The 144,179-nt window shown below is 44.2% G+C and overlaps 1 protein-coding gene across 4 annotated transcripts; it reads right to left on the bottom strand.

The window, feature by feature from the left end:
• Positions 1-23,613: 23,613 nt before the first annotated feature.
• On the bottom strand, positions 23,614-126,328 carry LOC140116782 (uncharacterized). 4 transcript variants are annotated; one of them, XM_072133221.1, is made up of 4 exons: positions 126,188-126,328; positions 25,869-26,049; positions 25,284-25,397; positions 23,614-24,751 (listed from the first exon to the last, which is right to left on the bottom strand). In XM_072133221.1, exons 1-4 carry the CDS (start codon positions 126,208-126,210, stop codon positions 24,689-24,691), a joined length of 381 nt encoding a protein of 126 aa, XP_071989322.1. In that variant the 5' UTR covers positions 126,211-126,328; the 3' UTR covers positions 23,614-24,688. The 4 variants fall into 4 exon arrangements, with proteins under 4 accessions (XP_071989322.1, XP_071989320.1, XP_071989323.1 ...); XM_072133219.1 differs by having other exon boundaries at positions 25,284-26,049; XM_072133222.1 differs by lacking the exon at positions 25,284-25,397.
• Between the last annotated feature and the right edge of the window lie 17,851 nt (positions 126,329-144,179).

Here is a 144,179-nt window from a genome sequence, read left to right as displayed (position 1 = left end):
GGCAATCTCCACAAGGAGAATGAAGAACTTTTGGACCCATTTCTGTGTAGCCTGACCAATTTTCCATACTGTACTGCAGAGATGCAATGACACTGAAACAGCCCTGTCTACAATTGGCTGCCGATTCCTTTCCAAAGATTTAGCTAAAATTCCATGTTTTCTAGTAGGGATGAGCAGACTCATTGAAGTTCAGGTACAGCCAAATCCGAACCTCACAATTCTGTTCAAGTTTGGTTACCAAATCCCCACCTATTACACCCGTTATAAGTGCTGGCATTAAATGTGGGTGTTAACTCTTTAAATGCCGCTGTCAAAGTTGATGAGAGCATTTGAATGACTGCCATTTATGCGAGGATCGCTGCTCCCTGATGATGTCATAGGGGGCCCGATCCTTGGCAATATACACGTAGGCTTATGCACCACCAAGGTGAAGGATTGTAAACCAAGCACACTTACATGCCTGTGTGTGCCCCCTCTGGCGGGATCTGCCCTTCTTTTAGCTTCAAATGCCCTTGTTTTTACAAAAAAAAGGGTTTAAATTATGCAAATTAGTCTGAGGAACCATGATGCTCATATTTAAAGTATTTTGGGGTAAAAATCAGGGCATAAGAAGGCTAAAGAAGAGTGGATCCTGCCGGAGTGGGCATACACATGTATTTAAGTGTGCTTAGTTTACAATCCTACATCCTGGTGGTAGATATCCTTTAAGGAAGCACTGACGCATGGCTTTCCTTTTCCATGAAAAACCTATTTACATATTCCTTACCCAGAATCCCCATCAGAGCATCAGTGACCTTAAAGACTGCAATATCTGCAAGGAGAATGGATTCATTACTGACAATGATTTTGGCACGTAAAAGTAGGTCTGTAGCTCAGGGTCAGATGCAAATGATCTTCCTGAATTGCACCATCCTGAGGTTAAAGCATCGCCAGAGTCACCAGGGTCAAAATACTGTAGTTGGATGATAAATTGAATTTCTTGCTATAGGTAGCATCCAAGAAAGGTGTCAGATGCTGAGGTTAAGGTCAGGAGGTCCTTGACTTTTTCGAATAGACCAGCAATGATGTGTGTCAGGGAATGTCAAGTCAATGTGGTGAACTCACTGGCAAACACCGGAGAACGGCACTGGAATGAGAAGCGGTACATCAAGTAACAATAGTCTAAAAGCATAACATATGTGACACCTGCCAAATGTTTCAGTTCTTTCAGCAGAGTTTGCACTTAAATTATGGCTTATTTTATCACTGAGAGCCAAAAATCTGAAATCTGTAAATGTAATATATTTGTATCACATTATTATTACACATCACCCAGAATCCGTTCTGTCACCATTTCTACCTGGCTTCTGTCCCTGGGGTGGATGGCTCAAGTGGCTTTTTATGGCTTCTTAGTTCATTCCTTGCCCGTTCCTGGATACTGGTTTGTGTACACCACATAATCTGATCCTTGGTGCTCTCCTGGTTCTGATGCTTGGACTAGACCAGTGGTGGCAAACCTATGGCACGGGTGCCAGAGTTGGCACTCAGAGCCCTTTCTGTGGGCACTCAGGCCATCACCCCAGGACAGAATTCACCAGATAGGAACAAATCCACCAAATCTTTCTGCAGTCCCAGGCAACTTAAGAGCTCTCAGCGCTATGTAAAAGCAACACTTCCTTGGCTGTTTGGAACTGCGGGAACAGTGAGAAGGTGTGGACAGGTCTGCAGTATCTTTTTGAGCTCCTCCTGTTGGACCCCTCATTTTTCCTCTACAGAGAGACCCTGGAGAGAAGCTGCAATGAGAGTCTGAATATGCACTCTTTCTTTAAACTGTATTAGTGGCCTCAGGGGGCTGATACGATTGCAAGATATGGAAGAACAGGTAGCATTACGTTATTGCTTAAAATGCCATATTGGTACTTCACGGTAAATAAGTGGATTTTGGTTTAGCATGGGCACACGGTCTCCAAAAGGTTCACTGGACTAGACATTGATTCTGCTTTATTCTACTTTTTCTGGTCCAATGCTCTTAGACGGTTCTCTCCATGCTGGCTCAAGTTACTTTTTGACCCTACCTCAGCTCCTTTGCTCTGTCTCACACTCTTCCTCAATGAGAAGAACTGTCCTCTGGGCAGGAGTAGCCTGTCCCGTGTCATCTGTGGTTGTCTATTCTCTGTCACTGCAGAAGATGTGTCCAGCTTTCAACTTGTGACTATTCTGGGGAGTGTGACCTGGGGAAGATCCTACAGCCAAGTCCATTTCTCCTTGTAATAAGTTAAGGTACAAAGCAGGGGATTCCTTAGACCCAAGATGGACAGAAGATATAAAAATAGTTAACTCTATCACAGTTTTTGTACATTTGTAAAACTGACAAATTTACAATGAACCATGAGCCCTGCCGTCTCATAGAGGGAATTTTATCATACGCCAACCCTTCATAAGCTCCGGTCTAATAGGCTCCAGTCTCCTTTACCATTCTGCTGGTGAACGTTCAGCCCAGAATGGGGGCAGGAAACAGCAAGTGCACACACATGGGGCCAGAATGCCCAGTGCTGGACAACTTTACTGTCGAATATGCCCCCTTCATGCCACTCCACACCAACTTTGTTTGGAGGCAGAATAAGGCAGAATAAAGTGGAAAATAATTGCAATGCTTGGTAGATCGCTAGACATTGCAACTATTTCATAGTTTGTAACCCTGAAAACTGGGGCTTTCTAGACTCTTCCAGTCCTCCTATAAAAAAAAGTTATATTCTTGGACAGCCACCAGTCAAGGGGTAAACCCCGCCTCATTCCCTCTGTGAAGCTGATACGGGCTCTGCCCCTGATCTTCAGCCCCTACCAGTCCTCTAGCAGCATTTTTTTAATTTTGCGCATGTGCGGTGTGGCTGTCATCTCCTCTCCGGCCCTGCGCATACCTGGAGGGTGAAACGAGCAGGAGCTGCCACCACATGCACATGGTAGCAGGTACGCTGTGCCCAAGTTGCTCGCAAACTGCGCATTCACATTGTGCGTTTCTCCCTCCAGGTGTGCACAGGGCCAGAGGGGAGATGACAGCCACATTTAGTGTGCGCAATATTTGAAAAATGTCTGTGGGAGGAAAGGGAGATGCCAAATATCAGGGACATGGCCATGGAGCTCAACAGAAGGAGGGGGACGGGGTTATCTAACGAGGTGGCCTAGGGGGTGGCTGCCTGCTTGACTGCAGTTTCCTGAACCGCACCCCCTTGACTATAACTTTATTGTTCTGGATAAAGGCAGTGCTACCAATTTATAAAGACATGGCTAGAAAACAGTTTACAGCCCATATAAGGTATGTATGGGGGTTTAGAAGCGATGCGGCTGGTGACAGGTTACATTTTACTATGAGAGATTTAACAGTATAATTCAGTGTGGTTATGGCTTTATGTTGAGGACTCACAGGCTGAGTCCATATAGGGCAGGTGGCTGCTGTATTATACAGTAGACGCCCACTTATAATAACTGTGAACATGGAAGGGACTCTTGCCATATTGGATTCAATGGACAACCCCTCCCCACAGCAGGGAACTTCCCGAGATTCCCATGGTTGTCATAGAATGATGTGTATTAGACTCCGTGGGGTTCAAAAAAGTTATGGGCGTTGGTGATTTTAATAGTGTAAAATCGATAAAAATTTGTTCTCTTCACTTTCATACTGACCTAAAAAAATAAAATGAGACGAGTCATATGGGGTGAACAGCATAATATATATAAACAACAACATTTTTGGAGTATTTTTGGAGTATTTTTTCCACATTCTCAGTTCAATGCATGGAATATTAAATAGAAACACTAGGAGCTACTCATGATACTCATGGACTTTGGCAGTAAAAAATGGAAAAGCAAAAACAGAAAAGGGCCTTAGTGTTAAGGGGTTAATGACCATGACTGATTGGGATCTATGTCCTGCTGCAGAAAAAAGTAAAACTTCTATTAAAGGGAACTTGTCATCAGCAACTGGACTAATAAACCACCAACGGTACACAGGCAGTTCCCGGGTTACGTACAAGATAGGTTCTGGAGGTCTGTTCTTAAGTTTGATTTATATGTAAGTAGGAACTGTATATTTTATAATTGTAACCCCAGTCAGAATTTTTTTGGACAATTGGATTTTAAAAATGTTGGGTTGTCATAAGAACCAGGATTAATAATAAATATTAATTACAGACACCTTTAATAACTGTTATAGCTGATTATTGTAGCCTAAGGCTAAAGTACAGTAATTACCAACATCCAGAGGTCTGTTTGTAACTAGGGGTCGTCTGTAAGTCGGGTGTTCTTAAGTAGGGGACCACTTTTATTGTCAAGCAGCATAACACCTTCTAGTCTTTGTTTCTTTCATGGCTGAGTGTGGAGGCATCTTCCATAAAAATCAAATAAATTGGTTGTATAAAGTCAAGGAGGAGGAGAGTTTAGCACTGAAGTCACGGTGCGGATCTCTGAGCGCCTCCTCCTCTGTGATTGACATCATGCGTCTGACTTCAGGAGATCTGGTGAGTGATGTCTTTGGATGCAGAACCAATTACAGTGAAGGGAGCTTTCTGAGGAAGAGAGAGCTTGACTTCAGTGTTAAACTCTCCGCCTCCTTGACTTTATACAACCAATTTATATCTCACTGCAAAATAGATTTTCTGGATGATACCACCACACTGCGTCATGAAAGAAACATGATCTGGAAGGTGTTCAGCTGCTTGACAATATACTGGTAGCGGTTTATTAGGTCAATTTCTGATGACAGGTTCCCTTTAACACTTCTATGTATAATAGCAGGGTTGTCTTTCCGAGTCTTTTTCACGTCGCCTAAAACTTTTGCACAGCTGTCACTCTATAGACTTTTACCATATACTGTATACATGTATATCCCCTGCAGTAGCAGACATCAGGACAATCGCCTCCCTGGCATTGCGCCAGTCGGAGGAGCTGCCAGGAATAGATAAAGAAATCTCTTATTGGAAGTATCAGCGTGGAGCGGCCCTGGCATCTCCTAGTAGATAGCATTGATCCTGGAGAATGGTAAATGGAATTATTTATATGTTCATTATGTTGTCACAAAATAAGAAGCTTTTGCCAGAGATCATTGTTAATAGTCAAAGCTCAGAGCTAAATATATCACCCCCCACACAATTACGGGGCGCTTGTCAAATATTAATTTCTCGACGCGTCTCTTCTGTAACACAGCCGGATCCTTCATGCAGGAAGGTTAGTACAGACCTAGGACTAAGAGATCTCTGTACCATCCTGCCTAGGTCTTATCTCCTTCTACCTCTTAAAGGGAAGGTATTCACTAAATTCTTATCACTTTAACAATGACTGTAAAGGCGGCCCCCTACTTAAGGACACCTGACTTACAGATGACCCCTAGTTACAGACGGACCTCTCTGCCCCCTGTGACCTCTGGTGACCTCTCTGGATGTTACATTAGACCCAGGCTGCAATGATCAGCTGTAAGGTGTCTGTAATGAAGCTTTATTGATAATCCTTGGTCCCATTACAGCAAAAAATATTGAAAATCCAATTGTCAATGGGACAAAAAAAATTTGTCTGGAGCTACAATTATAAAATATACAGTTCCGACTTACATACAAATTCAACTTAAGTACAAACCCAAGGAACCTATCTTGTATGCAACCCAGGGACAACCTATGTTAGGTTTTTATGGTGGAAAATAGGTGCAGAGATAAGGGGTTAAACCAATGGAAGGTAAAGAGATACAAGTATATATTTCTTGTTTTTGTTTAATTTATTCATTTCCTTCCTGAAGTTTCCGCAACAGTCAGAGATTCCTTTAGAGCAGCCACACGGGCCGTAGCGATCGGTAATTGCATTGGGACAGATTTGTTACTTTGTTTGCTTCAGACCTCTGTCTTAATTTCTGTCAATTAATTGTCTAAAACAGCTTGTTCCACATTTCTCAAAGGTTTTATACAGATTTTGGATGTTTTAATAACCGGTATGATAAAAGGGGTGTGACCTAGGTAATGAGGGTGTGGCCTATATTTTGCCAAAGTGCACAGCTAATGTAAAAAAATATGTGTTTTTTTATTAGCAGAAAAGAAGCAAACAAAAAGTAGGTGCAATATGTAAAACAACAGCAGATTTATCAGCCAATGTGAGATTAATCTGGTACAGTTTAAAGGGCATCTACCACCAGGATGAAGGATTGTAAACCAAGCACACTGACAAACTGGTGTGTGCCCCTGTGGTAGGATTTGCTCTTATTTTGGCAGGGTTTTTAAAAAAAAAAAAAAAAAAAAGGATTTTAAAATTATGCAGAGGTGTTAAAGGGGTTTTCTCATGAGAGAAAATTCTCAAATCTCAATCCCCTAGTAATGTTAACACAATAAAGATCATTTTTAACCCTTTATTTTACAATTTTACTCAGTGTTATTGCTGTTTTAGCTCCTTTTACTTGGTGATGATCAGTGTAAAATTCCAGGGTGTGGGCGGGGACTCTCTAAGCAGACACATCATGATCGCTCTAGTTCTGTGAGCTGACAATGTGGTTAGATTATCAGGGTACAGGGTTATATACACTTTCATTTACTTTCCGAACATTGTACTAGTATCTGACACATAGAAGAGATGAGACAATGAGACAGATCAGAGATGATGAGATCCATGAGATGCATATTACACACAATGACACAGTCAGCTCTCCTAAATCTCAGCCATTCCACAACACACCAGATCTGCTGTACCTTCCTCCCCCTCCCCAGATAAATAAGTTATCTGTCTGTAGTTTGTAGTTCTCTTAATGCTGCTGCCAGCAGGAACTCAGTGTCTATGTATCTGTGTGCATCAGTGATTGAGATCCGTCCTGGACTCCAGGGGGCGGGCTAGAGTACAGGGGCGGAGCTAGAGTGCAGGAGCAGAGAGAGAGAAACTCAGCTCCACTGCCTCACATACAAATCCAGGATGGCTTCCCCGACCCTAAGACAGAAGTTACAGGGTCGTGTTTAGGGGCAACTGAAATTGTGTACAGCAGGACTGATAGAGACAGGTTGGACTTATATCTGTGAAATGCTGTATTTTTGTTAATAACATTATATTTGAGAATGTTTAATTTTGTTATCCTGAGTACATTTAAGAAACTTGTCTTCGAGGGAATACCCCTTTAATGGAATCTCTTTAATGGAGCCCCTCAGGCTAATTTGCATAATTTTTAAAGCCTTTTTTTTCTTAAAGTATAGGAAGCTTAAAGAAGAGTGGATCCTGCCAGGGGAACATACACCAGTATGTCAGTGTGCTTGGTTTACAATCCTTCATCCTGGTGGTAGATGTCCTTTAAATGGGTTTTCCTGCAAAACTAATAGGGTATTAGGGCAGGAGTTGGGAAAAAAAAGAAAACATAGTAAACCTGCGCCAGCTAGTAGGTCCTGTGGTGCCTCATAATTCTGGTCACTGTATCTGGCTGGAATCTCCAGGCAGTCATGGGACCAACTTTGGCCAATGAGTGGCCTCCTTAGACCATGAGACATGAACCTAGCTTCATGGAGGCTACTCATTGGCTGAAGTTGGTCAATTAACCCTGTAAAACTACAGGTTGGCTGGCGGGTGCCCTTGACCCACTGGAGCTACCAGTCATGTGCAGAAAAGCAAGAAGTACTTAAGCTCTGGGGGAACCAAGATAAGTATGTTAACGGACTTGGGCAACTCATTGGCTGAGACCGGTCATGTGACCCCTATTACATTTGTCCAGTTGCTGGCCCCAGAACTGCAAGCAATGGAGGAAACAGGAGGAGGAGGTGGGGTATAAGTATGTGTTATTTTTTCCCTAAGTGGTAGGACTTGAAGAAAACTCTATACCAGGTCCCCCAATAATATATTGAACTATTTTTTAAAAAATATTTGGGCAAATATTCCTTAATTCATAGTAGACATGGATTAATTTTTTTGTACAAAAGTAGACAATTGCTAAATATTTACCAGGAGGTGTAACATTGGCTGACATAAGGGGCTGTAGATGTATAGGATGCACAGACAGTATATATATATATATTGTATACTATTATTTATTTTATTTTTGCTTTTATAAAAATTTATAACCAAAAGTTTTCACTAAATAGACCCGAAAAGTTATTTCCTTTCTCTAAAAGTTACTATTCTTGCAATCTGGTGCTTTAAATCTCCATTCCGTGGCAAAACTAAAAGACAAATCACTGTAGATGCCTTCAGATGTATTTTTTCATCTGCTCTATGGTACAGAAGAGAAGGGGAACAAACAAATATATTTTCATAGACTGTGAGAAATGAGACCATCTACAATATGAAACTGTCATCTTATCCTGAGATATGTTTCTCCCTGTAATGAATATTTCAGTCACTGCGCTGGGCTCTGCTGAAGAGAAATATCTTGGGTCATGTAATTGCCTTGGTAGCTGCATAGATGGCGCTATTGTCTTTCGTCATCATCGCTGGTGGCGCTCGGTGCAAATATCTCGTACTGAGAAGGAGTCATTCCCTATGTAATTAATTATTAGTAAGAGGTGGACGTTTTATGGAGTATCTATCTATCTATCTCATATCTATCTATCTATCTCATATCTATCTATCTATCTCATATCTATCTATCTCATATCTATCTATCTATCTCATATCTATCTATCTATCTATCTATCTATCTATCTATCTATCTATCTATCTATCTATCTCATATCTATCTATCACCTATCTCATATCTATCTATCTATCTCATATCTATCTATCTATCTATCTATCTATCTATCTATCTATCTATCTCATATCTATCTATCACCTATCTCATATCTATCTATCTATCTCATATCTATCTATCTATCTATCTATCTATCTATCTATCTCATATCTATCTATCTATCTATCTATCTATCTATCTATCTCATATCTATCTATCTATCTATCTATCTATCTATCTATCATCTATCTATCTATCTATCTATCTATCTATCTATTATCTATCTATCTATCTGTCTATCTATCTATCTCCTATCTATCTATCTATCTATCTATCTATTATCTATCTATCTATCTATCTATCTATCTACTATCTATCTATCTATCTATCTATCTGTCTATCTATCTATCTCCTATCTATCTATCTATCTATTATCTATCTATCTATCTACTATCTATCTATCTATCTATCTATCTATCTATCTATCTATCTATTATCTATCTATCTATCTGTCTATCTATCTATCTCCTATCTATCTATCTATCTATTATCTATCTATCTATCTATCTATCTATCTATCTATCTATCTCATATCTATCTATCTATCTATCTATCTATCTATCTATCTATCTATCTATCTATCTATCTATCCATTTCATATCTATCTTATATCTATCTATCAACTTAAAATTACATTTTGTTATATTGTATTTAATTTGCAATTTTGTTTTAATTTCCCAAAATCCTAAGTATTTTATCATTCACAGTATGATAATCAATGGACTATGTCCAGAAACAGCGCCCCCTTTTCTCTGTTGGCCTAGTCTGGTAATTACATTTCCGTGAACAGGATTGAGCTGCAGCCTGTACATAACAGTGGTGTCCTTTCATGTGTGGTATGACACCCCCATCTAATTGGGTCAAATGCTATTAGGGGGATGTGTAGTATAAAGCAATGACCAGGTTACACACATCTCAATGGAATAGATTTTTGAAGCTGTCGAGTAACCAATCAATACATATAATAACAGTAATAATAATAATCTTTGGGCCACATTTATCACTTTTGTGCGCCTAAGTGTAGTAGTTGCGCCTAAATTCGGGCGCACTGTTTTGCCAGAATTATCACAAGCTACAACTATCTGTGATAAGGTAATTTCCTGCCTCTTATTAATCACTTTACTTTAAAACAGTTTAGGCGCAATTTTGGCACAGTTTCGGCGCAATGTTAGATTCAGGCAGTTACATGTGATCCTGCTACAAGCTCCTCCCTGCTTCTCCCACAGCCCAGAATGAAGATAACACTCACAGCAGCACCCAGGTTTGTGACACCCTGCACCCAGTGACCTCCTCAGCAGTGGCTTCTCCTGGAGGGGATCCCCCAGCGCAGGTCTCCTGCTGCACCCCTGTAATTCTGCACAATATCCCCCTCAGACACACTGGTGATACTGTGCAGAATTACATGGGGGACACTTGTATGTCGTATCTGCAACATTCTGCAAACTTCTGCAAAGTTCTCTTGCTCTTGTTTTGAGCTCAGGAGTTTGCAGAATGTTTTGTAAATAGAAGGTGATGAACTGTAAATAGAGTCTGCAGCTCCTGTCTGTAATGTATCTAATGTCTGTAATATATGTACTAGTGTCTGCAGTGTCTGGTTGAGCTCTGCTGCTAGAAATGAGCTCTTCTGCAAAGGGGCTTAGTGCTTTCTTCTCAGATAACGCCACCTTCGGGCTGGAGTGTTTTTGCGCCCGTTTTTGCACCTAAATGAAGACGTTGCAAGTGATGAATATCATTAGGCGCAACAAAACATCTGGATTGGTAAGATAGATGAGGGAAAGCTGGTTATTTTTGCTGCGTGGCTAGTTAGGCGTTTAATCGCAAAAATGGCGCAAAAACGGTGCGCCTGAATGAAAAGGCGCAAAAACAGCAGAAAAAACGAGTGATACATGTGGCCCATAATTTATATAGCACCATCATATTCTTTAGTGCTTTACAAATCATAGGGGACGCAATGAAATACTATATAAGGCTACATTCACACGAACATATGAGCATAAGGCGGCTCACCTAGTGGAGAAGGGATCAGCACCCCTCCCCTCTCCACAGAATACATCGCCGCCTGGCCATACACACGGGAAAGATTGAGTAATCTCTATATTTTCCATTTGTATGTTACATTACAGTGTCACTCGTGTGTCACACCGTACCGCAGCCGGGCCATCATAGCCGCCCCCCCATGGTCGTGTGGATGGGACCATATACAGTTATATAGTCATATGAAACAAAGATCTTTAACAGCCGTTCATTTACTATGACAGACCATCTTTTACAAAGGTGAATCTTTATTAAAATGGCTGCTCTGAGGTTCTGTTACAATAGCGCCTAACCGTCTAGAAATACGGACCCTATTTTACAATGGTGGCTCTTCTTTGACAAGGGAGGTTCTTCTTTTACTTCGGTGGCTTTCTTATTACTATGGCGGTTCTACTCTTACAATGATGGTTCTTCTTTAATAATGTTGGCTCCTCTTGTACATTGGCGGTCTTTCTTGCGGTTCTTCTTTTACAACGGTGGGTCTTCCTTTACAACGATGGTCCTTCTTGCACATTGGCGGACCTTCTTGTACATTGGCGGACCTTCTTGTACATTGGCGGACCTTCTTGTACATTGGAAGTTTTTCTTTTACAATAGTGGCTCTTTCTTTACAAGGTAGGTCCTTCTTGTACATTGGTGGCTCTTTTATTACAATGGTGAATCTTCTTTTACAATTTCTGCTCTTCTTGTACATTAGCAGTTCTTCTTTAACAATGGAAGTTCTTCTTGTACATAGGCAGTTCTTCTTTTACGATGGTGGTTTTTCTTGTACATTGGTGGCTCTTGGTGGCTCAGTGGAGGTTCTTTTACAATAAGTTAGACACTGTGTATTTACCGCATTGGTACCGGGTGTCATAGACCTCTATGACAATATGTTTACCAATACGGTTGTGTGCATTGGACCTTAGAGACAGTGGGGAAACTTGTAGATCTTAAGCCCTGATGGATAGTATCATGTATAGATTACACAAGAGTGGAACTGTTCTTAAAAAAAAATTGGGAGAGAACAAACAGCAGTGTTTGCCATTCAAGCCTATTATATATGTTCTTTGAATTCTGGTAGCTAAATTGATGGCATATATTTTTCTCAAATTAACTTATCAAATTGAATGGCACTTGTGATGTTAGAAAATTACCAAAATTATAATCCATTGCAATAACCCTTTGTCATAGAACAGTGGACTACCCAGATTTAGCCCTCTTGTTTTGTCATAGAGGCTGCATGTTGTTTATGTGACTCAAACCCACTTCTGACTTCATGTTGAAAATATATATATATATATATGAAATCTCAAGACTAAGGCTACATTCACACTACCTTCCCCGCCATACCGTAGCACGGTGGGCACATGGCAGTGCTGGGGGAGAGGAGGAGGGGGAGAGTGCCACTCGCCCCGCCCCTCTCCATAGCCTAATATAGAGCCCGGCGCCGTATTCCGTTGAAGGATAGGACATGTCCTATCTTTCTATGGGGCACGAAGCGGTACGGTGCCGTGAGGCCATTGCAATGTATGGGGGACGTATATACGCCGTGTATGTGCCGGCCGTATATACGCCCCCCATACGTTCGTGTTAATGTAGCCTTACTGTGTTGAAGCAATTTATCCGATTCGAATACTTGTTATAGCAGTTGTGCCACTTGTGATCACAACAGATTCTGCTTTGAATACGGGTTATGTTTCTCTGGAACAATTTTTCACATCAAGAAATCAAAAAATCAGAGATCAAGAAATCAAGTTAGAATGAACATGGGGAGAGAAAAAGAACTGGACCGCACATCCACACATCACACAATGATCTACTGCCGCTAGGCTACATTATATAACGAGCTCGAGGTTTGAGAAATCAAGTTATGATCTTCTTCCTGAAACACAACCATTATGTGAGGAACAAGATCAACCAGTATCTGGAAGGTTCTCATGAGAAGATGATACAGGAGATGGAAATGTTTTCTTTTTTTAGTTTCTACTTTCTATGTTAAAACCAACTATCCAGAAAAATCTCCAATCATCCACAATCAGTTGGCTCAACCCTCTCCCGTAAATTCTTTTGGCCTGAATTAAAAAACGTCATGTTCTCCTGATACAACAATGGGCATTGATAAAGAAAGTCTTTTGCCTTTTTGGCCTGAAATGTATTTGTGTCCTCTAAGTCAAGCAGAGATAAGATCCGTCAGATTCAATAAAAGGAAACATCATTTGGAAAGTAACCAACGCAATAATCTACAACAAACCAAACAATATTGTATTGGATGAAAATCTTTGCGAACATGTATTCTTGACTCCCTGTTGTTGTTGAAAATACACTTAATTTTGCACATCTAGTCTTAAAGGGGTTTGTTGGCCAACCCTTTACTATTTTCCTGTAATATTTGATAGTTAGGGGTGAGCTATCCGGTTCCTCTTACAATTAGCTGTACTAGTCTTAGGTGGGAACTCGGTAAACACAACCTCATCTATAGAGTACTGTAACCTAAATCAATCACAAGAGCAACTCCCTTTCAATTCAACAAGTGTCAGGAGTACAGACCCCATATGTGCCATAATTTGGAAATTTTCTAAAGCTGCAAAAATGTTAACAATTTTAAAAAATTTGTCCCATAGTGTTGTGGTTAGCAATTGTTCTTTTTTTTACCATTTAGACTGTTATAACTTAGTTTTGTTTTGTTAACTTTTTAAGGAAGATATTGCCTCTCTTTTGCAACCTTGTAAAGTAGCCCCTTAAATATCAAGCATGACTTTCAAGAAGACTAGAGCAAAAACCAGTACAAGACCATCTATTCCAGACAGAGATGTTTCAATGTCTTTTCATCTCATCAGTACAGTGTAGGGAACTGGTTTGGCTGAGTGAAAAGATTTTGACGTAAGACCCGCCTTATAAAGAATTTGCCAATTAAGACCGCCTTTCAGGCAGGTGGAGACTTACAACAGTTGATGTTCCACTGGAGGATTCTGGAAAATATGCAAATATGTTTTCCAGGATGGGATAAGGAAAACATTGCCTCTTTTGGCTACCTTGCAACATCAAGCATGGCCTTCAAGAAGCCTAATGACATGATGTTAAAAACATATTTGCATATGTCCCAGAATTCCCCCTTGGAGCATCAATAGCTCTAAGTCTCCACATGCCTGCAAGGTGGCCTTACTTAGCAAAGACTCTGTAAGAAGAACTCTTTCCTAAAAAAGTGGCAAGACATGAGCTGGGTATGGGATTCACTTGGCGCGAGGAAATCCAACTGCTAGCTGTAGTAGATTTCAGTTTCTGGTGCCCTGGCTTACTGAGGTTTAATTAGATACACAAAGCTTTGTAACTTAAGGTAACGTTCCATCAGTCTTTAGCTTTCCCTACATGCGAGGTTTCTGTTATTGTTTCAATGTTTTCTCACTCCCACATTCTTGTCATGCAAACCAGTAGATTAGTAGGCAGGGCAGCAGAACGATGCAGCTGTGGTATATATCTCTGTGACTGCATGCTGTGAGAGGGGAAATGGAGCAGTCTAGAGAGCACTGGAATTGGCTCAAATACACAGCATATTTTTTTCATCACTTCACACCCTCTTCACTCACTCAGCAGGCATTAAGAGAGATAATGTACATTACATGCATGGTCACATAAGTCATTACTACATGTAATATATATCTACGGGAGAGCTGCAAAGTCTGTAACAGGCCCTTATCTACCATGTACTATTTATTATACTGGTGCCTTCTCATGTTCTCAAGAACATCTTCCACTTTCATTCCTTCCTGAACCCAGATTCTGCTAAATTGCTTCTCCATGGCCTTTTAACTCCTGCTTGGACTCCTACAATATTCTTCTCTGTGGTCTCCTAGCTGACATTCACACAACCAGGTGCTCATCAGGGCCAGAACCCAAGCGTAGTACAAGGACATGTTCTATATTTTGCTGTACGGCCAACCAACTTTATCACCGCTCCATGACTGGGTGCCATTGACCTCTATGGGGGGGAAATTATGTGGCCAGATCATGACCCCATTACAGTATTGGGAATGAGGCCTAACTCACTAATGCCCCTCTCATCTATCTTTAACCCTGCCTAATCAATCTCTTTCCTTGTGTCTCCTCTGATCTAGTCTCTCTACATGCTATCCATTGAACAATGAATTCTGCTTAAAGGACACCTGTCATCAGGTCTGTGTCACTTGTCCTGTCACTACTACCTGTGAGCAGCTCACAAGGATCCATCCCAGCCTTTATCTAGTTATTTCATACATTATTCATTGTAAAATCATCTATTCTTTATCATGTAAATGAGGCTGGTCACATGGTCAGAGGCAGTGATGTCACCCCTGTTCCCCCTCCCCTCTCCTCCCCCTGCTCATGTCTGTGTGTAATGTGTATAGTAAAGCATGGCTAGTGTGTGTGCTGCATCTGCTGACATGCTGCATCCTCCTAATATACAGGTGAGAGACACAGACATCAGCTACACATGAATCTGACATGTTCTGCTGTAACATGGCTGCATGGAGCTGCTGTATCTCTCCTATACACACACACATGCACACACAGGCTGCAGGGGGCGCCAGCACCAGGAAGCACATCATTATACAGCCTCACATCATTACACAGGCTGTCAGTCATGCACTGGGGGTGTGGCTGTGCCTCCCACTCATGAATAGAGTGGACAGCTTGAATATGCTAATGCTTCATTGGACATTTCACAGGTTATTTGCATACAGCTTTAGGACCTCATTGCTTAGGTGTACAGGCATGTAGAGGGACAATGAAGGGATAGAGGCAATGCTCTCTAATGACAGTTTATGAAAATATATTTAGTTTAGGGGGGTTATTTTACATGACGGGTTCTCTTTAAAATACTAACCCCAACTTGCAAAGCTGTCCATAACCTGTCCCCTTGATATATCTCTGAACTAATCATCCAATACTGTCCCACTGCGATCCTCACTGGACCTTCTGCTTCACTCTATTACTATCGTCTCTTCTCACAACAATCTCCTACAACATTCACTAACCCCACTGCTATGCTCCCTTCATCTACCCTCCCATATCGATTGTGAGCCCTCATGGGCAGGGTCCTCCTTCCAATTCTATTGGTTCATTCAAGTTTTGTGACATTTTTACTTATTTGTTCTCATTCTTATGTAATGTAGGTGAACGTTTTATAGAGTGTACATCACTATGGAATAAATGCATCTCTATTAACATTCATGACTTGTTATAGTCACTGGATTGTGACTGGAGCTGTGCTCCTGACCAATCACAGCTATGTCTAGTAGCTAGGGTAGTCAAAATGCCAGATTGACTGTGCAGTGAAAACGGCAACATGTCCTAGCTTGCACAGGATGCAAATGAATCCTGGAGCCAACCTTGTTTCCCCTATAGTTGAAAGTGGGAGTTGTAAGTTTTGCAGTATTAAGGGAATCTGTCACCACATTTTTCACAATTACAGCTAGTGACAGGTTCCCATAGAGCCCTAGGAACTAACTGACACCCTTATTTTAGCTAAAAATTGTTCCCCTCACCTTCCCATATATTGAACTTTATAATTTTACCTAGTATTCAAGGATGCTTATAGCAAGGTGGGCGTGTCCTCTTACGGCTGAATTCAGCAGCTCCTCCCTATGCTTTCTCTGCATGCAGAAGTAATGTCATGTGACCTGAGTGACATCATCACAGGTCCTTTCGCTTTCTAACATTAGCAAACTGTACACCAAGCACATATCTCATGAAATCAGAGCAGTCTACATGGAGAGGAGTAGCATCCATACAGGAATGATGCGATTTTTTATGAGATCAGATGCATGGGGTACAGTTTTCTTATGTTAAGAGGCTAAAGGACCTGTGATGATGTCACCCTGGTCACATGACATTATGCCATGCCCCCGACTCTCTCTATAGATCCCTAGATACCAGACAAGTTTATAACTATGATTTAATGGAGAAGTTATGGAAACAATTTTCAGCTAAAAAAGGGTGTCTGATAGTCACTAGGCCTCTATCGGAACCTGTTACTAGCTGTATTCGTGATAATATGGTGACAGGTTCCCTTTAAGGAATGATTATTTTTCAAGTTTTTTCTACAAATACCTTATTTTGTGCAAGTCTCTACTTTGTAAAAATAATCCATTACTTCTTGCAAGCCAAGAAACTATGTGACATCCTTTATTTTGACTTAAATTTCGAGGAGCACTTTGGAGGAGCCCGAGGATATTCTTGTTGATTAAAACTTCACATTTGATCTGATGCCCAATTGTCACTTCGTGTTGCACTTGGCTTTGCGGCGTAACCTATTCTTAAGTCTGTTTCTGTGTCGGAGTCACGCTTGATATTTTAGTCTGCTATTAATTATGACTTTTCAGGCTGGCCGCCTCCAGAGCCTTACATACTTTTATCAGGGGTGACGGGACCATCTGTAGAAAACAGCATCGAATGATGCAGGGAATTAGCAAAGCCAGATCAAAAATGCATTTGAACTAAATAAATCTCATGATCTCTTCCATTGCAATCTTAAGGTTATTCCCGGCAACTTCAGTAACTTCAGCAATTATTTCTTCTATGTAAAACTTAAAGACCCGACAAAATATTATTAAGTGAATCGAATGACCGAATGTGTTAGACCACAGATAAAATGTATTTTGGGCTTTTAATTAAAAAAAAAATTCCATTTGATAAAACTTCAATTTGTTGGTTTCAAATTTATTTGGGAAGTTCTGGTATTTTCAAAGAACTTCAGTGGAAAACGGTGGATATAATCTGTATAATTTAGCTTAATGAGGAGAGCTTTCTGGAGGGCAGGTAGGAAGAGAAAAATAGAAGGTAACGTCATGTGAAAGTGAAGATTATAATGCGGAAAATTATAGAACAATCTTTAACCATTTGCAGGCCAATTGTGAAAATATAGGCAAAGTGCATCCGTCAGATTACCCAACAGGATGAACATGTTTACCCTGATTACATACTATGTAATGTCAGTGTCATGTCTTCTGTTGACTGCAACTAACTAGTAGTTCCGTGTATTTGTCTGAGAGGCTAATTTAACTATAGATCTCTGCATTTTGCATATCATTGACGTACTCCCATAGGGGCTCATTTACTGAGGGTCCGCGGACCGCACTATGTATCCGATTATTTCCGATTTGCGCCACATTTAAGTGGGGATTTTGGTGCATCGGCGCCAGCTTTAAAGCAACACAAATTAGGACGATCCAAATGATTCGAACTAAGCACCGGATTAAACATTTAAATTGTGTCGCAAGCAAAGCACTTACATACACCACGAAGAAGAAGGTGAACTCTGTCGGACCTGAGCGGGGAAGCGACACATGCAGGATATCGGGCGCATGCGCAGGGATCGCGCAGGGACGGGTAAGTTAATCTGCCCCATAATGTTTTGTATTTTCAGTTTTGGACTTTTGTTGACTCGGCTGAGAGATAGGAAAGGTTTAAACCTTGATAGGCTTTGCTCAGCTGCCTCTAGATCAGCTCACTATCAAACATTAAAGCCTCCTTGAAACTGGCATTCACTGCCAGTTATTTGGTTACCTTCCTGCTTGTTATGCTGTCTAATCTCTTACCTGACTCTTGCTTAGTTATCTTACCAACTATTGGTTCTGATTTAGTACTGTGCTATTATCTGTAGTATGGTTTGTACATTGTCTATCCTGTGCTTTGTGATTTACCTGATGCACTCTCCAAGTTTTTGGTATCATGGAATTCAGATAGATATTTATTCTGTAAATAAGGGACATACGTATGCAGACATATGAGTATCACAGAACAGGTATGGAATTGGGGTACAACCTCAGGATCAGATCAGGTTGGGGTTCAGATATACTGGATCATGCAGGAAACTGGCTTCCAGATCAAGGCAGGACACAGGGTCCTGGACCAGGCCAGGATACAGGGGCCAAGACTAGGACAGGTTACAGGGTTTTGAATCAGGTTAGGCTACAGTATTCAGGATTCCAGAGCTACTGGCAGGGTACAGGATTCCAGAGCTTCTGGCAGGAGGCAGGGCTCCAGGGCTGATGGTAGAATACAGGCTTAGGTACAAGTTCAAGGTTTCAGGTCTATAAAAACAGAAACAGATAGTAGTACTACAGATCACAACAGATCACAGTATAACCATCACTGAGTGAACTGAGCCCTGGGAATTTATCCAGCACCTAGATGCCACCCCCAGCTGCTGACCTGCTAGCTCATGCATTATTCAACCCATAGAGTTTAACACAGAGATCCAGAATGAAACCACCCAACATTTCTGGGGATCAGATACTGCAACACAGCTGTCAAATGGCTCTTGGTGTGGCCATTTAGAGGATTCTGCTTTTGTGGACTAGATTTTTTTCTGACCTCATCCCCATCCTATATGTTGAAACATTGCTTAATTGAGGGCTGTCCTTTAAAGCTGTTACCCAGTGGGCAGGAACAGCTGGGGGTATCAGAACTTATCATCTACCTTTATCTCCCCAACCTGACCTGACAGGCCATGCTCCTCTGGATTTGCCATAGGAGTAGGGTTACATAACACAGGGCAGTGTGTATACAGCTGGAATATTGAATATACTGCTTCTCTTTTATTTCTATGTTCAATAATATATCCTGTAAATGATACTAGAATACTAGATTTATCATAGATGTGACAACAATTTTATTGATGGCCAATGGACCAGGTTTATTGGTACCAGAGTCTGTTTTGAGATCCTACAAGAATGAAAACTTTCACCTTTGTATAAACTTGAAGAAGGACTTCTGATCCCTATATTTGTGGTCCCTAGGACATCAATAAAATTCTTCTTGAATCTATATCTGGAGAAAATTCTGATCCTGCTCTCTTAGTTGGTAACGGTTCATTTAGAACCCCAAAATTTATGCATGCTCTCTTTCTAGTGGCTAATTTCCCTAATTGGAACAGGGTGACAATGACGAATTATGACGAGAGTGAAGGAGATAGTTGTTGGGACTGTAAAAGATCGCCACATCCAATAATACTCAGGCTTGAGTGATACATTAATCGTGGTTTTTATTGGCGGGGACTCGTTGAGCCAAATCCAGACCTGGATCGGCTTCGGGATCAACATTAATTATCAGTAACAATTAAGTTTTATTTAGTACACCATCTTTCTTTTTTTATATTGACTTACTGATGGTTGTTATCGGTCTCCTTTAGTGACTGACAGTGCTATATAGTTCACAAGAAGTTGATGACAATTTTGCTTTTTGACAAGGTACAAACAATTAAGGGGCTTAAATTCCTATCTGGGCAATGAGGTTTCAACAGCTGAACTGTGTCCCCAACAATTCCATACAAGAAACTTATCCTAAAGACTGTTCATCCATAAGTAAACCAGTTGACCTCAGCAGGGAGGAAGTAAAGGACTACAGTAATCTCCTTCTACTGAGCTGTATATTGCAATGAATGAATGTGCCGATTCCTGTTGAATAAAATGATTACAGTATATACAGAATTGGCTTGTATGCTGGTTTAGAAGCTTTGATGCACACGCCGAGGTGCATACATTATTTTTAGAAGATTTACAATGTAAACAGAGTTCAGAACTTTGGACATTTTTTAACAGTTTTTATTGTGGGAAAATGTAGAAAATGTCTTGATTTTCATTAAATATATTTCTTGAGTAAGGATTTCTGAGGAAGGTGATTCACAGCATGTGTTTTCAAGACAAAAAGGAAAAAAAGTGCAATCTCCAACGGTTTTAGGAAAAAGAAAACAAGAGGTCATCCATGTGAACAAAACTTTTCTCAGGACATAAAATTTCCTGATTTGATGATCTGCCTGCCAAATAAAGGAAAAGAAAAATACAAGTTATAGGAGTGAAGTCCTCAGCTGTGTATTTAATTGGCATTTCGCAGACCACCAAATGATGGGAAAGTGGATCTGTGAACTGTAAAACTACTTATAAAGCAAGGATATAAGGGTGTGATAGTGGGTTGGTTTTAGCCTAATAGACACCAAAAGACAGACCCTGGAGACATTACTCTGGCACCCTCCTTCCTCCAGACCCAATTTTGCCCCTGTTTCTCCGTGGCCTCTCACAAGATTCTGGAGGCTCCAGTGAATCCATAAGATAAGGAGGTTGAGGAAGGAAGGAACTGGAGTGACATCACAATCAAGGCCATGTTTATCAAGCCTCATGGGTGTGACTTACCTCACACCCCATAGTGTGACTAATAGTGTTGACCCGAATCCAGTTCAATTCGAAAAAGTTTGAATCCATATGAACTTTACCGGATTGGAGCCCAAATCTCGATGGGAATTAGTCAGTTTATCTCAGCCCCCCCCCCCTACACCTGTGGTCAGTGCTGGAAGGTTGTAATATTGTAGATAACGTGTTGCGAGGAAGAAAATTCCACTTCATCAGGTCCATCAATCTGTAAGTTCAGATTTTGGACCAGTTACTGTTTACAAGCAGAGAACCAAATGAATAAAGGGCTATGTTTTCAATATAGGAAGCTTTGGATATGGTTACTACACAAGTAAAGTGGCACATGAGCCAGTATAAGGCTCTACTTTCATGGGAAGACATTGTTAAGATTTATGCTTTGTTACCTCACCAGTAGGGTACTAAAAAGTCATTTTAAATCATAATATTTTTCATATAGACTTCATTTTTGCTTATTTTTAAAGAAACAGGCTGCAATGCTCCCTCTTAAAGAAATCCATATTCCATACTGTTTTTTTTTTTTCAAAGTGAAGGAATTAACACTTTCAATTTGATATATGGAAATAATTCTACATTTCATACTACAGCCAGGAAGAGAGCAGAAAGGGTTAACACTAACTGCTCATAGCTGTGTAAACAAACAGAGAGAAGACCAGCCTTGACAACGGAGAAGAAAAGACGTTACTAAGAGGCACTTTGCAGCCAGCTGCTTTACAGACTTCGCAAACAATTTTTTAATGAAGTATATTAGAAAAATGTTAAGGAACACCCTTGCCCCCCACGATTCAGATCAAAAGGCTTTTCTCTCAATAACCAAAGTCTATGTCCAGATTACAGGCAGTCCCCGGGTTACATACAAGATAGGGTCTGTAGGTTTGTTCTTAAGTTGAATTTGTATGTAAGTCGGAACTGTATATTTTATCATTGTAATCCCAGCCACAACTTTTTTGGCCTCTGTGACAATTGGATTTTAAAAATGTTGGGTTGGCATAAGAATTAATATTAACACTAAAGCTTCATTACATACACATTTGATAACATTTATGGCTGTTTATTGTAGCCTAGGACTAAAGTACAGTAAATTACCAATTACCAGAGGTCCGTTTGTAACTAGGGGTCTATGTAAGTCGAGTGTTCTTAAGTAGGGGACCGCCTGTACTGTATAATTACTGCACCTGCAGGTTCTACATTAATTAATATTAGGCTCTTTATTCAATTTAAATTCCATATTTTCAGACTATTCACTTGTTTTTGCCATAGAAGAAGTTTTATTACAGAAAGATTTTGAGTTGTAAACTTAAAGGAATATTCCCAACTTACACATAAATGTCTGGTAGATCCAAATCCCACCTACGAGACCCAGTCCCATGTGGAGAAAATACCAAAACAAGTTGTAACTCTTTGTCACGAAAAAAATAGTTTCCTCTGAGTATTTCATATAAGTTGTGAAATTGTAGACACAGCTGTCATCGATACGGGCGTCCCGAGCGAACCACTCAGCTGCACAAAGGCAAATAAACAAGCTAAAGAAACTGAAAAAGTGAACCAGAGAAGATCAAAACGGTGGAAATAATGTTATTTATGTCGAATTCCTGTACGTAATCATCTCTATGTTTCAACCAAGAAAGGAAAAAGCACATAAGTTATTTCCAGATCAAGGAGTAAACCACATCAGCTTTGTAACATTATCACATACAATAACAATCCGCGTTGCTTCATCTTCATTCATTTTGCACCTGGTGAGGACCTAGTGGCCACAAACGTGTTTGGAAATGCCAATAACAGGAGGAATTTCTGGGCATTTCACTGGAAAAATAGGGTCAAGTGTTTTTGAATCTTTAAGCGCACCTTTCAATGGGTGGATACCACCAACAGAGATGTTGTGTTCCAAAGACATGGTACAAGACTCTTGTATTTGAGATACTAATTGAGTCATAAAAAGTCATAGACCACATCCCACGCATCTTTCATTGTATGTGACACATCTTTTGGCTCCTAAAATGCTCCTAAAATGCAAATTTATCATTTAGGCTTGTTTCTGGAAAATTTTACAATATAACTTTGACCCTTTCTGCTAAGCCCTACCACTGTTCCAAAAAATTTTGAAAGTGGTACAAGTCGTGGAAAATTGCAAAATTCACAATTTTGGGAAATGGCATTTTAGGGAAGGGGTTGTGAAGACTTTTTTACATAGTACATAGAGAGAACTCTTATACACCTTTCGATGTGTTTTTTTGGGTGCCTCTTTCTGCCGGGACAATAAGCTTCATACTAAAAATATCTTCATTCTTTTTCTGTTTTTGGTTCATGCAACTGACCTTTGAATCATACACCAAACTGTCCCTTCCTGTTTTTTAATTGTTTGCTACCGCTATGAGACTTGGGAAAAGGTGGAACCATCTAGAAAAAGTAAAGAAATACAACCCAATCTGCTGATTCCGTAGAATCTACTGGGACTGCTTTTATGATGCTGTGCATATAGTTATGAGATACAATATTCAAACAATCGTTTAATGGGCAAAGAATCCTTACCTGAATTTTAGTCACACCCTTGGACCAGTGAACATCATGGCACTATTTTAGTTGAACAAAGAGATAGGGATGCCCAAAATATGTAATAATTTGTAAATACTTTATTAGAAAATCAATTACATACATTTAAAAACATTTAAAAAAGCACAGATTGTGCAAACACAGACCAGAAAATCCCGTGCCTAATTCATATTAGCTATAAATATCGTAAACAATACATGATTAGAGTCAAAAAAATCTATATATATAATTAGTAAGTACTCAATCCACTAGTGTGGTATAAACAGAAAAGGGTATACAATAAATTAGATCATGATTACCTATATAGAATGATTATAGGAGCTGGGCACCGGGAGCTGGATAGATCCCCACGCGTTTCGCCTGTTGACCAGGCTTCCTCAGGGGTACCAGGGTGTATAAGCGCGAACATTATATAGTCCTGTTGCCCCCGGACGTCCGGCACAGACCAATCACATGCTGCGGTCCAAACAATGCAGCGTGCGTGCCAAACGCCGGAAGTATGTGGGTCACGTGTGCAGCTCGAACCGGAAGGAATGGAAGGAAATCCATATAGGTTATGGCGCATGCGCAGATGGCGCGACGGACACAAAGGTCACGTCACGTGCTTACGGTAATTCATTCACTCCATATAGTCGCGCATGCGCAATTGTGTACCGGCAGGGTTCACAATTATTAGCAATGACATGAAAATATTTCAGATTAAGTGGCAATTTATAGATAAATAAAGTGCAAGCACTAATAAAGCGATTGTATATTCCACAATTGAAAAGGTAAATATTATAATATAAAAGTGCCTGAGTGCATAATAGAGGTGAAATGAAGTGCAATATAAAGTGCAGATGTGCAGAAGTAGAGGTTAAGGATGGTGGTCTAGAGCCGCAGCGGAGATCTGTGTCGGACGCCAGGGGCAAACAGGGGAGAGAACATAGCACACTATATAAAACATTATTAATAAATTCTATTTAGGTAATAAGGATAGAATTAGCGTAGAGATAAAGATTGTAGTTCCATATGTATGTGTTAACAACCGGAGCAGGTTGAGAGGGATCCAGCAGGATTCAGGTCGATGGGATATTTTGGATCGTCGAGTGTCATTCGGATTTGAGGCCAGAAGCACAGGTTTATCTTGAAAATGGGGAACACGAACCCATAGAGACTGAAAACCAGGTAAGTTGTTCTTGTTTTTTGTATTTTTTATAAGTTGATTCTTCTTCTTGCGTCAACGTCAGAGGAAGTCACTGGGGATGAAGATGGTGTTATCCAAATAGGGATACAAGAGGTGCAGTACCTAATGTGAATAAAAGTGTGAAAAAGGGAAAGTGTTAAATTCACAGAAATCATATATGTGGTCAAATCCATGTGTGAGAGGAAAAAAAAAAAAAAAAAAAAAAAATAAATTTTGATTGTATGTGTGCAACCGTGATATAGGAGAACAGGGTTCAGTCATGTGGCCCGTGATAAAAAACACCACGGAAGTCACACAATTTGTAGCCTGCCACAGAGGGGTCCTCAAATATAGCAAAAATAATAATAATAGTAGGGAGGACCGTGTGGTGTGAAAAGTGTAAAAACACAAAAAACCAAACAGTGAGGAATAATAAAATCAAATCTGGTATCGAATCAAGAGAAGGATCCTAATCCTTATAAAAACCAGTGAACAGTAGGTCTGCATTTAGACCCAGTGGAGCCAAGGATTCAAGTTTATAGATCCATTTGGATTCCAGTCTTAGCAGCTCTTTGCTACAGTTGCCCCCCCTTGGGTTCCAATGTACCCTCTCTATCCCATAGACCTTAAGGCTGTGGTTATTTCCCCGGTGTACCTGTAAAAAGTGTGTTGCCACCGTGGATAGGGTCTTCCCCTTGGTCAGGTCACTTGCTGCCGTCGTGATTGAGGATAAATGTTGTTGTGTTCTCCTCCTGAGTTCTTGGCCTGTCTGTCCCACATAAATCATTGGGCAAGAACATTTCAACACATAAATGACATCCTTGGTTTTACAATTTATGTAATCATGTAGTTTGAATTCGGATTGGTTATTGGGGTGTGTAAAGGTGTTTGTGGCCGGCATCCGGGGGCAGATGGAACAATCACCGCAGGGGAAAGACCCCTTTAGACGCAGGCCTCTCCCAAGGGATGTTGTGGGTCTTGAAAAGTGACTAGATGTGAGCACATCTTTAAGATTACGAGCACGTTTGGCAATCAGTCGAGGTTTCTTGGAGATATGTGCATGGAGTCTGGTGTCGCTTAGGAGGATATCCCAGTTGTTATTGAGGATGTGATAGATGTCAGACCATTGGTTATTATATATGGTCGTGAGGCAAGGCTTAGACTCAGTATCCCGTGTTTTTACCTGTAGCAAAGTCTGTCGGTCACTGTCTCGTGCCCTAACAAAGGCTTTCGAGATTACCTTTTTCGGGTATCCACGTGCTCTAAAACGTCCGGTTAGATCCTTCGCATGTTTACGAAAGTCAGCGATGTCACTACAATTTCTCCTGAGTCGTAGAAATTGTCCCACTGGGATGCTCTGTCTTAAGTGTTTCGGATGGAAACTAGTGAAGGATAACAGGCTGTTGGTGGCAGTTTGTTTCCTGTGGAGAGAGGTAGTCAGATGAGTGCCATCTTTGTTAATTTTAAGATCCAGGAATTCCACAGATGTGTCTGAGATGGAGGCGGACAGTAAAATTTTCCATGGATTTTCATTAAGATTTTGAATAAATGAGAGACATTGATCATGTGTTCCCCTCCAGATCATGAGCACGTCGTCAATGTATCTATACCATCCCACGACATAGGTATCAAAGTCAGCCAACCGGTACACGGTGCGCTCCTCCCACCAGCCAAGAGAGAGGTTGGCATACGAGGGAGCGCACCGTGCACCCATGGCCGTCCCAGACACCTGTTTGAAGTAGGATTTATCAAAGGTGAAAAAGTTTTGATGGAGAATGAGAGATAGTAGATCCAGAATAAAAGAATCATGTCGACGGTCCAATGATGTCTGTCTATTCAAAAAGAATTCTACAGCCTCAAGACCCACCTGATGACCAATAATCGTGTATAACGACCTGAATCCTGCTGGATCCCTCTCAACCTGCTCCGGTTGTTAACACATACATATGGAACTACAATCTTTATCTCTACGCTAATTCTATCCTTATTACCTAAATAGAATTTATTAATAATGTTTTATATAGTGTGCTATGTTCTCTCCCCTGTTTGCCCCTGGCGTCCGACACAGATCTCCGCTGCGGCTCTAGACCACCATCCTTAACCTCTACTTCTGCACATCTGCACTTTATATTGCACTTCATTTCACCTCTATTATGCACTCAGGCACTTTTATATTATAATATTTACCTTTTCAATTGTGGAATATACAATCGCTTTATTAGTGCTTGCACTTTATTTATCTATAAATTGCCACTTAATCTGAAATATTTTCATGTCATTGCTAATAATTGTGAACCCTGCCGGTACACAATTGCGCATGCGCGACTATATGGAGTGAATGAATTACCGTAAGCACGTGACGTGACCTTTGTGTCCGTCGCGCCATCTGCGCATGCGCCATAACCTATATGGATTTCCTTCCATTCCTTCCGGTTCGAGCTGCACACGTGACCCACATACTTCCGGCGTTTGGCACGCACGCTGCATTGTTTGGACCGCAGCATGTGATTGGTCTGTGCCGGACGTCCGGGGGCAACAGGACTATATAATGTTCGCGCTTATACACCCTGGTACCCCTGAGGAAGCCTGGTCAACAGGCGAAACGCGTGGGGATCTATCCAGCTCCCGGTGCCCAGCTCCTATAATCATTCTATATAGGTAATCATGATCTAATTTATTGTATACCCTTTTCTGTTTATACCACACTAGTGGATTGAGTACTTACTAATTATATATATAGATTTTTTTGACTCTAATCATGTATTGTTTACGATATTTATAGCTAATATGAATTAGGCACGGGATTTTCTGGTCTGTGTTTGCACAATCTGTGCTTTTTTAAATGTTTTAAATGTATGTAATTGATTTTCTAATAAAGTATTTACAAATTATTACATATTTTGGGCATCCCTATCTCTTTGTTCAACTTTAATACTCTCATTGGATGCTGATAAATTATTATTGTTAGACCCCACTCCACATTCTCACATGGCACTATTTTACTGCCCAATTAGCAAATGATGAAAAGAACTCTCTTGATCCTTCAAGACCCGTTACACAAGCAATGAGTTTGTAAATTTAGTAAATGATTAAATGCACCAGCGTATGATGGTTACACCCGCCCCCGGGCACTTGCCAAATCAGTCAGGATGCCTACTTTTCAATTTTGTCAGGCAGCTGCGATGTGCTACACCAGTGGGGCATTTCTATGCAAAGTCTGCCCAGGCATAGGATTGTGCCATTGCCTGCATCTTAATGGGTACAGGCGGTTTTCCGCACCAAATGCACCATCAAAAATTCCTCTTCTTTATTAATTCATAGTATAAAAATACATATGGTGTAAAACATGGCCAAGGTGTGAGAAAAGACTGGCCTACGCGTTTCGAGCATTTGTCACGCTCCTAATCATGGCTATGCTAATCAGAGCAAAGACAAATTTTTTGGCACACGATAGAAAATTTTCACAACATGTAGGCTACATGTTGTGAAAGTTTCACTGTAAATAAAAGGAAAATGCAAGCAAAAATTTTCTATCGTGTCTCAAAAAATTTGTCTTTACATTGAAACAAGTGGACTGAGAATCCCATTTTTTGAGCACCCCGCAATTACTGAAGAGCGTGACAAACGCGTAAAACGCATATGTATTTTTTTACTTTGAATTAATAAAGAAGAGGAATCTTTTTATTGTGCATTTGGTGTGGAAAACCATCATTTTCTTCAAGAGTTATTTGATGATGTCACCCTGGTCACATGACATTATTTGCAGAATGCTGAGAATGCATAGGGAGGAGCTGCTGGATTCAGTCAGAGGAGGCCACACCTCCTTGACTCCTGCTAGATCTGAATGTATGCCAGGCAAGATTATAAAGTTGATTTAATTGGGGATAAAAGGGAATTTTTTTAAAGCTAAAAGAAGGGTGTCATTTAGTTATTAGGGCTCAATGGGAACCTGCCAGTAGCTGTATTTGTTAAAAATGTGGTGACAGGTTCCCTTTAAGTAACTGTGGAATGAATTGGATTACAAAGCACTGGGACACAGCAGCTACAATTAATGCCAATCTATAGAATGGTTGTCAGACAGGTGTAAGGGGTGAGCACTCTGCTGTGTGGACCAGATGTTAGGTTCTCAGTGTGTACCTGGGAGAAAAACATCTCAAAAGAACAAATAGACAAACTGATGAGCGGCACACATAGAATATTCTGTATCAATCAGGCGTTCCGGAACAAACCTCATTGTGAGATTCCATTTTTTGTGCCGGTGCTTCTTTAAAAAATTCTCCAGGTTGACCTCAATGATTCATCTCTATTGTGCTGCCAGGCAAGCGATTTATCCGCTTGTCTTTCAGTTTTTGTAATTTTTTTATGAAGTTTGTTTAGACACAAAAACAAAAGAATTTTTGCTTTTATTCGACTTACATAAGTCGGATTTGATGGACTTTTGTCTTCCTTCAACCTCAAAAACTATGTTTATGTTTTAGAGTTTTCGGATTGCTGCAAGTAACTTTAACAATGGATGGTTTTTTTTTTTCTGGTTGCCATAGTTACATGTCTGGGTATTTAGCCATTTAATTTATTTATTCATGCATTCACAAAATTGGGACAATATGATTTAGGAATCACTTTTGAGCTTTTCATCTCTTTTTAAATGAGAAGCTCCAAGTTCTCGGGTTCAAAATTGCCCTCAATGGGGGTCATTTACTAAGGGCCCGATTTGCGTTTTCCCAACGTGTTACCCGAATATTTCCAATTTGCTCCGATTTTCCCTGTATTACCCCGGGATTTTGGTGCACACGATCGGATTTTGGCGCATTGGCGCCGGCATGCACACGACGGAAATCGGGGGCATGGCCGAACGAAAACCCAACGGATTCGGAAAAAAAAACGCTGCACTTAAAAAAAAAAATGTGTTGCGAAACTTGTGCTTACCTTCACCAGGTATTGAACTTCAGGGCATTCCGGCGGGCCTCGGTGGACGTCAGCGCAGCAGCGACACCTGGTGGATGGCAGAGGAACTACCTTAGTGAATCGCCGGAAGACCCGAATCCACCGCAGAGAACACGCCGCTGGATCTCGAATGGACCGGGTAAGTAAATCTGCCCCAATGTATAGAGACAACCATGTCTAAAGCACTATGTAAATTATTGCCCCCTACCAGTTATTGCGGGATCGTCGGAAAAGCCAATCTTGCAAATTGACACCCCTAGTAACTAGCCATGGCTATGATGGACCAAGGGGACACCAATCTGGCAATACGGTATGTCATAGTCAGGCGGCCGAACCCAAATGCTCTAATCTGTACTATACATGATAAGGAGAATATTTTGTATTAGGAAACACTATTGTAGAATATATAATAAGCATATTATATTCTCATTCATAGGGTATATACAGGTATATACACTGGCAGGATGGTATATGGTATACACTGTATTGTCATCTCACATGACCTCGGCTCCACATCTTAATTCTTATAGAGTTTTATCATCCGCTCTTGTAATGAAAGGACTGGCCTGACTTTGTGTTCTCATTCATGCGTCAGCTCCGTCCATCTGATGAACACTTCTGCAGCCGGTTGCCGATAGTTATTGTAATCCCTGGAATCCTTTGTTCTTTTTAGGATGGTTCTTCTCAACTTCTTAATTAGTTTATAATGAAAGGACATATAATTAATCATGTGGCACAGTGCGCCTTCCTGAATGCAGATCGTGAGCCGGGACAAGGGGTCATGAAACATCAAGAGGACGGATAACAAAAGAATGGCGCAACGTATAATTGCACGCAGGTGGCTCTAATGAGTCCTAAATATATACTAAAGGTTTAGAGGCTATTTACATTAAAAATTCATCCATTACAAAGAAGGCGAATATTAGGTCATACAATTGAAATTAAAGGGGAACTTCAGAACTTTAGAAAGTGTTTTCCCACCAAACAAGTTTGCCCTATCCACAGGGATCCCCTTGCTGATCGGTGGGGATCTCAGTGATGGGACCCCCACAGATCAGGAGAACGTAATTTCATCGGACCCCTAAACGCTCAACCGTCTGCTCCACTCATCTCAGGGAGAAATGAGGAGGTACCTTGGACCTGTCAGAACCCCCATTTTCATTCATAGGTCAGTGATAGGGTCTAACTTCTTGATTGGTGGGGATCTCAGCGATAAGACCCCCACAGATCACGAGAACGAGGTTCACGGTACCTCCGTTGTACCCCTCATCGCTCCCCAAGATGAATGGAGGAGAACGGACATCTACAGCCGTCTGCTCTACTCAACCTGGGAAATGATGAGGTGTCCGATGGAGGTACTTCGGACCCAACAGACCTCCGATTCTCATTCATACGTCAGTGATAGGGCCTAACTTGTTAAGTGGTAAAACCTCTTTAATCAATAGTTCATTCCCAAGACAGTATAATATAGTGTCATTCCGTACGTGTATATTGTGATGAGCAGATTTTAAAGACAATGTTGTTTCATGAGATGAGTGGATCAGATTGCTGTGCTTGTCTGTTCTGTTCTCTGCATCTCTATGCAGCTGAAAGAGATTGCCAAGTGCCGCGCTTACCAATCATCAACGAGACCCCCACAGATCAGCTAGTTAGGCCCTATTCTGTGGGAAAAGCCCTTTAAGGGGAATGTTATTTAAAACCTAAAACTGCTTTCTCTCAGGGCATCAATGTCTTATAACCGAGGACATGAAGATTTAAGTTCTCTAGGAAAACTTAGCAACTGTGTGTATGACTACTCCAAAGATAGACCTGGCTGAAATGTAAACTCTACTGAGCATGCCTGACCCAGCCTCACAAGTGACATGCAGAGTCCAGTGTGAGGGAACAGTAGGGGGCGCCAATCACAGCTTTTGTACTTCCTACATCTGGTGATTGCAATGTTTGATAAATATTTTGAACTTTAGAACTTGAATTCCTCGTACAACCCTATAGGCCAGCTTATGTGTCCACATTTGGGGAGGTTCCTTATGCCCGATGCACATGAATGTCGCCCTCCCCACCAGTTTTGCTTTTTCCTCATCAATTTGGATGTATTGGGGTGTGGAGCGGGAGGGGTTCCCGGGCAGATAAATAACAGTTGCGGGTCACCAGCTGGAGGAATTTTAAGACTAGCATTATAAACGCCAGTGTTATTGAATTATCTCCATTGTGTCCATTTATCCCATGGTCAGAGAGAAACCAGTTGGGTTCCCAATGGACTGCTAATAGCCATTGCTGGCATCGATCCTTTAAAAGTGGCTGACAAAGCCTGAATGCCACATGCAAACTGACAATGCCAGTGGCGTTTGAAAGGTTAAAGGGGTTGCCCAGACTTATATACATGCTTGGGGTTCTGTAGAAGCAAAAAAAACACCACCTCTTGCGGAGCTCTTGCTCACCTGCTTTGCATTAATTTTAATGTGTAGCAGGCGCGAGTCAACCCCTATAACAACCCCTGATTGCCATTACTGATCATGGCTGAAATCCAGGTTTAGGGGTCTGATCTGCTCTTTCCTTCACTGCTCATGTGCCTAATGTGCATGCACACTGACTGTACTAACCTCCTCTTCAATGCACAATGACAATGACAATGCACAGGCAACAAGTGGTTGAATGTGGGTCCCGAAATACACGAGCGTTTCCTTTTCAGAAAGTTAGATTGTAATAAATTTATATGTGTAGAACGTTCCTTCTAATATACTTAGAATAGTAGAAAATGCTCCTTCTCATTCTACATATTTTTCCATTCTATCATTTGGAGAGTGATACAGTAGCCTTCATTCAGGGCTGAGTAGAAGCGCCACAGGGGTTTAATGATTGTTGGCCATACACTGGCACTTCACCGCACAATGCAGGAACAGGAATAGCTTTGTCACATCATTTGTGACCCAGTCATTGCAGGATGAAATCTGAATCAGACAGGAAATTAATGACCTTATTCTGCCGATTCTTTGTTTTTTTGTCCGTCGCCGTCCAGTGGACAGAATACGGGGATATTCAGGAAACCGAATCATTCACAAAGACAAAGCCACACTTGTTAGATAGACAGACACGGCACATTCACTGAGACAATAGTCAAGTGGCCACGGCTTTATCTCAATGAAAGGGCAATCTGTAGCTAATGAATGGGACATTCTTGCCTCTTGAAAAAGCAAAAAGGAGAATAAAAACGTGAATTTAAACGATGAAAATGTAATAATACAGAAGTAGCCCAGTTATTGTCATCTATAATGGTAGTGATTTTACATCCAATATTGCGTGGTCCTGGGAGATGCTGGGTTTCTCAGATAGTTGGCACACGTGCCCAGTTTGTTATTTAAAGGGTCGGCATAGTAGTATCTACCCTGCCTTTTGCCATGTTTCCTTATGTGCACACTCTCCCTACTGTTATTCCCAAACTCCCTGTTGTCATCCCTTAGCTCAGCATCCTGGCTAAAAAAATTTAAAGGGCCTGTGCGCTTTGTCCTAATGTGTCCCCAGTGCAGACCTCTTCCTCCTAGGAGGTGCATGGGTATTAAAGGAAATCAACCACCACCTTAATACCGTTTCGAGATAAGCAAACTTACATGCTGGCGTCTTGATTCTAAGAGCAGCCGTTTCCAAGAAAATAAAGTTTATAAACATTTTTAAAATTAGGCTCCAGCGCTCCAGGCTGTATTTATTTGGACAGAGGGCGTGTTGACCAAACATAATTATGCACGCCTACTGTGTGCATAATGCTCTCCTTCTCCCTCCTCTACCCCTGGCCAAAGTCTTCAGCCAGTGAAGCCTGATGACATAGCTATTGGCGAAGTCACCCACGGCATGCAGATAACTGGCTCTCGACCACCCCTGGGGAGGGAGATCCTGACCATAGTCTTATTTTCATGAATACTATCAGAAAGTCTTGGCAAGGTGATTGCTCATGATCAGATGGATATCACATGAACCTCCATCTGTGGCAATTTTATGGTCAAGAATGTCTGGCTGATGACTTAAATACAGGAGGGTTGACTTTTCAGTATGAAAAATGAAAATTGACTTATCCCTGAGATTCTTCATGGAAGGGGATAACTCGTTTTCAGCTTTCATACCGAAAAGCCAATCCTCCTTCATCTAATGACCACATAGGTTCTGTACATGAGTTGGGTCAACTGTCATTGATGAAGACTACTTCAAGAGGAATTGACTGGGTAGCTCCTGCATCAGAGTAAGATCTCAGTAAGGAGGCAAGAGGGTGGAATCCAGGGAACCTTTAAGAGAATGCTCTTTGAAGTTACTTCAGGTAAAATCCAGTCAGGGGCACAGTAGATCCACAACCATCTAACTAAAATATTGGCAAGATTTTCTGATTAACAGAATTTTGGTTCAACAAAGTCAGAATTCTAGAGATTATAAAGTGCAACTATTTGTGTAGTCTTCCATTCCTAAGACATTTTTGGTATATGTTCTGCTAAACGATTACCTTCCCAAACTCGTCGTTGGCCGATATGTTGGCTTTCAAGATTGCGCAATGTTCCGTACATAGGCTAAGACATAGACCCCACACACCCATTACTTGATGAGGGATCATGTCATGTTCCCTTTACTTTCTGAAATAACGGGATGTCCTGGGACCTTTGACTCACTCGGTATAGGACTTAATAAATAACTAATCCAATTATAGAGCGACATCATAATTTTAGATAAATAAGCAGAACATATTTTAACACAAGTTGTTCTTAATATGAGCTATTTAGACCTATTTTTGCTCTAGTAATCAAGTAATCTACATGCAGGGGGCGTCACGGGACTTCTTTAAAAATAGCAACAAAGGTCATTACTTTGATGCCTACAAATAAAATAACTAGGAAATATATTGGCTGGATGAATTCTCCGGCACCATGCAAGCAAAGCGTTCTACAAAAAGCAAATAAGCCAAATAACATTGTCAGAAGAGCCTCATGTCTGCAGAATAATATTCAGTATTACAGTACACTCAGCCATTAGCAGGCACTACCGGGCTCCTGGTATATAAGAATAGAGGGCCAGGCTGCAGTTACAGCTTCCAGCCACTACACTGAGAAAGGAGACAACTGCTTACGGCTCTAGGTTGATTTGTGTAGATGCGGGTGTCAAGTTGAGAGGCCATCAATGTTAATTTATTTGCAAACCCTTTAAAGGGGTTCTCCATTAATAGCAAGTTAGGCCCAATGGCTGTGATCCCTGTTTGTCAAGACTAGCGGAGGACAGCACCGGGAACACCGGGAGAGGTGAGTATTTGTAGGCCTTTTTACTTTTCCAAAGTGGTAGATTTCCTTTAATACAGCTAGCAATATGACGGGGAGGTGAGTTATAGGAGTCTAGCATCAGTATATCTGATGGTAGATGTCCTTTAACTTTTTTTTATTGTCCCACTAGGAGCATTACATTTGGGAGACTTACATCCCTCCTTACTACAATGTACGATACCTTTTGCATTGAGCTGCAATCTTTCTGTACTGCAATGTATTGCATTCGGGCAGTTTGCCTATTCAGCCTAATAGACTTCTGTACTTGGCAAACACGGAAGATTTGGACAGACCTTTGGCTGCCATGGCAACTCCCGGTTAGCCTGTGATTGCATGGGACAATAAAAGGAACCCTCTTCCCTTTGTCACTTTCCTTAGATGCTGTCATCAAGCTTCATTGCAGTATGTAAGAGGTTAAAGGACATCTTCCATGAGATGTACTTATGGTAGACCACTGTAACTTACCTGCTGATTGTTTAATCAATGGTAACAGTAAATTACCATCGGCCAGAGCACAGAGACGCTTTCCGGAGCAGCTCCGCCTCATTTGCATATTTTTAAAAAGTGTATATTTCAAAAATACCAGCGTTCTGGGACTGAATAAAAATGATTCCACCCCCTAAATTACACGACGAGCAGGTAAGTTACAGCAGTCTACCATCAGCATATCTGTTGGCAGATGTCCTTTACGTTGCAGCAGGGACCAGGCTGTGTGTAACCTTTACCAGTGATTGGTGATACCGGTGAACAGTGCGATCACCAGGAGGATTTGTCTTGGATGGAGCTTTTTTTATAGGTCCCAATAGTAGTGGATTATAATATAGGCAGTTTGGCAGGTAGCCCGGGGCCCAAGCCTTCTAGGGTGGCCTTCTAAAATTGTGGATGATCACGCAAACCACCCACAATTTTATACTGAGAAGGACTTTCACCCATGAAATTCTTGCACATCTGTTGCTGGTTTCAAAATACATTGGACATGCAAAATCGTATCACGTCTGATTTTTTTACTTGATTTAAACTGTACCCAAACCCTTCCTGCCTTCTGATCATGCCCATAGCTGACCCACCTGAGCCACGTTTCACTATAATGGAATACCGGATATTGGCCTTGTTATCCTGCTGTAGGCTAAAAGGTGAAAAGCAACAGGGTCACCATCCCCTAGAAGTCAATGCAGGGTAGGTTGTGTATATGTATCAGCATTCCCTTGGTATGGGGCACCTCAGGGGACTGTTGATTGGTCCCATCATTTAAACCCAAAGTCATTAGAGGTAAAAACCCTTTAAAGACTGGAATTTCTCGGGAGACCAATTCAATATAATATTGCAGCAAAAAAAAAAAATGGATGTGAAGGAGAACATAGCCTTTATGGCATTTCAACCATTTATTTTGGAAAATTCATAAAATCTTTGATAATTCTGTAAAAACTGAAAGCATTTATAAGGGTATAAAGAAAGCTCGTATATCAGTGGCGCTCTCCGATTCACCTTGTTAAGATCCTTCTCATGCAAAGCAATGGCAGAGAATGTTCCCAGGCCTTTATTTATGCTGATTCTTCCACCGCTTTGGTTTATGATCTATATAAAAGCATCATGAGCTTTCCTTTAATTGGCCGCAGAAGTTCCTCTAAAAGTCACTTGAAGAGAAAAGAAAAGTATGGCGCTTTATTATATAAAATTACCTTTAATCAAAGCCAACTGAGGCAGCTTTATGAGGTATTCAGTATCAGCAGGCATCTCATTTTTGTGTGGAGGAGTTCAACTAAGGATATCTCCTTCCTTATAGGACCTATACCTGTCCTCAGTTACCTAGCAACAGCAAACACCTACCCAAACACCTGCTAAGGGTGCCATGGAGCGCACCCATCTGCCCTGTCACTCCTTATCTTCATTAGAGGAGAGATTAGGACACAGAGACCTTTACTCGTGAGAGAGTCTCCGGAAACACAAAGCAAATCCTCCTAATACTGTTCTGATGACCTGCGTCCTGGTGTGATAACCGGGATCAGGCGTCCTGGCTGCGCTGTCTGCTCCTTCACCTTGTGTGTTTGCTTTCTCTGTTTCTTGTGTGTTTTACTGTAATATTGAGGCACTAATTTATTAACTATAGAGTGGAGGAACACAATGTTCTGAGCTCAAAATCTTCATTCCATAAAAAACGCATACATTGGAGATAGATTATGAAGTAAAGAAAAGAAGATCTAATATCTATAAGATAGCGATGAAGGTAGACCTCCAAAGAGATCTGAAACCTGACCTCTTAATGAGGACCTGTCACCCAACTTATCGGCACTAGGAGCTGCTTACTAAAGTAAGCAGCTCCTAGTGCTCCATCAAACGCCCCAGTGTTAGAGCGATAGCGGAAACCTCCGGTAACGCTATCAAACACTGCGGCGGGGTACAGCTCGCAAAGCTGTCCAACGTATTCATGAGGGTGCGGGGGCGGGCTGTGGCTAGGGGCGGTGACTGCCGCCTAGCGCGCAGCAGTCACTGCCGGCCTATGGAGCGGCGGGGCGGTCCGGGGAAGAGGCAGCGCCTCGGATCGCCCCCTCATGAATACATCGGACAGCTTTGCGAGCTGTCCGATGATTACAGTGTTTGATAGCGTTACTGGAGGCTTCCGCTATCACTCTAACACTGCGGCGTTTGATCGAGCACTAGGAAATGCTTACTTTAGTAAGCAGCTCCTAGTGCCGATAAATTGGGTGACAGGTCCTCTTTAAGGCACTTTAGGACCTCTAGACACTCCATATTGACTGGATCTCTGACCTCATCACATAATGATAAAATCTCAATCAATGATAACATCTCAGATGAAGTCTCTTGATGATATAACCTCAGACCAGAACAATTAATAATTAGCCATCAGATCCAACCTTTAAAGATAACATCTGAGAACAGATCAATACATTATAGCACCCTTGACGAAACCTCTTGAAGATAGGACCACATCCTCTTCTGCAGACCACAGACCAGACCAATTCATTAAAAGATCCATAAATGATCCTGTGGATGAAAAGATTTCCGACCAGTAGACTAAACTAGACACATACTATATTAGTCTCTAAGGTCTCCAAGGTCACCAACATACTGAACCACCTTACGTAGACCAGTGTCAGAACATGTTGATATAGCAATAGGAGATCCCTTGCTGTGGTTGACTCTCTCTTAAAGCCACAATCAATGTCATGACAGTGGTTCAACTCTTGACATCTATTGTGATCATAGATTTTACTTGTGACCAGGACAAGGATGCATCCTCTACACCTAGAGGAGAGGAGGTTCTACCATCACCATAGACAGGGGGCATCCTCTGCACCTAGAGGAGAGGAGGTTCTACCATCACCATAGACAGGGGGCATCCTCTACACCTAGAGGAGAGGAGGTTCTACCATCACCATAGACAGGGGGCATCCTCTGCACCTAGAGGAGAGGAGGTTCTACCATCACCATAGACAGGGGGCATCCTCTACACCTAGAGGAGAGGTGGTTCTACCATCACCATAGACAGGGGGCATCCTCTACACCTAGAGGAGAGGTGGATCTACCATCACCATAGACAGGGGGCATCCTCTACACCTACAGGAGAGGCAGTTCTACCATCACCATAGACAGGGGGCATCCTCTGCATGTAGAGGAGAGGAGGTTCTACCATCACCATAGACAGGAGGCATCCTCTACACCTAGAGAGGTGGTTCTACCATCCCCATAGACAGGGGGCATCCTCTACACCTAGAGGAGAGGAGGTTCTACCATCACCATAGACAGGGGGCATCCTCTACGCCTAGAGGAGAGGAGGTTCTACCATCACCATAGACAGGGGGCATCCTCTACACCTACAGGAGAGGCAGTTCTACCATCACCATAGACAGGGAGCATCCTCTACACCTAGAGGAGAGGTGGATCTACCATCACCATAGACAGGGGACATCCTCTACACCTACAGGAGAGGAGGTTCTACCATCACCATAGACAGTGGCCATCCTCTACACCTACATGAGAGGAGTTTCTACCATCACCATAGACAGGGGGCATCCTCTACACCTAGAGGAGAGGAGGTTCTACCATCACCATAGACAGGGGGCATCCTCTACACCTAGAGGAGAGGAGGTTCTACCATCACCATAGACAGGGGGCATCCTCTACACCTAGAGGAGAGGTGGTTCTATCATCACCATAGACAGGGGGCATCCTCTGCGCCTAGAGGAGAGGCGATTCTACCATCAACGTAGACAAAGGTTCTTTACTGTACGAGCAGTGAGACTATGGGACTCTCTGCCACAGGAGGTTGTTATGGCGGACTCTATGTACATGTTCAGGAGAGGCCTGGATGCCTTTCTGGGGAGCAAAAATATCACAGGTTATGGGGAAAAAAACATTTATTTAATTCGTAAAGGTTGGACTTGCTGGACTTGCGTCTTTTTCCAGCCTTATATACTATGATACTATGATACACTGTCAAAAAATGATGACTAGTTGGTAGACCTAAGGCGCCCGAATAACTCTGAACTTGTATGGAGCTGTAACATCCCTGAGTGCATGTGGCCTTATGTCTTTTCGAAAACAAATGTTGGCTACAATGTCCACCATAAAATCCCCACAAATGTTTTATTGCCTCTTAAGGTGAACCAGACTCATCTTATGAGCTGTCTCACTCAGGTCAAAAGAGCGATCACTTGATGGAATGTAGCACGTCATGTCAGAAGATCTAGCGTTCTGCATAAAATTGGAGAAGGCATGTAACAATGTGTCCTTCACCTCACATGAAATCATCTGCCGAGCATCCAGCTCCTAATTCCCATGAAATCACCCCAGTAAAAAATGTTAATAAACTTCATTACAAGATTTCACAAAGACTCAGGTTTTGTTGAAATAGAAGCAGCTGGATTGTGTTAAGATGCTAAAAAAAAGATATCAAAATCTGCCTAAAAAATAGAGAAATAGTTGTCAGATTCACTGGAGGGAAGGCGGCCGTACATCGAAGCTTCTAAGATCCAGTGGAGGAGTTTACATGTAAGTCACACTCTGCTTGAGGCATCCGAATATTGTGCGGAGGATACCAGAGCCCGATATTAGAGAGAGATGTGGAGCATGGCACATCACACGATCCTTCTTCTAGAACATTTTAATCTTATTTCACTCAGAAGCCTACCTGACAAGTGTTAGAACAATCATGACATGAAGCAATCAAAGAGAGAGACCTGCAGGAAGAAGGAGCACAGAACCAGAAATGATGGTCGCTCTGTTCAGAACGTACCTGATTCTTTGTTATCTGCTCCTTATTTAATTTTAAAATACTTTTAATGCATTTAAAAAGAACACATGTTTGACATGGATTTTCAGATGGGGTCAGGATTAAGACGAAAAAGCCCAGCAACACATGGTGTACATCACAATTTGCCATTTTAACTCCTGCTTGGGCTCCTAGTTCATACATCACACCAGTACTTTTGATCTCCAGTATTCGTTCTGATGCATCAGGCGACCTCTTTCACCCAATTCATGACCTCCACAGTGTATAGGATGTCACTTCCTCTGACATGAGTGACAACCTGTGGTCCAAGGAGGTCCCTCATTGTCCAAAATGGTTATGTGCCACCCCAGGCCCCAGTGGCGTAACTTGATGCTGATGGACCCCAGTGCAAAGTCTGTGCCAGACCCCCCGAGTATGGTTCATAGTTGTAGTCTTCTCGTATGGGAAAGTGAGACCTTATGGGCCCCCAAAGCCTCTTGGGCCCGGTTGCGACCGCATCCTCTGCAACTCCTCAAGGTAAGCCCCTGCCAGGCCCCTAGGTGTTTACCAGCATTCCTGGAAAATCCCTTCAAGGAGTGTCAGCACTGTGTCCGGCTTTAAGTTCCGGTGCATCAGAAGACCGGTTTCACCCAATCCATTACCCCCTCGGTCCATTCAAACTGAAACACAATCAGATCCAACAAGTCATGTAAAGACTTAATTTCCAATGTGTCAAATTTTAGGATCTACCGTACTTAAATGTTCAAGTTATTCCTAGAACCGAGAAAATATAATAGAACATGTTTAGCATAGAAAATTCTCATTACTAGTACTTCATAGCATAAGCCATGACTGTGACCTAATGTATTCATTGCAGAATCTACTCCATAGAAACTACAAAACTCTCTTTCATCCGCTACACACGCTGACCCAACATCGGAATATTTTTAAAGCCGTACAGTCAGAGAATTGGTGACAGAGTTTCCCATTTGTAATCGCTCAGTCATGATGTAATGTATAAGTAGTAACATAGTTATGTGTTTGGAAAATCAGGGTAAAAAGGTTAGGTAAGCACCTGCCTGGAATACGGAGAACCATAGATCATATCCTGTGCCTGGGGAAGGATAAAATCTAAGATATGAATAGTGACATTCAACTTGTGTAATGTTGGATGATGATATAAACAAGAAAAAAGTGGATCTTTTTGACTTAAAATCAAGGGGCATCAAAAAAATAAGATGGTGCCAAATCATGGTTATGGTTGGCCAATCCCCATGAGATGGATACTAGCTGGATGGATACCAGGAGAAGGACAAAGCCATCAGGTCTGATAAAAAAAGGTATATATTATGTAGGCACTATGCAGTGGGACATTTAAAGGAAACATGGGTTTATTATTTAAAGTCATCACTAATACCTAGCAGGAGATAGGTAGAATGAGTGAGTACTGGTGTCAAGAACCTGTCCAGCAAACTGTGCAACCACACCCAGACTGGATGAGTGGTGGCAAACTAACCCTGTGATGTCCCTGCAGGCTACGGCCCTGCTTACAGCAGATAAACTTCCCTGATAGGGTTGAACCTCACTGTCAGGAACCTGGTAATGGATCCTGAGAGACCCTGCAAGGTGAGAGGTGAATGTACTTTGTCCAGGCAGCTAGTGGATGGTGGAGCAGAACAAACAACAGATAATTGACAGACAAGCAATGTCAGACAATTCCAGGTCAAATCCAAGATGGTGGCGAGGCACAGAATAGTATAGTGAGAGAATGGTGGAGTAAACGTTGCGGCGGATACACAGAATAGCTGAGCAATTCAGGAAGGAGAGGAGAAAGAAAGTCTTATAGGCGGCACTGCTCACACCAAAATTAACAAACACCTTCTGCAGACCAAAGGCAGGAGACTGGGCATTAGGGAAATCAAAGCAGTCCAGGGTGCACGTCCAATATATGCAGACAAATGAGGCAAAAGAAGAGAGAGGAAAATGCGGCACTCACCGGAATGATGTTACAAATGCCTCTTTATTTTGGTAGAGGTACAGGACATAGTGAGGAGCTGCCTCGCCAAGAATAGCAAAGCACTAACAATAGCAATAGACAAATAGTAGGACTGCAATAACCAACAAGCTCTGATGGAACTGGGCAGAATATAAAGGGAGTAATGGACACCGCACCCAGCAACTGACTGATTGAGCTGTCCACCAATCAAGCCAAGAGCTGCAAACAAAACGAACGCAAACTCATACCCAGTTTTCTCAAAGGAAAAGATCCTGAAAGGGAGATGTCAATCAAGGTAGCCCAAGGTGTTTTCAAATGCAGAAGCCTGAAATCTCATCGCATTCAAAGCAATTCAGTGAGTTCTGACAATTGGCTTTTAGCCAGTGCAGCGCCTTCACTTCTGGCTCCATTCTCTGTTCAGTAATAAACTATAAGCTAGTCCACTTCATCTGATTGGTGTCAAGGCTAAAATTCAGCCCCCAACCCATCTGATATTGATGACCAATGAACACTTGGGTAAACTGGTTAGAATGGAAGTTTATGGGCAGGACTTAAAGTGTTGAAGGTGTTTGTTCTTTATTTTGCTCATGCAAAGATTCTTTTTGCTACTCTGATAACTAAAGTTCCCTAGCAGAATATATCCTATTGGTTATTTATCTCGATCCCTCTATTGTTTTGGCACCACTTGACCTCTAGAGCCCCTAATAATTTGATTGGTTACAATATGGACAAGGGTGGCATTTTGTGAGCCAGTAGCAAAGTTAAGTCTTGGACTTCCATCAACTCTATACTCTGCCTCTTGGTATGAAACGTTGCAGACCGGTTCTCCTCCTCCTCTGATTTGTAACCCTACTGCTAGTACTTGAGATGTCATCACTAGAGAAAGAAGAATTAACTCTGACCCAGAGATGAAAATGGCTAGATCCAACCAAGAACCAGACAGGGTGGATGGGGGTCTTCATTTCTTTCCTCCTTGGTTCATGGTTATTTTGACAACCGGTCTGCATCCCGCCACTACATGGTGCCCCAAGGCCCAATGCACTTGCATCCAAAGATATAAGGTCCATTTTCATCCCTGATAGTTGAATCCACTCATGACTGGGTCCTAAAATTATACAATGGAATTTAATCGAACCGTAGCATCACCGTCCATCATCTTAAAGTTTTAGGGAACTTTTTTAAATAAATATAATTTGGTATTTCTAACGTAAATTTGTGACAAAAAAACAAAGTATTATTACATTACAGATCACCCGGTGTCCCTGCTCTGACTGCATAGAATTTTCTCCACCCTTTGAACGTAGCAAACATTTTCCATATGAGGGTGATCGGCATCTGGCAGATTAAAGTCACTTAAGCGATACGTCACCCGTCCTGCCATCTCGTTGATTTCCTCCGCTAACACCCTGCCTGTTCCTCTAGCTGCTGTCTTTACAATAGATAATCCTTCTTCTCTTATTTTTTAAGCAAACCAAACATCAATCCTTTTTCATCTAGTCCATAAGAATATCAGTGCCCATATTTGCTTTACGAGTAATACCGACTCCATTTACGGAATTTCCCATATTATATACATATGTTTCATGAGTCCAGAAATAACCAAAAAATCCTAAAGAGTTCTTGGCATCATCTTAGATTTAGCTGTAGAAATTATTTCTCTAAACTCCATATCTAACACGAATCATTCCTCCGACATTTTTGGATGGTTACGTTATGGGGTCCACATATGTCTGAAGAGATATTATAGATACTGTATAATAGTTCCTGTGGATACTATCCTGGTACTTCAGTTGAGGACTCTAATTGGAAAGGGTTTTGGCCCAGGATCTACTTCCTAGGATGGGGGATGATATACTAATCAACTGACAACTGGAACCACCATGACTACAAGAATGGGAGTGTTCCCAGATCTAGATGGACACAGCAGCTCGATTGACCTCGATATGCGCCTGTCAAAGAAAGGACAAAGTACAATAATATCATAGAGTATAGATGTAACGGCAGGACCTATAAGCAACCCATGGCTTTATTTATTCAGGGAATGGCTACCCCATACCCATGGTCATAAGATTCCAGCAGTCAGACTTCCACTGATCAGCTTGTTTTACCAGTAGATTGGGATAACATTGAATCTTCAGAAGTGAAAGTACAATCCAACTCTTAGGGTCAAGTGGCTTTAAATTTTATTTCACATTACTCAAAACATGTTCTTGAAACTTGTTGACCATCTTGTTAAAACTGGATGTTTTGTGTAATCAAACTTTCACTTGTGGATATGTCTACCCTCACAGCAGGGAGATCCGTATTGCCAAGTTGTCTAAGCCATGGGGGAAGCTGAGCTGTGTAAAATGTTGGGTTCACCCACTTGATGGCTCCTAACTAATACCACAACCCCCCCTCCCCCATTGCAAGGGTAATGTGTGAATGGCTGCAGCTTACCCAGAATTCTGATATTTTCTGGTGATACCAAGGGTGGAACCCAGGATGTGATTGTTTTTTTTAAGACAACAAGTTTACCACTTGGGGCTAATAATCCACAGGCAACATATGTCCTTGGGGGAGTAAATCTGGGAGAGTCCCTTGTTGTGAAGGATATGGGAGTACTAGTAGATCAGAAATTAAATAACAGAATGCAATGTCAATCAGCTGCCTCTAAAGCCAGCAGAATCTTGTCATGTATCAAAAGTGGTATACACTCTCGTGATAGGGATGTAATATTACCACTATACAAGGCACTGGTTCAGCCTCACCTGGAATATGCTGTCCAGTTCTGGGCTCCGGTCCATAAAAAGGAGGCCCTGGAGCTGGGTATGGAGCTGGGTATGGAGGGTCTCAGTTATGAGGAAAAATTAAAACAACTATATTTATTTAGTCTGGAAACGAGACGACTATGAGGGGACATGATTAATTTATATAAATGTATGAATGGCTCCACCTGGAGAAAACAAGGTATAATCACCAGAGGCGACAGGGCTTTTCTTTTTACTAAGAGAACTGTCAATCTGTGGAATAGCCTGCCTCAGGCGCTGGTCACAGCAGGGACAGCAGAGAACTTCAAGAAGGGTCTAGATGCCTTTTTACACCTAAATAACATTGATGGTTATGTTATATAGAATTGTTTCCCCTAAATCCCTTCCTCATCCAATCCCTTCCCTCCCTTGGTTGCACTGGATGAACATGTGTCTTTTTTCAACCGTATAAAATATGATACTGTGATACACTTGGACCTGCCTAAGGCCCTTTCTTTCTCTTAGTTATTAAGACATGATACAAGTATAAAAGACAAAGATAAACAAAAGCTTTAACTAGTGAAGATATGGACTAGAGATGAGCAAATCAGTCAAGATTAGATTTTTAGAACGTTTGTCGAAGTTTTCAAAGCCTTCGGTATGGGTCCAAGTTGAATCGGTCTGAACCCATGCTGCTCCAATTGTATCCTGGAAATTCGACAATACATATAATGGATTCATTTTCAGAGGTATTGTAAATTGTACTACCTGATTTAGTGGTGTTGTCTGTTTAACCACGGTGAGTCTTTAGATATGAACACAGACCAAGGTAAGCCAACGTTTCAGCGCTCTGCAGACAATCATGGTGCGCGGACTCCCTTGAGGCAGGGGTAATGTACAGACCCAATATAAATAACAGGTAAACAATAAATCTTCCTGTATGTTCAAATGATTAAAACATGCAGAGGATAGAACATCAGATATATCAACTTTCGGCTTATTCCTTACTCATAGTCCTAAGTTTAGTTGGTATCTTCTTGTCTGTAGGTCCTTGCGCTCTCCTGTTTGCACAGCGTCAGCAGATTAGGGTTTCTCTGTAGGAATTATTTATGGACAATGAGGATTTTTAGTGTCTGAAGTCATCATTTATGGATAGATCTATGGAAATTTTTCTATTTAGCTGTCAATTAGACTCGTAGTGAAAGCTTGAGAGTCCCTGATGGTCTAAGAATATGTTCACATCAAAAATATCCCTAAATTTACAGCAAAGAGCCAACGTAAAATCTTGGGTTTCAGCAATGGTTGGTAGCTGCACACCTGCACAATGATTATTTCCAATCAATGGGGCGAGTGACGGGGCGTGCCATGGGGCAAGTCATGGTGCCACCAGGTGTGGTCTACATTTTGGTAACGATGGAAGTAATTGGATTATTCTTACTCAATGGGAGACTTCTTTATAGACATCAGACATTGGTAACCTATACATTCCTACAAATCCCTTTTGCCTATTGGTTACTGTGTAGAACACGGATCGGGCATGATACAAGTGAAGCATTATAAATAGATTCTGTAGTAAAGGACCAAAATGCAGAATTTTCCGTCAATCTGCTGCTAATCCTTATACAGGAAAGAGATGTGACTATTGTACCTCGGTGGTTGTGCCATCCCTTCCTCTGTGTCATGACTGCTTCATGATAATACATTTCTGGCCGCTCTGGGAGGAGAAGCCGTAAGAGGATGTGGGTTGTAGTGAGTGATGATCTGAGGTTCACGGAGAAGGAACAGGAAGGGCAGTGTCTTGGATGCAGTTATCCTTCAGCTTCCGAGTCTTTGTTATTGTAAATCAGCTGGGCTGTGGTCCGGGCACAATCTTCTGATGTTCTAGGATGATTTTGGAGGTAGCTTTTAACTAGTTAGTTGACTACAGGGAGTCAGCATAATAATGTCTTTTGACAAGGATTTTTGTAATGGGTTGGAAAAGGATGACGCAGGATTGGGTTGACTTGCTAGAGTAATAGAAGTTCCTCACTGATGTCCAACATAGGGAACCAAATTTGAAACTGCTTTGCTACAAGGGTCACTACAAATCCCATCATGGATCATATGTCCTGTTGTGCCATTGAAAGTGGCCATAGTACAAAATGATGAGGTTAAGATCTTTCAATTACTCGCTCTGGTGAGTCCAATGAAGTAAAGTCCAACACTGGGTTGAGGTATCAGAGGGTTTACTCCAGCCTGACTTGATCCTAAATGTGAGCTCTTGGTCTTGAATACATAAACATGAGGTTTTCCTTCGAAGGTCCCTTGTTATTTATGGAACCAAAAAATTTTCAGCAATTCCTCTAAGTTTTGAGATGCAACCTCCATGGATCAGACTTGTTTTTCCAGAAAATATCAAGTTCAGAAAAGTCCAAGTATTCACCTTGAACTCTTTGTCATGTTCCTCAAACCATTCCTGAACAATATTTGCCATGTGTCTAGGGCATTATGCTTCCGAAATTGTCCACGGCCATTTGGGGGCACTACTGCCATGTACTTGATCTGTACGGTTATTAGGTGGAACTTGTGACAATAAGATACACATCATGGCAGGACACAAGGTATCCCAGGAGAGCATAGCCTGTCACACCAACTTCACTGGTCTCTTCTTCCCATAGTGTATGCTGGTGTCATCTCCTTAGGTAAGTGAAACATATCCCTCAGCAATCCACATGAGGTAAAACCAGGGGGTCTCGTGAGTACCTAATGTGAACAGAGTGGTGGGGTACATACTTTAAAGGGGTTGTAAGAGTGTTAAACCTGTACTCCGCCCCTTCATCTCTCCCGGTGTCCCACGTCACAGTCCACCGGAGCCTGTTTGTTTACAGGGGCACGAAAGTTCTGCTCCTATAATTTCTGGGTGGCCTTCTTTCTTCTAAAATCAACTCCTGGCTCCTGGGGTTGTTACCAAAGCCCCCCCCCCCCCATGCTGCAGATTCAAAGGTTGCTACAAAGTGCATGAGCACTCCCCCTCTTCAACTGTGCGCTGATACTTCCTCTGCTACAGTGAGATTAGAGCACGGAACAGAGGTGGAGGGTGAGACAGTGTAATAGCCTGTGAAGTTACAACAAAGAGGGGCTTTGGTAACACCCCCAGTAACCCTTCAGACTCAATAGCATAATTTTAGGAGTTGATTTTAGAAGGGAGGACGCCATGGATAATACATATAAGAGGATTACCACAGTCTCGTTGCCCGGATCTACGAGTAAGTGTCCCTGATTTATCATGTTGGATTCTGATGGTTGATTTCTAGAGATGAGCGAACACTAAAATGCTCGGGTACTCGTTATTCGAGACGAACTTTTCCCGATGCTCGAGTGCTCGTCTCGAATAACGAACCCCATTGAAGTCAATGGGAGACTCGAGCATTTTTCAAGGGGACCAAGGCTCTGCACAGGGAAGCTTGGCCAAACACCTGGGAACCTCAGAAAAGGATGGAAACACCACGGAAATGGACAGGAAACAGCAGGGGCAGCATGCATGGATGCCTCTGAGGCTGCATAATCGCACCATTATGCCAAAATTATGGGCAACAGCATGGCCATGACAGAGTGACAGAATGAAGCTAGATAGCATCTAAAACATCCAATAATTGACCCTGACACTATAGGGGACGGCATGCAGAGGCAGCGGCAGCAGCGGCAGGCATGGCAACATACCCTAAATGGACTCAGGCTTCAAACCAATGGGTAGCAGAGAGGAACCAAAGGAGGTGAGCAAGAAGCGCTCAAATAATATCGGTACATGATAAAAGTTTGCCAGTATATTTTGTGGATTACACAGCAGGGTGGCGACAAAGTTAACATGGAAGCCATGAAAACAACCCAAAATTCTGCCTGACACAGCTCGTTTGATAAGGGGACCATGTATGGAGGCAGTGAACTAGTAGTAGATTAAAGGTGCTGCAGTTAAAACTATGTTAGTTGGATCTTGGCATGGAGCTGGCGCTTCGCTGCCAGGCGAGCTTTCGCCAATCCAAGCCCGTGTCTCTAGGCTACTCCCCAAACAGCACTTCTAAGAACCTTTTGTATAAGATCAAGTGTAGTAGCGTTCTTATAAGTTTAGGATATGCCGGGTGAGGGGAATGTAAACAGATGCGCAAGAAGCGCTGAAATAATATCCCTAAATGGTAAAAGTTTGCAAGTATATTTTGGGGATTACACAGCAGGGTGGCGACAAAGTTAACAACTTTGATGTGGAATGCCCTGTAATAGCTCTTGGGCGGTGTGCCTTTTATCGCCTAGGCTCAGCAGTTTCAGCACCGCCTGCTGTCGCTTAGCGACGGCACTGCTGCTGTGCCTAGAGCTACCGACTGATGGCGCCATGCCCACGGATGGTAATTCGGAGGAGGAGGAGGTGGAGGAGGGGTGGGAGGAGGTATAGTAGGCCTTTGAGACCTGGACCGAGGTAGGCCCCGCAATTCTCTGCGTCGGCAGTATATGACCAGCCCCAGGGTCAGACTCGGTCCCAGCCTGCACCAAGTTAAGTGTAGTAGCGTTCTCATAAGTTTGGGATATGGCGGGTGAGGGGAATGTAAACAGATGCGCAAGAAGCGCATGATGCGCATGGAGCTGGCGTTCCGCTGCCAGGCGAGCTTTCGCCAATCCAAGCCCCTGTCTCTAGGCTACTCCCCAAACAGCACTTCTAAGAACCTTTTGTATAAGATCAAGTGTAGTAGCGTTCTTATAAGTTTAGGATATGCCGGGTGAGGGGAATGTAAACATCTGCGCAAGAAGCGCTGAAATAATATCCGTAAATGGTAAAAGTTTGCCAGTATATTTTGTGGATAACACAGCAGGGTGGCGACAAAGTTAACAACTTTGATGTGGAATCCATGAAAACAACCCAAATTTCTGCCTGACACACCTCGTTTGATAAAGGGACGATGTATGGAGGCAGCTATATGGACGACTTTTGGAGGTAGCAATGGAGACAACGTGTGGAGGCTGCTATGGAGACAATTTAATTTGGATAGTGCCTGTATGTGGCAGTCCCAAACATTTTTCAAACCAGAGGAGCAGGTAGGTGGCCCTCCAGTAAAATGGGATAGATTGAGTGCCTGTATGTGGCAGTCCCAAAAATGTTTCAAACCAGAGGAGCAGGTAGGTGGCCCTGCAGTAAAATGGAATAGATTGAGTGCCTGTATGTGGCAGTCCCAAAAATGTTTCAAACCAGAGGAGCAGGTAGGTGGCCCTGCAGTAAAATGGAATAGATTGAGTGCCTGTATGTGGCAGTCCCAAAAATTGTTCAAACCAGAGGAGCAGGTAGGTGGCCCTGCAGTAAAATGGAATAGATTGAGTGCCTGTATGTGGCAGTCCCAAAAATGTTTCAAACCAGAGGAGCAGGTAGGTGGCCCTCCAGTAAAATGGAATAGATTGAGTGCCTGTATGTGGCAGTCCCAAAAATTGTTCAAACCAGAGGAGCAGGTAGGTGGCCCTCCAGTAAAATGGAATAGATTGAGTGCCTGTATGTGGCAGTCCCAAAAATTGTTCAAACCAGAGGAGCAGGTAGGTGGCCCTGCAGTAAAATGGAATAGATTGAGTGCCTGTATGTGGCAGTCCCAAAAATGTTTCAAACCAGAGGAGCAGGTAGGTGGCCCTCCAGTAAAATGGAATAGATTGAGTGCCTGTATGTGGCAGTCCCAAAAATTGTTCAAACCAGAGGAGCAGGTAGGTGGCCCTGCAGTAAAATGGAATAGATTGAGTGCCTGTATGTGGCACTCACAAAAATTGTTTCAAACAGAGGACCGGGTAGGTGGCCCTCCAGAAAAATTAAATGCATGAAGTACTATAGCAAGAGCCAGTGGGCCCTGTCAAAAAATAGCCATTTTCCTCTGCTTTACTGTACAAAGAGGAGGAGAAGGAGGAAAATGAGGAGGAGGAGGAGGAGTGGATCAATTATTCAGGTTGAGCTTCCTTCACCTGGTGGAGATTGGAAATTCTGAGAAATCCAGCCTTTATTCATTTTAATAAGCGTCAGCCTGTCAGCGCTGTCAGTCGACAGGCGTGTACGCTTATCGGTGATGATGCCACCAGCTGCACTGAAAACCCGCTCGGACAAGACGCTAGCGGCAGGGCAGGCAAGAACCTCCAAGGCGTACAGCGCCAGTTCGTGCCACATGTCCAGCTTTGAAACCCAGTAGTTGTAGGGAGCTGTGTGATCATTTAGGACGATGGTATGGTCAGCTACGTACTCCCTCACCATCTTTCTGTAAAGATCAGCCCTACTCTGCCGAGACTGGGGACAGGTGACAGTGTCTTGCTGGGGTGACATAAAGCTGGCAAAAGCCTTGTAAAGCGTACCCTTGCCAGTGCTGGACAAGCTGCCTGCTCGCCTACTCTCCCTCGCTACTTGTCCCGCAGAACTACGCACTCTGCCGCTAGCGCTGTCAGAAGGGAAATACTGTTTCAGCTTGTGCACCAGGGCCTGCTGGTATTCATGCATTCTCACACTCCTTTCCTCTCCAGGGATGAGAGTGGGAAGATTTTGCTTGTACCGTGGGTCCAGGAGAGTGAACACCCAGTAATCGGTGCTGGAATAAATTCTTTGAACGCGAGGGTCACGGGATAGGCAGCCTAGCATGAAATCTGCCATATGCGCCAGAGTACCAACGCGTAAGAATTCACTCCCCTCACTGGCCTGACTGTCCATTTCCTCCTCCTCCAACTCCTCCAACTCCTCTTCTTCTGCCCATACACGCTGAACAGTGAAGGACTCAACAATGGTCCCCTCTTGTGTCTCGCCAACATTCTCCTCCTCTTCCTCCTCATCCTCCTCCACCTCCACCTCCTCCGATATGCGCTGAGAAACAGACCTCAGGGTGCTTTGGCTATCAACAAGGGAATATTCTTCCCCCGTCTCTTGTGACGAGCGCAAAGCTTCCGACTTCATGCTGACCAGAGAGTTTTTCAACAGGCCAAGCAGCGGGATGGTGAGGCTGATGATGGCGGCATCGCCACTGACCATCTGTGTTGACTCCTCAAAGTTACTCAGCACCTGACAGATATCAGACATCCACGTCCACTCCTCATTGTAGACTTGAGGAAGCTGACTGACCTGACTACCAGTTCTGGTGGAAGTTGACATCTGGCAGTCTACAATCGCTCTGCGCTGCTGGTAAACTCTGGATAACATGGTCAGTGTTGAATTCCACCTCGTGGGCACGTCGCACAACAGTCGGTGAGCGGGCAGTTGGAGGCGGCGCTGCGCTGCCCTGAGAGTGGCAGCATCTGGGCTGGACTTCCTGAAATGCGCACAGATGCGGCGCACCTTCGTGAGCAAATCAGACAGATTGGGGTATGTCTTGAGGAAACGCTGCACTATCAGATTTAACACATGGGCCAGGCATGGCACATGTGTCAGTCTGCCGAGTTGCAGAGCCGCCACCAGGTTACGGCCGTTGTCACACACAACCATTCCCGGCTTGAGGTTCAGCGGTGCCAGCCACAGATCAGTCTGCGCCGTGATGCCCTGTAATAGCTCTTGGGCGGTGTGCCTTTTGTCGCCTAGGCTCAGCAGTTTGAGCACCGCCTGCTGTCGCTTAGCGACGGCACTGCTGCTGTGCCTAGAGCTACCGACTGATGGCGCCGTGCCCACGGATGGTAGTTCGGAGGAGGAGGTGGAGGAGGGGTGGGAGGAGGAGGAGGCATAGTAGGCCTGAAACACCTGGACCGAGGTAGGCCCCGCAATCCTCGGCGTCGGCAGTATATGAGCAGCCCCAGGGTCAGACTCGGTCCCAGCCTCCACCAAGTTAACCCAATGTGCCGTCAGCGATATATAGTGGCCCTGCCCGGCAGCACTCGTCCACGTGTCCGTGGTCAGGTGGACCTTGTCAGAAACGGCGTTGGTCAGGGCACGGATGATGTTGTCTGACACGTGCTGGTGCAGGGCTGGGACGGCACATCGGGAAAAGTAGTGGCGGCTGGGGACCGAATACCGAGGGGCGGCCGCCGCCATGAGGTTGCGAAAGGCCTCGGTCTCTACTAGCCTATAGGGCAGCATCTCCAGGCTAAGCAATCTGGAGATGTGCACATTAAGGGCTTGGGCGTGCGGGTGGGTTGCACTATATTTGCGTTTCCGCTCCAGCGTCTGGGGTATGGAGAGCTGAACGCTGGTGGATGCTGTGGAGGATCGTGGAGGCGACGATGGGGTTTTTGTGGCAGGGTCCTGGGCAGGGGGCTGACTAGCAGCTGACACAGGGGAAGGAGCAGTGGTGTGCACGGCCGGAGGTGAACGGGCTTGTTGCCACTGAGTGGGGTGCTTAGCATTCATATGCCTGCGCATACTGGTGGTAGTTAAGCTAGTAGTGGTGGAACCCCTGCTGAGCCTGGTTTGGCAAATGTTGCACACCACAGTCCGTCGGTCATCCGGTGTTTCCTTAAAGAACCTCCACACTTCTGAAGATCTAGCCCTCGCCGCAAGAGCCCTCACCACGGGAGCTTCACTAGTTGACAGTGGCGCTGATGCACCAGCTCTGGCCCTGCCTCTCCGTCTGGCCCCACCACTGCCTCTTCCAACCTGTTCAGGTCGAGGACTCTCCTCCGTCTCAGAAGCACTGTGTTCACCCGGCCTCTCAACCCAGCTTGGGTCTGTCACCTCATCATCCTCCGATCCCTCAGTCTGCTCCCCCCTCGGACTTCCTGCCCTGACAACAACTTCCCCACTGTCTGACAACCGTGTCTCCTCATCGTCGGACACCTCTTTACACACTTCCACTACGTCAAGAAGGTCATCATCACCCACAGACTGTGACTGGTGGAAAACCTGGGCATCGGAAAATTGCTCAGCAGCAACCGGACAAGTGGTTTGTGACTGTGGGAAGGGTCCAGAAAACAGTTCCTCAGAGTATGCCGGTTCAAATGCCAAATTTTCCTGGGAGGGGGCAGACTGGGGGGGAGGAGGCTGAGGTGCAGGAGCTGGAGGAGTGGCGATTTCGGTGACATGGGTGGACTGCGTGGAAGACTGACTGGTGGTGGACAAATTGCTCGAAGCATTGTCAGCAATCCACGACATCACCTGTTCGCACTGTTCTGGCCTCAACAGTGCTCTACCACGAGTCCCAGTAACTTCAGACATGAACCTAGGGAGTGTAGCTCTGCGGCGTTCCCCTGCTCCCTCATCAGCAGGTGGTGTCTCACCCCGCCCAGGACCACGGCCTCTGACCCCTGCAGTAGTTGGACGCCCACGTCCCCGCCCTCGTCCTCTACCCCTAGCCCTCGGGTTAAACATTTTTAAAATGAGAGTTATAACTTTATTTTTTTTTTTTACTTTTTTTTGTTTTTTTTTGTGTTTTTTTTTTTTTTTGTGTTTTTTGTTTTTTTTTGAGTTTTTAAAACCAAACAATGCTATCCTATTGCTATGGCTATTTTCTAGCCAAGTATCAAAGGAAGCACAGTACTATGCCAGATGAGATGACACTGAGTTCTTGCCTAATAGAAATCCAACCCCTACTGAATTTTGCCACTTCAGCCTTTGCTATGGATATGTGCGCCACTAAGCGCAGAACACAGCGGTCGCAAGTCCCACTACAAATTGCTCAGAATTGGCAAGTACATGCACTGCAGAAACTACAGTCACCAGCAGATCAACCAGAAATCAAATATATAGAACGCTACTGTAGGCTTCAAGAAGCTGTTTGTATTCTCCTATGGCTATTTTCTAGCCAAGTATCAAAGGAAGCACAGTACTATGCCAGATGAGATGACACTGAGTTATTGCCTAATAGAAATCCAACCCCTACTGAATTTTGCCACTTCAGCCTTTGCTATGGATATGTGCGCCACTAAGCGCAGAACACAGCGGTCGCAAGTCTCACTACAAATTGCTCAGAATTGGCAAGTACATGCACTGCAGAAACTACAGTCACCAGCAGATCAACCAGAAATCAAATATATAGAACGCTACTGTAGGCTTCAAGAAGCTGTTTGTATTCTCCTATGGCTATTTTCTAGCCAAGTATCAAAGGAAGCACAGTACTATGCCAGATGAGATGACACTGAGTTATTGCCTAATAGAAATCCAACCCCTACTGAATTTTGCCACTTCAGCCTTTGCTATGGATATGTGCGCCACTAAGCGCAGAACACAGCGGTCGCAAGTCCCACTACAAATTGCTCAGAATTGGCAAGTACATGCACTGCAGAAACTACAGTCACCAGCAGATCAACCAGAAATCAAATATATAGAACGCTACTGTAGGCTTCAAGAAGCTGTTTGTATTCTCCTATGGCTATTTTCTAGCCAAGTATCAAAGGAAGCACAGTACTATGCCAGATGAGATGACACTGAGTTATTGCCTAATAGAAATCCAACCCCTACTGAATTTTGCCACTTCAGCCTTTGCTATGGATATGTGCGCCACTAAGCGCAGAACACAGCGGTCGCAAGTCTCACTACAAATTGCTCAGAATTGGCAAGTACATGCACTGCAGAAACTACAGTCACCAGCAGATCAACCAGAAATCAAATATATAGAACGCTACTGTAGGCTTCAAGAAGCTGTTTGTATTCTCCTATGGCTATTTTCTAGCCAAGTATCAAAGGAAGCACAGTACTATGCCAGATGAGATGACACTGAGTTATTGCCTAATAGAAATCCAACCCCTACTGAATTTTGCCACTTCAGCCTTTGCTATGGATATGTGCGCCACTAAGCGCAGAACACAGCGGTCGCAAGTCTCACTACAAATTGCTCAGAATTGGCAAGTACATGCACTGCAGAAACTACAGTCACCAGCAGATCAACCAGAAATCAAATATATAGAACGCTACTGTAGGCTTCAAGAAGCTGTTTGTATTCTCCTATGGCTATTTTCTAGCCAAGTATCAAAGGAAGCACAGTACTATGCCAGATGAGATGACACTGAGTTCTTGCCTAATAGAAATCCAACCCCTACTGAATTTTGCCACTTCAGCCTTTGCTATGGATATGTGCGCCACTAAGCGCAGAACACAGCGGTCGCAAGTCTCACTACAAATTGCTCAGAATTGGCAAGTACATGCACTGCAGAAACTACAGTCACCAGCAGATCAACCAGAAATCAAATATATAGAACGCTACTGTAGGCTTCAAGAAGCTGTTTGTATTCTCCTATGGCTATTTTCTAGCCAAGTATCAAAGGAAGCACAGTACTATGCCAGATGAGATGACACTGAGTTATTGCCTAATAGAAATCCAACCCCTACTGAATTTTGCCACTTCAGCCTTTGCTATGGATATGTGCGCCACTAAGCGCAGAACACAGCGGTCGCAAGTCCCACTACAAATTGCTCAGAATTGGCAAGTACATGCACTGCAGAAACTACAGTCACCAGCAGATCAACCAGAAATCAAATATATAGAACGCTACTGTAGGCTTCAAGAAGCTGTTTGTATTCTCCTATGGCTATTTTCTAGCCAAGTATCAAAGGAAGCACAGTACTATGCCAGATGAGATGACACTGAGTTATTGCCTAATAGAAATCCAACCCCTACTGAATTTTGCCACTTCAGCCTTTGCTATGGATATGTGCGCCACTAAGCGCAGAACACAGCGGTCGCAAGTCTCACTACAAATTGCTCAGAATTGGCAAGTACATGCACTGCAGAAACTACAGTCACCAGCAGATCAACCAGAAATCAAATATATAGAACGCTACTGTAGGCTTCAAGAAGCTGTTTGTATTCTCCTATGGCTATTTTCTAGCCAAGTATCAAAGGAAGCACAGTACTATGCCAGATGAGATGACACTGAGTTATTGCCTAATAGAAATCCAACCCCTACTGAATTTTGCCACTTCAGCCTTTGCTATGGATATGTGCGCCACTAAGCGCAGAACACAGCGGTCGCAAGTCCCACTACAAATTGCTCAGAATTGGCAAGTACATGCACTGCAGAAACTACAGTCACCAGCAGATCAACCAGAAATCAAATATATAGAACGCTACTGTAGGCTTCAAGAAGCTGTTTGTATTCTCCTATGGCTATTTTCTAGCCAAGTATCAAAGGAAGCACACTACTATGCCAGATGAGATGACACTGAGTTATTGCCTAATAGAAATCCAACCCCTACTGAATTTTCCCACTTCGGTCTTTGCTATGGATATGTGTGCCACTAAGAGCTAAACACAACGGTAGCAAGTCCCCCTGCTAATTCCTCACAAAATGGTAAAAGATGCAAATTAAAATAAAAAAAGTAGAACGTTATTGTAGCCCTAAGAAGGGCTGTTGGGTTCTTTGAGAATCACTCCTGCCTAACAGTAAGCTAATAGAACACCCTAACGCTTTCCCTGAGCAGCAGCAGCTCTCTCCCTAGCGGCATCCAGAGACAGAATGATCCGAGCAGCGCGGCCAGCGGCTAGTCTATCCCAGGGTCACCTGATCTGGCCAGCCAACCACTGCTATCGACGTGTAAGGGTACCACGTCATGCTGGGTGGAGTGCAGAGTCTCCTGGCTTGTGATTGGCTCTGTTTCTGGCCGCCAAAAAGCAAAACGGCGGGAGCTGCCATTTTCTCGAGCGGGCGAAGTATTCGTCCGAGTAACGAGCAGTTTCGAGTACCCTAATGCTCGACCGAGCATCAAGCTCGGACGAGCATGTTCGCTCATCTCTATTGATTTCCTTTAAAGACTACATTCATTTATTCCAATCATGATTGGAGATGTGACTGTAGGAGTGTGTAAAGATGACCTTGGGAATGTGACCAGACCATGTCCTCTGCCAGGAGCGCAGGGTGGGTGACATAAAACACCCTGAAAAGTAGGTGAGTGAAAATTGATAAATGCTCCATGATGGATGAATTGTTTCCGAGATCATTAACCTTCTACGTTTCAATTTTTCCTCCTGAATTATAGAATATCCATTAGAGACAACTCCCTGTAATTCGCCTTATCTATCAACTTCAGCCCAAAATCTCATTTTCCCACTGCTTTTATCTCAGCCAAATATTGATGACAATTGCAAGTTTTTTTTCGGCTCTGAGCTGCGTTTCCTATCAAACCTTTAAATTCATTATATTTTTTTTGTCACATTTCGGTTTAATTAGAATTCCCCTTCCTACAATCTCATTCACAGGCCGCCTATAATTACATCTTTCCTTTCCCAACACGACAGGAAGGAAGTCTTCTCCGAGAGACGTCAATCGGGCCGTTAACCCTGCGGAATAAAAGCCTTTTATAGGCAGAACAAGAGTTTGATTACTGAGCTCCAAAAATACGGCGTATCCTGTCCTCACGATTGTTATTTGTAAGGTCAAATGTAACCGAAGGATACACAGCGTGATGTCAGAGGCGCGAGACACGGAGGTGACGGATCAGCATCACATACACTCATGTCTGTGTAACCCTTTCTGTATCTGTCAGGCACGTCCCATGGTGATACTTGGAATAAGATTTTGGCTAATCCCTTTATATGATACAATTCAGTTCATCAGAGTTCTGTTCATTAAATGGTTCATATAGAGAAAATGTTTTTGCTGATATTGGCTTCCAAAATCTCATATCTATCCATACCTCCCAACTTTTGGGCAAGAGAAAGAGGGACACAAAGCCCCTCCCCCTTTTTCTAAACCACGCCCACTGTCCCACCCACAGGCATAGTATAATATCTACCTTGATGGTGCCCCCATGGTACAACACCCCTTAATTTGCCCCCCCCCTTCCCGTGGACCAATATAATATCCCCTAATGCAACTCTGCAACATGTAAACCATATAAGACCCCTCTTTTTTATTTTATTCTGCCTTTACATTTGGTTTTGCACTTTTATTTATCTCCCCAAACTTACACATAATACTATCTGAACTCCTACACCTACCCCTTCTCACATGGTGTAGTCCCAGTTCTCTATCCTCCTCATTTTGTTCCCTTCTGTCCTCCATCCTCCTCCTGTAGTCTCCTGGCCTCCAGCCTCCTCCTGTAGCCTCCTGTCCTCCAGCCTCCTCCTGTAGTCTCCTGGCCTCCAGCCTCCTCCTGTAGTCTCCTGTCCTCCAGCCTCCTCCTGTAGTCTCCTGGCCTCCAGCCTCCTCCTGTAGCCTCCTGTCCTCCAGCCTCCTCCTGTAGTCTCCTGGCCTCCAGCCTCCTCCTGTAGTCTCCTGGCCTCCAGCCTCCTCCTGTAGCCTCCTGTCCTCCAGCCTCCTCCTGTAACTCCTGTCCTCCAGCCTCCTCCTGTAACCTCCTGTCCTCCATCCTCCTCCTGTAGCTCCTGTCCTCCATCCTAATCCTGTAGCCTCCTGTCCTCTACCCTCCTCCTGTAGCCTCCTGTCCTCTATCCTCCTCCTGTAGCCTCCTGTCCTCTATCCTCCTCCTGTAGCCTCCTGTCCTCTATCCTTCTCCTGTAGCCTCCTGTCCTCCATCCTCCTCCTGTAGCCTTCTGTCCTCTATCCTCCTCCTGTAGCTCCTGTCCTCCAGCCTCCTGTCCCCCAGCCTCCTCTAGCATCATCCTGTCCTCCAGCATCATTCTGTCCTCCAGCCTCCTGTCCCCCAGCCTCCTCCTCCTGTACCCCAGCCTCCTCTAGCATCATCCTGTCCTCCAGCCTCCTGTCCCCCAGCCTCCTCTAGCATCATCCTGTCCTCCAGCCTCCTGTCCCCCAGCATCATCCTGTCCTCCAGCCTCCTGTCCCCCAGCCTCCTCCTCCTGTACCCCAGCCTCCTCTAGCATCATCCTGTCCTCCAGCCTCCTCTAGCATCATCCTGTCCTCCAGCCTCCTCTAGCATCATCCTGTCCTCCAGCCTCCTCTAGCATCATCCTGTCCTCCAGCCTCCTGTCCCCCAGCCTCCTCTAGCATCATCCTGTCCTCCAGCATCATCCTGTCCTCCAGCCTCCTGTCCCCCAGCCTCCTCCTCCTGTACCCCAGCCTCCTCTAGCATCATCCTGTCCTCCAGCCTCCTCTAGCATCATCCTGTCCTCCAGCCTCCTGTCCCCCAGCATCATCCTGTCCTCCAGCCTCCTGTCCCCCAGCCTCCTCCTCCTGTACCCCAGCCTCCTCTAGCATCATCCTGTCCTCCAGCCTCCTCTAGCATCATCCTGTCCTCCAGCCTCCTCTAGCATCATCCTGTCCTCCAGCCTCCTCCTCCTGTACCCCAGCCTCCTTCAGCATCATCCTGTCCTCCAGCCTCCTCCTCCTGTACCCCAGCCTCCTCTAGCATCATCCTGTCCTCCAGCCTCCTGTCCCCCAGCCTCCTCTAGCATCATCCTGTCCTCCAGCCTCCTGTCCCCCAGCCTCCTCTAGCATCATCCTGTCCTCCAGCCTCCTCCTCCTGTACCCCAGCCTCCTTCAGCATCATCCTGTCCTCCAGCCTCCTCCTCCTGTACCCCAGCCTCCTCTAGCACCATCCTGTCCTCCAGCCTCCTGTCCCCCAGCCTCCTCCAGCATCATCCTGTCCTCCATCCTCCTGTCCCCCAGCCTTCTCCTCCTGTCCCCCAGCCTCTTCCAGCATCATCGTGTCCCCCCAGCCTCCTTTCCCCCAGCCTCCTCCTCCTGTCCCCCAGCCTCTTCCAGCATCATCCTGTCCCCCAGCCTCCTCCTCCTGTCCCCCAGCCTCTTCCAGCATCATCGTGTCCCCCCAGCCTTCTCCTCCTGTCCCCCAGCCTCCTCCAGCATCATCCTGTCCCCCAGCCTCCTCCTCCTGTACCACAGCATCCATCATCCTGTCCTCCAGCCCCCTGTCCCCCAGCCTTCTCCTCCTGTCCCCCAGCCTCCTCCAGCATCATCGTGTCCCCCCAGCCTCCTTTCCCCCAGCCTTCTCCTCCTGTACCCCAGCCTCCTCCAGTTTCCTTCTCCTGTCCCCAAGGATACCAAAATTATAGGTTTTATAATGATTTTATACTTTTACAAAAATTAAAACCTCCTCTTCATATTGCCATCTTCTGATGCTAAGTTGTTCTTTTTAGTGGTCTTGTTTTAGAGTGCAGAACATTTTTATATCACTTTTTAGAGCATTTTTTTTAAAAGGTATTAATTAAAAATCTTTTTTTGGAAAGTTTTTTTGCGTTTTTTTCTCCGGCGTTTACCGTGCAGGTCCAGTAACGATTCTTTTTTACAGATTGTTACATACCAAAATACCGTATATATTCCGGCGTATAAGACGACTTTTGAAGACAGAAAAATCTTCTGTCTTGTCTGGGGTCGTCTTATACGCCGGTAATCCCGACCGCCCGCCGTGTATTCACGGGCTGAGCCCTCACCATAGCCGGTAAGTCTTTGCTGCATATTGCAGCGAAAACACCGTTTTTCACAGCGATGGCTGCCAGCAGCCTCAAAAATCTGCCGGCAGCCTCAAAAAGACATCGGGGCGCATACTCACCCTCCGGTGGCCCCGATGTCTGCGCGGCTCGTCTTCAGCCTACCGCGCCGTCTTCTTTCTTCTGCCAGGCGCCACCATGTTTTTCCCCGGGGCAGCGCCTAGTATGACGTCAGCAGCGGCGCATCATACTAGGCGCCTGCCGGGGAAGATCGATGGCGGCGCCCGGCAGCAGAAAGAAGACGGCGCGGAAGACTGAAGATGAGCCGCGCGGACATCAGGGGAGCAGCGCTGCACATCGGGGCCACCGGAGGGTGAGTATATAAGTTTTTTTTTTAATGCTGGGCTGTGCTGTATACTACTGGGGGCTGTGCTGTATACTACTGGGGGCTGTGCTGTATACTACTGGGGGCTGTGCTGTATACTACTGGGGGCAGTGCTGTATACTACTGGGGGCTGTGCTGTATACTACTGGGGGCAAGCTGTATACTACTGGGGGCAGTGCTGTATACTACTGAGGGCAGTGCTGTATACTACTGGGGGCAGTGCTGTATACTACTGGGGGCAGTGCTGTATACTACTGGGGGCAGTGCTGTATACTACTGAGGGCAGTGCTGTATACTACTGGGGGCAGTGCTGTATACTACTGGGGGCAGTGCTGTATACTACTGGGGGCTGTGCTGTATACTACTGGGGGCTGTGCTGTATACTCCTGGGGGCTGTGCTGTATACTACTGGGGGCTGTGCTGTATACTACTGGGGGCTGTGCTGTATACTCCTCGGGGCTGTGCTGTATACTACTGGGGGCTGTGCTGTATACTACTGGGGGCTGTGCTGTATACTACTGGGGGCAGTGCTGTATACTACTGGGGGCTGTGCTGTATACTACTGGGGGCTGTGCTGTATACTACTGGGGGCAGTGCTGTATACTACTGGGGGCTGTGCTGTATACTACTGGGGGCTGTGCTGTATACTACTGGGGGCTGTGCTGTATACTACTAGGGGCAGTGCTGTATACTACTGGGGGCTGTGCTGTATACTAATGGGGGCTGTGCTGTATACTAATGGGGGCAGTGCTGTATACTACTGGGGGCAGTGCTGTATACTACTGGGGGCAGTGCTGTATACTACTGGGGGCTGTATACTACTGGGGGCTGTGCTGTATACTACTGGGGGCAAGCTGCATACTACTGGGGGCAGTGCTGTATACTACTGGGGGCAGTGCTGTATACTACTGGGGGCAGTGCTGTATACTACTGGGGGCTGTGCTGTATACTACTGGGGGCTGTGCTGTATACTACTGGGGGCAGTGCTGTATACTACTGGGGGCAGTGCTGTATACTACTGGGGGCAAGCTGTATACTACTGGGGGCAAGCTGTATACTACTGGGGGCAGTGCTGTATACTACTGGGGGCAGTGCTGTATACTACTGGGGGCAGTGCTGTATACTACTGGGGGCTGTGCTGTATACTACTGGGGGCTGTGCTGTATACTACTGGGGGCAGTGCTGTATACTACTGGGGGCGGTGCTGTAAACTACTGGGGGCAGTGCTGTATACTACTGGGGGCAGTGCTGTATACTACTGGGGGCAAGCTGTATACTACTGGGGGCTGTGCTGTATACTACTGGGGGCTGTGCTGTATACTACTGGGGGCAGTGCTGTATACTACTGGGGGCAGTGCTGTATACTACTGGGGGCAAGCTGTATACTACTGGGGGCTGTGCTGTATACTACTGGGGGCTGTGCTGTATACTACTGGGGGCAGTGCTGTATACTACTGGGGGCAGTGCTGTATACTACTGGGGGCAGTGCTGTATACTACTGGGGGCAAGCTGTATACTACTGGGGGCAAGCTGTATACTACTGGGGGCAGTGCTGTATACTACTGGGGGCAGTGCTGTATACTACTGGGGGCAGTGCTGTATACTACTGGGGGCAGTGCTGTATACTACTGGGGGCTGTATACTACTGGGGGCTGTGCTGTATACTACTGGGGGCAAGCTGCATACTACTGGGGGCTGTGCTGTATACTACTGGGGGCTGTGCTGTATACTACTGGGGGCTGTGTTGTATACTACTGGGGGCAGTGCTGTATACTACTGGGGGCTGTGCTGTATACTACTGGGGGCTGTGCTGTATACTACTGGGGGCAGTGCTGTATACTACTGGGGGCAGTGCTGTATACTACTGGGGGCAGTGCTGTATACTACTGGGGCTGTGCTGTATACTACTGGGGGCTGTGCTGTATACTACTGGGGGCAGTGCTGTATACTACTGGGGGCAGTGCTGTATACTACTGGGGGCAAGCTGTATACTACTGGGGGCAAGCTGTATACTACTGGGGGCAGTGCTGTATACTACTGGGGGCAGTGCTGTATACTACTGGGGGCAGTGCTGTATACTACTGGGGGCAAGCTGTATACTACTGGGGGCAAGCTGTATACTACTGGGGGCAGTGCTGTATACTACTGGGGGCAGTGCTGTATACTACTGGGGGCAGTGCTGTATACTACTGGGGGCAGTGCTGTATACTACTGGGGGCTGTATACTACTGGGGGCTGTGCTGTATACTACTGGGGGCAAGCTGCATACTACTGGGGGCTGTGCTGTATACTACTGGGGGCTGTGCTGTATACTACTGGGGGCTGTGTTGTATACTACTGGGGGCAGTGCTGTATACTACTGGGGGCTGTGCTGTATACTACTGGGGGCTGTGCTGTATACTACTGGGGGCAGTGCTGTATACTACTGGGGGCAGTGCTGTATACTACTGGGGGCAGTGCTGTATACTACTGGGGCTGTGCTGTATACTACTGGGGGCTGTGCTGTATACTACTGGGGGCAGTGCTGTATACTACTGGGGGCAAGCTGTATACTACTGGGGGCAAGCTGTATACTACTGGGGGCAGTGCTGTATACTACTGGGGGCAGTGCTGTATACTACTGGGGGCAGTGCTGTATACTACTGGGGGCTGTGCTGTATACTACTGGGGGCTGTGCTGTATACTACTGGGAGCAGTGCTGTATACTACTGGGGGCAGTGCTGTATACTACTGGGGGCAAGCTGTATACTACTGGGGGCAAGCTGTATACTACTGGGGGCAGTGCTGTATACTACTGGGGGCAGTGCTGTATACTACTGGGGGCAGTGCTGTATACTACTGGGGGCTGTGCTGTATACTACTGGGGGCTGTGCTGTATACTACTGGGGGCAGTGCTGTATACTACTGGGGGCGGTGCTGTATACTACTGGGGGCAGTGCTGTATACTACTGGGGGCAGTGCTGTATACTACTGGGGCAAGCTGTATACTACTGGGGGCTGTGCTGTATACTACTGGGGGCAGTGCTGTATACTACTGGGGGCTGTGCTGTATACTACTGGGGGCTGTGCTGTATACTACTGGGGGCAGTGCTGTATACTACTGGGGGCTGTGCTGTATACTACTGGGGGCTGTGCTGTATACTACTGGGGGCTGTGGGGGCTGTGCTGTATACTACTGGGGGCTGTGCTGTATACTACTGGGGGCTGTGCTGTATACTACTGGGGGCAGTGCTGTATACTACTGGGGGCTGTGCTGTATACTACTGGGGGCTGTGCTGTATATTACTGGGGGCTGTGCTGTATACTACTGGGGGCAGTGCTGTATACTACTGGGGGCAAGCTGTATACTACTGGGGGCTGTGCTGTATACTACTGGGGGCTGTGCTGTATACTACTGGGGGCAGTGCTGTATACTACTGGGGGCAGTGCTGTATACTACTGGGGGCAGTGCTGTATACTACTGGGGGTTGTGCTGTATACTACTGGGGGTTGTGCTGTATACTACTGGGGGCTGTGCTGTATACTACTGGGGACAGTGCTGTATACTACTGGGGGCTGTGCTGTATACTACTGGGGGCAGTGCTGTATACTACTGGGGGCAAGCTGTATACTACTGGGGGCTGTGCTGTATACTACTGGGGGCAGTGCTGTATACTACTGGGGGCTGTGCTGTAATGGTAATGTTGTTGTTGTATGCCTTATGTTTATGAGTGACAGTTTTCCTGCTATATACCTGCATGTCATAAGAATTTACATTAAAAAAAGGACCATGTTAAATTCAAATCTGTTTTTTTTTAAATTTTTACCGGTGTTTTGTATGCGTTGGAAAAGGGGTAATCTTATACGGCGAATATATCTTAAACTCTATATTTTAAACAGGAAAGTAGGGGGTCGTCTTATACGCCGGAATATACGGTATATGTATGTGTATGTGTGTGGGGGTTGTGTTTTTGTGTGTTTTATACTTTATTAAGTGTTTTTATGGGAAAGTGACATTTTAGGGGCTTATAATTTCATGTATTTATTTTTTATTCAAGTCCAATACACTGCTCTACAATACTTCTTTATTGTAGAGCAGTGTAAACTGTCTTCCAGGGAGATTGTGCAGCCCCAGGGCACTTGGCAGTCCTCGGGGCTGCCCAGAAGAGGAACAGCCTTACACGCCGTGATCATGCATGACCGCGGCGTGTAAGGGGTTAACACCCGCGATCGGAGTCAGCTCCGATCGCGGGTGTTACAGCGCGGTGTCAGCTGTGATAGACAGCTGCCAGCCGCAGCTTCTGGTGCCGGCTCTGTTCGTGAGCCGGTGCCAGAAGCGGGACGCTATACTACGTCCCGGTGCGCTAAGTATCTAGCCACAGGGACGTGGTATAAGGTCCAGGTGTGCCTAGGGGTTAATAGCTCACTGATGGCTATATCCCCCTTGGTGTGGAGAAGGGAAAAATAATCGCAATGTCTGGCGGTTCACAAGACATTGCGATTATTTCAGGGCTTGTATGTCACAAAGCTGCCATACAAGCCCTGATAGAGGTGTCCTGTCACACAGCATACACAGCTACAGGTCAGTGTGGGGGTCAGGCTGTGTCCTACCTCATCCCTGCTGTGCAGATTCTCCTAATGGATGTCTGTAGCCTCTGGAGGGGGGCACATCACACAGGCTGCCCCCTCCACCTCCACAGCTTCAGGAGCGGAGGGTCTCCGGGTCACACAGCAGCAGACCCTCCTGTAGATTCATCCTCAGAGATCGTGGCAGCTCACACAGGGGGGGAGGAGGAGGAGGGGCCGTGCTGTGCCATGCTCTGTGCTGGGGGCTCACGATCTCCAGGTGACACCCCCCTCCCCCCTGTTGATTCCTCCTTAGACATCCCGCGGCAGCTCACACAGGGGGAGGGGGGCGGCCCGGGGGAGGAGAAGGAGGGGCCGTGCACTGCTGTGAGCTCTGCCTTCACAGCCTCTGCGCTGCCTCCTCTGTCTCTGCAGCCGGTGTGTCCCGGGACCAGGAGACGGGACAAAGTCTCTTGGCCCGGGACAATGCAGAGGAAAGCGTGATAACCTCTTAACCTCCCGGGGCGGCGGGACACAGCTGAAAAACCGTGAAAGTCCCGCCGAAACCGGGACGGTTGGGAGGTATGTCTATCCATCTATCTCATATCTATCTATCTATCTATCTATCTATCTATCTATCTATCTATCTCTGTTTATCTTTATTTATCTATCTCTATCTATCATATATATATCTATCTATCATCAATGTATCTATCTATCTCCTATCTATCTATCTATCTATCTATCTATCTATCTATCTATCTTGATGCCTGTATACAACAAAATAACATTGATGGTTATGTTATAATATACAGTAGAATTGTTTCTCTTACCTTCTTTTTCCTTCCTTGGTTGAACTTGATGCACATATGTCATTTTTCAACTTTACTATTTATCTATCTGGACCATCCCCCACCGGGGCCTGACCTATTGGCTTGGGGGAAGTTGGATTCCCCAGGTAATAATTCTTTATTTATAGAGGGCCACATTTATCACTCGTTTTTTCTGTTGTTTTTGCGCCTTTTCATTCAGACGCACCGTTTTTGCGCCATTTTTGCGATTAAACGCCAAACTAGCCGCGCAGCAAAAATAACCAGCTTTCCCTCATCTATCTTACCAATCCAGATGTTTTGCTGCGCCTAATGATATTCATCACTTGCAACGTTTTCATTTAGGCGCAAAAACGGGGCAAAAACACTCCAGCCCGAAGGTGGCGTTATCTGAGAAGAAAGCACTGAGCCCCTTTGCAGAACAGCTCATTTCCAGCAGCAAAGCTCAGCCATACACTGGAACATATAATAGATACATTAGATACATCACAGACAGGAGCTGCAGACTCTATTTACACTTCATCACCTTCTATTTACAAAACATTCTGCAAACGCTGAGCTCACAGCAAGAGAGGAGAGAAGTTTGCACAAGTTTGCAGAAGCTTGCAGATACGACATACAAGTGTCCCCCATGTAATTCTGCACAGTGTCTGAGGGGGATATTGTGCAGAATTACAGGGGTGCAGCAGGAGACCAGCACTGGGGGATCCCCTCCAGGAGAAGCCACTGCTGAGGAGGTCACTGGGTGCTGGGTGTCACACACCTGGGTGCTGCTGTGAGTGTTATCTTCATTCTGGGCTGTGGGAGAAGCAGAGAGGAGCTTGTAGCAGGATCACATGTAAGTGCCTGAATCTAACATTGTGCCTAAACTGCGCAAAAATTGCGCCTAAACTGTGTTAAGTAAAGTGATTAATAAGAGGCAGAAAATATACTTATCACAGATGGTTGTAGCTTGTGATAATTCTGGCAAAACAGTGCGCCAGAATTTAGGCGCAACTACTACACTTAGGCGCACAAAAGTGCCTACAGATTGCGCAGCGCTGCACAAAGTATGGCAAATTGGACCCTGTCCCCATGGGGGTAACAATCTAAACAACCTACCAGTATGTTTTGAAGTGTGGGAGGAAACCGGAGGACCCGGAGGAAACCCACGCAAACACAGAGAGAACATACAAGCTCTTTGCAGCGCTGCAAGGTGGAAGTGCTACCCACTCAGCCACCGTGCGGCCCTTATCTGAATGTATCTGAGGTATCTGAGTGTCTGACTTCAGCCCGCTCCAGCACTCGACTGGGTCACGGTAGATTGGTCCAGGTGGAAAAGGCCTCGTCCACGCCAGGTAGGTGTCTGACAGGTGGGTAGGAAGAAAGAATGGAGATGCTGCAGTATGGATGGTGGTGCTCCCTGGGCCCCTCCTGGTGTATGTGTGTAAGTATCCCTGAGTAGATGGTAGAGGGGAGGCCCTAGATCAGTGGTTCTCAACCTGTGGGTCGGGACCCCAGCGGGGGTCGAATGACCAAAACCGGGGGTCGCCTAAAGCTATCGGAGCCGCAATTTTATTGTGTTTTTACTGCGAGTTGCATGGTTTGGGGTCACCACAGCATAAGGAACTGTATTGCGGGGTCACAGCATTAGAAAGGTTGAGAACCACTGCCCTAGATGTTAGCAGCTTCCGGGAATCACACGGAGACAAAGGATGTAAAACATCAACTCATAGATCCTTTATTCCAGAACACAGAAAAGGAAATAGGACAAGGTAACAGTTTTTTTCTGTCCAGGTAGCTGGTTTGATTATGTCTGGCAAGGCTCTGTATGTAGTCATAGCTGCAAGCAGAAGGCCTGGTATCTGTAGGCCGTGTGTCTAGATTACATCCACATCCACAACTGCTTCTCATCTCAGGAAAGAATTGGTCTCAATCTAGAACTTTCTATCTTCAAAGAGCTTGATATAAACTTTACCTGGGAGAGGAAAGATCACTTATCCAACCAGGGACCTTGTTACAAATAGATTCACATTAATCAAACATTACATATCATTGGTCAACATGTAAACATTCCTTCCTGGGCAGGTGATATGCAGATGCAATACCAGATATAGACAGTAGATGGCACACTGAGGTGATCAGGCTCTATGGACATACGTAATCTAGTAGGATATTTTGTTATCGCTGCACTGGAAGGACCATTACATATCTATCTATTCATCTAGCCGTATAGATTTATATCTATCAGATATCTGTATCTATCCATCTAATATCTTTCATTTTTCTATCTAATATCTATGTAGGACCCCCATCAACCTCAGCATTTGCTCCTACACAGTGTAACAGGCTGAAAAGCTACAGTATGAAGGGGCTGTGGTAAGCCCTTCAGAGCCCTTAAAGGGGACCTGTCATCAGAAATTACCTTAATAAACTACTACCTGTATATTTTCTAGCAGATTTACATCTAATAGATCATGTTTCTTTCCTAGCCCAGCATGGTTCCATCACCCTGAAAATCAAATTTAAAGTGAAATACAAGTTGGTAGTATAAAGTCAAGGAGGTGAACAGTTTAACAGTAAAGTCAAGCTCTCCCTGCCTCTGAACGCCTCCTCCTCTGTGATCATCATGTACCAGACTTCAGGAGATCTGGTTAGTGATGTCTCTGAGTGCAGGATCATCAATTACTGTGAAGGGGGCATTGTGAGACAGGGAGAGCTTGAATCCAATGTTAAAGTCTTGTCTTCATACAACAAATTTACATCTCACTTCAAAGTTGATTTTCTGGATGATGCCACCACCCTGAGCCATGAAAGAAACATGACTTGGAAAGTTTTCAGCTGCTTGACAACATACTGGTTGTCACACATGGGGGTGTGGGAGAGTCTCTTTGGGCTAGAGTCTGTGGACTCCCTGGACCACCGCGGGTGATGATGGTACTTGCCGCAACCTGGGACTGGAATCTAAGTGGCCCCCGGTCTTCGCCAGTGCCCGACACAAAGCAGGATGGTCTTACTGCAGCTGGAAGCCACCAGGTCGTTCCACAGGAGGGACTAGGCCCATGGTGGCAGCCAAGGTAGGGAAGCAGGGATGGCAGGACTTCGGAATGGCAGGACCTTGGAATGGCAGGACCTCAGAATGGCAAGACCTCTGGATGGCAGGACCACATGGTTGGCAGTACCTTAGGATGACTGCCACAGGAACACGGGATCGCCACAGGAACAAGGGACTGCCACACGAAAAAGGGACTGCCACAAGTACACGGGAACGCCACAGCAACACTGGAACACAACACGGAAACTCGGAGGAACACTGGAGAATAGACACACAGAGGAAACCTAGGAAACACAAGTGGGATTTCACTTCAGGGAATGACTTGAAGATCCGGCAGAGAGTGGAGGGAGGTGCCGGATTATAAAGGCAAACCGGATTAGCCAGCGCCAATTAGTTCTTGTGGACGCTGGCCCTGTAAATCCCAGAGAGCGGTTGCGAGGGCCCTACTGAGCGGGGATGCGTGTGGCCCAGTCAAAACAGGATCGTGGCCTGGTCGGGACTGAAGCCATGCAGGAGGCAGGAGAGTTAAGTCCGGGCCGGGGTAGTAGGGCTCCACATTGCGGAGCACGGGTGATCCTTGACATGGATTGCGGGGGCACCCGTGACAGTACCCCCCTATTCTTCCTCTTCTTCTTCAGCTCTCTCTTCTTCTTTCTCCGCCTCCTCCAATTCTTCTCAGTGACTGGACACTTGAGGAGGAGAGCAGGAACAGTGAAGACAGGACAAACCCGAATGAGGTGTTTGTAACTGGCAGGGAACAGGCTGCGGATATCCTGGAGACATCTGGAGCATCCTTTGGCCAGGAGATGGACTTTGGTAACTTGCACTGACTCCTCTGCAAGTAGTACCGCCGGAGGCTGAAGTGGCTCTTGGGATGCCGGAGCAGCGCTTAGAAGCTGTGAAGGCTGGGTTGGCCCCTGCAAGGCTGGGGCAGAGCTGGGAAGCTGCGGAGGCTGGGTTGGCCCCTGGTAGGCCGGGGCAACGGTAGGAAGCTGCAGAGGCTGGGTTGGCCCCTGGAAGGCAGGGGCGGCCCTGGGAAGTTGCGGAGGCTTTAGCGACTCTTGGGAGGCCAGAGCAGCGCTGGGAAGCTGCAGGGGCTTACGGAATATGGAGCGGCCTCTGGCAAGGCCGGAGCCTCTGGAGCGGCCTCTGGGAAGGCCAGAGACTCTTCAGCGGCCTCTGGAAAGGCCAGAGACACTCTGGAGTGGCCTCTGGGAAGGCTGGAGACTCTGGAGTGGCCTCTGGGAAGGCCAGAGACTCTGGAACGGCCTCTGGGAAGGCCGGAGACTCTGAAGTGGTCTCTGGGAAGGCCAGAGACTCTGGAGCGGCCTCTGGGAAGGCCGGGGACTGGGAGGGCCGATGTGGGAGCTGGAATTGAGGTTGCTCGAACCTGGACTAAATTTTTGCCAGGAACATGCTATAGGTAGCCATGTCCGGATCACCACTATCCCATAGAGGAGCAGCTCAGGCCAGGGCCTCTCCAGAGAGCAAACAGAAGACAAACGCCACCTTAGAGCCCGCCGCAAAGCTGGATGGTCTTGCTGTGGCGGGATGCCACCAAGTCGTTCCACGGGTGTGACTAGGCCTGCAGTGGCAGCCAATGTAGGGGAGCAGGGAAGGCAGGACCTCGGAATGGCAGGTCCTCAGAATGGCAGGTCCTCTGAATGGCAGGTCCTCAGAATGGCAGGACATCGGAATGGCAGGACATCGGAATGGCAGGACCTCTGGATGGCAGGATATCTGGATGGCAGGACCTCAGGATAACCGCCACAGGAACACGGGACTGCCACAGGAACATGGAACGCCACAGGAACACAGGAGAAAAAACACACAGAGGAAACCTGGGAACGCTGGAACACTAGCAAACACAGGAGGGCTTTCACTTCAGGGAATAACTTGAAGATCTGACAGAGAGTGGAAGGAGGTGCCAGATTATAAAGGTTAATTTCTGCTGACGTGTTCCCATTAAGGCTCATTAGCATAATTTAAAAAGATGAATGTAAGAGGAAGGAAGCCATAGACAACATATATAACTAGATTTCCACAGTCACGGTGCCTGGATCTATGAGAAAGTTATGGCCATCTGCTCTGCTCACCTTGGGTGGGTACCTGGGACCCTATTGGACCAGGTTTTCGATGCACCCTCGCTGCTCAATATTTATCAGGAGATTCTCCTTTCTATCTCTCTTTACCAGTATTTATTATAAGCCTAGCACTTTACAGTCTTGAAAATTTGTTTTCCAAACAAACCCCCGAACCGGAGTTCCTTGCGGTGAAGCATTGGGGCGAGGCTCAGGGTTCTGCAGCTGGAATCTGATCTTGTGGCCTCTGGAAGATAAGCTGAAGGAACATTCTGGATGTGTCCCCTCTGTCATCCATTGAAGTAATTCAATTAGTGGTAACTGCTGGGAGAGGGGGGACGAGGGCTCGGAGCGGATCCGCCATATGTTCCAGGATTCTCCTGCCGAGGATCCGAGCAGCAGTTGCTATTATTTTGCACTGTATTTAGTAGAAGCCGTTTACATGGAAATAAGCACAAACTATTCATTATATTTCAGGACGACGCATAAAACCAGATGTTAAATCATCTTCAGTATTTAGACCATTAGAGTCACAGCGGTACAATAACATCATATCTGCATATTTACTGCTGCAGACGGGGTGGAGGGTCAAACGAGTCCACTAGAGGGACCTACAACCCCACAGCCTGGGACCTATAAGTCCTTATGAGCACCACAGGCTACTGAGTCATATAGGACAGAGGTATTATTACATATTTTATGATAGTTCACCAGGTATTCTCAAATATTTTACACTAGCCCAGTAGGGAGCTCTCAGATATTTTCCTCTAGCCCACCAGAAAGCTATCAGAAATTTTGCTCTAGCCCACCGGGGAATTTGCACATATTTTACACTTGGCTACCAGGGAGCTCTCAGATATTTTACACCAGCCTACCAGGGAATTGTTAAATATTTTGTACTTGCCTGGTTTGGAATTAGTCAATATTTTACACTAGCCCATGGTATAAGTAGACATGTTAAACTGAGTGAGAGATTTACAGAGCAGATTCTCCTCTACTTTCTCTGTTCAGCGTATGGGAGACATAATAGAAGTTGGGGGGAAGGGGGGGTCTCAGCAGTACTGACCTTGAATCTAAAGTGTATCATCAAGGAGGGGCATTGTACGCAGCAGATTGTAGGAATCTATGGTCTTCCCTATACCAGGGGTGCACCATCCATGAGGCAAGTTGAGCCTCTTGCCTCAGGTAGCACAACCTGCAGCAAGATGGGGGCAGAATCAGATACACACTGCCATACACACACATGAAAACTTATATTATAAATCCTGATATCCTTGTTGTAGACAGGACTGATACATTGTAGCTTTTTTTTCTCTTATTGACTGAACAGCAGCAGCTTCTATTAGATCCTCTCTGTATCCTCATGTGAACACGACCATAGTGACAGATTTACGACCGGTCTCATCACGATGTCTTCAGCTTTTATTTTTACGGACGTGGAGGAAATGTGTGTAATTATATGGGGAAAAAAATAAGGAAATGACCTGCTGTATTTTTTATTGTTTGATTATAATTTTGTTTTTTTATAATTTTTGCACTAGATTAATAATAGATTGTAATTAATGGCAACAATAAAAATATAAATTTCACAGACTAAAATGATCTTCATTCTAAAGGGCTTCTAAAAAAAACCCTCTGAAAATTAGGTGTTCATTGTCCATGAGGTAAGTTATGTGTTGGTCTTTAGACCAGTGCAGTGTAGAACTAGACACATTCCTGTGTCTGATGTTGGAAGATGAATCTGGTGCAGTATAAGTCTGACAAGTTCTGTTTTGCCCCTCCTATTCGTTAGTCTAGTTTGCAGCACCACAATATTGATTTTTCTGGCGCAGGGACTATATACTGGAGGCCACACCCCTTTTTTGCAGAGGCCACACTCCCTTTTCTGAACAGGTCATAAAATTGAGGATAAATAGTCTCAAACCCTTAATAAATGTGACACACTATATTTCGGGGGTAGAGTTTTCTGGCGTAGACAGATTGAGGCATCTCCTTGATTGTGTTATAAGGACCATTGATTATCATTAAAGGTCCCCGTCCTGTGTATAATGGGAGGATCTATCCGTGGGGTAAAATAACTGTAGCAGTAAAAAGAACATCACTTTCACCATCCGAACAACTCAAGTGCTGCGGCACAGAGCCGGCTCGGGTCACCCAACCGATACAATAAAATCCAGTTTATTTTCCATGTGGGAACTGTATAAAGTGCAATAAATATGTCTGGAAAAACTCTGAATATGTTAACCTTTCCATCTGCGTCCTGCCCTCACATATTCATTATGACGGTGGAGATTGTATGAGGAGACGGTGCCCGCCGCTGCCCTCTGACAGCTCCGCACAACACTGGCAGCTGTGACCTTTTCTCTCTTCATAGAGAAAACCTTCTCATGTTGATATTTAAGATTTTCTAGGGATACAATGTAATGGATGACCCGAGCCAATCACAGAGAGAAGGCACAGTAATTAGGATTATTATTATTATTATTATATTCTGCTGATTATCATTAGACCTATTGGTGGATGTTTCATATAATGGTGCTACATGTGCCAGAAAATGATTAAGACCCTGCCCGCTGCTGGCCTCCTAATAGATATCCAGCAATCTGGCTGGGTGTAGAACTGTGCTATAGCCTGCACTTGAACCTGACACAGGCTATAGTTAGTGCATGGCACCGCCCCCTCCAAACCCAAACCGGCAAAGAGGGCGGAGCAGTCCCATTTCATGGCTGGAGCAGGGTAGCAGGAAGTGGGATTCATCCTTAGTGGTCTCCTGCTCCTGATGGCATAGTTTGCTCTCCCTGGGCACATACGTCTGTATGTGCCACCCAAATTCCTTGGCCCGGTTGTGGGCGCTCAGTCTGTAAGTATTTGTCCAGACCATCACTGGTGGTTTGAGACTGTACAATTGTCTCCTGATTGAGTGGAAGGTTCTGCAAGCCTTATCTCTGAGCACCTGGATGACTTGCTTGCAGCTTCCAGATTGATAGATTTCTAGGTAAGTGTTGGTACCACTGTCAGCTATCTGACACTGATAAGTCCTCTTCTTTCACCACCTACTCACCCTTTTTGGAGTGCTGCTCTTTCTAGTACATAGTTTAAGGAAATCTACCATTTGTTTTTATGCATTATGAACCAAACACACCTTGATAATGCTGTAGCTACACTGATGCAGAAACATATCTTGTTTGATCCCTGATCCTAGTAGTTTTGCTGAAATTTTTTTAATACAATTATGATAATGAGTCTCTGTTGCTCTTGTGGCTGCCCCGGCACTTCTCCTCTTACCCTAATTATGCACTGCTCCAGCCTTGTCCTGCCCAGCATAAGCCGAGACTATGTCATCCCTGTGTTGTCGCTAAAAGGCAGAAGTAATCAATCCCTGCACCGTCCCCCAGCTGCTTTCTATGAGTCATCCAGCTAAAGATGATAAGTCCAGTCTGGACAGTTCAGGAAGCGCCGTATAATGTGTTTATCCTGAATTTTTATAATTGTATGGTCACGGGTGTCCCTGTGATCCATGCTTCAGATCGCAGGCACACCCGTGCCCCTCTCCATGGCGGCTCCCATCAACCCCCCAACACCCCGCTGGATCTTTGAGCTAATTGTGATAAGTGAAAGCTTACTAGCATTTATCCCGTCCTTGTTCCTGTTTCCCTTCCTGTTCTACTTGATCTCCTGCATCTCTGCCGTCTGCCCGGACTGCCTGCTTGTGCCCGAAAATGCCCGCTGATTATGTACTTCAACCTTGGCTGCAGCTGCGAGCTAGTCGCACATGTGGAATGACCTGGTGGCCCATCCTATTTTGCGGTGGGCTCTGGTGAAGACCAGGTGCCACTTATATTCCGGTCCCAGGTGTTGGCTAGTACCATCTCCCACGGTGGTCAAGGGGATCTACTGACCCTGAGCACTGACATGTATTTTGAGCATAACCACTTGGTTCGGGCATTAAACAAGATATGTTTCTGCATCAGTGTTGCTAAAACCATTTTTCAAGGTATATTTGGTTCATAATGCACCAAATCAAATGATAGATTTTCTATAGATAGATGATAGATAGATAGATAGATAGATAGATAGATTGATTCTGACTGAATGACAGCAAGCGGAGATCTTGAAAACCAAGGAAAAATTACCCAATATATTATATATTTAACGTTTCCATATTAGGAAGCGTTTTACAGTAAAATACATTGACTCCTGTTGAGAGAGTTTTCCTTAAATTTTATAGTATTTTTCCGCTTTTTTGTTTTCCTGATGATCTACCGATTCCTGTCAGTTCATGCGTCAATAACAGTCTGAGGTTTCTGTGTCTTCAGACCCGGGAACACGGCAGTGACTCAGCATACAAGTCACATTACTCAGGATGAGCTAATTGCCCCCTGGTATGATGACATGTGCCCCTTTTACCAGCCCAGACGCACGGGGGGGCTCACAACGGCCATTGTCTTTATGAGCAATCTCAGACGTTCAGCTGCCGTCACTTTTACCAGAGTGTCTTGCAAAACTTGGATGTTTATCGTGTGGTCAGAGCATTAAAACCGCGACTTGTAAAATAAAAGAGAGGACGGAAAATATCACTTGTGGCTGCGAGCGGTGCCAGGGCCCGGCTCAACTCACTCCGGTGCTATTTCAGTCATGGACTCTAATATGAAAGATAGAAACAATGAAAGAAGACTGTGACATCAGCATCCGATAATGTAGGATGTGTATAATACATGCACCAGACCCTAGGCATACTGTGCTAAGAGCTGTGTCCGCTCAACCACATATTTAATGTGGCTTTTGAGGTTTTTAAATAAAAAACACACATTAACACATTCTGCAATTCTCTCATTTGCTTTGTGTTGAAAGATCTCTGCTTGCTGTATTCCAGGCTTCAAAAGAAGCTATAATTCGGAAAAGAAACGGCCTGAATGAACTAGAGAGACAATGAAAAACACTCCTAAGACTGAACTCCCTTTCTAGCTATCCCTACCTAATTGCCCAGCCTACCCTTCCTGCAACAAAATACAAACACGGAGACAAAGACTGGACAATAGAGACTTTAAAGAGGCAAGACCAATGGGACAACGCAGTACATAATCTATAAGCCAAACGCATGGCCAGAAAACAGCCAAAGGATCAAGGAATACAAAGCTCCCAAATGCTCTTGTGCTATTTTCTGTTTTTACGGATTTTACTGTGTGCTCCTTCATTCTTTGGGTCAGTGCGATTATGGTGATGCCACATTTATATAGGTTTTAGAAAATGAAAACCTTTTGTTCCAAAAACATTTCTTCATTTTTTTTAACGCTATGGTGACCAGACAAAGTAGAAAGCTCGTTTATAAATAGGCGCTGCGCACACCGAAATAATCTGTGCTTGCTAAAACTTCATTTTATTCATATACAACTAGTTTCGGATCCGTACCGGAGCCTTAGACAGGTAATATTACACATGCTTCAGGAAAGTATGTCATTATACCTGAAGAAAACTCAGATACGGAGCCGAAACGCGTCGTATATATCAATAAATTGAAGTTTTACCACATGTGATGTGGACATGTGACCAGTAGCCATCTTCTGTCCTGTGTCTGGCCCACACGGAATAAATCAGTGGACTGATTAAAGGGCCAGTAGCATTTTAATTCTCTTTTACACTGTATGTCAACAGCATATTTCTGCTAACGAGAGCAAAATTTTAAATAACAACTAATTACATATTAACTTATATTTTAAGGACCCATTTGTATATGAATTATGCTTATTCCTGGAATACCCCTTTAACTTTGCCACTGGTACATTGTAACAGATCTTCATGAATGATAAGTCCCAGAGTCTTATACAGACCCAAGGCTGTCATGCCGATAAAGTCACAGGGAGCGATGGTCACAGCCAAGATGGCAGTGCTCATACATGAAAAAGGTCAAAATCTGCGATCACTTCCAGCACCACTTTTAGGTATTAACGGTGGGTGTTTGCAATGAGGAAGTTTATATTTTTATATAAAAATTCTGTTGTATGTCATTATTTCCTGATGGATGCTCCTAGCATCTGGCAGTCCCCTACATAAGAACATCCGACTTATAGACAACCCCAGTTACAAATGGTCCTCTGGATGTTGGTAATTTAATTTGCAATTAATGAAATTGTACAATTTTATTTAATTATGCACATAGCACTTTTACTTGTATTTATTTGCACTATGTAGTTTACATTGTATATATGATAATAACCAGTGTCACTCTGGCTGGTTTTGTGTATTACACCATGTCATTATTGTATCAGGAATAGTGATGTACTTTGTGTCCACCAGGAACTGTTCTGGGTTGTTTTTAGGTCATGGTGATCATGTATATGAAACTTTTGTGATTTATTTCAACTGTTTTATAGGTTCTGCATGTAGGTATATAATACTTGCTGGTTGGCAGGCCTTATATTTGTACAGGCGGTCCCCTACTTAAGAACACCTGACTTACAGACGACCCCTAGTTACAAACGGACCTCTGGATGTTGGCAATTTACTGTACTTTAGCCTTAGACTACAATAAACAGCTCTAACAGTTATCACTGGTGTGTACAATGAAGCTTTAGTGTTACTCCTGGTTCTAATGACAATCCAACATTTTTAAAATCCAATTGTCACAGAGACCAAAAAAAATTTGGGGTTACAATGATAAAGTATACGGTTCCGACTTACATACAAATTCAACTTAAGAACAAACCTACAGACCCTATCTTGTATGTAACCCGGGGACTGCCTGTATATTGTGTTTGGACAGTTGGTATTTATTGTTGGTAATTTACTGTACTTTAGTCTTAGACTACAATAATCAGCAATGACAGTTATCACAGGTGTCTGATATTAAGCTTTATTTCTAATCCTGGTTCTTCATCCAACATTTTTAAAAGCAAATTGTCACAAAGACCAAAAAAAATTTGTCTGGGGTTACAATTGTAAAATATACAGTTCTGACTTACATACAAATTCAACTTAAGAACAAACCTGTGGAACTTATCTTATACATAACTCTGGGACCTCCTGTACTAGAAAACCTTGACCAGCTCCTAACCCCTCACATATATAACAGTGTCATCTCGTCTGAGTCACTTTCTTCACTTTCCTAGTGACCCATTTCTTTGAAATATTTTTTTTTTGTTTTTCCCAAGTTTTTTCCTGTTCTTTCGTAATGATACTTCCTTGAAGTCACAGGGACATAAATATCACAAGTGGAAAACAACTTTTCTAAAATTAGTTTGAGCAACTCAGGAAAGTATGTAAATGCCTACAGATTTATCTATGGGGGGGGGGTCAATCATTATAATTCCGACGTCATCTCGTTACAGTGTAGCCCCCCGACCTATCTGCGCGCCTTCACCCCTAATCATTCAGTTCAGTCGTGACTTATTAAAGCAGTTTTTGTCCCGCTAGGAAAAGTAAACATGCCGCAATAACTTGGATTTGCCACATTATGATGACTATACTTTTGCTGATGACCCGTTGAGCAGAACATTCGGCAGCGACTTGCTTCGTCATTTTGCTTCGATTTCTGCTTTGTTGAGGCATAAAAGCTTACCTAAGTGTAGTATTATAAACCGCATGATCAAAGTGTGACCCGTTTTTGGTACTGAATGTCTGCACCACATGGGTTTGACTTGATGGAGGTTAGGGATTGTAACCTCCCAATAGGAACTACACAGGTCTCTGAGAAAACGCCACTTACTATCAATTTGACTTTATAATTTTTGGTGACCCATTTTTTTTATAATGATAGAAAATAAGATGCAGTAGCTGAAGCAGGAGGCTGCTGTTTGTTGAGTCATCTGTATTTATAGACCAAACAGAACATTTTACAGCACCAGACAAAGCCATCAGCCATAGCAGGGTCAGGAGCCTAGTACATTGGGGGGGCACATGCATGGTTCTAAGCATATTTTAAGAAATTCTAGAAAACTCTGGTTTGGGGCAGCAATGGCATAGGACAGTGATGGCAAACCTTTTAGAGGCCGAGTGCCCAAACTACAACCATGACCCGCTTATTTATCGCAAAGTGCCAACACAGAAATGTAATTTGTGATTTATACTCCCTTCTCTGTCACAGTTTTCATTGATACCAGCCCCTGAGGACACCAATAAGGCAGAAAATAGTCCCAGGTACAGCTGTCACTTTACAATAGCTCTGTGCACAGCAAGTCCAGGGCTGTCTGGGACTGCAGGAAGATACCTGGAGTCATCTCTGGTGATGGCCTGAGTGCCCACAGAAAGGGCTCTGAGTGCCACCTCTGGCACCAGTGCCATAGGTTAGCCATCACTGGCATAGGATATCCAAAGTGTACTTACCCTGCTCTGTCACGTTGGTAATTTTGATCTTCAGTGCTTCAAAAGCTGCCTCCAGGGGGTAATGGACCTGCTCTGACCCATCTTTGGCCGGAGCACCTTGCATGACCATTAACCTCCCTCCCATCCCACACAGTTCCAGAGGGACACACGTTCACAGGTTCAAGGCTGTAGGTCTACAAATGGATATGTAATCTTAATGAATTTTGAATACACAAATTGGACACTGAATTGTCTCCCCATGAAGTCTTCGGATTCAATTACCATAGCATTCTCCAGTCTATCGAATCATGGCTTTTGTATATTCATCCCTTTGTCCATGACTTCTCCTCGACTTCTTTTTTGAGCATCCTTATAGATTTACCCCTGGTTGTACTATTTATGCTGCAGCCAACCTTAACCATCAAGGCTAGTCTATACAACCTGTAACATCTACTAGGACCTTCTCCTTTAAAGCGGGTAACATGTTGGACACAATAGAAGAAAAATCTATGCCTACCATTTCTTGGGGCACCTGTGGTTCTTGTGGCAACCGTCAACTTCCACTTCAGCTCCTGATGGCCGTCGAGAATGATATCACATTCATGTAGCATTTGGACCAATTCCTTGCCTAAAATTTAACTACTGAAGTGAGGTATTGGCCCAAATGTCAAATGCCTGACGGCCATCAGGAGCGAAAGTGGAAGTTGACGGTTGCCACAAGAACCACATTTGCCCCAAGAAATGGTAGGTATAGATCTTTCTTCTATTGTGTCCAACATGTTACTCTCTTTAAAGGAGGAGGTCCTAGTAGATGTAACAGGTTGTTTGGACTAGCCTTGATGGGTAAGGTTGGATACAGAAATAAATAGAATAACCAGGGGTAAGTTTAAGTAGGTAAATAGTCACCCATTTCATACATATCCAGGTAGAGTTTGTTGGTAACTGCCGGGCCATCTAACCTGCCAGTAGTTGGACTTAAGACCTCCTGTGACATTTCGTCTTGAGCTGGCATCCAGTGGATGGACCTTGGTACAGCCCTCCAACCATTGCTATTGGTATGTTGATAACGGAGTAAATCTTCCAGCAGGACACGAGACATCACAGGAAGTCCTGAGTCCTGCTGTCAGGGGGTCACATGACCTAAGCTCCTGGCAGATACCAACAAACTTTTCTATAGTAAGTTTGATATGGGTCTTCTACTTACCCTGGTCAACTTTTGTATAAGTAGCCAATCCCTTAGAAGACTATGACAAAACTTGTAATATTCAATACCTGCTAAAGAAGAAGCAATAAAATGTAATAGAATTCCAGGATGAGTCTAAATATTATAAAATGCTATTATCTGTCCATCACGCTCCTCTCGGTGAGGACATTGTATTAGCACGGATTACTTTGTTTATTATCCCACCAGCTGTGAATTCTTGACTCGGATATAATTTGGCTAATTTCAGCTATTGTCAGATTGAACCTCGGCCAACGCTTCCTCTGATCCTGGAGATGTGTAATTTTTATTAGTTATACTACGGCTGCATTTAGGAGGGAGCAAGGCCGTTCTTCATCTTCCTAATACTTGGTCAGATCAAGGTTATTGAAGTAGTAAAAGGGAATAAATATTGGTTAGGAGATAATTTACACCTTCTTGTTATATGAGATATGATCATATTGGGGGTCATTTACTAAGGGCCCGATTCGCGTTTTCCCGACGTGTTACCCGAATATTTCCGATTTGCGCCGATTGTACCTGAATTGCCCCGGGATTGTGGTGCACGAGATCGGATTGTGGCGCATCGGCGCCGGCATGCGCGCGACGGAAATCGGGAGGCGTGGCCGAACGAAAACCCGACGTATTCGGAAAAACCGCCACATTTAAAAAACGAAAAAGTGTCGCTTGGGGAGCGCTTACCTTCACCTGGTCCGAGGTGGTGCATTCCGGCGCGATGAGATGACTTTCAGCGCAGCAGCGCCACCTGGTGGACGGCGGAAGAACTACATTCATAAATTCCGGCCGGACCCGAATCCAGAGCAGAGAACGCGCCGCTGGATCGCGACTGGACCGGGTAAGTAAATGTGCCCCATTATGTGCAAACGGGAATTTTCTTATCATTTAAAGCGCTATACCTGTTGATTCATGATCCCTACATAGCTTTCCACTGATCAATGCTGCCCTTGTCTTCCACTGTGTAGGAGAACCTGTAGGCCTTTAAAGGGAACTTGTCATTAGAAATTGGCTTAATAAACCACTACCAGTATGTTATCAAGCAGCTGAATACGTTCCAGATCCTATTTCTTTTATGACCCAGCTTGGTGACCTCATCCAGAAAATCAACTTTGAAGTGAAATGTTAATTGGTTGTATTGTATGACGTTTGTATGAAGTTTAAATTTGGTGGAGAGTTTAACACTAAAGTCAAGCTTTCCTTGTCTCTGAAGACCTCTTCCCATGTGATTGAGAACATGGGTTCTGGTCATGAGTTCTGAGATCTGGTCAATGATGTCCCAGAACGCAGGACCATAATTGCAGTGAAGGAGGCATTCTAAGGCAAGGAGAGCTTGACTTCAGTGTAAAAACTCTCCACCTCCTTGACCTCATAAAGCCTTTAATTAACCTTGGGGTCATATAAGTCAAACACCCATTGATCACTAACTAATGGAATGACCTAACGATATTGAATTTCTTCATAGGGTTACCCCGTTATATTTATTGAACACCCCATGTTTCATTGTTAATATGGGACCCAGGTGCATTAATACATGAATATTGAGACCAATCCCTTAAAATGGCCAAGAACCCCCACATCTCTGCTACCAGGCTTATAACATGGATAAAAACATGGCTGCCTTTTTCCGTCAACAGCACCACATCTGACCATGGTTTGTGCTGGGCAGCTTAGCTGTTTGGCAATGCAAAACCAAACACTACCAATGATCAGGGGAGGGGCTATTTTTGGAAAAATGTATCCATATTGATTACAAACAAATGTTGGACAGCCGCATTAAAGGAACCCCAGAATTTGCATACTACAGTACAAAGTACCTGAGGTTTAACTCACAATTTTTATATCATGGAAAGAAGGGGTGAATGCAGTAAAAAATTTCATGGTCCAAGCTCTGACCCTTATCCCACCCCTAATCCGACCACATACTGTGTCCACACGCCCATTAACTGCCCCCACATTGTATAATGCCCCTCTTTGTGTGGCCCCTTTACTGTATCATGCCCCCTTTAGTGGGGTCACATATTATAATGCACTAGCTGCACATACCATTGCTTTGGTAAGTCTGTACTCTTATTGGGCGATAACTGTCATCCACTCAATATGGTACTAGTTGTGTGGTCCACCGCCAATGAAGGCACTCTACCGTCCTCCTTTTTTAACAGGCCTGTACTCGACTATCTCCAGCACTCCCATAGCCCGTGGAAGGAGCAGTGTTGTATATGCTTGACTTATTGCTTTGACTGGTCAATGGGTTCCTCTTTCTCTTTCTGTGGTTTGAGGTCAATATGCAAAGTTTTCCAGGATGAGATAAGGAAAACCTTGCCTGTTTTAGCTGCTCGGTAAGGCAGCTCCCTTGACATCAAGCATGACCTTCAGAAAGCCTTATGACATGATGGTGGATTAAAACTAGTATATCTATTACAGAACAGACTCCCAACTGTAGACAGCGCTGTTTTGACCTGGTTGGGTCTCTTCAAGACAGTGTAGGGAACTGGTTTAGCTGAGTGAGAGGCTTGTGACTAGAATCGGGAAATAAGAGTTCTCCTTACGGACACTGCCAATTAAGGAAAACTTTGCATATTTTCCCAGAATCCCCTTGTGGAGCATCCATAGTTATAAGACTCCACACACCTACCCGGCGGCATTAATTGGCAGACTCCAAAAGGAGTCTTGGGTCATCACACTGGGGTTGATTCATAAGGGCTTGTACTGGTGAAAACTGGTGGGTATGTCATTTAAAGCATAGTCCCCCTTACGCCTCCTCCATGCCAGGTGTATGGGGATGGACAGGGAGGGACATGGGGGGGGGGCATGTCCGATGGCAAAGTGGGCTATCGAGGGTCTTTCCTGCCACGTAGAGATGCAGGCTATAGAGCAAACCCAGTCAGAGCAATTGTACGATGCCAATACAATTGATAATTTAAGGCCAATTTAAGGGTTGACCGGTCCTAAACTAGCCGGCCCACTAGGATAATTACCTGTGGACTAAATGGCCAGTCCACCCCTGAGTATGAAACTTACCTATAGCAAGTACTAGAAAGACAGATTTCTTTCTTCAAGAGGTCAACAAATTTGCATAGTAATACCCAGAAAGCATTGCCATATTGGTGCATTTATCAAGAGAAGCACAACCTGTAATCTCTATGTGTGACGCTACAAAACCCCAGTTTTACAAGGGCTTTGTGTGATTCATGTACATATACGTAGGAGGAAACGGCTGATGAATGACGTACCGGAGCTGATTTTGTCATTTTAAGATGCAAGTGAAAATGTCTGCGATATAAATAGAATTTTGGGATAAGTAAGCAGAATCGCATTTTACAAGATCAGCCGAGGCCATTACTATAAGTCCTGCTATATTTAGCCTGAACATGCTTTCAGTCTGCCTCCGGGCATTCAATCTATGGGCAGATTATCTACACGGACCTCCAGTAGTTAGGAATTTCAAGTAATAGTTTTCCATCTAAAAAAAGGATCACATTTTTTATTTATTTTTTTTTAGGATGGTAAATAAGACCCAGCCGGGGGTCATAGTAAGACGACGTCTGAGCAACGCAGCTTCAGCATAGGCAGCATTTTCTTTTATTGTACTCAGCGCTTGTAATAATAAACCAGACGCTTCTAAAATTAGACCGAATTTTTAATTTTTTTCATCTGCTTTCTATATTTGGTAAAGGATGAAAAAAAAAAATAAAAGACTGCCGACCTCCCGGGGTAAATTACGCGGATAAGATTTTGTGTTTACGCTTTGCAATTAGAAGCCTTGGCTTTGATTTTGGAAAGCTCTCGTCTGAGAAAGTTCTAGATCATTCCGTCTACCGGCACGCATTGCTCACTGCAGATGATTAAGCAAAAGCTTTCATGAAAAAAATCAAAAACACCAACCACATCATTCCGGCTTCACCCAGGACAGGGATTGTGTATTTCTTGATCATGCAGGAAAAGGGTAAAAATAACACGCATGCCAAGATGCTTTTGAAAGTTAAGATTTCCCAAGACAGGAAGAAAGTGGTCAGGTGGTGACATTTAATACCAAGGTTAAGAATTACAGTCACTTGTGGACTGACATTCACCTTGAAAATATCATAATTGCAGTTGCAGCTTTTCATCTTGCCTTGGGAAGGAAAGTTGTTAAAATGTAATTCCCTGAATTCCTCTAAAAGGAAAAAAAAATTACATCTAAATACAAGCTTTATAACATGCCCTGATAGATATGCAAAAAGTTTTCACATTTGCAGAACTTGAATAGGAAAGATTGTAGAAAAATTTTCAAAAAAAAAATTTTTTTACATGAGCTCTCGAGACGGTGGAATTGATATTTTGCAGCAAATCGGAGTCATTTTACATTCGGGAGAAATCCTTAGCGAGAATGACAATTTCAGCGATTCGCTCATCTTTAGTGCTCTCATGAATGTTCATGTTTTTAGATTCTTAAAGTAAGAGGGAAGTTGTCTTAAGAAAATGAGGATGGACCATATGGAAATTGTTGCTTTGCTCTGGAGTTGTGACACCATCGCCAGCCTAGTCCAACTGTCGTCATCAAGCCTATAAAGGTATATAGCAGTGATGGCGAACCTTTTAGAGGCCAAGTGCCCAAACTACAACCAAAATCCACTTATTTACCATGAAGATCCAACATGGCATTTGAAACAGTAATTTATTGCTACCAGTTCTTCAACATCATTCAATTGTGTTGGCTCTCCTAAGGCCACCAATGCAGTTGAAGGAAGGTGGGCAAATTCAGACCATCATTGTAGCTTCTTTCCATGAAGAATGGTGACTCCAGCATGCAGTGCTGTCAACACCTTCTCACTTTTCCTGCAGTTTCAAACAGCCATTAAAGTGGCGCTTTAAAAAAGCACTTAGAGCAGCATCCCTTCAGTTGCTTGGGACTGCAAGAAGATTTGGTGGATGTGGTCCTGTTTGGTAAAATTGGGACGATGGCCTGAGCACCCGTGCCATAGGTTCACCACCACTGGTATATAGGGTTGTCATAGAGTTGTTATGGGATGGATGGTGCCACATACAGCTCGATCTCACTCTTAGTTTTCTATTTTTTTCGTCCAAAACCTCACTAGGGGGAGGGAGAACCGCTTGTAGAGTAATTGTTCGACTGCTGTGGTTTGAGGTGAATATGCAAAGTTTTACAGGATGAGATAAGGAAAACCATGCCTGTTTTAGCTACTCGGTAAGGCAGCTCCCTTGACATCAAGCATGACCTTCAGAAATCCTTATGACATGATGGTGGATTAAAATTACTATATCTATTCCAGAACAGACTCCCAACTGTAGACAGCGCTGTTTTGACCTGGTTGGATCTCCTCAGTACAGTGTAGGGAACTGGTTTAGCTGAGTGAGAGGCTTGTGACTAGAGTCGGGAAATAAGAGTTCTCCTTACGGACACTGCCAATTAAGGAAAACTTTGCATATTTTCCTAGAATCCCCTTGTGGAGCATCCATGGTTATAAGACTCCACACACCTACCCGGCGTCATTAATTGGCAGTCTCCGAAACGAGAACTCTTACTTCCCAACCAAGGTTTGAAGTGGGCAGAGCGCCATACAGAGTCTCCAGCATCATAGATGTCCATTTTTTACCATCTGTCAAAAAATGTGCCGCGGTCCCCGCTGCCGCTGTCCTGCTCCCTGGCCTGGACTCACTTTTCCATGTTCCAGGCTGTACTCCTGCTAGGCTGCACGCACCTACTGCTAGGGCGCGCATGCCAGCTCTTTAAGACTTAAAGGGCCAGCGTCCTCCTGATTGGCTCTTGCTAATCGTGCCTCACCCTTGTAATCCGCCACCTCCCTTCACTCCCCGCCGGATCTTCTCCTAGGATCTCCTATGGTTTTCATGCCTGGCTTCCTTAAGATGTTCCTGTGGAAGAGAAAGCCCACTAGTGTTCCCAGACGCTCTCCTGTGTTCCTGTCTCCAGTGTTACCAGAGATCCTCTATGTCTCTGCCATTCCTGTGATCTGCTGTGCCGGATCTTCTCCTAGGATCTCCTATGGTTTCCATGCCTGGCTTCCCTAAGCCGTTCCTTGGAAGAGAAAGCCCACTAGCGTTCCCAGACGCTTTCCTGTGTTCCTGTGTCCAGTGTTACCAGAGATCCTCTGTGTCTCTGCCATTCCTGTGACCTTCTGTGACGGATCTTCAGCACCATTTCCTGCTAAGAAAAAGCCATCCTGCGTTCCTATGCTTCCTATGTGTCTCCAGCGTTCCCATACGCTCCTGTTGTTCCTGTTTTCAGCGTTAGAAGTGTTCCTCCGTGTTCCTGTCTCCAACGTTACCAGTGTACCTCCGTGTGCTCCTGCCATCCTGTGTCAAGTCTTTAGTCTGTCTCCGTGCTTCCTGCTGTGCCTCCCAGGGTTCCAGTCCTGCAGGGTCTCCAGTCCGTGCCAGTGTTTCCAGTGTTCATCTGTGTTCCTGCTGTCATCTAAGGTTTGGACTGTTTCCTGCATTTCCTGCCGTACTACTTTGGCTGCCACCGTGGGCCTCGTACCAACTCCGTGGTGGTCCAGAGGGTCCACAGACTCTTCCAAGAGACTTTTCCACACACTTCCCACACCTCCGTGTGTGATACCATATATCCTAAGAAGGGGAAGTGACCGATAAAGAGATGGAGCCCTACAGCAACTTTATGATATAATACAGACATGCTCTTCTGTCCATAGTTTTTGTTGTTTTATACTTGCTCAAGTAGATCTAGGTTCCTCATAGATGTCTTTTTGCTCAGTAGTCCTCACTTTGGCCAGATTGTCCCCAGTAGCTGAGCATAGAGAATACTTAACATACTTGTATTTGCCATCATGTACTTTGTACTTTGGCCTCTCTGACTAACCAGTGACTATTCTAGGAGATGAACTTAAAGGGGTTGGCCACTTTTTTTTAGCATGGCTGTGAACTAAAACTTATATTTTTATTAGATATACCTTAAAATATACAAAGGTCACAGGTTGTGACGGTATCACGTGACCGGAAGTTCCGCCGGCATGTGAGGGCAGCTCGTGCGGTAATTACAGAATGCAGCTGGCACCACGGACGGACATGTGTGTGATAGGATCCCCGATTGGTGAGTGATCCACAGGGGGATGTACTAAGGAGAGTATATATTATCCGTCAGTTGATGGGGACAGTTATCCCTACACCATCAGATAGGGATCAACGCCTGGGGCTCCACACCAGTGGACCCAGTAGATGACCCTACACTTGGGTTTATCAGACTATTTACTACACCCCAAGGGATGCTCCTCTACATTGGAGACCCCATGTTTTATTGATTCCACCGCAATCCCTCTGAAGAACCTACAGCAGGAAGAAACGCGTCAGGGAAGGGGAATGCAGGGTGTTTTTTTTTTTTTTTTTCTAAACTAGGGCAAGTTATTGGGACTGCCCTTGTCAGGGCGGGAGCTAATCACACCTGGGGACAGGGACAGTTGTAGCCTTGTTACAGTTTGTGACGTTTTTGGTTCTAACATATACAGGTATGTCCTTACCATCTTAATGCTCCCGTCAATACACGTACTTTGGAAACAGCACAGCTGACCACTGGACACAACTACAGACCATTACCAGTTGTGGTAAGAACCATCTTTTATTTCCTCTTTGCAAGGTATTTTTGGATGGTATGGTGCATGGCACCGTGATTTACAGGTACGTGGTATCCCCATTGTTTGATCCACAACCGTTGGGGGTTGTGGTGATCAGTATAGTCGCCTAGGTCGGCGTCTATAGTATGGATTGTTGTTGTTGTTTTTAGAATTCACAACCTGTGACCTTTGTATATTTTAAGGTATATCTAATAAAAATATAAGTTTTAGTTCACAGCCATGCTGATAAATTTTGAATATTGAGTGAACCAGAGGCAAAAACGTCCTTGATTTTGGGCCATAATAATACATGCTTTGTGTTGGGTTGGCCACTTTACCTCATGTTTTTTTTGTAATGAGTGTGTAAGTTTTGCGGGCTGGATATTAGCTAATTTAGCAATATACAGCTATTAATAGCTCTGCACTAGTTTTTTAATATGTAAAGTGAAGCCTCCTGTCTTTTGCCTCATCAGCCAGAAATTCCTGTCCATACAATGGCCGCAGATGGAGGGTCATGTGATCTATAACTGGTGATTGCTCATGGACAGTTAGAGATCACATGATCTGCAGCCATTTTATGGTCAGGAACCTCTGATGAGGCAAAAGACAGGAGGCTTCACTTTACATATCAAGAAAGCGGAGCAGAACTATTACTAGATGTATATTGGTAAATTACCTAACATCCTACCCTCACACTTACACACACGTTACAATAAAAATGAGGTAAAGTGGTCATCCCCTACTTTAGATAGTACTGCATTCAACTCCAATCAGACAAGACACGAAGGTTCACCTCTTACTTATGGGGATCAGTAAAAAAAATGAAGATCCGCTTGACTTTGTTTATTTGACCCAGTTCTTGTTCTTCACCAAATAATTGACAAGTGCCTATATAATCTTTAGGCCTGGAGCATAAAATCATGTTCCAAAACATGCAACAAACAGGGGGTGGTGTGCAGTCTGGTTTGGCACTGCTCAACCCTCCAATTTCCATAGGAGACAGATGACCAAGCCTCAAAGTGTACTATGATAGGACATGCTGTACAATTTGTAGCATGGCCCCACGGGTCCATCACAGTGCAGAGACACCAAGCCATGACCATGCATAACAGAAGTCCATGGTGCCCGTAAGCTAGCTGCAACTCGTCTATCGTACATCAAGTGCATGAGTGGTTGTCCGGTATTATGTCAACTTGTGTCAAAAGGACACCACGTCACAACCTTTTGGCCCCAAACCCTCTCTTCACTCCTTGTATATTTCATTGAGTCTTCTTACGCCATTACATTGAATGCTCACTTGAAGACCAAGTACAAAATAAAACACAGGGCATGAGGCTTAATAGTAAAAATATTACGGTAAGTGTAAGATATCGGGGCACATTTACTTACCCGGTCCATTCGCGTTCCAGCGGCGGCTTCTCTGACGAGCGTTCGGGTCTTCCAGCGATTCATGAAGGTCCTGCGCCCGATGTCCACCAGGTGGCGCTGCTGCGCCGAAGTCCGCCGAGGTGCCCCGGAGTTCATCGTCTTCATCGTGGTGCATGTGAGTATGGCCCGTGTGACCAATTCTTTTTTTTAAATGTGGCGGTTTTTCAGAATCCGTCGGGTTACCGTTCGGCCACGCCCCCCGATTTCCGTCGTGTGCATGCCAGCGCCGATGCGCCACAAACCGATCGCGTGTGCCAAAATCCCGGGGCAATTCAGTGAAAAACGTCTCAAACCGGAAATATTCGGGTAACATGTCGGGAAAACGCGAATCGGGCCCTTTGTTAATGACCCCCATCTCGTTTACAACAAACCCCTTCCAAACATTTTGTATCTATAGGAGTCCTGTATGTATTGGAAACATGCATACTTATCATAGTGTGAATATTGTTTTTCACAAATTCACATAATGATTTTGTGACAGTTGTGGCCACTCAGCAGATCTCCCCTTACAGTTCAGTGCGTGACTATAAATAGCTTGTGCCGCGATAGGATCCTGTATACAGACACTTATTGTAATACAAACCACGAGCAGATGGCAATTACACAATAACCAGTTTGCCGTTCACCATACTTTGAACTCCTCTAAATCTATGGGCTGAAAGAAGAGAAAATTACGCTGACAGATTGTGAATTCTGTAAACATTTAGTCGTCCTGACAGCCGAGAACAAAGCCAATGAATTAGTTATTAAGCTAATATTTGGAATACTAAATATTCTGTCAGCCATCTACGTCGCCTGTTTATTCAGCTGAGCAGAAATTGCTTTCGGGCATGCAAATAATAAACGCGGTGCTTCATCAGGCCGCGTCATGTCAACGTATATATAACATAACATAGAGACGGAAAACGGTTCTCTATAACATTCCTAGGGACAATTATAGTGGAGAAAGTGCTGATGTATCCTTCCTTATCTGTCCCGTTGGTTGGACATGTCCTCATGTAGTAGATGGAAAGTCAAAAGTGACACACTTTTAAGTGAAAATAACATATTTGATACGCATCAAGTAATGGATGAGGGGTCTACCTTTTAGGCTATGGGGTACATTTACTAAGGGTCCGCATGGCACATTTTCGTCTGGTTTCCCAACTATTTCCGATTTGCGCCGCATTTAAATGGGGCTTTTGGTGCACAAGATCGGATTTTGGCGCAATTGCGCCTACTTGCTTGCGACACAATGCGATCGGGCGGCGTGGCCAATGGACAACCAGACTGATTTGGACTGAGCGCGGGATTTACATTGTGTCGCAAGACAATGCCCTCACATACACCAGAAGAAGAAGAAGGTGAACTCTGGTGGACCTTAGCGGGGAAGTGATACATGCAGGATATTGGGTGCGCAATCTTAGCGAATCGCACCTCGGGGATCGCGACAGAATCTGCCCCTATGTCTTCAATATTGGTGACATCTTAAAAGCCACCGTTTTGGAACAAGGGCAGGTTTTTCAATAGTCAAGTAGCATATTGAAGAAGACTAGAATTGTCTCAGAAATGAATTGCCCCAATCCCATTTGCAAAAGTTGAAATGTCCTAAACCGAGCTCCGTACTGCCATTGGAGTAAGCACTTACGAAATAGAAAGACCACGCATGTGCACAAAAAGATCCAGAACGCGAGAGCGAAAAAGAGAATGAAGGCTGAATGTGCGTGAGAATTGGGTCTGTGAATTACTTTTGTCATTATTAAGAGGAATTTATATATGATCATTGGAATGTCTGTAATCCTGTTTAAGGTATTGTGTGAGGTTTATATTGGTTTGTGATGACAGGTTCCCTTTAATGGCCACCTTGATGGGAACCCTTATTATAGCCAATGTTGTTGGCAGGAGCCATTGGTTTCCAATGCTCTGGTTATGGGTTCACCTTCTATGTTTTGGTTCCTATGATGGCACCAAACATAATTAAAACCTAATATCGTTGTGCACGGAGCCTCAGCAGTATTAATTCTATCATTATAATAATCCTCTGTTATATGGTTTGCTCATTCTGTTAGTACGACATGTCATGTCATCTACCCAAAGCTAATTGTGCATGGCCGCCTCATTTATATAACAGTTACTTTGCCCAAACCTGGACTCAACCTCCGTCCTGGCATCACATCCGTGTTCAATTGCCCATTCCTTTGGATAACTAGAATAATCTGAAATCGCTTGATCCCTGGACCTGTACTAATCTCTGTTCGGGTTTGGTAATGATGATATCATTTTGGATTGGACTAGTCCATGGAGTCCCCAGTGTAGACGTGTCAGGCTTATGAGGATATAATATCTTACAATTATAGTTATTGAAAAGTAAAACTTTTTCAAAGTACATAAATGCATATAATACTAGTAGAAATAGCCATCACAACAAGGGCGCAACTCCAGGAGCTCCCAGGGTTGCAGTTAGGGGTTCTAAGGAAGCTGAGGGGTCTTCAGTTGTCTAATACTGTAAACAATACAAGGTAGTTGAATGACAAAACATATTTTCTGAAGTCTTTTTACATGTGTCTATGATATGTAATGCTCTGTCCATATCATCCAGGTCTAAGACTGAACTGCAATGCCCGACATAGTCAATGGTCAAATGGGTTGAAAACATCTTTACTTAATCTTGTACAGATTTGACTGCATTAAAGGGAATAGTCAAGAGTTATGGCCAACTGCAAATAGTGTTAGGTGTAATCACACCTTTATGTGTAAAAAGTAGCAGTAGGAATTTGAAAAATTAGCTTTAAATCCAAGTTGCTGCTCCTGCGAGTGCTCTGGGCGGGTCTTTGAGCCTGAAGAGCTTTCTGCTCTTTGCAATTATATCATGGTCCCTCTGTAAGTATTTAAAGAAAATCCTGACACACCTCCAACTCTTAGCAGAGGAGAGGAGTTGTGGAGCAGCAAATTGCAGAATGCAGAAAGCCCCTATATACAAGTTTTCTAAAGAGGCTACTGAAGCTTGGAGTAGCCGGAGCTACTGCGCATGCACAGAACCCAGCTTCGTAGATGAGTGTGCACGGCTATCAGGAGCTTCGCGCTGACGATGTATTGGTAGACAAACTGCAAGAGGCTACTTGGGGGTGGAGTAGCCGCGCCGTAAAGCCTCAGCTCTGGCTACTCCATGCCCCAGTAGCTTATTTAGAAAAAAATGTAATATTGCGAGGGGGGGGGGGGGTTATTTATAAATTTATAAAAGTTATCGGCCACGAAAGAATTAGCCATAAATTCTATACTACTGCTACTACTACTGCTATACTACTCTACATTAGAGGAACCTGCCACCGGATGTACCTTAATAGGCAGGTCCGTGGTGGTAGGTTTCCTATAATACCTGCCCAAAGACAACATTGATCACCTATTTACAGAATCTAACATATAAAGCTGCTTGTATGTATGTCCGCTAAAGGAATCTGCACTGTAGTGTTTACAATGAACAAATTTTGCACAGCCACTCTCTGTAACTCAGGGAATGTCACAGACTAGGTTTTGAAACAAAATACAAACTAAACTTATTAACCACCATATACAGGAGCCATTGTCTGCTGCTGTGGCAGATAAAAGCCGAGCCATGATTGGTTGCTGTTTTGCCACAGGTCATTAATATGTGCTCTAAGCTTTGATGAGTTGAGTGACAGCTTATGTGTGAGCTAATATGAATAGGGATAGTCAGAGAGAGTCAGTCAAAGAGGGAGAGACAGTCAGAAACAGTCAGAGAGACAGTCAGAGAGAGAGACAGTCAAGGACAGTGTAAGAGAGGAAGATGGAGAGGGAGACAGAGATTGGGAGTCAGAGAGACAGTCAGAGACAGTTACAGAGAGAGAGAGTGACAGTCAGAGAGAGAGAAGCAGTCATAGAGAAACAAAGAGACAGTCAGAGATATGCAGAGGGAGAGACAGTGAGAAAGAAGCTGTCAGAGACAGTCAGAGAAAGAAATTCAGAAAGATAGGCTGTCAAAGACAGTCAGAGAGAAGCAGGGAGACAGTCAGAGACATAGACAGTCAGAGAGAGACACACAGTCAGAGAGTGAGCCAATCAGAGATAGTCAGAGAGAGACAGAGTAAGACCGAAAGAGACAGCAAGAAAGAGACAGAGAGACAGTCAGAGAGAGAAAGACAGAGAGACAGTCAGAGACAGGCAGAAAGATATATGGATACATACAAAAAATTTTTTTGCTATATCGATCTATTTTGTTATAGCTAAGAGCAGTTATTTACTGATGCCGGGAGCTGCAGCTAGTAAGTAATAAATTGAGCTCTGGTGTCTGACATACTAGCAAAACTCTTAAAAGGCTTCAATCCATGTGTCAACCACTAGGTGGCAGTACCCAGACAAGTGTAGGACATCATTTTGTGACAATGTTGCAAATCATCTTGAATTACTAATTATCCCCTCCATATCTTTCAGTTTGTGATGTATGATTTGGATGTTTGTAGAGTAAATGTTTATCCCACCTGCCAGTCTCAGAGCCCCAGAGTGCAGGGGCACAATGCTCATCTCTATCTGCTGGACCTCTCACTGACCAGGGCAGTGGGACAGACTTCCAAATCAGGGACTGTTGTAACAGATCCAGAAAGTTTGGAAGGTTCATCTGAGCATTTGGTCTCCATCCACTACAGTTCAGGCTCAGTGCCCGAATCAATGTCTGGTATGCACCCGCAAGCCTGGGCAGCTCTGCTACTCATTGTCTGGTTTACACTAGGTCCAGGTGTTCTTACAATGTCCTCCCATATAATTCTTGTCCTGCTTTGTCTAATATTTCTTATATTGAACATTTCACGGCAGCTGAGATTTATCCAATCTGACAATATCAAATATGTAACATATTGCTTCCCTCACAAGATATATTGTCTGCACAATTGTGGAAAAATAAATGTTCCTCGCCCGGGCCGGACCACACACGTCTGAGGCTCGTGATTTAAGTGAGTCCAAGACAATTTAAAAGTCCATTCATTTTCTGTAATAGTTTATTGGTCGGGCGAACGCGGAGAGGAAAGATGAAAGACGTCTCCTTTTCTGCTGACAATTTAACTCTGACTCTTTTATAGTTTCTGATCCAGTAAAAATGGAAATAGGAGGCAGGTTTATAAAACTGAAGGGGCGCTAATATTTATTATCGTTTATTTTATATTTTTTATTGCCAATATCTATCTGTAAGTACGGAGAGCTGGATGGACGGGAGTGACATTTCAGCTACTAGAGAGCAGCACACGCTAGGACTGACTCCACTGGGGACAAATTAGATATTTCTTCAATTATGACATTTTGTTTTGTAGATATTTTGTCAATTATTTCGGGCCATAGCACTAGTAAAGCACATACATTGATGCAAACATTAATTGAATGATTTAGTAAGAAGCAGAAGCCAAAATTAGGACAATGATTATTACAATAACTACAGAGCAAACTCTTTGCAACGACCACCCAAAAGTGGCACAAAAGTTTGTCTATGAGATCTCATCAGGTTCAGATACCCTACACTGGAACCGATTTGAGGGGGTACCCTTTAAATGCTGCTGGCAAACCATTAACTGCATTTGATTCCTGTGATGTCATCGGGGAGAGAAGGTCCTAGTGTAAATGGCGGCATGGCCATTGAAATGCCGCCCATGCGCGAACATCACTATTTACTCTGTTAACATCACTCCACAATGACATCATGGGGATGAACAATTATCTGTAAAATGGCGGTGACCACAAGCCACAACTTTTAAATGTCTTCAGCAGCTTTGATGGCAGCATTTAATGGCTAGCACCCAAGACTGGTGACATGGGTGTTACCAGCGATGGTTGAGCTCAAATGCTAGATTCAAACTTCTGGCTGAGGTCTTGTTCTGCTCATAATTACAGTGGTATTCCTAAAAAACAAGTTAGGCCCTATCCACAGGATAGGGACTAATTTGCTGATCAGTGGGGATCTGAGTGATAAGACCTCCACAGATCACGAGAACATGGGGAGTGGAGCAGCTGGTTGCGCATCGCCAGGTGGTCCGGTTCATCTCTATTGAGTACGGCACTCGGCAATATCCATCAGTGATGTCCGTCATGAACTGGGAAGCCCGAACATGCGTAACCGACTGCTCCGCTCATCTTGGGGAGTGACGAGGGGTCTGAAGGAGATACATCGGACCCCCCGTTTTCGTTATCTATGGGGGTCTCATGACTAAGACTCCCACTGATTTTGGGAAAACCTTTTTAAGCATAACCTCAAATGAGGGTTTACTCAAGATTTGAGGTCTCAGGCATGGCGGTTGCAAGGCAACTAGATTTCCCATTACAAACAGTATCCTGGTACTTCACCTCCACTTGTCTCCTGCTCTAACCAATTCACCTATAAGGCCCTTCTCTGTTTGCATAGACTCTATCTCTTTCTCATATACACACCTTTCTTGAGGACCTGCATTTTGTTGATGCTGCTCTACTACCATCGGGCTCCTGTCCTGTCTCATGATATAACATTAACCTGTCATGTGAGGGCTGTGCCAATACCTGGCCCTAGTGGCCATGTATGAATGATTGGCCAACAAGGACCATAAGTTCATGGGACCAGAGCATTGATGCTGGAACTAAGGGGCCTTAGAAGAGGTGAAAACATATATAAGTAACATTTTTACGTGTCTTTTTCTTGTTTGTTCTTTTACCTTAATATTTTCATTATTATTTCATTTTCTTTTTTTTAATATTCGCTCTAAATGTTCTTTAGAAAATAAAGTAACCTTTATTCTAATGATCGCAATTTCCTTTTCTGAAAGTCATATTTTCATGCAGAGTGTAGTTTGTCATCTGTGCTCCTGGCTGGAGGATTTTATTAGAAGCGTCTTGTCATCTTCTGCGTATGATTTATGGCTTCTGGTCTGGGATAGTCGGAGACATCTTGCTGTATAAACATTAGTATTGTGTAATCTGAAAGTACAATGGAATTAAATATGATAAGAGTTATGTTCGTGGCATTAGCGCGCATCCATCTTGTAATAAGGAGCCAAACAGGACACCGATCAACATCACGTCAAGTGCTGAGTCTCTGCTCCAAACGTTTCTGTAACGCACGTTAAATACATCCACGCCTTCAGTGAATCAATCCATTTCTATTTATTACAGACTATTTTTTTATTTATTCACTTTCCAGCAATGTACAGTAACTTTCCTTACAGCAAACTCAATGGTTCTCCAGTTGGGAAAAGGGGGATCTATAAATTCTGTCCCTAGCTCCGCCTCTCAATGGACAAGGCACACCTATTTAGGGTGGATCTTAATTACAGATGAGGGAATCTATTTATAAGTTGGTAGATTTGGTGCATATCGGTCATTTTTCCGGCACCAAATTGAATCAGAATCTTGTAATATACTGCTGTCATTCCTTTCAGAACATGAAAAAAAAATCCTATAAAATAAATAAAACAGGATAGGAGCTAAATCTATGTGTTAGAGGAGGAGAGGGGGTTAAAAGCCAATTTTCAGGATGCGTGGAGAACCATGGGGCACATTGATCCTAGGATGGTGCAAAGCTGCCTCCCCCCCCAGCACTCACTGGACCTATCAAGAGGCTCTGGTCTCCTGATAAATCCTGGCAGCCGCCAGCATAGCCGGGGCTCTATGGTAGGTCTGACCTTGTGTAGATTGCACAATTTAGGCAGTGCGCAGGAGCATGGCAGCAACACCCCATCCTGCACCCACTGCACGACCCAACACTTTCCGCTCAACACCAACAGGGGTAGAGGGTGGAGAAATCACAGTTCTTGGCCTATGATTCTGGAATTGCAACTAAATACCTGTTTCAGGTATACAAGATGTGATAAACGTGGTCCCATGTGTTTGGACCAATTCGATTTAGATACAAATCAAATCTTTTTAAAAATAGGATGAAGCTCCCACGATTTGAATATTGGACTTCTCTTTAAAGGTCTTGTCTCTTTTGTGAATGAGATTTGCCCGGATTACTTAATGACTGTTCTGACAAATTTGGAAAATTGACAAGTGTGATTAAGTTTCTGATTTTGCTCTGTATTTGGAAGCTATCCCTCTGCTGCCTGCTCAATGCACATAACAGAAAGTGTGAAAGGGGCTAAATCAGTTCGGAAGAGAGGAGACTGACACAGGCAAACACAGGCTGCACCCAAGTGATGCTGACAAGAAGCCAGGTGACGTGAAATAAACTATAAAGTAATGAAATGATTCAAAATGATGACAAAGGCATTTTCAAAATCAGCATAGCATAAGCTATTGAAACCAGTAACCAGCTTAAACTTACATTCCTGGTGACAGGTTTAAAGGTTTTTTGGCTCCATGACCACCCATGGCCTATCCATAGGACACATTAGTAATTGGGGGGGGGGTACACTTGGCACCGCTGACTATCTACTCTTACACACTATTGTCTGCTCCCTCCTTAGTGTATTGGGAGTCTGGCCACAATGCAGATGGTCTATTGTTGGGGTCCTAAAGGATGGCGCACACAGAGGTGAGTATACTAAAAATTTTTATTCAAGGTCTTTAAAACCCAACGCGTTTCGGGGCGTTCTACCCCTTTCTCAAGTGAACAAAAGACAGATGCCGAGAAAAGTGTGGCTTCCTCAATGCCCAAGGAGGAAGCCACACTTTCCTCGGCATCTGTCTTTTGTTCACTTGAGAAAGGGTTAGAACGCCCCGAAACGCGTTGTGTTTTAAAGACCTTGAATAAAATTTTTTAGTATACTCACCTCTGTGTGCGACATCCTTTTGGACCCCAACAATAGACCACTTTCACCACATCCTATAGAGTTTGGCAACTCCATTTAGGAAGATAATCCTCTGGAGGCAGCACCAGACAAAAATTATCACCACAAAGCCTATAATAGTGTTGTGCCTATCTACAGCACAACCTAAAACGGCGAGCACAATCTACAGCTTTATGTCCATCTGTTACCCCTAAGATGTCACATTATTAGTGCTTTCTCCCTGTCCTTCCTTGCCACTTTCTATACCTCAACATATAGATAACTCACCATGTGTTTGGCTATGGACATCTATACAAGAATTTATTTTTCTTCATTGTATTTTCAATTCAAATATATTTTTTTTCTGAATGCCATTAAAAGTCTGTCTCCAGTCAGATCCTCATTTCTCGCTCATTTATTAAATGAATAAACGTGACCAAACAATGGGAAATATGGAACTAGGAATATCAAGAAAAGGGATCTGAAATTCATGAACAAAAGAAACTAAAGTTATCAGAGGTTGAAGTCTTCACAAACATAGCCCCTACAATTCGGGAATCACTTCCTACATATGGTACTAAAATAAGCTTCTTGGGGAATGGAGGATGCGTCCTTTCTGCTGCTTTCAATCTGTGGTACAGAACCTTTGGAAGACCTTCAAAGTTCCTGGAATGGTTCCTGAGTAAATTTGTATTGAGAGCAGGAACAGATGTACGAGGATTTCATGGGTGAAGGTTCTTCTCTGCATAAAATGTGTTAGATGGTCATGGGCCAGAAGGTTTGGGCCCCGGGCTACCGCCCAAACCACCTGTATTACGATCCAGATCTCACCAACAGAAGCGATAGATGACATACTTAGACCCACACTGGTTCAATTTTATGTAAAGTCAATGGTAGACAATGGTATGACCCTATGACAAGAGTATACTGTATAATGGGATCCAGTAGGTGTTATAAATTATGGAATTGATATGTACTGATTAAAGGTATATAATAATTTTCCCCTGGTCTTATTAGAGTGGACTTAGAGAGATACTACTGAACTAAGAAATTGATAATCTGTCCAAAGACTAAAACTGCGGGGGTCCAACTCTCAGCATCCTCATAGGTCATCTGATTTACAGAAAATCTTCCACCAAAATCCATCCTGATAAACCAGGGACATTACTCATAGATCCAGGCACCGGGACTGCGGTAATTGTCTTATATTTGTTATCCATGGCTCCTCCTTCCTTCTAAAATCAACTTTTATAAACATAGGACAACAAAAGGAGAGTCACATTGTGACTCCATCATAGAGATCCAGCAGAGGTGTATTTCCTGGATGGAGGTCATAGCGACTTACAATTGTCAATAGAACCACAATTATTTTAATACTAAGGTTGAGGGATTTAGTCCTAATTTTTCTGGTACTGTACATTTTGTTGTTTTTGCTTCTTTTATATAACAAACTCCACAATAATACTCTGTAAATCTTTATCGTTAGAGTGAAATGTTGTTGAGCTGAATTAAGGGATATGTTACACTGAGCGCTGCCTTCACCTCCATCTTACTGATCTAATGGGTTTTTGGATGAAATCCTTCGAGGGGTGTGCACCGGAGTGTCAGCATATAGCGCAAGTGGAGTGGAAAGTCCTGTGCAAAGTGGAGAGAGATCACCGTATGTCACGTATGACGCAGTGTAGGTTGTAGACTTCCTAATAACTGTAACCCACATTTGACCCAGAAGATCTCGGAGAAGGACATGAGCGCAGTCCATGACAAATCTGACACATTATTGATTTCCATCTTCCTCTAGGCCCGGGTTAATATTTTTCGCTTTATGATGTCTTCTCACCTTATATAGATCAGTCATTTAGATATGTTGGGCAGGTACTGGTGATTGGTGATTGTCCATTCATCTTCTTCCAAGGTTTCCATGCTAAAATTCCATGAAAAAAGGAAATGCAAAAATTAACACATTTTTAGAAATGGTCTCTACGGGACAGCTTCAATATTTCGTTTATAGCTCAGAACTGATTTGATGGATATCGGAGGGAAAGAGGACTATATGAGTGATAATTAAGAATCAAAGAAATGAAGGTGAAAAATTATCATAAAAACATCAAAATATCTATCAAATATATAGACCATATAGAAAACCACTTCCTAAGCAAGTGTAGTCGGTGGCTCTTGACTATAATTTAGATAAGGACATCAGTTTCTCATGAAACCAAGTGGAAAAGAGCAGATAAGGATATTATCTTTACATTATTATTAGATTATGTGTTGTAGTCTAAGAAGTCCCCAGGTCTTCACCCTTTAACCCCCTTGTATAGAGATCTGTATTTCACTGAAGGAAACTGTCAGGTCGCTACCTCTTTGAGAAGTCTACATATAGTGGAAGCTGACCTGGTGGGTCGTGAGACGTCAGAAGGCGACAACAAGGGGGCATAGATATGGTCAGTAGAAAGGTCAAGGTCAGGGCAAGCAGAGTGTGTGTATAATGGTATACAGGCTATAGGTCATGGAAGGGTAGTTGAAGGTCATGCACAGTTATCAAGTAAGGGTCAGAGTTGGGTAATACAGCTTCAGAGTTGGGTAATACAAGCAGAGATCCAACAAGGGTGAAAAGGACAAAATGTAGGGGACACAATGAAGGATATGGGTGACTAGATAACCCTAAGAGTAAAACAATTGACTGTCTACCTAACTATAACCCAGATCCAGATCTACCCAAGTGGTTGATGTTGGATGATGACTGTTTAGTTTGCACCACCTGATTGCTTGCTTAGCTTCTTTCAAAAACCTACTTAAATTTAAACAACGCCCACTTCCATCAGGCCACACCCCTTTATCAGACAAGCTGCAGAAATTATCTAAAATAAATTATTGTGGCCTGTATTATTGTGGCCTTCAGAGGGAGGTCACTTTAAATGCCCCTATTTTCAGATTTATAACACCTAGATACATGCTACTGATGTCATATTAAAGATAAGATCTCGTACTTCAGACCAGAATCCCTTTTTGATGAGAGATTTTCAAAACCAATACTCTTTTGTGATATAATGCCAAAAAGTGATATGCTATACAGGCAGTCCCCGGGTTACATACAAGATAAGGGTCTGTAGGTTTGTTCTTACGTTGAATTTGTATGTAAGTCTGAACTGTATATTTTATCATTGTAATCCCAGCCAGAACTTTTTTGGTCTCTGTGACAATTGGATTTTAAAAATGTTGGGTTGTCATAAGAATCAGGATTAACACTTAAGCTTCATTACAGACACCTGTGATATCTGTTATAGCTGTTTATTGTAATCTGGGACTAAAGTACAATAAATTACCAATATCCAGAGGTCCGTTTGTAACTAGGGGTCGTATGTAAGTCGAGTGTTCTTAAGTAGGGGACTGCCTGTATACTGTATGGCGGTATTTATGAAGGTTTCTGCACCAGTACTTGGGATTACCATATTTCCCCTTTCCGTCACCTCCTCGCCAGGAGGTGGCGGAAAGAGGGCGTGGCTGGCTAGGAAGTGGGCTTGTCTAGGGGAGTGGGCCAGTGCTGGGCGTTCCTGACCCGGCGAATGCGCACTCAGATGTGAAAATTTGCCGGCTGTGTTTATTCCTACGCCAGGTAGGGCCTGGCATATAAATAAACGCTGCACAGGCCCCCGCCACCGGTGTATGATAAATAACCCCTTATATGTTTATGTTTGGCCTCCCAGTGGTTGTACTGTGCATTGCAGTCTTTAATGAAAATGTATTACGGTCTATTGGTTTATCGAAAAGTTTTAGTCCATGAGCAAATTAATTTTAGAGTTCATACATTTATACAGTAAATGCCCTAATTTAAAAACTTCTGTCTTGGTGTAAGACGCCCCTTTAAATCAGCCGAAAATGCACAAGAATCGTAGAGGACTTATTCCAGCAGATTTATCCTCTGTGATAAAAGTGGGAAAATTTCCCTCCTCGGTAGACAGCTGCTTCTTGTGTATATCCCGGGAGTCTCTGTGAATGTTATCGAGATATATGGAGCCCTGCGTCCTCCTCTTCTAGTCGCTTAGATTATAGCTGAAGTGCCGGAGGATGGGAGGGGATATAAATAAGAAGCGCTGGGAAGTCTCCGGCCGAGTGATGATGATTTGCTGTAAATCGATTTTCTTCTGACTTTTAATATTTGGTGATATTTTTAATATGCTTTAGAGGAATTATTTATCCCTGTCATTAAAAGTGCAGTCTGTGCAAGAAGGGGAAAGAACCGACGGGTCCGGAATTACATTGACTCAGCACTTCAGATTTCGCTCCTCGAGATGCCTCCAAGGAACCAATAAAGTATCGCTTTATATCTGGCGGTAATTACATGAAGTTTACAGAGGGATTGAGGGTTATACATAATGGCGCAAGCAATTATTATTTCACAAATGACAGCGGAGATTTCATGAAATATCACCCAGTGTTTGTGTTTCTCGGTTACGGAGCACTTGTCGGGGAAAGTGCTCATTTAACAAGTCTCTGGGGGGAAATATATAATTAATATAATTAAGAGGATTCTCGTTGTGCTTAGCTGTATGGAAAGACAATGGTAAATTCTCCTTACTGAGTTACTAAGGATATACTCACTAAGGCCTCATTCACATGGCCGTGCGCCCCTCCCCTCTCCAAAGAAGGCCGATCGGCCACCAGCATGGTAAACTCTATGGGGTGACCTGGTGCCAGGTTTAAGTAGGCCCCTTGGCGACAGAACCTTAGTGGGCCCCCCACAGTAACCACACTTTCCCCCCATAGCCACACCGTCCCCCCCTATGCAGCCACGCTGTCCCCTCCTCCCTAACCACGCTGCCCCCTTCCCCCTGTACCCACACTACCCCTCAGCCATAATGCATACTGCCCTATCTCTCTGTAGCCAGATCTGCCCCCCACCCATAGGGAACACCGACCCCTGTGGCCAGATCTATTGTGGTCTCTGTATGCAAATGAGCCTCAGGGACTCTGGGCTCCATGGCTGTCAATTAAGTCCACAGTCCCTTAGGCTCATTTACATCATTTTTAAAGGACATCTACCACCAGGATGAAGGATTGTAAACCAAGCACACTGACATACTGGTGTGTACCCCCTCTGTCATGGTTCACCTCTTTTTTTAGCTTTCTAAAAAGTCTTCTAAAATTATGCAAATGAGTCAGAGGGGCTCCAATCTCCATAGGTGTTATTCCATAGGTCATTTGCATAATTAGTAAAGCCATTTTCTTAAAAAAACAAGGTGAAAAGAAGATAAAAGAAGTGAATTCTGCCAGAGGGAGCGCACACCATTATGTCTGTGCGCTTGGTTTATAATCCTTCATCCTATTGGTGGATTTCCTTTAAGCATAAAGCAAAATGATAAAACATTATATACAGAATTAGTGTATTTTCTTAAAGGGTTTATTTACATGACCAACAATTAATTCCATTTGGGGTAAATTGATAATTGTGAGGGGCTCAACCACAATGGCGTACAAGACTCACAAGGCAGTTATGGGTGTCTTCCTGTTCTGCCGATTTCAGGGTCCTGACAGTTGGACCCCCCACAATCAGACATTGAATCTCCTATACTAAGACATGATGATTATGAGAAAACCCCTTTATGAGACCCAATATAATATCCTTTCTAACGTTACATACCACACAGCGCACCCGACTTATGTGTTTCCCATTCCCCTCCCTCTCAATATTAAAGGGACAAAAGCAGATTTCCGCTTAAATGCTCATTTTATTGATTTTTCTTGCCTTATATAAAGTGAAGTCATTTCCATATGTTTTTGTTGTTGCTGTAATTGCAAAAAGGTGAAAAGTCTCCGTATATTTATAGAAATTGTATAGTAAAAGCCGACGCCGTTATTCCTAGGTGATGTGATGAAGATTAAAATGCAGTTAAGAAATGTGCTGTAATTTCCCCGGAGGCGCGGAGGTATCGCAGCCGTGCGAGCGCTAAGCAAAGATTATGGAGATATTGACAGGGCAGAAAACAATGCAGGGCTCCCTAATATATCAATGTAGAAGAATGGAAATCAGCGCAAATAATATCTAATATTACTGGAATATATCATGTAAGTTACGGCAAGTAAAGGACTAAGAATAGGGACTAGTCACTCCCTACTACATGTAGGGAAACTGTCAGCAGGGTTGACCATACAAAAGCTTCAGCCAGTGGGTTGTCCCTGTAGATCTCTGTAAATCTCTGTAATTACACCTTTGTGTCGGTTTTTAGCAGAAACAGGACTGTAAGAAATGCATTCATGTTGTAGGATTGTAGCAGGACTTGGAGAATTTTTGACATGTCCTTACACTGCTGAGCTCTGCATTGAGCTGCTCTATAGCCCCATCCTCCTGCTCTGAGTGCCTGCTGTAAAATTAAACCAGAAGCTTGCTGCAGCTTTTACTCAAAGCAGCCCTCATGGCTTTTTCCTATGTGACCTTCACTTGTAGATCCATTCCCTATATAGCTTTTGAGTCATGAGGCTGTCTGAAACATATAATTGGTGTGGGGTCACAAATAAAAGATATTAACGTGGGGTGTACCATGTATTTTTTGCCACACCCATCGTGTATCTTGGTACTTATTTGCATATTATTAAAAATTAAGATTTCTCAGCATTCATGATGTGGGACACTTCATCTAAGAGCCCATAAGCTTAGTTTATTGGGGCACATTTACTTACCCTTAACCCGGAGTTCACAGAAAGTGCATTGTCCAACGACAATTACTAAGGGCCCAATTCGCGTTTTCCCATCGTGTTACCCGAATATTTCCGATTTGCGCCGATTTCCCCTGTATTGCCCCGGGATTTTGGCGCACGCGATCGAATTGCGGCGCATCAGCGCCGGCATGCACGCAACGGAAATCGGGGGGCCGCATTTAAAAAAAGAAATGTGTCGTTTGGGACGCGCTTACCTTCACTTGGTCCGGGTCGGTGAACTCCAGTGCGTTCAGATGCTTTTCAGCGCAGCAGCGCCACCTGGTGGACGGCGGAGGAACTACCTTGATGAATCCCGGCCGGACCCGAATCCGGCGAAGAGAATGCGCCATTGGATCGCAAACGGACCGGGTAAGTAAATCTGCCCCAATGTGTGCCGTGATTCACTAAGATTGTGCGCCCGATATCCTGCATGTGTCGCTTCCCCGCTCAGGTTTGACTGAGTTCACCATCTTTTTAGTGGAGCATGTAAGTGCATTGTCTTGTGACACAATTTGAAAGTTAAATCCCACGTTCTGTCTTATGCAGCTGGACCATCTGACGGCACCGCCCCCCCCCAATTTGTGACGCATGGAAGCAGCGCTGCTGCGCCTAACAAGGATCGCGAGAGCCAAAATCCCAGCTTAGACACTTCTTAAATACCTGTGTAAGTCATGCAATCTTCGAAAAAGGTGCACAGTCCAACCAGAGTGAGCAGCGCAAAGATTAGTAAATGAGCCCCTGTATGTTTCGTTGGAGCTGACACCTTTGAAGTGAACCTGTCACCAGGATTTTTATATTTAGCTAGTGTCCGGTTCCAATAGCCTATACAGTGAATTTAAAAATGCCTTTTTCGGCATTCTGAATTATTACTTACCTGGGAAAGGGTGGATGCAGCTGCAGTAGCCTGTGTCTCAGTCTCCTGGATCCATTCTTCCTCTACTCCTCACTCATCTAGCTCCTCCCCTCTCCGCCTCCTCAATGCACATGATAGGAAGAGGGGGCTTGCAGTAGTGAGATGAGGGGCGGAGGGAGGTGGATGAGTGAGACGGAGAGGAAGAATCGATCCAGGAGACGGAGACTCAGGCATGTGCAGCTGCTCCAACACCAGAATTTATTTAAATCAACATAGCATAGGCTATTGGAACCTGTTACCGGCTTAAATTGACATTCCTGGTTGAAAGGTTAGTTAAAGTAAGTGAGTCTAACATGCAATACTACACAGGGCCTGTCGACAGGGGTGGCACTGTTTTGAAAAATCCTGGAAACCAATGAAGGTTTGGTGAAAAATTACTCAGACAGTGTAGAACCTCTGTGCAAGAATATGTTCAGGCCCCTTGCAGGTGTATGGACACCTATCTATCGCTATCTAGTAGGTCATCAAATAGTACATTGTACGTCTCTATCGGGAATTGTGGTTCCCGATATGGTTGAGTATCTACAGGCCAGCAGACTATGGGAAACGGGTTTGTTGGGTAGAGGGCCCCTTTATTTCCAGAGCCCTTGTGCAGGTTATATGTGTGGAACATCCGCCCCTGCATTAGTCTCTTGTGATTATAAGGAGGGGATGACTCTTGTGCAATGTGCTCAATGTTATCTGGTGCTAGAGCCAGGTGTCCATGTGTAATAATAGAGGCATTGTCACTGAAGGTACAGTATAAGCCATTGTTTACGTGAACTTTCTAATCACGACATGGATATAATATAAGCTGAAGGCCAAAGCGAAAAAGGTTTCAATTATCCACGTGTACAGTCTGCAAATACGGTGCAGATGTTTTACAGAAGTGACTTCATAGCTGATAAATTGTATCCTGGCTCTCCGAGTGATAACATCTCCAAAAACACAAAGATCACACACTGGGGTCGGGTGAGAAAATTTACTAACAAGGTATTGTGTCAAACACATCTCCGACAGGCTCCATCGCTGAGCCATCAGGATTGTATCCATGCTCCTAGGGTGGGTAGGATTTTTGTGTTGCAATGTAATTGTTTAATAAAAAGGTTTTTTTAATCCACAGGATAGGGGATGATTGTACAATAATGGGAGATCCTACTGCCAAGACCCTACCCAATCAGCCTAAAGAGCTGTTGAGTAACCTAGATGTTGATTGGCCATCCTGCAGGTTCCTTGGGATGGGTTACAGGATGATTCCATCAAGGAAGTCCCAATATTTGTACGACATATTTGGACAACCACTTGGTCCGGGTCCGAGAACAGCCCTCAATCATTTGATTTGGGAGCTGAGTCCACTAAACTATAGATGGATCCTTCTGTTTTGGACTCTTAATGGCGCCAAGGGCAGAAGCAGCTGACAATCACTGACTTGGGTAAGGAGGTGGTGTCAGGCATAACCCATCTGATATTGAGGATCTAACCTAAGGAAAGCTCATCAACATTAAGGGTACAGTCACACGTTGCGGTTAAAACGGCATCGTAATTCATTTTTGAGGTGGTTTTAGGTGCACTTTTATCAATCTCACAGGTGAAAGACATGATCTGAACGGGTGAATTTGGTTTTGAAGGAGAAAGCTGTTCCACAAATTTCAATCACCTGTTGATTTGATATTCACCTAAAACCAACCCAAAACTAATTCTGATGCACTTTTAACTTCAACGTGTGACCGCACCCTCAAATCCCTAAAAATCCCAACAGTAGTGGCCACAGGTGTTCCAAAAGATACAATATTCTTCTTCCTAGAAGCGATATTAGACATGATTTTTCTATTAAAAGAATAACCAATGACCTGATATCCTTTTCGCAGACACATTCCTGACTATGACGCAGATCCTTCCATCTGTCACCACCGTCTACATCTGTTACAGGACATCGCTGCTTCTCATTGTATGTCAAATGTTTTCATGAAGTTCTGCTATGTATTAAAAGGGGTTTAGAAACTAATAATTAGGTTAATATGTGGTTAATTAGTGTCCATTATCTGTGTCAGATACAAGACTAAACTGTCCCATCTCTCCCTCGAGAGCAGGTGTCTGGGGACAAAGAGGTGGCCATGGCAAATTCCAACATGCCTCATTCTCTGCTCTCAAAATAGGTGAGATGTATGACCCAAACCATTACTGTAGCTGTTCCTTGTAGCACCTTCCTTTTAAGAGAAATTATGGTTCAAGAAGCCAAGTTTAGTTTCTGCTAATCAGTGGAGAAGAAGGAGTGAAAACATGTATGTACTGTGCTGCTTGGCAGACACAATGGAGCTCATATACTAATGGTCCCGCGGACCGCACTTTCGTCGGACATCCCGACGATTTCCATTTTTCGCTGCTGGGAACGTGATCGGACTTTGGCACAATCGTGACGGCTTTCGTTGTGCCAGAAATCGTGGGGCGGCCGTGGTATGATCCAACGGATTCAGACAAACCGTGAAATTTAACTTCTAAATTGTGTCGCAAGCTAAGTACTTACATGCACCGCGAGGAAGAAGGTGAACTCTGGCGGACCTGAGCGGGGAAGCGTCACATGCAGGATATCAGGCGCACGATCTAAGTGAATCGCGGCAGATGTGCATTCAGGACGGACAGTGCAACTCCGAGGGACCGGGTAAGTAAATGTGCCCTAATGTTTTATTCACAATGCAGCAAAAAAAAAATGGACAACTCGTTTTGGGAGCAGACTGTTCCCTTCGTCATGTCCGATAATACAAGTTATAAAAAAAGTAGCTTCTGCTAATGTCTTCCTGCCATGTTTTACCTATACTTCACTCCTAGCTCCTCTCTCTTTGGTGCAATAAAAGTTCCAGTCAGTTGTTCCCTATTCAAGGACTACTCCAAGAGGTAACAACCTGCTGGTCTCCCAACAATTAAATTAAAATCAATTTACAGGTGTTAAAGGGTGAAAACAGGGAGCTCCCTTGGGATTAGCAAAAAGTCAAGCTGATTTCGTCCATATTCAGTGAGTATTGCCATTGGGCAGAACTCGGAGGAATCTAATATCTATGAGATGTTTATCTGAAGTGTCTTAAATAAAAGGAACATGAAATCACTTGACACATCCCTTAAATCACTTAAATATCACATGGTCATAGGTATTCAGACCTTTTGATGTGACGCTCATATTTAACTCACATGATGTCCATTTTCTTCTGTTCCTCCTTGAGAGGGTTTTACTCTACAGTGGAGTCCAGCTGTGTTTAATTAAACTGATTGGACTTGATTATGGAAGGCAGGCACCTGTCTATATAAGATCTCATAGCTCACATGGCATGTCAGAGCACATGAGCATCATGAAGTCTAAGGAACTGCCCACAAAGCTCAAAGACTAAATTGTGGCAAGGCACTCAATGTTCCTAAGAGCACAATGGCCTTCATAATCCTTAAAAGGAAAAAGTTTGGGAAACTCTTCCTTGACCAGGCCGTTCAGACTAAGCAGTCATGGGGGAGCACCCTTGGTGAGAGGTGTAAAGAAGAACCCCTAGGTCAGTTTTTTTGAGCTCCAGAGATGTAATAGGTAAATGGTAGAAAGTTCTATGAAGTCACCTTTCACTGCAGCCTCCAGCAGTCGGAGCTTCATGGCAGATGTGCCCACATATAGTTTTGAAAAATAGAAAGAAACACAGGCGGCGCCCCTAGTGCAATAGGTCACTTGAGTTTGATGAGATAGTAAAGGTATCTGCTCACCTGAAGACACCTTGTGTCTTATGCGTATAGAGCAGAAATTCGTTGTTAGGTATCTTCCTTGGTAGTTGTTGGAAGGATGTGCTGCGTCTTCCCGGAGTCCGGTACAGGATTGTGCCGGATAGGGAATCACGTAGATATAGAGTTTAGAAAAACCCGGGTTGGTGTAAGACGCGCTGCTCGGGAAGCACGTCTTACACCAACCCAGGTTTTTCTAAAGTCTATATCTACGTGATTCACATATTGGGGCAGATTTACTTACCCGGTCCAGTCGCGATCCAGCGGCGCGTTCTCTGCTCTGCATTCGGGTCCGGCCGGGATTTATGAATGTAGTTCTTCCGCCGTCCACCAGGTGGCGCTGCTGCGCTGAAAGTCATCTCATCGCGCCGGAATTCACCACCTCGGACCAAGTGAAGGTAAGCGCTCCCCAAGCGACACTTTTTCGGTTTTTAAATGCGGCGGTTTTTCCGAATACGTCGGGTTTTCGTTCGGCCACGCCCCCCGATTTCCGTTGCGCGCATGCCGGCGCCGATGCGCCACAATCCGATCGCGTGCGCCACAATCCCGGGGCAATTCAGGTACAATCGGCGCAAATCGGAAATATTCGCGTAACACGTCGGGAAAACGCGAATCGGGCCTTTAGTAAATGACCCCCATAGTTTTAAAAGAAAAACACAAAGGACTCCCAGACTGTGAGAAATAAGATTCTCTGGTCTGATGAAACAAAGATTTAACTTTTTTTCTAAGCGGTATGTGTGGAGAAAACCAGGCAATGTTCATCACCTGCCAAAAACAAACCCAACAGTGACACATGGTGGTGGCAGCATCGTGATATGGGGTGTTTTAATAAAATAACACAGCAGAGGCTTCAGAACATTTCTGTGACAATCCCTGACTGACCCAGCCAGAGCCCGGACCTAAACCCAATGGAGCATCTGTGGAGAGACCTGAAAATGTCGTCCACCAATGTTCACCATCCAACCTGAGGGAACTGGAGAGGATCTGTATGGAAGAGGCAGAGGATCCCCAAATCCAGGGGTGAGAAACTTGTTGCATTATTCCCAAGAAGATGCCTGGGTATCCTAGCTCAAAAGCTACTCAACACTGAGCAAAGGGACTGAATACTTATCACCAGTGGCCGGATACTTATCACCTTGTGATATTTCAGTTTTTCTTTTTTTAATAAATTAGCAAATAACTTTTTTGATCTTACCAATTGCAATGAAATGAGTGGAAAATTTAAAGGGGTCTGAATACATTCCACACCCACTGTATATATTATATACAGAGACCATGGAGACAATGTGAGGTCAAAATCCCTTCATAAAAATAATTTATATTCCTGGGATGGTTTTATCATTAAGACAATAGCAAAATTAGATGTTCTGTATACACGATGACAGAAAGCCTCCATAATATGTATTTACATAAGAAAAAACTATTTGGCTCCCAATCCATTAGCTGCACTTAGCGCCTCAGATAAAGCACTTACAATTGTTGTGACCTGTTCACATGAGTTTTGCCCCAAAAGTGCCATGAAATATGAAAGTCATCCCATTTCAAGAATATATATTTACACGAACACTCCACGTCAAAGTTACATAACTTGACAAGGAAAGGTTTGAGGGGTAATAAGACCATGTAATGGAGTCATTCTGCTGAACCCTCCACAGACCAAGGAAACCAAGTAATATGTTACTCCTGGTCGCTGTTGTAAGTCGGGAGAGACATGACCACTACAGACAATCAGCGGCCGAGAAGATACATTCTGTACACACATTGGTTTTAGAGGCCAAACCTCCTGACTCTAAACAGAGACTCGGATGCCCAGTAGGGGGACCCGTCCTGGATCTTCTGCAGGGAAGTGAGATAAGTTTAGCTATGCTACAAGTAGACCATGGCAGCATTTAAAACTTTTCTTTTTAAAACTTTAAAAAGTTTTTTTTTTTACATTTTCTTATATCTTAGACAAAAAATTAACAGCATTCAAAAGTACCGTATATACTCGAGTATAAGCCGAGGCCCCTAATTTTACCACAAAAACCTGGGAAAACCTATTGGGACAGATTTACTTACCCGGTCCGTTCGCGATCCAGCGGCGCGTTCTCTACAGTGGATTCGGGTCCGGCCGGGATTCACTAAGGTAGTTCCTCCGCCGTCCACCAGGTGGCGCTGCTGCGCTGAAGTTCCCCGGAGGCGCGCTGGAATGCCCTGAAATTCACCGGCCTATACCTGGTGAAGGTAAGTGTAATTTTCGCAACACATTTTTTTTCTTAAATGCAGCGGTTTTTCCGAATCCGTCGGGTTTTCGTTCGGCCACGCCCCCGATTTCCGTCGCGTGCATGCCAGCGCCGATGCGCCACAATCCGATCGCGTGCGCCAAAATCCCGGGGCAATTCAGGTACAATTGGCGCAAATCGGAAATATTCGGGTAACACGTCGGGAAAACGCGAATCGGGCCCTTAGTAAATGACCCCCATTGACTCAAGTATAAGTTGAGGGTGGGAAATGCATTGGTCACAGCCTCCCCATTATATAGCCTACCAGAACCTGCCCCATAGTATATAACCAGCACCTGCCCCACAGTATATAGCAAGCAGCGTGGGGAAGCCGGAAAGGTAAGTTTTGATATCGTTTTTTTTACTCAAGTATAAGCTGAGCTTAGGTTTTCAGCACATTATTTTGTGCTGAAAAACTAGGCTTATACTCGAGTATATATGGTAATTCGAACTAGGCTAGTGACCGAGTGAGGCGAGATAGTAGTAGCTGCACTACTAGTGCCAGCAAGCCCAGCCACAAGCAAATAATAAAAAAAAAAAAACGCTATTGTAGCCCTAAGAAGGGCTGTTGGGTTCTTGCAGACTCACTCCTGCCTAACAGTAAGCTAATAGAACACCCTAACGCTTTCCCTGAGCAGCAGCAGCTCTCTCCCTAGCGGCATCCAGACACAGAATGATCCGAGCAGCGCGGGCAGCGGCTAGTCTATCCCAGGGTCACCTGATCTGGCCAGCCAACCACTGCTATCTACGTGTAAGGGTACCACGTCATGCTGGGTGGAGTGCAGAGTCTCCTGGCTTGTGATTGGCTCTGTTTCTGGCCGCCAAAAATCAAAACAGAAGATGACATTTTCTTGAGCTGGTGAAATATTCATCCGAGCAACGAGCAGTTTCTAGTATGCTAATGCTTGAACGAGTATGTTCGCTCATCTCTAATTCCAACTCTTTGAACAAAGAATGTCCAAGTTCAAGACAATCACCCTCAGTAGGTTACTGCCTTGGCCAGAGTAGAAGGACCATCCAAAGCAAAGCCTATGCAGAAAGCTACTACTGAAAGACAAGAGTGTTGACTACCTTACATTTTAGAAATATTTGAATGGTTAGCAGGTAGTAATTTCTTCTTCTTATATCAAATTCCCAGAACGTCACATCCTCTCTACCGTTTCACCTGTGCCAGTATGTCAAGCTCTAAAAATGACCCTTGCAGTATTTTGGGTGTCCGCACTTCCAACCAATATGCAAAGTGTTTGAATTAACTTTAAAAAGTTTTAATACAGAACATTTATGTCACCGTGGAGGGTGACGCTCAGAGAGTGGCTGCTAAAAATGTCTCTCTTCTTAGTTGTTGACAGATCTGAAGGACAAAGCTGAACTTCTGACATGTTTTGAAGGGTTTAGGAATAAAGTAAATGCCAATTCTTTTTTTAGCCTGGAAAATGCCCAAAAGCAGACAGAATTTGGTAGATGTGATGTGATTTTATGAAAAAATAATGTTAATATATTATTATTATTATTATTATTATACCTTCTAAAATAAAATATTTGTCTTTATAATTATCCCTTTTTTCTGCCGCTCCATAAACATTTTTGGCAAACATGACTGGTGATTGGATCTGGTGAACCTTAAAGGAAAACCACCATCAGAATCCATCATGATAAGCCACCAATTACTCATAGATCCAGGCATCTGTGACTGTGCTAATCTTCTTATATTTGTTATCCGTGACTTCATTTTAACCCTTACTCAGCTTATACTTGAGCCTCTGTACTAACCTGTCTGACCCCCCGCAGGTTCTCTTCTGTCTTCTGAGGCTCCGCCTCTGTCTCCGTCTTCGGGTCCCCGCGGCTGCGTCGCACACAAAATGACATCAGCTGCCTGCCGACATCATAGTGTGTGTGCTGCCATCGGGGGTAAGGCACTGGCTATATACTAAGGGGACAGACACTGGCTATATACTAAGGGGGCAGGCACTGGCTATATATTAAGGGGGAAGGCATTGGCTATATACTAAGGGGAAAGCACTAACTATATACTAGGGGGCTGCTGGCTATGTACAAGGGAGCAGGCACTAGCTATATGCTATGGAGCAGGGGGCTGCTTGCTATATACTAGCGGTCAAGAGGCTGGCTATATACTAAGGGGCGGGGCTGCTGGCTATATACTGGGGGGCAGGGACTGGCTATGTATACTCGAGTCAAAAGGTTTTCCCAGTTAAAATTGGGTACCTCGGCTTATACTCAGTCAGCTTATACTTCAGTATATGTAGTAGCATAAAAATAAAAAGTTTAATAATAATATATTTATATAGCACCATCAAATTCTGTTGCGCTTTACAAATCATAGGGGACATATACAACTATATTACATTACAAAGAACAAACAGTCATATGGAACAATAGGAGTGAGGGCCCTGCTCACAAGAGCTTACAGTCTATGAGGATGAGGGGGTGACACAAGAGCTTACAGTCTATGAGGGTGAGGGGGTGACACAAGAGCTTACAGACTATGAGGATGAGGGGGTGACACAAGAGCTTACAGTCTATGAGGATGAGGGGGTGACAGAAGAGCTTACAGACTATGAGGATGAGGGGATGACACAAGAGCTTACAGTCTATGAGGATGAGGGGGTGACAGGAGAGCTTACAGACTATGAGGATGAGGGGGTGACACAAGAGCTTACAGTCTATGAGGATGAGGGGATGACACAAGAGCTTACAGACTATGAGGATGAGGGGGTGACACAAGAGCTTACAGTCTATGAGGATGAGGGATAGACATAATAGCTTACAGTCTATGAGGATGAGGGGGTGACACAAGAGCTTACAGTCTATGAGGATGAGGGGGTGACACAAGAGCTTACAGTCTATTAGGATGAGGGGGTGACACAAGAGCTTACAGTCTATGAGGATGAGGGGGTGACAGGAGAGCTTACAGACTATGAGGATGAGGGGGTGACACAAGAGCTTACAGTCTATGAGGATGAGGGGGTGACACAAGAGCTTACAGACTATGAGGATGAGGGGGTGACACAAGAGGTTGTATAATGGTCCAGCCATTCTTTATAAGGGAACAATATAAAATAATTTAATAAACAATGATGTTGCTGCTTGAACCAGCCATCTTATTTACAGGGTCCTAGGTGAAAAAGACTGCAGAGAAGCCTGGAGCTTGGTATATATCAGCTGTTTGCCAGATAACAGATGGGAGATAGGATGAATTAGTAAAGGGAGAGTTGACATTTCATGCAGTTAGCGAGTGTGATAGGCTTGCCTAAAGAGATGGGTTTTAAGAGCACGTTTGAAACTTTGGAGGGTGGGTATTAGTCTCAGAGTCTGGGGAAGGGCATTCCAGAGAATTGGTGCAACTCGGGAGAAGTCCTAGACATGTGCATGGGAGGTTCGAATTAAGGTAGAGATTAATCTAATGTCACTGGCAGATCGAAGAGCACGGGAAGGGCGATAGACTGAGATGAGAGAAGAGAGATAGGGAGGTGCAGCATTATGCAGAGCTTTGTGGATGAGGGTTATTATTTTAAAGTGAATACGTGAGGAGACAGGCAGCCAGTGCAGTGATTGGCATAAACTGGAGGCATCCGTGTAGCGTTTGGCCTGAAAGACGAGCCTGGCTGCTGCATTAAGAATAGATTGAAGAGGAGAGAGTTTAGAGAGTGGAAGACAGATTAGTAGGGAGTTACAGTAGTCTAGTCGAGAGTGAATAAGTGCAACAATTAGCATTTTAGAAGTTTCAAATGTCAGAAACGGCCGGATTGAATATATGGTAAAAAGGCTAAGTTTGATGGTTGATTTCCTTTAAACTGATTTGAAGTCCAGAAAATTTGCCTATTAATAGACTTTGCAATTTGCTTTTCTAGAATGTTTTGTTTATTCAATTCCATAGTTACTCCATATATCACATATTCTAAAGATGGAGAGATCAACAATACATCCAACATACACACATAATAATCTTATAAATGTCATATACACATGATGCTAGTAGAGGGTGTCTTGGAAGAACATTACCGCAACCTTGTGTTCTTCCCACAGACTTCCCTGATACTGTCTCTTCTATATAATATATCCCATTCCTTGACAAATGAAAACAGGGACAGGGAAGAAACCACTTGACATTTCGGGTGGTGGTTTACCTCCATAGTTGGCATATTATGGGAGAGTGAATAGACCTTCAAACACAGTAGATGTGCAGTGCTTGGATTAGGGGAGTCCCCAGAGCAGATGTTGCTGCTCTCCAGAAAAGATGGTAAGACGCGGTGCACCCCAATGGGATATACGTCCAGGGAGTCAGGGTCTGCAGTGAATAGTTTCCTTCTTTACTGAAGAAATTCAGGTACAAAGCAAAGACTGTTATACACCTTGTATTTCAACACAAACAATGACAAAGCACGGAACTAATGTTCTTTGGCACATTTGGGGTGCATATGGACTGGACACTCTGTGGTCTCTGCTGTGGTCCTCAAGCTGGAAGCTGTGGGACTTTAGCAATGTCAGAGTAATGGTCAACACAGGAGAAGAACAGGATAAGAGGCGCAGTGGTCAGGTTTCAGATCTAAGACTTGAAGGGATTGGCGCTACCCTACTTTTTCTGTGACTCTCTCGACAGCATCAGCATATGCTGCAAAAAAGACTCAAAAGCACATAGTCACTCGACGTAACAATTACCAGACTAATGGTGACTCCAAAATACACATTGTCATGGGTGCTCCTGCTCCTTTGTAGTGCCACACCAGGGCAAAAGTCGCAACTATTCGTACCTGTCAGTGCTCCAGCTGCGGCTCCCATGGTCCGGCGTGCATGTCCCCATCCCTTAGGCCGTATGCGAGCCAGCTCTGTGGAATTTTAAGGGCCAGCGTGCCGCTTATTGGTGGCGGCCGATCGCTGCCCTGATATATTGCTTGCCTCTTCCTGTGACCCCTGACAGATCTTTGTGCTTTTGAGAAAGCCTGTTGTGAATCTCATAATTTACCCATTGTCAAGTCTGCTTCGTTTCCTGACCTTGATTCTCTGCCGTCTGCCTTGACCTTTTGCTACGTCCCAACTCCGATCCTGTGCCGCCTGTCCTGACCTCCTGCCTGACTACGACTCTGATTCTGCCTGCCTTTTCTGTACCTCGCCTTGGCCACTACAGCGAGCAAGTCACGCCTGTGGAGCAACTGGTGGTACCACGCCACAGCAAGTCCAACCTGCTTTGCGACGGACTCTAGTGAATACCGGGTGCCACTTAGACCCCAGGTGTTGACTTACGTCATCGCTCGTGGTGGTTCATTCAGTCCACTACCCCTGATCCTGACACACATATACACAGTGTACATGGGACTAAGCCCCTTCTCACGATGGTCATTACATATCATTTGAACATTTTTTCACTTAATTCTTTGTAGGACTGACAATAACATGTTCTCCCTTTTTACCATCTGGAAATATGACAAACTTTCTCAAAGAATTTGGCAAGTACACAATCCATGACATAGCTATCAGCGTAGCAAAGGTCTTCAGCATCATCAGCAGGAATCAGCACAAATGGAGAACATCCAAAGATAACTTCATTAGGGGGATAAACCTAGTCATACAGTACATTTCTCTGGGTTAGGCCATGACTTAACCTTCCTGAGGGCTGCTCCCTCCAATTGACAAATTAAAATCACAACCTTCTGTTCTCAAGACACAAACTAGGACGTTTGTGTAGATGCCACTGGCTACATTGATCCACTGGGGCTGCATTCTAATTTTCTGCTGTCTCTGTACCAGATCCTATTTGTGATCCCAAAATGCAACTCCTGGGTTAGGGTGGTCTGATGCTATGCTCCGTCCGCCACTTTCTGTAGAGAAGTCACCACGAGTTGCTGATCTCTGGAAGGTATGGTCTGGCGAGGTCCACCCCAATGGGAAATAAGTCCATAGAGTCAGGGTCCGCAGTGAACAGTTTCCTTCTTTACTGAAGAAATTCAGGTGCACAAAGTACAAGCAAATCATATGGCTGACTTCTCCAATCTCTTCCATGACAGAAGAAGTATTCTATGCTGAGGAAAGGCCTGGCCTAGCTATCCCTCTCAGAAGGCTGGTACCCTGGTCACAGGCTTGGAGCCCAGGGCCAATGGCAGAGTATCCCCATCTCAGCTTTTTCTTCCCAAGCTTCCCTAACTGCAGGACACTAAGGACATGGCCTGTTCTCTTTATATACCTTCTATTTAAGCATAAACAATGGCAAAGCATTCTTACATTGAGTCTATGGCTGCAAGGTTCCAGAGTGCTAAACAACTTTCCAGACAACACCTGCCATTCTAAAAGTCAGACTGTCTGCTTTTTCTCCTGCAAAACAATTTCCTGTATAGCTGTGAAAACCCTGTGAACCCAGGTGTATACAGATACAGAAGTAAGAAACAGAATGTTTTTCACAAAACACTATAGATTAATTAATGTTAAACCTTCACATAAAACAAAGTAAGAAGTGATAAAGTTTAGTGGAAATATTAAGCTGTTCATAAATGGTCGGGTGGTGGTTTACCTCCATCATTGGCATGTTGAGGGCTAACCCTCTGTTACCTCCCTTCTTCTGTGTAAGTTGTTATGGGAGAGTGAATAGACCATCAGATGTGCAGTGCTCTGGTTAGGGATGTCCCCAACACTATGCTGGGTCCGACAGGCACCATCAAGGTGTCACCACGTGTTGCTGCTCTCCAGAAGGGATGGTAAGGCATGGTTCAACCCAATGGGAAATAAGACCAGAGAGTCGAGGTCTGCAGTGAACAGTTTCCTTCTTTACTGAAGAAATTCAGTTGCAAAGCAATACAAGCAACTCAAAGGTCTGACTTCTCCAATCTCCTCCCTGGCAGAAGAAGGGTTCTATGCTTAGGAAAGGTCTGGGCTCTCTGCCCCTCTCTTTCTCAGAAGCCTGTACCCTAGTCACAGACTAGGAGACCAGGGTCTATGGCAGAGTATCCCCATCTCGGGGATACAGATACAATACTAAAAAAATAACGCTATGGGGCACATTTACTAAGGGTCAAGCCCTGCACTTTCCTTGGACTGTGTGCATTCTTTGTGGCTAAAACTGCTTGCACAGGTATTTAAGAAGTGTCAGCGCTGCGATTGGGATTCGGACCGAGCACCGTATATAACTTTCAAATTGAGTTGCACGCCCTATGTTAAAGATGCACCACAAAAAAGATGGTGGACTCTGTCGAAGCTGTGCGGGGAAGCGGCAGATTGATCATTTCTGGCGCACGATCTTAGCGAATCGCCACACACAACATTATAGACAGACAATGCACTTTTAGTGCTACGGACAAAATGTTTAGTGGCCAGACGGAGGCAACAACTATGCTTCGTCTGCCACTATTTGTCAATGTATATGCTAAGCGTTTATTTCAGATGCTTTTGTATATCCTAAGCGTATATAAATAACGTGATGTGAACCCAGCCTATGAATATTCAACTTCTTTGGTTTAGGAGTCTAATACCTTCGTAATCATAAGAATGAGAACATATAAGAACCCAGGAATGTCCATATGAATGGAGTGGTGGGGTTTATGCTCCACCACTACTGTCTTCTCTTCTTTAGGACTTGTGGGAGATACAGTAGCCAACTGCAACATCCCCCACCGGGGCCTAGCCTTTTCTTGGGGCATGGAGGCAGCTGGGGCCCAGAATACCAGAGTGGCTGGCGGTTGCGGCCTAGGCACGCTGGTGTCACGGTGCTTGGTATGGGAACCGGAGGGCTGTCCCACAGCCTGGCAGGTCTCCAGCGGGCAGTGTGTGCAAGAAATTAGATGAGGGAGAGGCTGTGGTACTGGTTCTCCCTGAAGCAGCCCTTAGAGTCTGTAGTATGTGTCCCTGGTAGATAGATGGGGTGCCCTTGATGGTGATACAGCCATAGCAGGGACCAGACGGAGGTAATGTTGTGCATAAAAGTAACTTACAGTTCTTTATTCGAAACAACAGCAGCAACAGGCCAAACAATTCTGTACAAGTGCAGTATTGGAGTGATCTTGGAGAGGGAACCTCAGGAGTTGGGTCACCAGACTGGGTGCAGGGGCAGGCTGGGATGTAGCTGTGTCCAATGCTGGAAGCTGCTGCTTTGTCCTGGTAGTTTTGTGTCACTCAGTGTAGAGTTACTGAGCTGAAGCCTAGGAGGCCTGTGGTCAGAGCATGTGCCCTGAGGTCTCTCTGGTAAAAGAGCTGGATTCCAAGAGAGCTAACTCCTCCCTGGTCAGGTAATCTCCTTCTCCAATTACACTCCAGTTACAATAGTGGAATATCATTGGATGACAACATTAAGTAACATTAACCCTTGCCTATCCAGGCAGTATCTACCGCTGCACAATTACCTCTGAATGTACTGCATGGTACAAGGGGCTTATTCGCAACTACTCCTCTGCCCATGCATTGGCAGGGGTGTTGCACTCCCAATAGATCTCATAACTATGAAGGACGTGTAGACCTAGCATGCACATCACTGTTCCATTCTTGTGGACACTTGTGACTCCAGCAAGTTTCTCGGGATCGCTTGGGATCCCGGCTGGGTAAGTGTACACGGTGAGAAAACCTGTAATTGACCCATTAATTGTTTTTCCTTTAGTAACCAGGATCCAATAGACTTTGAGAGAGAAACATTCAGAATTATTTTACTAACCTTTTTTTAATTGTTGTACATTCTTCAACAAATTTTCTAAATCCACAATGATCCAGCTAAGCCAAACACCACCGCTTTCTCCTGTTTCTTAATGTGAATGCGCACATTGTACATCATTTGGTAATTGGCATGTTTAATGCGCTCCAGCTGCATGTCAGTATACTAAGGTCAGCAATACTCAGATCATCTCCATTCCAAGGCACGTGTGAAAATCATGCAGGAGATGGACTAGTAACAGGGGACATAGAGTTCAGGAATCTTACACTACTAACTGATGGCTTATGTGATGCATCTAGTCATCTCCTCCTATAATGAACTCAATACTTCAGTCAGAGTCAAGACATATGAGATGACGGGAAGAGGATACAGTATTTTATGTGATGCTGAGAGGTGGACTTAGGCTCATCTGGAACATATAAGAAAATCATGGTTCATGGACCAGTTTATCCTTCATATAAAGCATATAATAGACCTTATTAATGGGTACCTTGTCATGTAATAAAGGGAAGTGATGTGCATCTTAGACCACCCATGGACAATGTTGGACTCCCCACTGAAGAACGAGACAATCCTTTGATGGGCCAAGGCTCAACGAGTTCTAACCTAATACTGAACCCAAGAGATACAGCAGGAGACAAACTTTAGTCTGACACCTTCCATAAAACCGACCTTTAAATCAAATTTGGGTTCATTCAAAACAAACCTTCAAAAAGGAAGTATAGCAGATCAAAATTGTCTCTAAAATCAATATTAGTATTGTCTATAGGCTTATGATGAAGTATTGTGTATAGGCTTTCAATAAAGCATGGAAGATATAATCATCGTTCAATGGGAATGCAAATGAGTCAGCAAGTGCACTAGATGTGGAACTAGAGTGCCAGATTTGCCAAAATTTCTCCACTTTTCCTTTAGGATTACTTGATGCAATCTTCGACCCAGACCATACAGTAGAACATTGACCTATCTTGTGACCTCTGAACATTGAGCATATGTTTAGACCTCTGCTTCAGATATCTTTTTTTGCTTTTGTAGTGCCCTGGGTCAGCTGAGCATTGGACATTTGCGAACCTTTGAATATTTTCCCTATATAAGCACTTTTTACTTTATTTTACATCAAAGGTTAACTTGCATTATTGCATTATTAGTATTGTATCTGTATAGACCTGTAGAAAGAGTTAATGAACAATAAGAGACATTTCTGACTGTATATCTCTAACTAAAGAACAAATTTAGTAGAATTTGTTTTGGTGGAGAAAGCAGACTTGTTTACCACAAAATCAGACCTGACAGATGCTGTCTGGAAAGTTGTTTACCACTTTAGAAACTTGTTTCAATAGAATATTATGGGGACTCATAGGGGCTTAATTACTAAGGGTCCCGCGGCCGCATTTCTGACGGGTTTTCCGACGTTTTCGGGCATTGCGCTGGGAATTGTGTCGTACGCGATTGTTTTGAGTTGCAATCGCTCCGGCTTTCATGGGACACAAATTAGGGGGGGGGTGGATGATTCGTCAGACGATCCGACGGATTTTTAGACTATGCGCGGGGTTTAACAATTCAAATTGTGTCGCAAGACATGCACTCACATACACCGGGAAGAAGAAGGTGAACTCCGTCGGACCTGAGCGGGGAAGCGACACATGCAGGATCTTGAGCGCGCGATCTTGATGAATCACGGCAGACTTCATCCTCGTCAGACAACGCACCTCGGGGATCAGGGTAAGTAAATGTGCCCCATAGTGTCTATGGCAGAATGATTTGTCAATGCCTTTGCTGAAATGTATCCACTCCTCCCTCTGCAGAAGGTATATAAAAAGAACAGTCCAAGTCCCTAGTGTCTTGTAGTTAGGGAACAGAACTTTTAGAAGACTTCCAGTTTACGTGAAGCTGAGATGGTCCGCTAAAATTTGGCCCAGGTTACAAGCCTTCTGAGAAAGAGAGGGACAGCTAACCCAGGGCATTCCTCTGCGTAGTGCGCTTCTTTTGCCAGGGAGGAGATTGGAGAAGTCAGACCTTTGAGTTTGTATTGTTCTGCACCTGAATTTCTTCAGTAAAGAAGGAAACTGTTCACTACACCATGACTCTCTGGACTTATATTCCATTGGGTCGCACCACAGATTACAATCTCTTTTGCGGAGCAGCAACATGTGCTGAAACCTTGACTGTGCCTGGGAACCCAGCATAGCATTCGGCCACCCCAAAGCCAGGCACTGAACATTATAGGGCTCATTTACTAAGGATTCGCGGACCGCACAAACGTTGGATATTCTGACTATTTCCGATTTGCGCTGCATTGGCAGACTATATTCTACAGGGATAAAAGTGGATTCCAGATTCACACCATGGATTGTAACAATTTTGCCTGAATAAATAATAAAGTTGCTTCTAACACGGCTGGATCAGAAATTCACTTTTACGTCTACCAAGCCTCGGCAGAGAGGCGACCCGCCCCGGACTCGAGCACACTCAGTTGCTGGCAGGTGAGCTGGATTTCAATCCTCTCTTCATTATATTCTACAGGGGGCTGGCTGGCTAAATACTACAGGGGGCTGGCTGGCTATATGCTACAGGGGCTGACAGGCTATATACCACAGGGGGCTGGCAGGCTATATACTACAGGGGGCTGGCAGGCTATATACTATAGGGGGTTGGAAGGCTATATACTAGAGGGGGTTGGCAGACTATTCCACAGAGGGCTGGCTGGCCATATACTACAGAGGACTGGCTGGCTATATACTACAGGGGTCAGGCAGGCTATATACTACATGGGCTGGCAGGCTATATACTACATGGGCTGGGAGGCTATATACTACAGGGGCTGGGAGGCTAGATAGTATAGGGGCTGGAAGGCTATATTCTACAGGGGCTGGCAGGCTAAATACTACAGGGGGCTGGCAGGCTATTTAGTACATGGGCTGGAAGGCTATATATTACAGGGGCTGGCAGGCTGTATACTACAGGGGCTGGCTTTATATATACTACAGGGGATGGAAGGCTATATACTATAGGGGGCTGGCTGACTATATACTGGGGGGTGGTTGTGACCAATGCATTTCCCACCCTCGGCTTATACTCGAGTCAATAGGTTTTTACAGTTTTGTGTTAAAATTAGGGGTCTCGGCTTATACTCGGGTCGGCTTATACTCAAGTATATACTTTACTTCTAACTAGATTCAGACATTGGTCAAAGGAGGCCTTGTACTAGGAAGTACTTAAGCTATTCACCCAATGGAGCCTCCAAGCAACAACTTGCAGCATTACTGTGTCTATGGTTCCGGTTTCACTGAGTACTTGTTATTCGAATTTGTATGCCCATCTGGCTGCACCAAAGGTGCTTTAAGCGTAAGATGTTTATCATGTGTCCTTATTGTTATCTTTATAAATCAATAAAAAGAGTTTTAAAACCAAAAATGCCTTAACACATCCCAACTGATGTAAATTTACCATGATGTACAGATAGTTAGGCAACAAACTCACCTTTGGAGTAGGACTGAAAACCAGCTGCCTGTGCACATAAGGCATAGCAGTGCACATTGTATGTATCTCCTGGCAGCGCTGTGTAACCATGACAGGGTCACGCTCAGTGGCTGAAGTCTGCAACTGTTTTACTAGAGGTAAAGCAGCCCAACTAAACAAAAGATTAGGATCTGAGAACACAAGATCTGACAAATTTCACATTTGCCGTATTGACGGCTCTGGACTGCAGGATGATGCGAAATAAGGTCTGCCGGAAAGGAAAAAGACAGGCTTAAAGGGAATTTGATCAACGTTTTCCCATCTTTTTGCTCATACCATTGTGTTTATTGTTAGTAACAATAGGACTGCAAGAAAAAATATTTTAGAATTCAGGTTTTTAACACGTGCTTCCTCACACTGCTGTGTCCTCTGTTCTGTGCATTGAGCTGATCTCAAAACCTTCTCTGTTGCTCAGTGTGACTACCACAGTATTCAATTAATAGTCTTTGGGGATATTTTTTATTTTTTTTTCAAAAAGTCCCAAAAAATGTCTCAAAATTCATGAATAGTCTCAGCACATAGACCAACAGGGGACTGGTGTGACTAGGAGACTTTTTATGAGACATTTTGCTCTGGCAGTAGTTCTATGTATACACCAGATTAATGAAGAGGTGTATACAGTCGGTCCCCTACTTAGGAACACCCGACTTACAGATGACCCCTAGTTACAGACGGACCTCTGGATGTTGGTAAGTTACTGTACTTTAGCCCCAGGCTACAATAATCAGCTGTAACAGTTATCACAGGTGTCTGTAATGAAGCTTTATTGTTAATCCTGGTTCTTATGACAACCCAACATTTTTAAAATCCAATTGTCACAGAGACCAAAAAATATTTGGAGTTATGGTTTGAACTTACATACAAATTCAACTTAAGAACAAACCTACACAACCTATCTTGTACGTAACTTGAGGACTGCCGGTATAGTCATGTGAGACTTTTTAGCAGTGAAAAGTCTCAAAAACCCTCAATGTGACTACCTCCTTATGATTATTTTTCGGCAGGCCCATGGGTTGGGTTATAACCTGCACGTTAGTCCATGATCTTGTTTTAGTGAGACAAGAAAAGGAGAAAAATGGTCCATTTATTGGTCAAACATTTATTTCAACAGACCTGTCAGGATAGTCATCAGATTTTCTTGAAGACCATGAAGATGCAGTCATGAAGAGGTTATATGCAAAGCAGACGTCAACATGTAGAGAAGACTTTCCTGCCCGGGATTTACTGCCTCAAGTAGGAGAATATTTGCTTTTATTGCTTGAGTTTTACATGAATTTGCAGCCCACAGACTATTTACCTTCGGGCAGGTGTCTGTTTCATAAGAATTTCCTCTTGGATTGCCTTCCCGTTGTGTGCGCCAGTCCAGCCTCCAGATTCTTGTCTCGAGAGTTTGACACTTGGAAGGATATCAGGAGAACTTGGTCAGCAGCTTTAAACATCTTAGGAAAAAAACATTCACTGTTGTTGAGATTCATCTTTGTTAATATCAGACTGCTTTATCCTACTCCTATAGGGTCCTGGGACATCCCCAATACTCGGAGATGATCATTGCCACAATTGTCATTGTGATGGTCCACTTCTTGGAGTCTCTTATCTAAATCTGGACCAGTGTTCAGGACTTGTTTTCCCATGATTCCTCACTTGTTTTTGAAGGCTCTTTAATGGGTCATTGACTTATCTATAGAGAGCATTAGAGAGACAGGAAGTGAGGTCACGTGCATAGAATATCTTTTCTGATTGGATAAGTGGTCCATGACTGCCGAGCTTGTACTGGTCAGTATCATGGTTTGCCTTGTTCTTGTCACACAAACCGTAAAGAAAGTCTATCAGGTCTAAAATACCTTCCAATCCAATAATGAAGGGTTAGGTGGCTCTAAAAGGAGCAGAAACATATCTCGAAGTCCACCGACTGATTCAACAATATCCAGATTGTCATCATTTTAAGGATCGGCCTACAAGTTCACCAGACGCAGGTTCAGTTTGTCTGCAGACAACTATAGGCTCCCTGATCTTCTCTGCCTTCACCTCTTCAGCCATGAATAATATTTTCAGTCTTTCTGTTGGGTGTCATGACTGTCTGTAGGCAAATTTGGTAGGCCACCCCAATGCACTTGCAGGCTTATTTGTATATCCAGGAAGAAGGTGATAACTGCATTACTTCTTCAGCTGGCGACCATGAAGATCTGTTTCGTGTTAAAGCCCCTTCACAGAACTTAGGCCTGGAGAAGGGGGGGGGGTGTTCCTCACCCATCCCCTCTCTATAGGAAGCCGTGCAGCCTTCCATACAACAAAAGATGGAGCACGCTCTATAATTTTTCCGGCTGAGTCACTGTATGGTGACACCGTACCGCACATGGGCACAATACACTTCAATGGAAGATATATGCTGGCTGCCTCTATAAATGCTTGTGTGAAAGAGGCCATTTGGGGTTGTCTCAAAATGACTATTGATGGCCAACAATAGTACACCTGATCCCCCATCACCTGATCGCTTTTTTGGCCCAACATACTCATAAAGCAGGGAGCCAGAAACCGTTGGTTCTTTGCAATGTGCAGAAGCTATAACTATAGTCCCGGTTCTTATGGACTCCTATGGGAGCCTCAGCAACGGATTCATCAAATTCTGTAGCACTTTACAGATTCTTGGGAACATATGCAAATAGAATAAGACATTATAGAATAATAATAGTCATATGAAAGAATAGGAGTGAGGGCCCTGCTCCCAAGAGCTTACAGTCTATGAGGATAAGGGGGTGACACAAGAGTTTACAGTCTATGAGGATGAGGGGTGACACAAGAGCTTACAATCTATGAGGATGAGGGGATGACACAAGAGCTTACAGTCTATGAGGATGAGGGGGTGACACAAGAGCTTACAGTCTATGAGGATGAGGGGATGACACAAGAGCTTACAGTCTATGAGGATGAAGGGGGTGACACAAGAGCTTACAGTCTATGAGGATGAGGAGGTGACACAAGAGCTTAGAGTCTATGAGGATGAGGGGTGACACAAGAGCTTACAGTCTATGAGGATGAGGGGGTGACACAAGAGCTTACAGTCTATGAGGATGAGGGGGTGACACAGGAGCTTACAGTCTATGAGGATGAGGGGTGACACAAGAGCTTACAGTCTATGAGAATGAGAGGGTGACAAAAGAGCTTAGAGTCTATGAGCATGAGGGGTGGCACAAGAGCTTACAGTCTATGAGGATGAGGGGGTGACACAAGAGCTTACAGTCTATGAGGATGATGGACACAAGAGCTTACAGTCATTGAGGATGAGGGATTGACACAAGAGCTTACAGTCTATGAGGATAAAGGGGTGACACAAGAGCTTACAGTCTATGAGAATGAGAGGGTGACACAAGAGCTTACAGTCATTGAGGATGAGCGGGTGACACAAGAGCTTACAGTCTATGAGGATAAGGGGGTGACACAAGCGCTTACAGTCTATGAGAATGAGGGTGTGACACAGGAGCTTACAGTCTATGAAGATAATGGGGTAACACAAGAGCTTACAGTCTATGAGGATGAGGGGGACACAAGAGCTTACAGTCTATGAGGATGAGGGAGACACAAGAGCTTACAGTCTATGAGGATGAGGGGGGTGACACAAGAGCTTACAGTCTATGAGGATGAGGGGGGTGACATAAGAGCTTACAGTCTATGAGGATAATGGGGTAACACAAGAGTTTACAGTCTATGAGGATGAGGGGGTGACACAAGAGCTTACAGTCTATGAGGATGAGGGGGTGACACAAGAGCTTACAGTCTATGAGGATGAGGGAGACGCAAGAGCTTACAGTCTATGAGGATGAGGGGGGTGACACAAGAGCTTACAGTCTATGAGGATAAGGAGGTGACACAAGAGCTTACAGTCTATGAGGATGAGGGGGACACAAGAGCTTACAGTCTATGAGCATGAGGGGTGACACAAGAGCTTACAATCTATGAGGATGAGGGGGGTGACACCAGAGCTTACAGTCTATGAGGATGAGGGGGTGACACAAGAGCTTGCAGTCTATGAGGATGAAGGGGGTGACACAAGAGCTTACACATACCTCCCAACTTTTGGAGAAGAGAAAGAGGGACACAAAGCTCCTCCCCCTTTTTCTAAGCCACGCCCATTGTCCCACCCTCAAGCATAGTATAATATCGAACTTGATGGTCCCCAAATGCTACAACGCCCCTTAATTTGCCCCCCTTCCCGTGGACCAATATAATATCCCCTAATGCAACTCTGTAACATGTAAAACATATAGACTGTCCTCCAGTCTCCTCCTGTAGCCTCCAGCCCCCTGTCCTCCTCCTGTAGCCTCCTGTCCTCCAGCCTCCTCCTGTATCCCCCTGTCCTCCAGCCTCCTCCTGTATCCCCTTGTCCTCCAGCCTCCTCCTGTATCCCCTTGTCCTCCAGCCTCCTCCTGTATCCCCTTGTCCTCCAGCCTCCTCCTGTATCCCCTTATCCTCCAGCCTTCTCCTGTCCTCCAGCCTCCTCCTGTCCTCCAGCCTCCTCTTGTAGCCTCCTCCTGTCCTCTAGCCTCCGCCTGTCCTCTAGCCTCCTCCTGTCGCCTCCTCCTGTCCTCCAGCCTCCTCCTGTCCTCCAGCCTCCTCCTGTCCTCCAGCCTCCTCCTGTAGCCCCCCAGCCTCCTCCTGTAGCCCCCCAGCCTCCTCCTGTAGCCCCCCTGTCCTCCAGCCTCCTCCTGTCCTCCAGCCTCCTCCTGTCCTCCAGCCTCCTCCTGTAGCCCCCTGCCTCCTCCTGTATCCCCCTGCCTCCTCCTGTAGCCCCCCTGCCCTCCAGCCTCCTCCTGTAGCCCCCCTGCCCTCCAGCCTCCTCCTGTAGCCCCCCTGTCCTCCAGCCTCCTCCTGTAGCCCCCCTGTCCTCCAGCCTCCTCCTGTAGCCCCCCTGTCCTCCAGCCTCCTCCTGTAGCCCCCCTGTCCTCCAGCCTCCTCCACGTGTCCCCCAGTCTCCTCCTGTTCCCCAGCCTGCTCCAGCATCCTCCTCCTGTCCCCCAGCCCCTCCATCCTCTATCTTCCTGCTGTCCTCCAGCCTCCTCCTTCTGCTCCAGCCTGCTCCTGATTTCCCAGCCTCCTCCTCCTGTCCCCCAGCCTCCTCCTCCTGTCCCCCAGCCTCCTCCTCCAGCATACTCCTCCTGTCCCCCAGCCTCCTCCTCCAGCATACTCCTCCTGTCCTCCAGCCTCCTCCTCCAGCATACTCCTCTTGTCCTCCAGCTTCCTCCTGTCCCCCAGCCGCCTTGAGCATCCTCCTGTCCCCCAGCCGCCTCGAGCATCCTCCTGTCCCCCAGCCCCTCCATCCTCTATCTTCCTGCTGTCCTCCAGCCTCCTCCTTCTGCTCCCCAGCCTGCTCCAGCCTCCTCCTGTCCCCCAGCCTCCTCCTCCTCCTGTCCCCAGCCTCCTCCTCCAGCATACTCCTCCTGTCCCCCAGCCTCCTCCTCCAGCATACTCCTCCTGTCCTCCAGCCTCCTCCTCCAGCATACTCCTCTTGTCCTCCAGCCTCCTCCTGCCCCCCAGCTGCCTTGAGCATCCTCCTGTCCCCCAGCCGCCTCGAGCATCCTCCTGTCCCCCAGCCCCTCCATCCTCTATCTTCCTGCTGTCCTCCAGCCTCCTCCTTCTGCTCCCCAGCCTGCTCCAGCCTCCTCCTGTCCCCCAGCCTCCTCCTCCTCCTGTCCCCAGCCTCCTCCTCCTCCTGTCCCCAGCCTCCTCCTCCAGCAGCCTCCTGATTTCCCAAACTCCTCCTCTTGGTGATCGGCTGTCATGGTAGCCTAAAGTCCCATTGAGACTAGTAGGCCTGCCATGTGTAATGATCTCTAATAGCAGATGAGAGGCTATTAGAGATCAGCAGTAATATTGCTATACACTAGTATTCCAGTATATTATATTAGAGAGTCTAAAATAATGGTAACATTTTTTTAAAAAAATTGAAAAAAAAAGAAAAATTTTAAAGCAACCCCCTTTCACTAGATCACATATATACACATTATATACCTGTCACACTGCCCCCCACACATTATATACCTGTCACACTGCCCCCCCACACATTATATACCTGTCACACTGCCCCCCCACACATTATATACCTGTCACACTGCCCCCCACACATTATATACCTGTCACACTGCCCCCCCACACATTATATACCTGTCACACTGCCCCCCCACACATTATATACCTGTCACACTGCCCCCCCACACATTATATACCTGTCACACTGCCCCCCCACACATTATATACCTGTCACACTGCCCCCCCACACATTATATACCTGTCTCACCTCCTTGCACTGCTTCTGTATAACTTCTCATACATACCTCGGCATGCATGGCAGCAACCTCTACCGGGGTCTTCAGTAGCTCCTCCCACATAGGCGTCACATGGTCATGACCTCATCGAAGGTCCTTGACCACATTCACTGCTGTGATGATCCCCAGAGGTAGTGTGTGCTGCAGCCAGCTGGTGTGCCCTGCCCACCCGAACCCCCCGCCCCCCCCTCGCGGTTACCGCGGTCACCCTCAGCCAGGCAAGTCGGACCCTGGTCCCGGGACCAGGAGACAGGACTCAGTCTCCTGGCCCGGGACAATGCGGGGAATAGCGTGACATTCCCCTATCCTCCCGGGGCGGCGGGACTGGGGTTAAAAAGCGTGACAGTCCCGCCGAAAGCGGGACGGTTGGGAGGTATGGCTTACAGTCTATGAGGATGAGGGGGTGACACAAGAGCTTACAGTCTATGAGGATGAGGGGGTGACACAAGAGCTTACAGTCTATGAGGATGAGGGGGTGACACAGGAGCTTACAGTCTATGAGGATGAGGGGTGACACAAGAGCTTACAGTCTATGAGAATGAGAGGGTGACACAAGAGCTTACAGTCTATGAGGATGAGGGGGTGACACAGGAGCTTACAGTCTATGAGGATGAGGGGGTGACACAAGAGCTTACAGTCTATGAGGATAAGGGGGTGACACAAGCGCTTACAGTCTATGAGAATGAGGGTGTGACACAGGAGCTTACAGTCTATGAAGATAATGGGGTAACACAAGAGCTTACAGTCTATGAGGATGAGGGGGACACAAGAGCTTACAGTCTATGAGGATGAGGGGGACACAAGAGCTTACAGTCTATGAGGATGAGGGAGACACAAGAGCTTACAGTCTATGAGGATGAGGGGGGTGACACAAGAGCTTACAGTCTATGAGGATGAGGGGGGTGACACAAGAGCTTACAGTCTATGAGGATAATGGGGTAACACAAGAGTTTACAGTCTATGAGGATGAGGGGGTGACACAAGAGCTTACAGTCTATGAGGATGAGGGGGTGACACAAGAGCTTACAGTCTATGAGGATGAGGGAGACGCAAGAGCTTACAGTCTATGAGGATGAGGGGGGTGACACAAGAGCTTACAGTCTATGAGGATAAGGAGGTGACACAAGAGCTTACAGTCTATGAGGATGAGGGGGACACAAGAGCTTACAGTCTATGAGCATGAGGGGTGACACAAGAGCTTACAATCTATGAGGATGAGGGGGGTGACACCAGAGCTTACAGTCTATGAGGATGAGGGGGTGACACAAGAGCTTGCAGTCTATGAGGATGAAGGGGGTGACACAAGAGCTTACAGTCTATGAGGATGAGGGGGTGACACAAGAGCGTACAGTCTATGAGGATGAGGGGGTGACACAAGAGGTTACAGTCTATGAGGATGAGGGGTGACACAAGAGCTTACAGTCTATGAGGATGAGGATGTGACACAAGAGCTCACAGTCTATGAAGATGAGGAGTGACACAAGAGCTTACAGTCTATGAGGATGAGGGGGTGACACAAGAGCTTACAGTCTATGAGGATGAGGGGGGGACACAAGAGCTTGCAGTCTATGTTGATGAGGGGTTGACACAAGAGCGTACAGTCTATGAGGATGAGGGGGTGACACAAGAGCTTACAGTCTATGAGGATGAGGGGGGACACAAGAGCTTACAGTCTATGAGGATGAGGAGGTGACACAAGAGCTTACAGTCTATGAGGATGAGGGGGACACAAGAGATTACAGACTATGAGGATGGGGGGGTGACACAAGAGCTTACAGTCTATGAGGATGAAGGGGGACACAAGAGCTTACAGTCTATGAGGATGAGGGGGTGACACAAAGCTTACATTCTATGAGGATGAGGGGGTGACACAAGAGCTTACAGTCTATGAGACCAACTGCTTTCATCTCAGTGCTCTTTATTGGGGTCCATGGATAGAAATTCCTGGACAAACCTTTTAAGTGTCATTCATTCAAAGCTCTAGTAGAAACAAGCTCCTTTCTCTCTACCAAATGCTCTCCCATGGGCCGTGGGTGAGCTATTAAGAGGAAGGGCTGAAGAGGTAAGCCCAATGGGTTAACATGCTGTTATAGACATACAAAGTCACAGACATTGGAAAGTTCTAAAAACTTTAAAGAATACAATGTTCTGTTTTTCCGATTGGAACACCATGCTCTATCCTACCCTGAAGACACACTATGTATTATTCATTTAATTGTACCAGTCAATTAGCAGTTTAATTAGCTCTATTGAGTTATTTGCGGAAAGTATATGAATACGGCGCATACCTTCAATATCATAAAAGAAAAGTGCCACGAGACGAGGGTGAAAGGAGGGAAAAAACAATGCGGAATGAAAGGCAGAACAGACCTTCCGAGCGGCTTTTATCCGTCATCTAACCTCATTTCCAATGGTGCTGTTTGCCATTTTATGTTTCTATGGAGATTAGAATTTTAATTAATCAGGATCACGAGCGGCTCGGACATTCACAACCTCAACAGACTGAAAGACAGAATTTTTTGAAAATTAATTTCTGATCTCGTTTTTATGAAAGTAATTATATTCTGTTCAACGTCGTCTCCTCCGCTTTTATTATAGACTATTTACTGGAAAATGGAAAGATTGGGTAAAAAGCCGGAAGGATTGTTATTATTCTAATTATATGTTCTCTTGTGACTATTTCATGTTATTATCATCATTATGATTATGATTATTATTACTTTTAAGATTTTATGTTCTCTAGCATCTGTTACTTTTCTTTGCTATTTATTTATTCCTATTATTAAGGATATTATTTTATGTGTTTTTGTTACTTTTTAAAACATACTTTTTTGGAAAATGCTATTATTATTATTTATTTTTATTATTTATTTTATGTTCTCTTGTTTCATTTCCATTATCTTATTTAAGACAGGTGTACAGAGACTGTACAGATCATGCACTGTGCCACGATTCACTAAGATTGTGCGCCCGATACCCTACACGTGTCGCTTCCCCGCTCAGATCCGCCACAGTTCACCTTCTTCTTCCTGGTGCATGTAAGTGCATTGGATGTGACCCAATTTGAATGTTAAATCCCGCGCTCAGCCCAAATCAGTCAGATCATCCGACGGCCTGCCCTCCGATTGTTGCCGCATGGAAGCCAGCGCAGCTGCACCAAAAACCAATTATGTATGACACAAACCCAGCGCAGGCACCTGTTAAATATCTGTCCAAGCCATGCAAATACCAAAAATGGTTTAAGTCCGACGTAAATGCAGCGCACGACCCTTATTAAATGAGCCCCTTTGGCTCAAATCTATCTTGGAAGGCAGCCCCCTAACATAAAACACGAGTTTCAGGAGGCCTAATAACATGATGCTGATAATAGCCACACCGGCATGGCCACCATTATGAAGTTTTGGGCCCCTGAATGGCAAAATTTGGGGGCTTCGCCCTCACCCCCACAGAATTATAATCCAGCCCTGTGTTCACAGTGAGTTCCCTGCAGCTGATAACGGAGGAGGGTTCTATGTGACTTAGGGCCCCTTCTCCTTTTCGGGTTCCCCTGAACACAGTCACACTTATACCCCCCCCCCCCCCCTGATGGCGGTCCTGCACACCAGTATGTCTGTTCCAGAATGAACAGATTCCCAGTTGTAGACAGTGCTGTTTCATTGACTTTGTATCTCGTTAGTACAGTGTAGTGGACTGGTTTAGCTATGGAGAGGAAATAGACGCAGGACAGGGTCAAAACTATGCTACTAAGGGTTGCTCCACATTGGAATTGGCTTTGTGTTTCCGTTGCATTTTGTCTCTGTTTTGTCTCTGTGATACTTCCATAATGTCCCTGCATCTGCAGATCATTGAAAAAGTAAGCCAATGTGAAAACGACCCTTAAAACCAATGGCTTTGAGAGGCATCTATAGGCGTAACTACAGGGGTAGCAGCTGCCATGGGACCCACAGTGTCAGGGGGCCCTGGCATCTGGGGTATTGGATGTGTATTGGGTGTGTATATATGCGGCGGATATATACTGTATTTTCTGTATGTGTGTGTATATGTGTATGCATAAATGATGTGCATATGCTGCATGGGTGTATATGGTGCTGTTTAAGTGTGTATATGCTCTATGTATGTATATATGGTGTGTATATACTGTGTGTGATTGTAACTTGTGTTTGAGTATTCAGAAATGTATATTTTAATGGTTAAGGGGGTTCCCACTCAGAAGTCTGCTGTTTTAGCCATTTAACCCCACCATGGAAGATGTATGGAGTGTTCTCTACACTGTGCTGATGCTGAGGTGTTACCAGTGGATATTCCCGTTCTGGTACCTGAACCAAACTTTTGTTCAAGGTTTGGCTGAACTAAGCAAACTAACCTGAACGCGTCTGCATGTCACTATTATCCACCAACAACCACCAACTAATGAAATTGCTTCATATAGGGACCCGGAAGACAACAAATAATTACAAGTGAATGTGGAAACCGAACCTCTTGTATTTGGTAATTCCTTATGTGAAGCCTCCAATAAGAGGCATCTTATTTTTTTTTTCTTTTCGATAGTTCCCTATCTCCTCTATGTATATAGCAGAAGTAAAGCTTTTTTCTCCTTTTGGTGAATGTGCTGGACACATTAATCAAATTTGATTCAAAATATTTTTTTAATTAAGTCAAAATATTAATAAAACAAAAATTTGGACCCGAATTTCATCAATGTATCCAGCGCGGTCACGGCTTGTACATCTGAAATCAGGAGTACAAGTTGTGATTTAGTACAAGTTTTGATTCCCGACACTGACCCTCGGATTAAGACTTCTCACGCCTATTGGGTGGGGAATGGGTGTTGCAGGGCCATGGAGCGGAACTGGTGCAGGCAAGGGTGCAATTCTACACCAGTTCAGAGCTAACGTAGAAGTTCTCCAGTGGTGCAGAGCATCACAGCTGCCATCTAGGATTTATCAGCGTATGTGTCCCCCTGTCTTCCGCTATAATCATTGCCCAAAACAACTGGTTGGAAAACCTCCTTGGACGCAGTAGCCACAGAATCTTCCTTTTGAGAAACTCATATCATGCCGATCCGCACAACCGTCCAAGTGAGCATTTTTATCTCTTGTTTAACAATTTTAAAGGAAACTTACCTTTACGGATCTGCCTATTAAGGTAGATGCAGTGGTAGGTGCATCTAAAGTATGTAAGGATAGCCCTTTTTTAGGGCTAATCCTTTACTCCCCTCTATCTTCACTAATCTTTAAGCAGGGTAATAAAGGCTACTGGGGCGTGGAGTAGCCGGAGCTGAGGCTACACGGCACGGCTACTCCATGCCCCAGTAGCCTCTTTGATCCTCCTACCCAGACATCTTCAGCTCACAGCTACAAGGATCTGCGTGCAGTTGTCCGTGAAGCCAGAGTTGTGCGCATGCGCAGTAGCTTCGGCTTTGGAGCCGAGATCGCGCAGCCACTGGCCTGTGTTCTGCACATATGCAGAACTCTGGTTTCGCAGACGAGTGCATGTGGCTCCTTGTAGCTGAGCGCTGAAGATGTCTGGGTAGGAGGGTCAAAGAGGCTACTGGGGCGTGGAGTAACCACGCCGTGTAGCCTCAGCTCCTTATACTCCATGCCCCAGTAGCCTCTTTAGAAAATTTGCATATTACCCTGATTAAAGATTAGAAAATATAGAGGGGAGTAAAGGTATTAGCCCTAAAAAGGGCTTTCCTTACATAGATTAGATGCACCTACCACCGCATCTACCTTAATAGGTCGATCCGTAGTGGTAGGTTTCCTTCTCTTCTTTCTCTCGATTCTCGTTTCCTCTATGCATAAACCCCTTTTGATGATCATATCTAAATTAAAGACTATAATTAGATTTTAATAAGATGATACTTATCACTTCTGGTGAATGAGAAGAGATGGTCCTACCACCTCAAAGGACCATCGGGCAGATACTATGCCAGGAAAATGCTGCACTGTTGTGACTGTGAGCCCCTTCCAGTCCATACAATGTTTTGTCGTCCTATATCATTCGGGTTTACTGCCTTTACAATGAAGCTAGTCCTGTCTTTGCATGTGGCACACTGATCTAGGAGCGGGGAAGTATGTGATTTAAAGGGACGTCAAATAACGGCTTTCATCTTGACTATCGTCCTTCTAGTGTTAAAAAAGCCTCTCCAAAGGATCAAGTACCAGGAAACAAATCACGCCGGCATTGTGATAAAATGAAATAACCATAATTACATACTAATAACTAATTAGCCTTGACTGTGACTTTACACTGTGAGAAGGTTTTCTATTCACACCCCTACACCGGGACAGCTGGAGGCAGCCTCTCTGAGCAGCATGTGGGAGTTGGCGGCCCCAGTGGAAAATCTTAAGACTTTCATGATTTTATTTTTTTCGCTTGTTAAGAAAGTTGCAAAAAAAAAAAAGTCATTATTTATAGACAAAGCCAAATAAATAGAATAAAAATGTAAAAAATGCACCAATGTTTCAACCTTCAGTGAGTGAAATGTCAGAGCCAGCAGATGGCTCGGGATATAGAAGGTCTGAAAGTGAAAAATAATAAACAGATACAAGATTTTGGTTTTAAGAATATGCAGCGGGAACATAATACGGAAAATTCATTAACCCTTTCTGTTCCATTCTCTTTGCGTTCCCAATTTTTTTCATATTATTGTTATTGACTTGTTTTACCTCCTCGTGGTACCATTTAGTATTCTCTGGGGGACGTGTTTCTTAGGGGTTTTTTTGGTGTATAATTGAGAGATTTGGAAGAAACTTGGTTCAACTTTTGGCTTTTTTGAGACTTTTTGTGGCAAATGAACCATGTTAGGAGATTATCTTCAAGAGTGGACAATCCTGTACATTTCGAATTTGAGGCCATGGCCTACATTTTTAAAGAAAACCTACCACCTCAGATCAACCTATTAAGGTAGATCCGGTGATAGGTTCATCTAATCTATAGAAGGATAGTCCTTTTTAGGGCTAATACTTTAGTCCCTACTGTCTTTTACAATTTTTAATTACCCTAATTGCAAATTTACTAAAGAGGGTACAGGGGAATGGAGTAGCCGGAGCTGAGGCTACACGGCACGGCTACTGCACGCACAAGTAACCTCTTGCGATCCGCCTACCATGACATCTTCAGCACTTGTCCGTGAAGCCGGTTTCTGTGCATGCGCAGTATTCCGGCTTCGGAGGCAAGCTTGCGCAGCCACCGGCCTGTGCTCTGCACATGTGCAGAACAAGGCTTTGCAGGTTTACCATGCATTTGGTTGGTTTGGAAGTGTTCCTCTACATTGTTGGAAGTGGAAGCATCTGTGCTAACATTTCAGCAAGGAAGAAAAAACACTATGTAACCAGCCAAATGCATGGAGACATGTAAAACACATGCGTTTCTATAATGCATTTAAAATCGCAATGTATATGCCACGTGTAAATGCAGCCTTAAAACATGTCAACTAATACAAATTTAATACCCTTTTAAATTAGGAATAATCCAGAAACCCCATTCAACTATATGAACCTCTGTGCATAACCATGAGTTCAGATTTGTTTTCAGACTTCGCTGTAAGAAGAATTATTATTCATGAAATTGACATTAACTAAAATACTAATCTCCAGCATCATTCACCGGCCACTTGCTGGCAGATTTGCCTTTTTGGTGTTTTCTTGAAGGGATGTCACCATAATTCCATCCTGGTGGCGGAGTGTATTTATTCGTTGTTTTATTTGGGCCGACACTCAATATTTTTCCGGATCCGTCCTGTCAGAGTTTCAGGAACACTGTGTCACAGATGAGAGGATAATCTAAACTCGCTAAGTATGCTCGGCAAGATTTGTTTTTGACGGAGTAAAACTAATTAGAAAGTTTGTTGTGAGTAAAACATCTGCCGAGGAGAGATTACGCAAATCCAAGCACCTGCCAGAAAATCATTATGAAATCTTACCAGAGGAATATTAGCGCTGGTGAATCATTAGTTGACCCAGAACGGAGTCATTCTTCGAAACATTTGCTGCTTGTTCTTAAAACTTGAACATTGTGCCGGGTCGTGTTGTATTTTTGTTACATTTTAAGCAGATGTTCAGCTTAAAAATTCTCAGGGTTGTGTTTACCTGCTAATTATGTTACGGTTTGCAGCTTTCTAGCATTTCTCTCTCACGGAAGAGCTTCAATCTATGACTCAAGCTTGGATACATTGGGGGTATTCATTTTGACTGCCATTTTAAATGTCAGTCTTAAAATTACCCCCCGCTGGCAATCAGGCGCCCATTTCTACTAAGAAGCTCCAGGATGCAATCTCCATCAGTTTGGATGCTAAATCCGCCAGAGTTTCTTGCTATAGTCTCCGACGAAAAACTATAGTAAAGTCGTCGAGCCGAACATTCATTGGCCGTGCCACCCCTCAACATGCCCAAAGCTGCATGTGGGTTGGAGAATCCAAGAAACTTGTGGGAAGGAGGAGATCAAAGCTCTTCCATAAAAGAGCAATGCTAGAAAGCTCCACACCATAACATAATTAGCAGGTAATTAAAACCCAGGGAATTTTGTAAGCTAAACATCTACTTGATAAGGAGCAAGGTCTGCTTGTTATAATTAGCTGCTGTTTTTATTGTTTATAGGGATTTCATCAACGAGATAAATATATTTTTTTCTTTGGAAGGGTCTCTGAATCCCAATACTTCTCCATCATCACAGAATAGGGGGCCGCACATCTCCCCTGACCAGGACAATACCAAAAGTCCTGAAAAGTCAATGGATCACAGCTCTGTCATGCAAATCTCTAACTTCTTTGGTCTTCTGGAATGGTTTGCAGGAGTATCCCTGGTATGGAGCTGGTAGTGGGACTTCCTGTTCTTCAGATAGTCCAGGGTGTTAACAGCCATTCCCCTGCCACCATACATTTATCCCCTGTCCTTACAGAGGGATAAGTCAGGGTGATTTTAAACACTATACCACGCACAGGTCCTTATGGACAGGTGGTTTAGTGTCCCAAATTGCCCTTAAGCATGTTTCTCCATGGATGCTAAAAAAACCCTTTATACTTACCTAGATATGGGTCTGATGAGGTGCATTGGACCCATCTCTAGTACTCCCAGCGCCTGTGAGTGATTTAATGAAACCGTAGCAGTAGACCTTGGTTTAATTGCACAAGAGTTGTAACCACGACACATACTTGGTGAAGTTGGGGTGCAACACGCTGTCTTCACTGTGGGACTGTGAGAACATCGAAGGGAAGGGCAGGCAGGGCTGTTATCCTATTGTTCATATAGCTCCCGGCTGCGGCCGGGAAACAGGCGGTAATTTGTAAGCCCTTGCTTTCACTATGCAATTTATGCTCATGTTGTGTTTTTCTATTCAAAAATGAAAAATTAAAGGCTTTGTTTTTCTTTGCCTAAGGCTACATTCACATATGTGTGCCCGCCGTAGTGTAGCAAGGCGGGCACATGACGGCGCTGCTCACCCCTCCTCTCTACATCGCGCTATATGGTGCACGGTACCATATTCCGAGGAAGGATAGGACATGTACTATTTTTTTCCTGGCTGCGGAACAGTACGGAGCCACACGGTTGCTGCACTGTAGCGCCCCCGTACGGCGCCATGTGCTCATTGCCATCTATGGGGGACATATATATGTCGTATATACGCCGGCCATATAAACGTCCCCCATACGGCCGTGTGAATGTAGCCTTAATAAAAAAGTTCTGATCAAATGTTGTCGACAAAGTCACCACCTGCATTTACATTACTGTGGCCATGCATCCTGCCTTTTTGGAGAGTCATCGGTTCCAATGACATCATCTGGACGTGAGGATCCTACACAAAATAGGCTGCCCCATGCTATCACTGGCGTTCACGGCCACAGCGATTTAAATGCCGCTGGCGACTTTAACAGTATCATATAAAAAGTGAAGGTCCGTGATTGGCGGGAGCACCGATCATGGGCAGAGGGTTTGAGCCGGACCCAAACTGCTCTTGAACTTTGCGGTTTGAGTCTACTCCCTAGTTATATCTCCCATTTTGTCCATTTATACAAGTCCAGTAAACTGCTATATAATCACAGTTGTCCTCCCTTCTGTTCCACCTCCACCGCCTGTATACAGATTAAACAAACTCCGCCTGACCTGACCTTGGTTTGTCTTCTGTCCACGTCTCAGCCTGTGCCTCTGGTGCCGTGCAATGAAATCTTTTTATCTGCTTGAGTCAAATAATGAAGGGTACTCCAAGAGGTAGCGACCTGGTGGTACCCTGCTGCATAGGCCTGATCACCATGTGGAGGTTAAAGGCAAAAACAGGATATATTTTAGACAACAGCCATCAAACTTCAAGAAAGATCCATTAAGGGACACACTCCCCGATTTTATTAGTCAAAAAAATTATATAACTGAATTGTGGCAATTTTTTGTAAATACATATATATTTTTAAAAAATTTTAAAATTAACTCATCTTTCGTACACTGTGCATGAACTTTGATTCGTGCTGCTCAGTGTTTTTGATTCAGTCCGGTGAAGATGAAACCTAAGCCTGAGAAACCCGAGCGCCCAGCTGTAATAGCAGTCGTTTTCCCACTCACTTTGGATCTTACAGAAAATTACGAGGAGTTTCCCAGCTTCTTTTTCTTTCCCTTTTTCTGCAACTTTAGTGAACCGCTACACAACCGCAGCCAACCTCTGGCCCACACTTCCGAAATGCTGACTGCAATGTAGTCACTTGAAAGGTGCGCCATTATAAGGTCAGATTCCTGTAACGAGTCATTATATGGCCGCAACGCTTCTTAAAACTCTGTGAATGTTGCGTTTTCGTTTCCAGTTAGGATTACAGGCGGGGGGGGGGGGGGACTTGTAACAGATGTTAAAATTAAACACTTAAAGAGAATTTCTAAAAATAGGTGGGAGGACTGTGTATACATTAAGGTTTCTTCTCCGAATGTATGAAACATAGGGGGTTTTGGAGAATGACTGTAACTGTGGGATTTCCATATGGTCCGAATTCCAAAATATACAAGTTGCAGGAAATGGCATCAAATTTTGACATGTATATATAAAGAGTTGTGTGTCGCTATATAATGTAGAATTCTAAATTGGATTAAAAAATATTGAATTCTATTGAAACAAGATCATTTGGAGATCTAAAATATGTACAGAGTGATTTCTAGATGAATCAACAATCTCTAGGGGGTGGGTTATTTTTTTGAAAAAATTTAATTTTATTGCATTACATTTTTATAATTTTGTAAACATTTCTACAAGATAAATATAATTGTACTCAACTTCCTAAGCCAGCCAAAAGGGAACCTGTCACGGTTCTTGGGGACACAACACTAACTATGGGTCCTTGAGGATCTGGGGCTTAGTGTCCCAAATTCCCTGTTACAATCCTGTCCATAGTGTCTAACACAAAAAGCAAACCTTTAAACTTACATAGAGATGAATCCAATAGGACACAATAGACTCCAGTGCCTATGATTTAATGTAACTATGGCACATGTGCCGTGAAGTCGGGGTACTACTTCGGCTTCATACCATCACTGCAGTACCTGAGAGCTCCCGATTGAGGTAATTATATACTTTTGTTTATTTTGTTGAGGGAAAATAATACAGGATGTTTTAAGGACCTGTGGGTGGTTTAGCATCTCAAATTGCCCAGACAATTTGGCTTAAAGGGAACTTTTAATCAAAAAAATGGCCTAATAAACTGTTATCGGTACCTTGTTAAGCATCTGAACAGCTTCTAAATCATGTTGCTTTCATGGTCCAGTGCGGTGACATCGTCCAGAAACTCAACTGTGAGGTGAGATGTAAATTGGCTGTATATAGTCATGGAGGTGGAGACTTGGTAGATTCAGTTATATTGCAGTATTTTGTACAAGCAATCAGACCCCTTAGCGTCTGATTGCTTATAGAACCTAAAAAACCTGTAAAAATTCTAGTCCCTAGAAACCACCAATCTGTGCAACCAAACCCAAACTTTGAACCCAAACACGAACGTAGGGTCTGCTCATCTCTAATCTCCAGCAAAGCTCGCTCAGTTTTGGCTTGTGATTTCAAGTGGCTAGTGAACTTAAGTGAGTTGAAAAAAAGCGGAGTTTTGTGTGTGTTAAGAGTGAATCTGTTGTTTGGGTGATTGTGGACTGTGTATATAGGTAATAGCACTTTTCTTAGTGTCACAATTTAAATAGATTTTTTTTTCCTTTCTTTGCCTGGTCTGCTAATTGGGAGGAGGGATTAGTGTTCACACCTGATAAGTTAAGGTCTAGCAACTCACTTTTGAGCTCGCTCAGTTTTGGCTTGTGATTTCAAGTGGCTAGTAACCTTAAAGAGAACCCGTCATGCAAAATAACCCCCCTAAACTAAATATATTTTCATAAACTGCCATTAGAGAGCATTGCCTCTATCCCTTCATTGTCCCTCTACATGCCTGTAAAGCTAAGCAATGAGGTCCTAAAGCTGTATGCAAATGACCTGTGAAATGTCCAATGAAGCATTAGCATATTCAAGCTGTCCACTCTATTCATGAGTGGGAGGCACAGCCACACCCCCAGTGCATGACTGACAGCCAGTATAATGATGTGAGGCTGTATAATGATGTGAGGCTGTATAATGATGTGAGGCTGTATAATGATGTGAGGCTGTATAATGATGTGAGGCTGTATAATGATGTGAGGCTGTATAATGATGTGAGGCTGTATAATGATGTGAGGCTGTATAATGATGTGCTTCCTGGTGCTGGCGCACCCCTGCAGCCTGTGTGTGCATGTGTGTGTGTTTAGGAGATATACAGCAACTCCAGGCAGCCATATTACACCAGAACATGTCAGATTCATGTGTAGCTGATGTCTGTGCCTCTCACCTGTATATTAGGAGGATGCAGCATGTCAGCAGGTACAGCACTCACACTAGCCATGCTTTACTATACATTACACACAGACATGAGCAGGGGGAGGAGAGGGGAGGGGTAACAGGGGTGACATCACTGCCTCTGATCATGTGACC

Source organism: Engystomops pustulosus, chromosome 2 (genome assembly GCF_040894005.1).
Source record: "Engystomops pustulosus chromosome 2, aEngPut4.maternal, whole genome shotgun sequence".
Classification (NCBI taxonomy): Eukaryota; Metazoa; Chordata; class Amphibia; order Anura; family Leptodactylidae; genus Engystomops; species Engystomops pustulosus.
Note: the sequence above shows the minus strand (reverse complement) of the source record. Positions and strands in the feature narration are given on the sequence as shown.

Bases quoted from the DNA above. Each gene is read 5' to 3' on its own strand.
- LOC140116782 (XM_072133219.1), bottom strand. From the start codon at position 126,210: ATGAAACAGACACCTGCCCGAAG. The intron at 26,050-126,187 runs GTAAATAGTCTG...CTCTCTCCACAG, and splicing joins AAACAGACACCTGCCCGAAG to GAAACAAACTGCCACCAACA. The intron at 24,752-25,283 runs GTACACCGGGGA...TATTCACATTAG, and splicing joins TGGCAACACACTTTTTACAG to GTACTGCACCTCTTGTATCC.